Source organism: Ostrinia furnacalis, unplaced genomic scaffold (genome assembly GCF_004193835.3).
Source record: "Ostrinia furnacalis isolate ACB-3 unplaced genomic scaffold, ASM419383v2 OfSCF5820, whole genome shotgun sequence".
In the NCBI taxonomy this organism is placed as follows: domain Eukaryota; kingdom Metazoa; phylum Arthropoda; class Insecta; order Lepidoptera; family Crambidae; genus Ostrinia; species Ostrinia furnacalis.
In genome coordinates, this window is record NW_021136059.1 from 242045 (window position 1) to 386223 (window position 144179).

The window sequence follows — 144179 nt, forward strand, 5'->3', positions numbered from 1 at the left end:
ATAGCGAACCATTATACGACGCTTCCACATAAAATGCATTTATGACTGGAAAACTCTCTGCCGAGATTGCTACGGATTAAACTCATGAATAGCACAGCAATAAAATCTTAGCTTAAAAACATACATAAAGGGCAAAAGTCGTAAATAATAAAGCATGTAGGGGCACCCTACAAGTGGGCACGCTCGTTACTCTACACCCTTCCACAAAGGACCCAGCAAATGGGGTAAAGATACATTACACCGACCATTTCTGTTTGACTGCACGACGTAACATTTCGACAATATTTTTAATAAAAACCTCACGCGCCGGCGGATTTGGAAACACTTACGTTTTCCGTCGTGACCTTTTTTTCAATTACTTTTTAGAGTTATGTATTTTTTAACGTGCCATTGTTCTTCATAACTTTTCTCAAAAATAAACATAGGCATTATTATTACGGTGGGAAAATCCTGAAATCTCGCAGGACGAGATTTGTTCTTTAGCTTAGCCATATGCTTCTTTTGATTGTAAGAAGACCATACTTATTGATTTTATTACTTACAAAAAAAAATTAAAACAAGTAACAACATTCAATAAAAGAAGCAAAACCATTTTCATTCCAGAACACAAAACCTACCACCTAATATTTCTACCTGGACTCTCCCCTACAAAAAAGCGTCTCGTCCTCCGATGACCCTTAATAATTTTATCGCTCACTAAACTCAGGCAATTGGACTTTGGAAAACACCATCGTGGATTCAATAAGGCTCACATGTGTCCTATAAAGTGTCCCGGCCATTATCAGTTCGAATTTAAGAGTGAACGCGGAGGGAATCAATAGGGACCTTTGGAGGGATTCCTAAGGGAGCTCCCTAGAGACGGGTTGGACATGTATAATGATTGTGGAGCGACCAGCGACGGGTACAAATGGGTTAGCAAATGTAATATCCGACCGTCCGATATTCAGATGAACGGACGCCGTGACGACCCTTGCGACTTCCTGCTTTGAAATTCGAGGTTTGCGTAAGATTTGTTAAGACGTTGTTGAGTAGGCTACAATGAGTGCTGGAATTATTATGCAAAATAGATCAATTATTTATATGAATACACTTAACACAAATAAAATAGCAAAGTTTCAGCTTAACAATGATAAGAAAACAGCAGGAAACAATGATAAGCATGTATAAAACAAAAGTAGTAGGTATGTACACAATTGGAAAAATGTTTCGCAGCTATGCAAAATAGTGCGATATTGTTTTGTTTTTATAAGTCATATTACGGCAGTTAAGTTCAGATAGTACAAATGACTGCATGTTACTTACTATAAACTTACCCTACCTACAATTTTTTTTTTAAATCAACTAACGTCTACCACAAGTATTTCAGAAGATAGAAGGCTTCAAAAAGGGCCAACTTCATGAAAAGATCTTCATTTAAAACAATGCCAATAACATAGTCACAGTATAAGTAAAGATGTACGAGTATTATCATTGAAAAACACAACATTTTGGGAAAAAATATAAGTCAATATCTTGGATGCCTGAAATTCAATAAAGCCCAAATGAGATCATCTAAACTTGTCACGTTCATCCTCATTTCAGCGAAAAATCTAAACAGAATCCCTTAAACGTTGCAAGGGGCGCGGCGGCACCGCGCAATATTGGCGACAATAAACAACGGGGGTAGGTAATCAAACTATTTAAGAAGTAATTTAGTGTATAATGTTCGACCTCCATGGCCTAAATGACTAGGCTAGTGTGCTACTTCGGAATGCCATTCGTACAAAAGAACATTGTGGGCTAGCTAAAGACTATACTCGGAGATTTGGTGCAGTCCTGTTGTCCCCCCTGCTTGGCCCCCCTGGGGGAGCCAACAGGATTTCGAAATCCTGTTGTCCCCCCCTGGCTAGGGGAGACAACAGGACTAGATTTTCAATCAAGGATTTGAGGGCTGTTGTCCCCCCTGGCAAACATTATTTAAAAGCCATGTATTTTTATAACATAATTTGTGAAATACTGAAGTACTTGACTGAATGTCAAATTCCCAAAATGAGTGAATACCTAAACGTTTGTTAAATAATAATTACCATTTTGATAACGAAAAAAATAAGGTTGGTGCCGGTACTGACACCTACAAACTTGAAATTTAGCAGGTAGATTCCTTATAGGGTGTAAACATCTGCCAAGAACGAATTTTATTTATCTATTTATTTAAGGATAGGAAATAATACGAAACATATTATTATTTTACGAAATTCCACACATAAGGGGGTAAAACGGAGTCCACGCGTAGGTACGAAGATGCGGGCGGCCGCTAGTTGAATGATGAATCACTGAGCAATTAATTTGTTGAATATTATGACTAATTTCAAATTATGCAGTTTTAGCGTCTTACCTACTAATATTACAAATGGGAGTATGGAATAGTATCGATGTTTGATACTCTTTCACGTAAAAACTACCTAATAAACGGATTTTTAGTCAACTTTACAGAAGACAATATTTTTTATACATGAGAATAAAAAATATTGTCAAGCTTTATACTTAGCTTTTGCCCACGGCTTTGTCCGCGTAAAATTTTGTCTGTCACAGAAAAAAAATATAGAGCGCATTCCTGTTTAAAAAACCGGGACCCGGCACTCAAAAATCTCTTTACCAAATATCAAAATCGGTTCAATGGTTTATGCGTGAATTCGTAACAGACAGACAGATAAAATACTGTAGCATTTACGAGTATAATATTATTTAGTAGGGATAATTCATAACGATCTGTTAAAAGCAAGAGATTTTGGAATAGTCAGAAATATTACCGGTACCAACAACTTATATTTCTTTCGTTAACAAGATGTTAATTATTATTTGACATACGATTAGGTATTTAGTTTGTCAATATGGCATTTAGTCAGGTAGGTACTCCAGTACTTCTTAAATGTTACAAAAATATGTGGCTTCTAAATACCCAATGTTTGCCAGGGGGGACAACAGTCCTCAAATCATTGATTGAAAATCTAGTCCTGTTGTCTCCCCTAGCCAGGGGGGACAACAGGACTGCACCGATATCCTTTAAGATTGATTTCCAAACAGGGTGACTCCCGTATATGGTGTATGGTAGTGTATTTAATAATTTTCAATTTAACTTTTAAGGCCGACTCTACACGTTGGCCCCAACGTTGGTCCCAATGGCATTCGTTCAACGAGTAACGAACAAGTGGACTTAGAAAATAGCTTATTTGCAGGCTTGAACAAAGTAATAGATATAAATTACTTTTAGCTGTTGTGATTTTCTTAGGCGATATAAAAAAAACTCTGCCTTTGCTTACAAACCGTATGATTCTTCACATAACCGTAATTCCATGATATTTTCTACCATAACTTCACGACTACTACGTGCCGATTTCCATAGTTTTAGTCACGGCTCTTCTTAAATAGTACGAGGGTTGGTAGAACGCAATATTGCTGGTAACGATAAACAACGTGCCACAATCAAGCAGTTAAATAAGAATAGAAGGGAATGCGCTGAGTTAAATGTTTTTTAATTCTCAAAATTATTTTTATTATTTACCAAAATCGTTATCAATCTTAAAAAATATAGAGTCATGCATGCTATACCACTTATTGTGACTGATATGCCAACAACAAACATTATCAGAGTCCTCAGTCGATTTGCAAGCTGATTGTGTTAATTTTTTAATCTTTTGAAGGTCACATGGATTAATGTACATTATCTCTTGTTTATACCTTGTTTAAACCATTATTTTCAGTACCTAGCACGTAAAATATTAACGCACTTAAAGTAACATTCGCAAACCCCAAGCATCTTCTGCTCCTCGGAAACGCTCGCGAATGATCGTGAATAATACATCATCATTATGCGAGTAATCAGCTAATAACGCACGCGGGTGTTAATTATTCAACACTTTTACATTTAAGTTTCCATTTCACGCGTCAACGTATGATTTTGGATGCTTTCAGGATTAAAATACGAGGGTTGTATTGATATTTTGATTTTTAAAGTAATTTTAACGCTCTATCCACATTATTAGTTATCTGTTGCTCTACAAACTTACTCTCAAGGGAAAAGAAAAGAAAACTTAAATATTTTTATTTTAATAAATCACGAGCAAACGATACACAAATTACACAATGCTAAATATGAAAACTGAACAAAAAAGTTCCTTTTGGGTTTGTAAAAAATGACAAGAAAAATGTGTCATTTAAAACGATACCAAATGGTTAAACGGAATTTTACCATAAAAATTATACAGATTCAGTGCATTCAGGATCATGACGACCCTACAGAGAAAAATATAAATTGCATAAATATAATTTAAGTACCCATTGTACAAGACTTAAGGCATTTAAATAGTTTAAATAACTTTGTTCTAATATTATGGAGAACCAGACAAGGAATATTTTAAACATGCGTACATTTACTTTTTTAAGCCTTCAGAGCATAATAGTATAAAATTCAGACAGTTAATATATTACCTTACATCGTACAGCGTCAAATTAACTGTGTTTTATATTTTTCGGACTGCATTATTTTATTTGCGGAATTATTGGTGTCGCGCCCATTGCCAGAAGGGTGTCATGCTTGTTCAAAATTCAAAACATTCGATGTTCGAATTTCAAGCAAGTGCAGCCCGCGAACAATGCTGCCAACCCCCGTCGAGACGCATGGTTCATCCCGCGGAAATCAAAGGAATTATCTCATACAGCCTCTCCCCTCGCGATATTATTGTAACTTCGATTTATCGCGTCTGAGCAGTGATTAAAATTATAGAATCGATACTAATTGTATAGACAGTGTAATCTTAGCGAAAAGTGTGCATAACGACTTTACTTAGATTTTGATTTTACAGACAACATTATAAAATGGTTTTATACATTTTTTATATTATTTTGACCTGTTATAGTCAGAACAAGGCAAATAATTTAAATAGTATTAATGCTTGTAAAGCAAAGGGACAAAAATATCGTATACTATAGAATAATATCATAATGTATTAGTGAATAACAAAACAAAGTTTAATTAAAAACATATAATAAAACAATTCAAATAAGTACTAAAATTTAACAGTAGCAACACAGAAAACGTGATATTCAAAAACAATAACAAAAATCGGCAACACTCAAATGCTCCGTTCGTCACACACTCAACAATTAGACAAAAGTTAAGGGTCGGGTACACGCGCGCTAATGGCAGTTCGCGCCTACTTTTAACAAGTTCCTTCCAAGGTGGTTCGCCTCAATGAGGTGAGTGCGTTCTTTTTGTTTTGTGTGCTTCGTTTTGTACTGCGATGGAAGTTTGCGTAATTTTTTTTTCTCAATAATTTAACAGGTCTATTGTTTTTTGATTTGATGTTAAAAGGTTTTAGAGACTGTTGATTGATTTTCTTTTGAAATTAGTATAACAGAAGTTAATGGTGCTTTAGAAACAGACAACAAGTCTCCTGGTTAGAATATAAAACTATTTTTTTTTCTTTCATTACAATAACTAATAAAAAAATTATTTAGGTATTTTTTAAAGTTTTATGCCTTAAAAATACAATTAATTTATAATAGTAAATCTTAGCATGTTTGAACAATAAAATAATCTTCGAAAACCAAACAAAATAATTACTTAACAAAAAAATTTATCCGAAACCAACTGTTAATTTTCTACGCCACGCGCACTCGTTTATCAAAATAGTTTCCAAACACCAGTTCAAAAAGTTTCCGTTTTCATCAAGTAAACTCTCGTTAATAATATATCAAAATTCTGAAACCGTAACGAGACCTTTCCCAACGTTATCTTGGAAGTTTAATCGCCGCGGCGTAGTGTGCGCCCGGGCTAATGAGCCTGCGGTTACGCGAGAACAACACGCAAGACGCGCCGCTCGTAACACAACTTAAGACAAACTTTCTCGTAATTAATCCCCAACATTTTCACACCACTGTACTTACAAACTATTCAAAACAATTATTTTTTTATTCATTCACACTTTTAATTTTTTAATTTACCTGCAAAAAGTTTCTTCAAAAAAAACTGGCACACAACACTGTCCGCACAGAATTAAAAAAAGAAAACTAAAAAGTTTTGCCAGTAACCGCAAGAGCGCGCGCGTCCGCCACCGAAACGTGGTCGACATTAAAACCTTAGCGGGAAAGAAACGGTCCCCTTATTACGTCTCGAAAGAAATTCTCCCGCACACAGGGGTAGCGAAAGAAGTCCACCCACACAGAGGCGCTCGTTATTCGCGACATGGGGGGAAGGCTGCGGCTGTGTGCGTGGCAGGGTACAAATAAGTATTAAAAGAGATAGTTAGGTGCGGGCCAAGCACGCGAATCGTCTGACACGTTTCCATGTGACGTCGTACATGAGAAATTCTCGACCCAAACTATTTCAAAAGTCAAAGGGTCTTCGTAATTTGTATAATTCCCTTTGTTCTGAGATCCGGCTTCACAGAAGTGTGACAAAAATGTGTGAGAAGGTTTTTGGAAACTTGAAAATTTTATCAAAGTGGGACCTAAAAATCCTCAATTTTTTTTTTATATTCAAATTCATTCATTCATTCTACATTCATTTAAATCATGTAGCCATGGTGAATGGTAAAATCAATGGTTCTTGTTCTCATTTAACCTAATCAAAATAAAAGCGTTAACATGAACTCTATTAGTAACAGCACTAGGATGATATTTGAATATCAACAATCTCTACCTAGCTAGAGTCTCATAAGTAGTCAGATAGCATTTCATAAACATGATTTGATCGATAAATATGTACTTATTATCATTCGTAATATTTAACAATGATGGTGAGCCTTACAACTGAAAAAAAAATACGAAGTAAAATATCCAATATTATCCTTCTTATGATTTAATAATTTAAAAGAAAACAACCTAAACTATGTTGTACTCGTAAATGTTGAAACACGTACTTATGTATATCAATAAAACCAATACAATGAATACTACGCCTGACGTAACCTACTTACATAAACCCAGTTTCATACATCTTGGAAAAGTCTTCTCAAAGTTTAGTATGGAATTCTAGGAATTACATACACAGAACAGTGGTTTCTAATTGCTGTACGTTTTTATCTTGGCACCAAATGAAATTAATTGTTTTAATACTCGAATAGTTACAAAAAACGGAATGACAGTCTAAGCTAATTACATGCTATGGTGGAGTGCATGCTATGCGGGATGGATCACCATCCCGCATGACGTCGGGCAGTGCTCGTTGACATCAGTCAACGAGCACTGCCCTACGTTGGGATTATTATATTATTATTATTGTTTGTTTGTAGTGAATATGCTACGAAACTATAGGTACCTACTACTGGACCGATTTAAGAAAAATGTTTCACCATTAGAATCCAACATTATGCCTGATGAACATAGGCGATAGGATATTTTTTCTAAAGTTAGGGATCCGAATGAAAACTTCGACAAAAGAGGATAATTTAATCTTCCCATACAAACTGTTCCTGCCTGTCGTGGATTATTTTCACCTGTCATTAATCCTACCTGTTACGCAACATTTGAACTGTTCTTGAGCCAACTTTTTACTGGCGGTACGAAGTTCGCCGAGTCTACTACTTTTTTTTAATAAAAAAAATGTACCTGAACTTGCATTTAAACCTCATTTTGTCATAACAACTTCAAACCAACCATATTATTATTTCATTGATATGTAACAAACAACACAATAATGTACGACTCGACTATACGATGGTGGTTAATCAGAAGATATTAATTCAAACATATACAGGTTTTGTAATAGGGTAGAAGGATAAAGAAATCCATTTAAAAAAATCAAATCCTTCAATCAGGACGCCATCATTGTAACTGTACTCGTACATCCTTAGATACCTACACCTAGGATGAACCTTGGATTAAATGACATTTCCATACTAAATGCCAATTTAAGCCAGAGTTCAATTAGGGTGTAACTGGTGTAACTTTTATTAATAAAAGGGGTAGAGTTTTGATGTTTCAGTTGGTAGTGGTTAAGACAGTGGCGCCAACTGATGAACGTAAATGCGGTAGCCCTCAACCATACCCTTCAGACCCTTTAATTCGGCTAACTATGTGCCAACTTCTACCTTTATAATATTACTGAGGCGAACCAAAGAGCTTTATACATAGATCGAGCTTTATAATACACGACTTGCTACGGAGCTTCATAGATCGAGTAGTAGGTACCTAATTAATGATTTGATGATGATGATCTCCAATACGTAGAATTAGAAATTCGAGGATCTTCTTAAAATAAAACACAAGTTTTCCTGTTTATAGAAATGTATTTTTATTTATAATATAATGTTACAAAGAACTTAACATTAAAAAACATAACTTAGAAAATCAATCGAGGCAATTCGCTATTTTGTGGTAATATGTGTTTACCCAACTACCATTTTTATTCAAATAGAAAAAGTTGAATACATTTCTCATCTCATCTTCACAACAAGAGTTTTAATAAAATGTATGTTTTACTCCTGAAAATCTAACCCAGTATGACCTTAGATACCATGAGAACATATACCTCTGGGAGGTAGCAATGTAACATTTTTTTTAACATCTGTCTTTAATATTTGTACATTGTGAAGTGAATAAAATGAATATGAATGAATATGAATGCTCGCCCTTTTCCTTGAGTCCGCTTTAATTTTCGAGGAATTCATTATCTTTTGAAGGGATCATATTAAAACATTACATGGACAAAAATACTAACAAAACTATGTTTACAAATCCATTCATTGAACTCTTTTTAATTTGATATTTTTTGTAAAATAATTAGTTAATAAAAAGATTTACCTATTTATTTAAAAAAATATCCCATCCCAACAGTACAGACTTCCATTATGATCTCCGAATTAATGAAGACATGAATCAATAAAATGGAATCCAGAACCAAACCCAACCGAATCAGATATTAACCATTTCTTGGCGTTAATTATTAATATGCTTCAGATTCGCCGCATAAACGCCGGGGTCGTTTCCCGAGCAGCCGACAATGGAAATTTTACGTCGCCGTAAAATTTTACTGCACACTTTAATAACTAAAGCCTGAAGCCGATATAGCCTCGTATCGTTGACAAAAGGATGAGCACGTTTCCAGAGGTCGGGTAGCCGCGACTCACACACCTGCAACCGCACACATGCACGGCGCACCACCACTAGCCCGAAACCCATACGCCCACCCGCCAAACACGCCCAACGTCTTGGGTTTTCTTATAAACCACGTTGTGTTCGACGTCTCGTTCCCGCGCTCCGCCGCAACGCGCTCTCTCGCTCCCGCGCAATGACGAGCTTCACATAAAGCGCGCCACATTCCCGCCTTTTTTCCCACTCCATTTTGACAGCTCGCGGCTCCATATCTGGCCGGAAGGTAAGTCTGCGTTCACAAGCAAATCCAAATTTTAATGTCATTATCTCCGAATATACCTCTATCTACATCCATTCCCCCAAGTTACATTTCGAAGCACAGCCTTTCATCCCTCCTTACTCAATCGTTAAAAGATACTCTATCTTCTAAATATCGACTCAGTAGAGCGATTAGTGAATATAAATGGCAATCTAAAACTCGAAAGAGAACTAATTCCTCCACTCATAAAAGTTACCATCCAGTCCTAATAAGTATCGTGAAATTATAACATAAAACTTCCCTATACTCATTGTAACAAGCCAAAAGATACTTCCGAGTACAAATCTCGCATAAAACTTCATACGAATCCTTACAACGAAGGAAATATTCAAAGGAAAAATCATAAATTTCTCGGAAAACTCCAAGACGTTCACGCTCCAGATGGCAGTGTGCGCGTCGTCTTAGCGACTAAGTGGCTCAAGACGCGTTAGCGGGCGCGGGTGCGGGCGGTGGGCGGGGCTGCGGCGCTCCGCTATCGGCACACCGAAACACACATTTTTCCCGCCGCAAACCTCGCGCCGAAGGTTAGCCACGGGCCGCAGACCTCGTTCAGGGAAAACGAGACGGAAAATCAGGCGACACTCTTCGCGCGCGCATGCGCTGAAACGACATTTTGCGCGCGAACTCTGACAGTTCATTTCTGAAGTTGGAACGGAACGCTTCTTGCGGATGGAGGGATGCTTACAGGGACATTTTGTTGGATGAAATTATGAAGCGTTTGAATGTTTTCCTTATTTACGTTCAAAGCATGATTTTTTTATTGATCACATTACATCTACCTAAATGTTTTCATAATACACCAGTTATTGACTGTCAATATTTTTTGGAAACCATAATAATTCAAAACATGATATTCTTATAACAAACCAAACTCACAGGGCCTTTTAAAACGGTTTGTAATCGAATAAGAACATGGTTCACAGATTTCAGAAAAAAATCTCAATAAGGCCACTTCAAGTCCAACGAAAGCTTTAATTAATCGTAACCTCGTAACATTGAGGTCATGCTACGCCTTTTCTCCAGCCTCTACGAAGTTTTTTCATCATATTCGTCTACACCATCTGCAAAATTACTAAAAATAGGAGAGCTAGTTGTTATAGCTGAATACATCAAAATAGTTTTTGAAGTTTCGAGAATTTTCGAAGTTCTCGGAGCAAAGCGGGCGACCTCAAACGGCAGCGGCTGCCCGCCTTACACGAGCTCGGCCACAGCACCCGCCGCGTGGCCTGATCGTTTACAATGTTACGTCACAGGTGCTTTGGTTTTGACAGCACAGTGACCAGTAAGTGGTTACTTTTGTTTGAGATTGTCACGCCCGTATTCACAAACATCACTATGAGGTCTCACAGTGCGCGTGGACGCACAGGGTCACACGCGAACCAATCACAGAGCTCTATTTAACGCTGTGCGTTCGTTGTTCTGCGTCACTTAAGCAAGCATCGTTTGTGAATACGGGTGGCAGTGTTATTTGTGATATTATAAACATTAGAGTTTTTTACAATGCTGACTATAATCTGTGGACTTAACACTATTGGCAATTTGTTTCTTGAACTTCATTACTACGCCACGCCATGGCATATCTTCTATACTAATAATAAATCTGTAGAGAGGTCAATTCTGTACATTAAATATATTTTCAAAATAACTATCAGGGGGTGATTAGTGATCGATACTGATGCCAAAAATGCAATCAGTAAAATTTTTGTCTGTCTGTCTGTCTGTCTGTCTGTCTGTCTGTCTGTCTGTATGTTCCTTATAGAAACAAAAACTACTCGACGGATTTTAACGAAACTTGGTACAATTATTCTTCATACTCCTGGGCAGGTTATAGGATACTTAGGAATTCCCACGGGAATGGGAATTAGCGGGAAAATCGTTTTGTATGAAAAATCTGAACCGCTTAAGTTAGACGCTTGAAATTCGGCATGCAGGTACCTTAGTAAACTTAAAGCTTAGTTACAACAGGATATTGCAAAATTCCCACGGGAACGGGAGTTAGTGGGAAAAAACATTTGTATGAAAAATCTAAACCGCTTAAGTTAGACGCTTGAAATTTGGCATGCATGTACCTTAGTAAACTTGAAGCTTAGTTACAATAGGATATTGCAAAATTCCCGCGGGAACGGGAGTTAGCGGAAAAAAACATTTGTATGAAAAAATCTAAACCACGTAAAATATGTAGATGAAGGGGGTAAAACGGGATCCACGCGTACAAAGTCGCGGGCGGCCGCTAGTCCATAATAATCACTACAAAAACCTTTAGTGAGCTAAATATTTCAGGACTTCAAAAAGGTGCTTGAATGCTTCGATGAAACAATCGCGTTCGTCAAAACAGTTGAAGGTAAAATCTGGCCGCTAGCAGCTGTGATTATAGAGCTGTACTTACTTAATTTAATTTGTCAGTAAACGATTTTAGTATGCAATCATACCACATACCATAGCAGCAGCAATGCTGGCAATGCTATGGAATGAAAACAAATGACAACGATTGTAATGCCGATAGCCGCTGAAACATGGCTGTTCACTTATTAACAAACCGCCTCGCTACGCCGCAGTATCGCGCGCGCCTAATCGCGCCATGGTCGCATCTGCCACGCCGAGTATCGGTAACTGGCATTTAGGTGGTAAGGTGGTACAATGTTACATTTCATTCAATATGTTACATTAAATAAAGGAGCATCTACGTTTTGTTCGTTGCGGATACAGCGAAATGATTAGTTTTCGGTTATTTTTTAGGCAATAAGTAAGGAAAAGAAAAATGATTGCATAAGATGACCCTGCTTAACGTGATAAAACGAGGAATAAGAAAAAGAAGGCACTAAAGACATAAAAAAATTGGCTAGTTCATTTTTAGAAGGAATGCTGCTATGCATGTTACGCAATAGCGCAGATAGCTGGGACTCATAGTTGTAACAAGGGTAATATTACGAATATAGTTATTTCAGTCAAAATTTTAAACAAACGTCCGAATGACGGAGTCAGCAATGTGCATATAACAAGCTAACCAACTATCAACGAACAGTTACGAGTATTGTTATAGCAAAAGGCCAACCAACATCAAAATTTCCGCTGCGAGTGTAACCTAAGCCCGCTAATAAAGCCGCAGCCCAGTTGTGGCCACACCGCATAAATAGTGGTTCCTCAAAACTTGCGGGTAGTGTGGCTGGCGTGGCCACACACCGCGATCGGCGTCGGGTTTGATACCCGTTGTGGGCGCCAACAATCTGTAGGTTGGGACAAAGCTGACCTTTGTTAAGTGTTTAATTTGAAGCTAATGTAGTTTTGGTAGTAATTACAAGGAAACTATAATGTGAGTAATGAGCATAGCAGTAATGAGTTTAAGCAAACAAGTGACGAATGTTTTTAAAATAGGTAACCTTAAAAAATAGAACTGCTTAAGGTGGGAATCGAACCCACGAGCGACACGATTTTCGAGTGATTTTAAAAATATTTAGATCCAGAGGCCACTCTTATATTAATATAATGCCAGAAAAAAAAACTAGGTAAGTGAAAAATGGTCTTACAGCTACAGGTTGGATAACTCACTGAGATATCCTTTACCGAAACAAATGTCTTTTACATCTCTTTTTCACAAATAGGTACCAATATTCTGCGTAGTCTGATAAATTGTTCTGCTTGGGCTAATATTTAAACCTATCTGAATTCAAACCACAACAAGTGACTATGAAGGAAAAATTAAACTATTAAATCAAAAAACACAGTCAAACTATCGGTTACAGAATTGAAAAATATACCAGCCAAATAACTTCCCAAATCACAGATGTACAAATTACCCCAACGTTTAAACAAGCGAACGCGTTGAATAAGTAACATGACACTTGTACGCAAATAAACAATTTAAAATGTCAAGAATAGGAAAGGGCACGATCCAACCCTTTTCCTTCCTCGCATTATGTTTTCTGACAACCAATTTGAGAGTTGTTTGCGAACGTCGGCTGAGGTGTTTGTACAACGTTTACACGCGTGCCATGATGGTGTATGCGTGTAGGCTCCACGCAGCTTTTTAAATACCAAATTGGTACCTTAATGTTGGTAATTTAAATTCGAAACTGCAATGATGCCCAATGTTAATGCGATATATTATAAAATGCTTGCCTTAGATCTCACTTTTACGTTTGTTACGTATTATGAAGTGTATTTCTTGTAATAAACAAAAGACGACTTGCTGTTATAGTGGTATAATAGAACTATTTGGGTTTTAAGTCGTGTCACGATAAGCCTCTACATAGTACAAATAAAAAAACATTCTAAAATCTATAATAGGTGGGTCAATTTCCCAAACACATTTTTTGAGCGGCGTAGCTGAAAATCATATGTTTTTTATGACATAGAACTTTGATTTTTTTTACACGAAAATATACAGAGGTTCCATTTTGAGGACAACATTATTAATGAGTATTTTCTTTTACAAATTCGACAAAAAATAATTGAACTAAGCGTTTCTAATTTTGGTGCAGTGTCCACATCCTTAATTTCTTACAATATGTATTTTTTTAGCTGAAGATCAAAACAGAACTTAGGGAAAAAGTATATTTTTGGATTATACAATCTATCTATTATCTAAGATTACCAAATTAAGCAAGTTTCCCAAATAACTGTGATTAAGTCACGTCCTTAAGTTTTGTCCGCGAAAAATTTATGATTTTGGTGTCAATAATGAAATAGCTCGTCAGTTTCTTTAAAGATCAAACAGGATTTAAACACTCCCATCATTCGTTAGGTTTAGTACCGCCCCCGCGAGCAGTGACGGCAGACGGGTGCAAGACCTCTGCGTCTTCCCGCCAAAAACGTAAATGTGTTGTTTTTTTTTAAACGGACAACAATTCTGCAATTTTGGTGTCTTTTTGTATAAGATTTCTAAGCTATTCTTTTTAGTTGAATTCCTCGTATAATGTAAAGGAACTGTTTTCATACCATGTGTTAAAATGTTATTGTTATATTTAAAACAGATTTCATATAATTTAGCTTTTTCAACGAGAATCTAATTTTGGTGAGTCAATTTTGGTGTTTTTGGTGGTGCACCAAAGCATTTTTAACCGACTTAACTCCGTCAATTGTGAACCGATTTTCAAAATTCTTTTTTTGTTCTATAGGGTACACTTATGTGGTGGTCCCATTGTCACCAAGTCAGGATCTGATGATGGGATCCTAGGGAAATCGAGAGTAAACCTCAAATTTTGTAGGAATGCAATACGTTTTCTAAAGTTATTCAAATAGTCATCATCTAATGTTGATGAGGTGATGATGGAAGGTAAAACTCCTTAACGCTTAGGAGTTGGAGGATAATTCTTTAAATATTCTAGGTAGGTATGTACATACAGTTGTATTATTTCAGGTATTTAAGATGAGCTGATGATGAAAGGTCAAACAACATAAGTTAGGAGTTAGATGATACTCAATACTCATTTGTTGATACATACATTGACACATGATACATTGATACTTTTTAGTTGCCGATATTTAAAGTAGGGAGCCTGTATTTTGCTAGGAAGATTATTTACACTTGGATTGTGATTATTAAATCTATAATTTTCCATTTTGTAATGGTGTTAATCACATCAAACATAGGTACTGTCCCTCTTCAGTGACAATAACAAGGACTAATAAACTAAAAAGCATGAAAAAAAAATTTTTAACAAAAAAATTAAAACCGACGCCAACAATCACTTAAAAGTAGAAAATAAGTACGTCGTTATTTATTTATTAGGACAATATACCATGATTAATATTTTTGGAGTCGGTGCTGGTAAATTTAAAATCATTTCTTGAGCTTGGCACTAAGATATGACCGACTGACAGCATATTTTCTAATTTTGGTGCTTTAATATAAATTTTGGTGTTCTCTTAATTTTGGTGTAAGGAAAATCTAAAAAACTACTGGACAAAATTTAATGTCTTAATCATTTTAGAAACAGTATAAGTTTCCAATAAGTTTGATCTTTAATTAAAGAATAAAAATACACAAATAACAATTTCCACCAAAATTAATTAGGCAAAAATATGCACTTGTTGAAATTCACCCAGGTACTCGTAATAAAATATCACTTAGAAACGAAACCATGTCACGAAATCATACTACGAGTATTCGTAACTTCATTTCTGATCATCCAACAAGAACAGAAAAGGCTCCTATTATCTATAAAAACTAAAGGTCACTGACTGACTCACTTACTCATCACGAAATCTCAGAAACTACAAGTGCTAAGAGTCTCAATTTTTGCATGGGGGTTCCTTTTAGAATGTAGGTGCTCATTAAAAGGAGAGAAACTAACCCCTAAGGGGGTAAAACGGTATCCACGCGTAAAATATAACCACGATAGCCGAACGGTGAAGGGGTCGGTGTGGCCGACTCGAGATACGAGGAACGCGGGTTCGAATCCCACCGCCGCTCGACTATTGTGGTGAGCCCACTCGTAACACAAGCTTATTTAGCTTACCACGAGGGGCTAATGGGACTATTAGTAATTTGGGCAATACAAATTGGTAATAATNGTAACACAAGCTTATTTAGCTTACCACGAGGGGCTAATGGGACTATTAGTAATTTGGGCAATACAAATTGGTAATAATCTTTTAAAAAAAAAAAAAAAAAAAAAAAAAAAAAAAAAAAAAAAAAAAAAAAAAAAAAAAAAAAAAAAAAACATAAAAAAAAAAAAAAAAAAAAAAAAAAAAAAAAAAAAAAAAAAAAAAAAAAAAACTTAGAAAGACTTCTATTTAACTTCCAAACGAAACGAGAAATCTCAGAGAGTATAACTGCAGCAAGAATTTAGTTTGAAAAATAAACTAGTAACGCGACCAACGTGTGTGTAATGTGTATCGCGAGTTCAGTAAGCCAGTTATAATCGAGCGAGCAGCTGTGTCTGAAGAACGAGCAGCGAGTAGTGATGTGGAAAATTATCGACTAGTTAACAATATCGATATTAAACCAAATAGACACCTAATAAACAGAAAAAAAATAGAAACTTGAAATATTACCTCCTAAAGAATAATGTCTTCGAAATTCGTAGCAACGAGGAAGCTTGTAGAGCTACGAGTTTGTCTACGATAATAATTTCGTAGCAGAACCATCGTAGTCTTTCGTAGCGTTTACAATTATAGCATATTTTTCGAAACATGCTCATGAATACTATTTCGTAATGTTTTGGTCCTCATTCAAAAGTTCCTTTGATTTAAACTCATAACAGTTAAATCCTGGAATTCATAGCTACGAATTTTTTTGTAGTCGCTCTTTATTTCGTAGTACACGTGTAGCCATATTTCGTAGCAGTTCTCATCCAGTAGATATCTTACCCAAACAAACTATTCATATGGGAACTATGCTATATTGCTTTCTATTGGTTTTATTTTAGCGTTATTCCAAACTTTAGATGCAATTTTGCACAGTTTATAAGTTAATCTAAGGCAAGTAAGTCTTAGATATTTTTTGTATGAATACTTACTTGGCTTTCTTTTTGTTTTCTTATTTTGACGTGTGGTGTACAATAAAGTGTATTCCATCTATCAATCTTTTTCTAAATATTTACCAACGTGTATGTGTATTGGTTTTTATCGATGTTTAGTCGGCCCCAACCCTTCCGAGTCTCGCCATATGCCGCGGCGCTCCAGCCCGCCCTTAAATTACAGAACTTCCCGCTCATAATAGAGAGATATGCCTTTAATATCTGCCGGAAACTGCCTCTGCCTTGTTTGCTTTTTGCCTTCGTTCTTATATTAGAAATTGTGTTTCGCAATACTGCATTGAGATACGTTTATTGCTCATCTTCGTGGATGAACGGCATTGTTTAATAATTTACTGAGTGTTTTGGGTGCAAATTACGGTAACGGGTGGTTTATTAAACGCAAGGTGATCTATGTTTTCTACGGCCTAGTAGTGATATTTACTAAAATGAGGGGTTGTTTAATAGTCACTTTAACTAAAAATTATAGTCAATCAACGTATCAGTATAGTTACCTATATTTTTTGTGGACCTCGATTTTAAATTCCGCTAAGGACAAAATTAGTACGGACATTATTTACCTACCTATATTCTTACACAGACGTTACAATATTTTGCAACAACATATAAATTGTAATGTGACATGCAATAAACGATTTGAATTTGAATATCGATACATCAAGCTAAACACTGTTAGCATCTTATTGTATTTGTGATAAGTGCGATTTTGCAATCTGATTTGAGTCTGATGTGCTATCGCCTTGGGCTGTTACATTAGCCTAAGCCTAGGCGCAGACCACCGATTTTTCGTCGGCCGATAGTTTAGTCGGGCAGTTAATCAGTATGGGCATATAAAGAAGTGCGCACATTAAACCGATTTGGTGTCAACCGATTCTTCAACGGGCCCAACTATCGGCCAACTAAAAGTCTACTTTTGGTTGGCCTACAATTTCTATGAATGGTTGTTAATTGTTAGGTAGTATCCTTAAAAGCCCCAGTACAGTAAAATAAATAGGTACCTACAACGAGTGGTTGTGGCTTAGCTCCTTTATACATATAAAGCACTCGATAGTACAGCATAGCTGCATAGTTCAAATTGCCTCTAAAAGCCATGTCTAAGACAGGCTACAAGCAGTTTAAAATCATGCAGCATACTCACGCCCATAAACCATGTTTTACGACATCACCGCTGTACAGTGACGGCATAAATAAAAAGTGTCGTTTCGTTCGTGGGCCAATTGGCTTCGATTATGGCCCCGCGGAGACTAATATCCCTTTCTTTCGGAAATGTTTTTCGGGAGTGGAGGGACCACAAAAAACTTTGGTTTGGGACAAAGAGTTCGTTTGGTAGAACACCGAACACCAAAGAGAACTTCTAGATAGCTACAGAATCATAAAATGCTTGGTTTTTCATTTCAATTTGAAAATACTAGCACACAAAAAAAACAATAGAAAAGCATCTGAGAATCAGAATTGATGTGTTAGGTTTCCGATACTTTTTACGTTTTACGTCTCGAAAAGAAAAGATTTTCTCTTCTAACCCTCAAACGAATAAGGGAAAATCTATTCATTTTCTGAAATTAATCAAATACAGGTAAGGTTTTCTCGGTGACTATAAGCCCTATCTTAATTGATGTAAAAAATTACCAATTATATTAACTTATTTTTTAGTGTAGCAATAAAAAATTTTCATTTTCATTTTAAAAAAAATAGCTTACTTTACATATTTAAATATGACGTGGAACTTATGGCCACCGGAGAAATTATGAAAACCAAAGCAGCTTTTCCTCATATTGCCCTTGTGTCGCCCCAAAAGAAAATAGGACTGTCCACGATTTCCCTCCAGCCTAGATACCCTGTTTAGAATGTTATTTTTTGCCGCGTCTGTCGCAGATGGCGGCCGGCGGCGATCTCCGGAGCGCAGTTGGTATTCCGTAAGTGGTGCCACTTAGGTTAAGTAGCCTCTTACACTGCGTGATAGCAGGTGCGTCAAGGCGCCATTGTGATTGAAATTGCATTCTGGACTCGTCCGTTACGGTTTTTGTGTCCGAGTTGTTTTCTTTATGTTCTATGCTTCGTTGGTCTTTTATGTACTAAGGAGACATTTTATTTCACGCTGTTATCTTTGAGAATGGGTTGAGATTTGGCATGACTGGGGCTACCGATATGCTATCGGAACTTTAAAAAACCATCTCTTTGAACCATGTTAAGTAAGTGGTACACAATGATAGATAGTCCAATGGTAGAGCTTACCTCGTTTTCAACAATAGATGGGATTGTTTACATACTTACCAATCTCGTCTTATCATCGTTATCAGGCGTAACCTGTTCACTGCTAAAGAGGTAGATTTCCTACAATTACCATTCCTACTTCGAACTGAAAGTGGTGCTGTCACTTACCACCGACGACCCAAAGGTTTGTTCAAGTCATGTTTGGAAATTTTCTTCACATGTGAACTTTTCTGCCTAAATGTAGGTACCTATAAGTTCTTGGCGGTATTCCGTAAAAAAGAAATTAATAGGTAATTTTAAGCCCTCACGTGCGTCCAGTTGCGAAACACCTAAAGCCATTTGGCCAAAAGCCGTTGCGTTATAAATATAAACGTGAAAATGACACTTGTCGGGATATTTCGGGAGCGGGATCGAAATTAGGCGCAAGATTGGATTTCGAAGGCGACTAGCAACGCGGCGTTTCGCCTGTCACGAGCATCGCGCCCCCGCGGTGGGTTGTGTGAGGTATTCCAACAAATAGAGTGCGAGCAGTTTTGTGCTTCAAAACCTACTATCATTTAAAATTAACATATAATAAGATACGATAGTCGTCGAATCATCATTAACTAGCTTAAGTCCACTGCTGAATAAGCTCGGCTATTTCTTCCGCCCACCTTGTAGATCATCTGGACATTGGTACTCTTCACCGATGTTTCATACTTATTAATCTTATTGTTATGGTATTCGAGCGGATAACTCAACCGAATAGACGCATTATTAGGATGACCTTTAGCAAAAGAAGAGCTTTAGCAAAAGAACTACATTTTCATTTCAAAATTTTCCGCCTAAGTTAACGGCGATTCTGCCCAAGGTGTGAGTAAGGCTAACATACTAAACCAACGATACAATGACCGTCTTCGCCTGTAGATTTAAATAATGAATCTGTCACAAATGCTTCGTTTGTAGGAAGCGGTCATGTCGCTTTAAAATAACGCAGCCTAACGCTCCGAGCGTACTGTAAGCGATACCCCCACGCTTCCCCCGTTTTTTTTTTCAATACGCGTTCGAGATCATTTAACATTTTTATGTGTAATCCCGCTCGGTGGCGATAAGACAAGACGGCGAGCCTCTCTTTATTTTATCGGCTACGCTTTATGGCTTTAAACAGATTAAATCAAACTGCGGGGTGTTTGCCGGATGCGTTTACCATTTATTGGCTTGTCGGCTGATTTTTACAAGACAAGAGCTTTACATGCGTACTTGTAGATGCGACCTTTTATATTGAACTTTTTATATGGTAGGAGGTTTATGTAAACATGAATGAATTTTTCACGGTTAAATTAATCATATATCTACTTATTACTCGTACTTACAGTAGTCAATTTTAGTCAGTTAAATGGAATTTTAAGCTTTGTTTTGCCCAAAAACTGTTGTGGCAAAATCTTCAGTAATTCATGTGGGCTGAATTTGTAACTTCTACTTACTTAGGTAACCTGTTTTATCTACGATAGAGTTATTCTCGTAGCTTCTAAATCATTTCGTTCGTTTCAGCCAAATGACGTCCACTGCTGGACAAAGGCTAAATCATTTGTATTATGCAAAATGCACTCTCATAAGTTACACATTGATAAGCTTGATAGAAAATATTAGTAGAGTGTACGATTTTCAAAAGACTTCTAAGGCGAACTCTACTATATAATTTCCAAGCTCTACCAAACAAAGTCGCATGCGCCCATAACATTAACAATAGGCATTAGTTGATGGTCGGTATTATAATGAAACGCGTAAAGTGCGAGTTTTACAACAGCGCGCATCGGGAGAGCCTTTTTAAATTATGCAACATTTGTATGGAAATACAAACGTCACCGCGCCCCCGTCTCCTTAAAAATACATCTAGTAGTGATGGGGAGTGACAGTGGGACTGTCCCATAAGACCTAGAACTACGTTACTTACAGAAGGACTTTTTATGGAGCTCTATAAAAGCTGAAGCAGACTGAAATGAATTCAGAAAACTAATATTGACACATTTTGGTTAAAATTATAATTATATCTTGCATTAGTGTTATGTTGTAACTACATTCTATTGTGTCAAATTCTTAGTCATTATCAGATTACATGTAGAGGATACCGGAAAGCGCAGTGTAGCCGTAGGACGTCCCTCCATAAGGTGGACCGACGACCTCATACAGGTAGCAGTCACTATGGAAATCATTGGGGGAAACCTATGTTCAGCCTGTCAGCCGTGAACGTCGTATCGCTGAAATAATGATTAAGATATTATGTAGAGAGTACGTAGAGTGCCTATGTATCTATTTATTGACTTACTAACTATAACTCATAGTTTACAAAATACTCAATGTAAATTGTTAATACATATTATTATTTGGTGAACTCTCTATACGGTGGGACATAACCACTTCCCATCTCTCAGTCCCACCACTACAGTCCCTCTGCCTCTGTACATCACTATACTCGCGTTATGTTTCGTTGGTTTGACGCGCTCGCGATTTGATTGCTTTTTCATGTAGATAATATCGTCTTGCGTTGTGTATCAACACTGTTTTATTGTCGGGGGCTTCCAGAATGCAATACAGAATAAGATAATAGGTACCCACTTGACTTGGCACCATTGGGCGCCCCTGGAATGGATGTTTACGTACATAAATAAAATTACTTTTTTGCTATCTGCACACAAATCTATATTTTATAACTTTTTTACGGCTTAATAATTTCAGTTTTTGTGATATCGATTCAATTTTCTTTTAAATTCCTGTATTTTGTGATTTTTTTACTTTTTTTAATGTTTTTTGCCGAGCGAATCTAGGTTACTTCTTGCAAAAATATTTAGAAAGCCATCTATTCGCGTCTGGGAATGCTGAATGCGCTTTCAGCACAAATCTAATGTCTAATATCTTTGTTGTGCTAAATAAGTCAATAGTTCCTTAGCTCAAAGAAGTGAGCTATAGCGTTACTGATTGACCCATGTAGTACTCCAAACACCGCAGGCAATCAACGGTGCACTTGTTTGCTATGAGAGCTTCACGTGGCACTCGAATGGCCACGTTTTGTCGCCTGCGATGACGCATGAGCGTGTTGTATTGTAGCAACGTAGTCAATAGCAAAATGACGAATCCCTGAAGGATTTTGAATTTTTATGTCTTTTGTTACAGTCACTCAGCCTATGACAGTCCACTGCAAAGTATTTTCCTGCTTTTTCCGGAGAAAGTATTCACATGCGTCTCATCTGCTGACAGGTCGAAGACGGGACCAAACTTCATCCGGAATCCTCAACCATCATGGTCCTCTATTAGAGGAACAGCTATCTTACGAGTTCCAAAAGTACCAAAACACAACAATGCTGACAATAAATATTGGTAGTAGCAGTGATAGTTACACCCAGACGGACTCAGAACAAACCCTACCAAGCAAAAATGTTTGCCCCCACAGGGAATCGAACCCGTGAACCTTTGGATCTGATACAGGTGGTACCACCACTAGTCCATGGAGACGGTTAAATTAAGCATTTTAAGAAAAGTAATAAAACTAAATAAGTAATATTCGTTTATTTAACTAGTTAGTAGACCATAATATCTTATCACACTAAATATTATACTGTAAACTTACTAAAATTTTGATGACGATTGCTCATAAGATTGAACAGCATTCGTTCAACAGCCGGGTCAGGCACGTGCCGCCGTGTTTATATCATATTTTCCATCCGGCAGCTTTTATTTTATTATTTCGATACGTAACCTCACCAAGAACAATTTCGGACCATTCCAAACAAGTCCCAAACTTCAAAAGTCAACTCTGCGTCATCGTTTTAAAACTCAGTTTTATTTGGGTCCGAATCAATTTTAGGTGAGATCGTCATTCATGCCGGCTAACCTTATATTCCTCGAAGAATGGTTGGTAAATTTTCAATACTCTCTTTATTAGGGCAAGAGCGGAAGGAGGGTGGGTGAAACGGCGCTTATTAGATTTGCTAGAAACGTGAGTAGGTGTGTATAGGCGGATTGCATGGCCTGCGTCCGACACCTCGATATTGAACTACTTAGTTAAAAAACCTCCTACTTTTTTGAAGTCGTTTAACAAAATAAAACCCTTAACAAGAGTGCGGTGGAGGTATTTGTGAACACGTGTAGGTACTTCGTGTATTTCAAGTAAGTAAGTGATAAAAATATTAAAAGTATTATAAACATTATGGCCAATAACAGCTAGAAAATTAGTAAAATGTTGTTATACTTACAGTCGTCGTACCTACCCTATTACTTATTTTTAAATAGATTCTATTATATGAAATATAAATCCCTTTTTTGTATCGAGGCATTCACAGCAACATAGTCCAAAAATTGAGGTATAGTTCCAAAATACTGAACTGTCCTATCCATGACATTCACAGTGGGGCGCCCACCACCGTCAATACCGGATCGCTGGTTCCGATTTTTGCCATGTTGGAAACCATATAGTTGAACGATGGTAGCGCCCCCTGTCGTTGAGTTTGGTGGGACAGTTCAGCGTGGGTCATCTATAAAAATATTATTTCTGGATTAGTGACATCTATTGTACATTATTGAGACTATTACCTAACTAATTGGCACCATATTGCTATGCTTTACAGTACTAATCGTATCGTCTAGATGGCGCTATCAAGGCAAGATTGCAAATGAGTAGAAAAACCCCAAAACTTCTATTATTTGTCTCATCTGCTTCATCTGCTTCTCAATCTGGACTGTTACTTAGCTTTATTATTAGTTTTTTATTTTAAAGNATACATATTTGTGGACAATTGTGGAAGTAATAAGGCCGGACAGCGGGCGCGGCGCGGCGCAAAGTGGGCCCTTAACCAGCTCTAGTAGAGCCAGCATCCGTTGCTTGCTGAGCCGGCCGAGAGGTAACGCATCTAGTGCGCTCACTATGTACGCGCTGCAACAGTAGAATGATATACTTTAAAATTAAAGACTACACTACACGCGAAATTGCTTTAACGAATTTTTCGTCGAAATGCATGATAATAGGCTCGTGCATCACATTTCGAGCCCTTTGTCTCGGGGGCAAAAACCAACAACGAGTGGGGAGCCTCCACTTAATCGTAAAATGAATCCCCATAAGTCACAACTGTAAAGGCACTACATATTGTTCATAAGTCAAAGTAAGAACTAGCATCTATTTCCAACTACATAATATGCAGTGAGTGGAATGAGTGCTATGGAGAGGGCTATGCTCGGTGTTTCTTTACGAGATCGAATCAGAAATGAGGAGAATCCGTAAACGAACTAAAGTCGCTGACTTAGCCCGACGGATCAGCAAGCTGAAGTGGCAATGGGCAGGGTACATAGTACGCAGAACTGACGGCCGATGGGGCAGCAAGGTTCTGGAATGGAGGCCGCGTACCGGAAAACAAGGTGGACCGACGACATCATAAAGGTAGCAGGGAAGGACGCAGGCCGCTAATCGATCAACATGGAAAGCATTGGGGGAGGCCTATGTTCAGCAGTGGACGTCCTGTGGCTGAAATGATGATGATGATGATGATGATGAAGATGCATTGTATCAATCAACTTACCCCAGTTCAATAGGCGGGCACACAGCTAAAGCGTGTGGCACGGCCGCGGGCAGGTATTTGAGGGCAGAGCCTTGGCACGTGAGCGCGTGCTCGCCGCGCCGCATCAGCCACACTAGCGCTTCTAGCAGGCTCTGTGGGATGATAATAAATAAATAAATATCCTTGGACATTTTACACTGCGCTTCTAGTCCCAAACTAAGCAAAGCTTGTACTATGGGTACTAGACAACGGATATAAACATACTTAAATACTTTTTTTTTTGTAAATACATACATATTATACGTAGAAAACACCCAATCCAATACAAACAAATATGTTCATGCACATAAATGTTTGTACTGTGCGGGAATCGAACCCGCTAACTCCGGAATAGTAGTCCGCTTCGAACCACAACACCAAACGGCCGACAAAATGATGATAATGTTTCTGATGAGTGAGCAATTTGACTTTAATTACAGGCATATTATACAGGATGATTCGTTAGGAGGTACTCAAACAATAGGGATTGATTCTACTGCTCAATCAAATGCAACTTTTCCCAAGAGAACCCAAGGGTAGTTCAAAGGGAAAATAAGCTCCAAATTGAGACATCTTTTTAGGGTTTTGCTTGAAAACTAATGGCACTAGGGAGCTGTAATTTTGTGGAGATATGTATATTAATCACGCCGACAAAACGGTAGAATAAAATTTGGAAAAAAAAATTTTTAAGCGTAGCTCCCCTACATGTAAAGTGGGGATGATTTTTTTTTTCATTTTCATCTTCTACCCCATCGTGTGGGGTATTGGATAGCTCTTTAAAAATGGCTTAAGGGTTTCTAAGACCATTTTTCGATTTAGGGATCCGTTTTTAGAGCGTCTCGCTGCTGTCTGCTGTCGCTGACTCACCTCGAAGCGCCTCCCGAAGTCAGCGTCAGCAGTGCTGTCCCCCAGCGCGCTGCGCAGCTGCCTGCTGCGCACTATGATCCGCACCAGGCTCTCGATGCACTTCATGCACATTAGCAGTCGTTTTAGAGCCGTCTCTCCGCTGTCGGCCATTTTGATAACCCATACTATGACGGAGATTAGGTTTCTGTGAATAAAAATTATAATACTTTCAATGTGTTGTTTAGGAACTACTACGCATTTGAAACGTGTCCGTATTTCGAAACACTCTAACCGTGGATGTCGTAAAATGCAACTAAAGGACAAAAATATAAACGTCAGGTCTGCCCAAACTTATCTGGTCATCATGGGTAGTGTAGGACAAATCATGAGAGGGTCGTGCATGCAGCAATGGCGACTAAATGAACTGAAGATGATGATGATTAAGCTGCATGTACTCATTCAACCAGAAGGTGGACCGAAGACCTCATAAAGGTAGCAGGAAATCGCTGGATGCAGGCCGCTTCCAACCGGGCGATGTGGAAATCATTGGGGAAGGCCTATGCTCAGCAGTGGCTGTTGGCGACATCAAACCTTTTATATATGTATTTTTTCACTTTTTTATCTAAAATCAACAAGACGTATCAAAAACAATAGAAAAAGAAAGAAGTATAAAAAGTAAAAAATACATATAAAAAGGTTTGATGTCGCCAAAAGTGGCAGTCTTTTAGCTGAAATGATGATGATGATGATGATGATGATTAGAATGTACTCACTCGTAGGCCAACGCGTCGCAGAAGCTATCAGCGATGTAGACGTGCAGTACGGGCTGAAAGTGCTGGTATTTGTGGTCGGCCACGAGCGCGATGACGCGCAGCAAGCATTCCAACACCAGCACGCCGTAGCTGTTCTCGCTGTACTCGCCCACGTCTTCCTCCACCTGGGGCGGAAGCAGTCGTAAGTAAATATAATACAGCATTTTGTCATTTAGACATCTTTCATGAACGCATTGTGAAGTTTCGCCGTCTCCTTCAATCTACTTGATCTTTAGCATATCCATGTTAATCCCAACTAATATTATAAATGCGAAAGTAACTCTGTCTGTCTGTCTGTCTGTCTGTTACGCTTTCCCGCTTAAACCTCGCAACCGATTTTGATGAAATTTGGCATAGAGATAGTTTGAGTCCCGGGAAAGAACATAGGATAGTTTTTATCCCGGTTTTTGAAACAGGGACGCGCGCGATAAAGTTTTTCTGTGACAGACAAAATTCCACGCGGGCGAAGCCGCGGGCGGAAAGCTAGTTTTTTATAATGTTAATATTTTCTTTTGCATGCATAAATTATGCTACACATCTGTCTCCTTTTCAACTTTGACTGTACAACCTAGCTTGAGAAACTTTAAAGGCCAATGCATAACCCACTTAATTTTAAGCTGCATGTGTCAAACAAGGCTGTATGTTTCTTTAATAAAGATAAATAAAAATAAATAAAAGACAAGGGAATAGGATTCGAAATAACTTAGCTACTATCATCGCTGTTTCAAAATCCCCCTCGCACGAAATACGCTAGTGTGGAGCGAGTCATATTAGAATGTTATTTTTCCAACAATATGATATGAGTCGATAAACCCGTCCACTGTTGCGAGCTTCATGATTATAAACAACATTTCTTTCAACAATAGCATTAATGTAGAAAAATCACCTGTTCCAAAAGTTAATATAAATTTAAGCAAAAATTATGGATCTCTCACGGCTAAATACGAAGCACCGAAGTTATTTATGACTGCTTCATCTATCCGATAGGGTGGCTTCTCACTCATAACCTTCCCCTTTCTCTGCAAAGCAGGTAAGTATACAAGTCTTCAATGCATTTTTTCCGTAAAAAGGTGTTATTTCTATGTACCTGAGTAAGAATGTGAAACAGCGCGTCCAGGATATCCTGCAGGAATTTCACCAGTTCTTCGCTGGGCACGTGCAATAGCCTCGTGAGTGCTGCACGAAGAGTGCCTTCCGCGTGGTGGGTGCTCCACTTCAGCACACCCAGAATTTCCTCTGGAAATAGGGATATTTTTTGCATTATGGCTTATTTACAAGTTTGTGTTCGTAAACCTTCTGGATATGATTGTTTTTCTTTTGACAACAAATCAACGGATAGATAAATAATTTCACTTCAAAACAGACTCGAGGATACTAAATTCGCTCACGATAACATGCGTCTTTTAGACGATATGGGCTCTTTCAGTGTAATTACGTCACCCATCGTCTCATTATACTAAGGCTGAGTTGCACCACCTAACTTTAACGGTAACTATGACGATAACCGGTGCTTTTTGTATGGAGTTTGACAGATTTTTGACGTTTGTTAAAGTTAAAGTAAGATGGTGCAACCCACTCTAAGCTTTATTCTAATTTATTGCGAGCGAGCGAGAGAAGAGGTATTATGAGGTTTCACTCGACGACAAATCCAGAAATAAATCGCACTTTATTTACTTACATGAGCATTTTGTTTACCTGATTTTGCATTGTTGTTAATTTAGGTAAGTTATTTTAGATAACCAATGCAAATCGGCTATGATTTTTTCTTTGTCTATGTATGGTATACAAGGTGGAATTTTGTAATGCCACCTGGAGGGAAAGTACTCTTAATACTGTAGATAGAAAATTTTACTCAAAGAAAACATTCCTTTATTTTTGAAAAGAAATAGAACTACATTCAAAGATTTCCAAAAATTTGCATGCCACACCCCGGAATCGAACCAACTAAAATTTGCTAAAAATTACATCCTGTATTTTTATTGCATCGATCGTTAGGGTTAAGTTTATGGATGAAATCTCTCTAACAAACTTCATAAATTAATTGAAAGCAAAACCATGAATCTTAAATTATTTTAATTATTTACAGAAAATTGTATGGTATGGTAATGAATTTTCGAAAAATTTTCAAAAGTCTTTGAAGTTCTCTTTGTTTAAAAAAATAAAGGAATGTTTTCTTTGAGTAAAATTTTCTATCTACAGTATTATGAGTACATTCCCTCTAGGTGGCATTACAAAATTCCACCCTGTATAAAATATACCACTCACCTCTCTGCGTAAGTTTCGTAGAGCACAGCTTAGTGGCAACGGTAAGCGTGTCGCGGTGGACGAGGCTTAGCGCGCCTCGTGTGAGCCCGCGTTCGGATCCCGCCGGGAGCTCGTGCCTCTCTGAAGGTAGGCCTAGACAGGCTGCCAAACGAACAAAATTGTCTGCAAAGTATGTATGTATGTATACCACTCACCTCTCTGCGTAAGTTTCGTAGAGCACAGCTTAGTGGCAACGGTAAGAAAAAAGTGTTTTATTTTTGTGAGCCTCCAATCTCCGTACATCTACACATTCACAATTCATTCATAGATTCAGCATTAACCTTCTCACATTCGGAAATTCAAATATTTATTTGCCATTTATTAGAGTACAGTATATTAAAGATATGATAAATAAAATAAAGTGCATTATCGTAATCCGCTACAATTATATGTAGCATGCAAATTATAACATTTCTAAATTATGGATTAAATACATCCCACAAAAATAATCCTACTAATATTATAAATGCGAAAGTTTGGATGTCTGGATGTTTGTTACTCTTTCACGCAAAAACTACTGAACGGATTTTAATGAAACTTATTATTGTTTATAACCCAGAATAACATATAGGCTATAATTTATGACGATCTATGACAAACTAAATTTCACGCGGGTGAAACCGCGGGCAAAAGCAAGTAAATAAATAAATACATATTAGACGCGTGCATTGCTCCGATCGATCCCAAAGTATGTAGCAAAAGCACTTGTGTTATGGAAATCGGGAACAACGACGGGTACCACAAGTGTATTTGTTCTATTTTTTATTTTTTCTTTTTGTGTCAAATAAAGTTTTTCTTATCTTATCTTATTTATTTAAATACTCTATTAAACTTTTTCAAAAAGATAAATATTTTATTCCCCGTATTTGGCCTGCAGTGTAATTATGAAATGGGCGGGGCTTGCGCAAGTGCGACGGGGAACATAATCGGAAAAATTTTGTCCTTGTCTGCGTGGCCGAAGATTCACGACGCGCCTTATTAAATGTGTACTACTGTACTGATCCTCATTACAAGATATGTGCCGCTCTCGTATAAGGTTAACCTGTGTAACGAGAGTCAGGCTCCTCAAAAAAACATAGGACTAAAATTTAGTGTTTAGATTAAATTTTATCTTTTAATCTAAATAATAATTTAAATAGAAAAACAAAACAAAAATGTGTGTGTGATAGTGTGAGTGTGATTTTGTGTGTAAGTGAATAAGTGTGCTAAGAGAAACTAGTAATTGTCTGGATTAACTTTTCTAAAGTGTCGTACGTATATTGTTCCATCCATTTTATAATAAGTTTTTTAAACGTTACCGAAACAAGTTGTGTGATGTCTTTACTTGTTGCAAGTATTTTGTTGTACAGTCTAGGGGCCATGTGTGAAAAATGCCGTTTCATGAGTCCTGAGTGTGTTATGGGAATAGTGAACCTAGGGACTCTCCTTTTGTCTAATCTGTGAGAAATGAAAATTATAGGAGTTAAGAAAAGCTATTGCAATTTATGCTTTACGCTGGCCGGTGCTAACACTGTGACCGCACAGGAACACTGTGACCAGAACAGGAACACTGTGACCGCACAGGAACACTGTGACCGCACAGGAACACTGTGACCAGAACAGGAACACTGTGACCGCACAGGAACACTGTAACCGCACAGGAACACTGTGACCGCACAGGAACACTGTGACCGCACAGGAACACTGTGACCGCACAGGAACACCGTAACCGGCATATAAACACTGGGGCCTGTATTGGAACACTGGGGCCTGTACAGGAACACTGAGGCCGACACAGAACTACTGGGGTCATCACAGGAACATTAGAACCAGCACAGGAACACTGACGCCGGCCCAGGAAAACTGGTGCAGGCACAGGAACACTAATGCAGGCACAGAAATACTGGTAACGGCACAGGAACACTGGGACTAACACAGGAACACTGAAGACGGCACAGGAACATTGTTAACGGCACAGTAACACTGACACAAGCACAGGAACACTGCGACCGTCCAGGAACACGGAAACCAGGAACGCAGGAACACTCACCTTGTACACGCACAGGCTGTGGTTGATGTCGGGCGTGGTGGTGCCTTCTCGCTGCATCAGCCGTAAGTATGAGAGCGCGAAGGGTCGCTCGGCGCGGTCCTTGGCCTCGTTGGGCTGTGGTATAGCACAGTAACACTGCCACGAGCACAGTAACACAGGAGCCACTCACCTTGTACACGCACAGGCTGTGGTTGATGTCGGGCGTGGTGGTGCCTTCTCGCTGCATCAGCCGTAAGTATGAGAGCGCGAAGGGTCGCTCGGCGCGGTCCTTGGCCTCGTTGGGCTGTGGTATAGCACAGTAACACTGCCACGAGCACAGTAACACAGGAGCCACTCACCTTGTACACGCACAGGCTGTGGTTGATGCCGGGCGTGGTATAGCACAGTAACACTGCCACGAGCACAGTAACACAGGAGCCACTCACCTTGTACACGCACAGGCTGTGGTTGATGTCGGGCGTGGTGGTGCACAGTAACACTGCCACGAGCACAGTAACACAGGAGCCACTCACCTTGTACACGCACAGGCTGTGGTTGATGTCGGGCGTGGTATAGCATAGTAACACTGCCACGAGCACAGTAACACAGGAGCCACTCACCTTGTACACGCACAGGCTGTGGTTGATGTCGGGCGTGGTGGTGCCTTCTCGCTGCATCAGCCGTAAGTATGAGAGCGCGAAGGGTCGCTCGGCGCGGTCCTTCGCTTCGTTGGAACTGCGGTGACGGCAGAGGAAGACTAGGTGGGCTTCTTTGAACTGCTCGATGTTTAGACACACCTGGGACAAAAGAATAGATGTGTTGACACCACCAATCAATTGACGTACTTTTTAAAACGGTCAAAACTAAACTCTCCCATAGATTTTGTATGGCACTACAAGCAAGTGACGTCACTATTTTTTCAACTCAATCAAGCTACTTTTTTCAATTACAATGCGACCAAAAATCATAATTTACAGGTAATTTAAAATTAATTAAGTTTTTATGACTACAGTCAAAGTCAAAGTCAAAGTCAAAATTTCTTTATTTGTTTGGACTAATAAATAGTTCTTACAAATCGTCATTTTGCTCTTAAGGANTAATAATTCGGCGGTTTCGGTTTTAAATAATAATTCGGCGGTTTCGGTATCAAAGGATAATTCGGCGGTTTCGGTATCAAATGATAATTCGGCGGTTTCGGTATCAAATTATAATGCGGCGGTTTCGGTTTTAAATAATAATTCGGCGGTTTCGGTATCAAATGATAATTCGGCGGNTAGTACAGGAGATAGCAGTAAAAGTGTTGAGTGGGATGCACCTGCACCCGAGGCCCTAATACAGAAGTGGCGCGATCTTCTCTCAGATTTACCTAACTTGACTCGGCTTACGATACCGCGACGTTTACGGATACACGGAAGTAAAAATAATACCTACTCCTTACACGGATTTTGTGACGGATCATCGGCGGGCCACGGTGCGGTTGTTTATTTACGGACAGTAAGTGATACCGGTCATGTATCTCTTCATCTCTTATTGGCTAAATCACGCGTATCACCACTTAAGAAAAAGGTTACAATACCTCAGTCGGAACTTAACGGTGCGGTTTTGTTGGTAAATTTAATAAAACATGTTTATGATACACTAACGAGCGAAGTAGGTATTCGCATTGATGATGTTTTCGGATGGTGTGATAGTACTATAGTGTTGGCATGGATTCGGACGCAACCACATAAATTACAAGTCTATGAGGGAAATCGGGTAACAAAAATAATAACATCGGAAGTCCCAATCACATGGCGGCACGTACCAACCGACAAGAACTGTGCCGACGCGGCCTCGCGTGGCACATCGGCAGCCGAACTGCTTAACCACTCCTTGTGGTGGAACCCTGTGCTGCGCGGCAAGCTGACGATGCACACGGCGTACGAGCGGCGCGACAACGCCTGCCCCGCCTCCGTCACCGCCGTCGCCGCCGCCAAGAGCGGCCGCGGGCTCGCTGTTGGTGATGCCAGGGGACGGGTAACTATCATCATCATCATCATCATCATCATCAACAGTCCTTTAGTGCTGCGCGGCAAGCTGACGATGCACACGGCGTACGAGCGGCGCGACAACGCCTGCCCCGCCTCCGTCACCGCCGTCGCCGCCGCCAAGAGCGGCCGCGGGCTCGCTGTTGGTGACGCCAGGGGACGGGTAACTATCTTGGTTCGGGGGGGAGTGTATGTTCAGGCACACATGCTTTCAATGAGCACGGTACGATTGCGCGGGACCTATTTAAATCTGCCGCCAACTCCGTCCCGCCAAAACTTACACGGCGAGCGCGCGCGACTACCAGCAGCGCCGCGCTCCACGACGGCAAACGAACGAAAACTATGCAACGCGCTCTCTCGCGTTTGGGCCGGCTCCGCGAGTGCCACGCTTATTGTGTGCTCCAACGGAAATGTGAAATTTGGTGACTTTTTGGAAATGTTTTGTGTGTGAGGCCTCCACAGTACTTTGCTTGAAGTTAGTGACTCAAGTGAACCACCGAAGACACCGGGCGAAGCCCTAACTACCGGCCGGCGGCGTCCTACAGAGTACCTACCAGCAGCGCGGCGGCAGACAAGGTACCTGTTCGATTGTTGCTGTGTTTTGTTGATTGTGTTGTGCCTGGACGACACTGGGGAACTCATATTCGCTATCGAAGTAGTTAACAGAGCCATTAGGATTTTTATTCTCCCTTTTTTATTTCCTATCATCCAAAAAAATCCTATCCATTAGTTAGGTGAATTAAGCGTCTGAGTGAAAGCCAGTTAATAGTATTCTGATGCCGGATATGCTGACCCGAGCAGACACATCCTTACAGTATTAAGTGTTTCATGGATCCCACATGTATTCCAAATGTTCGAGAGCTTCTGTTGTTAGGCCCGTTTTGTGGGACATGTGGTTTGTTCCCCAGTTTGCGTACCTGTAATTGCTTGGGCTTACCTTTGATGAGTTTTCTCCATGACCCTGTATTTCCCTTTAGGAATGATTTGGAGAGGCTTATATCGCGTTAGAGCTTTCCCATTCAGCCCTGTGCTTCTTGGATATGGCCATATTATGGCCATGAGGTATGCTTTTAGATAAAGATACTATCAGTTCTGACCCAATAGGTATCGTCTCTGACCCTTGTCTCGCTGTGGACTGTCGGCTCTCTCATTGCATTCGATCCTTGTATGTCCAGGTATCCCACATCAGGTACACTTTGTCATGCCTTCCGAGTTTGCTCATCTTTAAGATTGCATCTAGAATAATTCTAGACTCAACCTTCACTGAGGCGATGGCTTTGTTTGAGTGCTGCCTGGCTGTGGCTCAGGATGTAAATATTGCGTTTTTTACACCCCTGTTTATTAGTGCACACAATTATAGCGTAGAATTCAGCTTGAAATACTATAGCAAACCTCCTTAAACGTTCACTGTGTTCGTGTTTACAGTAGACGCCCGCTCCCTTTCCCAAGGCCATCTTGGCTTGGAGCTGTCAGTAGGTAAACCAGATTAGGCTGTTCTGTTGGGATTTTGGTCCTCTTTTCTAGTCGTCCCTTGTTCAAGATCTATCCACTTATTAACTCAATCCACTGTTTTTTTTCTCACTTATCATATTAATCCACTGGTATTGTTTTAGATCAAGTACCTCCTACTATTATATACTACATGTTTGACTATGAACGAGTGCTGTAAGTGCCCACAAACCTAGGCAGTTTTGTATCAGAATCGGTTACGGGCTATCAAGGGCAGTAATCATGTCCTTATGATTTTTTCAAGTTATTTAAAATTTAGTAGGTATATCAAGGGGTTCGCGTATAGAGTCAGTTGCAAGCAACCGACTCAGTCTTCCCTTTACCCGACTGTTCTTCTTATGATATTTTCAATATTAAAATGTATTTAAGCTATTTTCAACCTTATGTCTTACACATAGAGTTCAAAATTAATTGAAGAAAAAATAAAAATCATGTTAGCTTGATGTGCCAGGAACTCTAAATAAATTCTAAAATAATAATCCTTACTTGCTTATGAACCAAATAGTATGAATTCATGGATAAAATAAATATTTTTTTCCGACGCGCAGTAAAATTCGCCCGCTGTGTCCTGAAGAAAAAATTTTTTTCACCTACCTTTTTCGAAAAAAGTACCATACAATGGTATATATTTATAATCCTGGTAAATGTAGCTTTCAGTACATATTTTTTTTATTAGATTATCTCCAATGGTATAAAAGTAAACGACGTTTATTTAAAAAAATACTTTTTAGTTTTTGTGATTTTTTCTCAATATTTCTATTTTTTTGTATGAAAAGGCAAAAAGTTTGTTCTAGAAATGAATTCGCCATCCTTTAATTATCCGAAAATGACACCACACTTGCCCTAATACCTATAGTTTTGAAGATATGGGCCTTAAAGTGAAGCGCGGCAGAAGGAAACTTGCCCCCCCTCCCCCTGCTACCACAGGGGGGGCTCCCGATGTCTACCGACGGAAATCTACTCAGGAGCACCCAAAGAACAACTGGTGCAAAAATGAGCCTTCTATACCAAAGTGGAGGGGTCTCCATACAAATCATTGCACTAAATTCCCTACTATTATGCACCGCTGTACAGTCCCCGCCAATAAATATTTGCCATCTTATTAATAGAAACAAATAGACAAACAAAATGTAGAAACCATTTACCTGCGATTGGATTTACGTGTAACACCTAATAATGTAGGTTTATTGTCATGTGTTATGTGTCCAGAAGTCTAGCTCTACCATATTCTATGGTACATATGGTATGGACGCACAGGTTCTGTCTGGATGCGATTCCAAGACAGTAATATTTTGTATAATAATATGTTTTTGCATTCCTGCAATTAATGAATTAAGCTGATTTTCAAAAAAATAGATGTTTATCTACATTGTTGTAACGCACGTTAGCCGTCATAGTCAATTTGAGCTCTAAAACTAGAGTACCCAGGGCAGTGACTATACCTACTTTTTTATTGCTACAACCCTCGAAATAAGGTGAAAAGAAGCAACTAATTAAAAACAGATTTTAAGACAATATTACAAAATGTAGATACCTACTGACTAGAGATGGATGGTCTCAATGGTATTTAAATTTTCCAATCAAAGGTTTGTTCACATTGGACAATACTCAACTCGGTTACAGGTTATAGTAGGTATCTACTCGATGTTTGAACGGTTGCCAATTTGTAGCAGACTGTACCCCGCTGTGGACACATCGGGCGACATTATTTGCATCTGCGCCGCATAATTGGGCCGGACAGAGGTCGCGATACTACCCAACATAATTTTGGATATCACATTAGGGTGATAGATAATTTGATAACCGATATTATTCTAAATCGAGAGACAGTATTTGCATTGGAAATTATGTCGTACTTACTTAGTAAAGTCTATTAATTACAATATGGTATTTTTAATCATTGTTTATTGCTATAAAAATGCGTTGATATTTCCACGCACACCTAATTAATTATACAATAACCTATTGTTGTAACTACAAATATTTTATAGTAAATTAAATATTTCTTGAAGCCGATAAAATGGGGAGTAAGTGTGTATTTCAAACGATAAATTTTGAATTCTATTTATAAGTCTCCTCGACAGCCCCTTTTAAAGCCCCTGAAACCTAGAGCCGATGTACACAAAGCTTTGCCTGAAAAGTAAATTCTCACTTTATTAAGTAACATCAAAGATATTTACGTAACTGATACAGAAAGTATGATAGATCTTACTAGATAAACACAATGTATGAAACAACAATGACCACACACCATCGTCCAATTATTATTCAATAAAGTAGATTGCATCCACCACTCGACAAGTGAACATATCGCTTTATTGCCCAACAATTAGTGACGTAACTGGGGTGATAAGTCGTGGAACCAATACTATTCCTTATTTGCACAACCCCAAGGTTTCATTTAGTACTCCCATTATAGTGTTTGGGGTGGAGTTTATTGTTGTTGTAACTGACCACCGCCTGACCGCGCCGGCAAGTGGCTAAAGACAACAAGAATTATTTTCTCTGTGGTTTGTCTGGAACATTGTCCAACGGCCAAAATAAACATTTTCTTAAAACAGACCGCAATTATCCAACATGCAAATTGAGATGGATAGATAACTCTTTTTAGTTCGCTGAAAATATACGATGTTCTTTCAGGGTGTGTCTAAAAATATTTTTGCATGCAACGCAAATAGTTCTTGCGTAAAGTGATAATACAGTGACTTCGGCAAGCAACAGAAAACGTCGTGATGACATTTCAGATAATACGGGATGAGCAGCCATTTAATCCTAATGGTTTGATCTTATCCTAAATCCATAGATTTCGGAGAAGGATCCGTCTAGAAACCAGTAATACCTTTAAGATTTATTTATTATGTTATTTATTACCAATATGCATTCGCTTGTGTAAAGTTATGTTATGTATACTATTAGCCTTGTATTTTTCAGTATCTGCAAAGTAGGTATAACATCATTCCCCCGCCACAAATAAAACGCGATGAGCAAATTTAGTTTAACCTATTTATTTAAATTCAAACATGCAATTATTCTCTGTGCACTCAATAATCATAAAACTGTTATCATAAATATCTCGTCTGTAACCAAATAGTAAATCAAGCTATTCCCAATAATAATATGCATTTGATAATTTAAGAGAATTTATAACAGTCAACATCTCGTAAATTTATAATCGAATTAATTGGAACGAGATCGAGTTAATCGAATCGAGTGGTTCCGCGATGAATACTGACTAATGACCGCGCGTGGCCTGTCCATTATAATCACACCCCATCCCTAAACCAGACCATTCCAATTTCAAATTTTATTTTTCTATTGTGCAAATCAAGTTACGAAATAGGTTGACCATTTCATGAATTTGAAAGTGTTTCATCATGCAAACCGCGAGAGCCAGAAAAAAATAATATTTCATAGAAACCTAGATACCTTATCAAAAATATGTTTTGAACCAAGAAATTAATTTTACCTAAAGTACTAACTTATTTACTTAGTGCAATATTAAAAAATATTCCTAAATCCCACCAAATCAAACTTTACAACAACTGCACGTATTGTTTTTTATTTTTTTGCTTTGAAAAGTCGCAGAAACAATTATTGTATTCGAATCCATTAAAAAATTCATTAATTCGAATTGTACCTATTGTATTTGGGTATTTACAATCATTTGTAACGGTCCCTATGCAAATCCCATCTTGAGTGGCGTGGCGACAGCCGTGGATAAACTAAAAAACTGTTTTTAATTGCCCCAAACTTTAATCTTTGTGAATGTATTTCGGTGACAACTGTTGACGACTGTGACGAATACGAATTAATATTATTATTTTATTGCTTCTTTTAAGTCAAACTATAAAAAAACATTATACCAATTTCATTTTTGGTTTTGTGGTAAATATTTGTGGAATAGACTCGATGCCTCTAAGAACGAAATATTTTTTTTAATAATATTAGCAATACAATTTAAAAAAATACTTTATATGCGATAGAACTTTGGCATTCTTCGAAGTTCGCTTTTCTTTTGAACACTTTCATTATGTCCATCTAATTATTAAATGTAAAATAAATAAGTAGGTAATTTCTTGTATGTAAATGGTAGGAATTTAATTTTAATTGTTCAAGGACAGTCCATCCATAAAAAAACAGTAATGTCGATGTATTCGGCGAATTTAGAATTCTAGAAAATTTTACTAATTCAGTTACAATACTGAGACAGATTTAGTTATTGTAATTATGCTGTATTATAATCAACATTATTGTAACGTTTATTTTTACAGTCGGAAAAAAAAACTTGCAAAACTTTCAAGTTCTTTGCGCTCAATGCGCTAATAAAAAAACTTATAACGCCATCTATCGTAAGCTATAAGAATAATACTCTGTTCAAAGCAAACAAAACGCTATAGATGGCAGCATTGAACATTCATTCATTATGTGTAAAAAGCAATACTTTTATTAAATACGAAATGCAACTTTATTACACATTTCCACAGAATTTGAACAGCAGTAATTTTATTAAAATTTATGTTTACAAATACGTTATATAAATACGTTCCGTTTCATTCATCGTTGTTAAAATACCCCCTCATCTTCCGTTCCGTTTTCTGTCCTTGTCACTTTTGACATTTGGGGTAATTTTAAAAAGTTACAGCCGCGTCGCGTCTCGTACGGATATCGATTTTATTTATTTATTTGTTGTCTTGAACAGCTGGAATTCTGTTTGCAATCAATGTGTAGTGGATACACGAGTGATTAGTCAGTGTTTGTGTATTGTCCTAAATGTCTACGCAGTCCAAAACGATGCCTGTTCTAGACCTGAAAGTTTACATCCGAGTGGTGGCTGCAGTTTTCTCTGTAAGTAAACACGTCTCGATTTCACTGTTTACTGTCTTGCCGGACACTAATTAACTCGGTTGTGGTGTTCGCTTCCTTAATTGGCTAATCAGCTGACGATACCTACATATTTGATTTCACATATAGGTACAACATTTTACTATTTTTTGTAACAAATTAATTTGGCGGTAGTCGTAAAAGTGTTACGAGGTCGCTTTTCTTTTCTAGATTATTATTGTCAAGGGTAGGTAATTAGATTTCTAAGATAATAAATCTGGAATTTCCCTGTATTAATTTCTTCCCATTGTTTGCAACTTTACACAAATATTACAGGTGAACTAAATAAATAAGATACTGACACAGCTTTGGATATTTATTTAATTTAAATTCAATTTGATGGAACAATGTAGTAACAATAATTGTTTTAGGTACAAGTCTTATTTATGAACCAATGTTACAATGTTACTACAAATTATGGTGATAATGGTAGTATTTTATGGTTCCCTATATTTATTTTAAAATTAAATAAATAGGGTCAGAGGGAATAGTTAACGAGGGATTTAAAAGAGTAAACAAAAATTTTTTTTTACTTTGACTATAATTTCACAAAGTATTTCTCTTAGATATTCATTAGTGTACTTTCTTTTTTGTTAGAAAAGTCTACTTATTGAGTTTTCTATTGAATGAAGTAATTTGATAAAAATTGAAAATTAAGAATATGAGACATTCTTATAATCACATTTTGTGCAAAACTGAAGAAAATGTATTTATTTATTTAATAACTCAACACCTATTGTAAAATTCCGAATTTCTCAAAATAAATAAAGGTACACAAACAAAATAAATATTTGTATCTTTGCTTTATTTTATCATAAGTTTTTGCCACATAACTGGATGGTTGATGTAACTTTTTATTGCATTTAATTATGAACATATAAATTAATTTATAACTTATGTTTTTCCTAGCTTTCATCAACAACAGCATTTGTGATGGCTCTCCTCCGCTTGCTGAATCCAGAATTATTCTACCTTGACCCACTCGATGGGACTGATGTTGGTGAGTTGAATATGAATAACTTTTAATCTTACTTTTCTCCTCCCTTTATTATATGAAATTATTTGTTTCCCTTTATTATATGTAATTTTTTTTTTTCAGTATTACTTGCTGCTGTTTATAGATTCACAGTTTAGGCCATATTCATACTTTAAACTAATAAAATATCTAAATACATTTTCTGTAATAATTACAAATTATGTTACTACTTGTATTAAATCTATTTCCTACTAATATAGATCCAAAAGTTTTGTAAGGATGTTTTTATGGAACTTTGTTATTCTGTAACACAAAAACTACTGAACAGATTTTGATGGAACCTTACAGAATATTATAATTTATTTATACATCATATCAATTTAGGCCTCTTTAAGGCGAGAGTGAATAGGTACTTACTGGTGAGGAGATAGACCATATCCTAGGCTGTGTCTCACTTAACATCAGGTTTGATTGCAGTCAATTGCCTGCTTTGTGCTTCATAAAAAATAATTTAGCTATAATTTGTAAGGTTCTGTGTGAAACTAAATTCAAACTAAAGCTTCTTTTTCTTCCTCGGTCTCTCACTGATGAGGATCGCGACCACATAGTGTTTCTTCACAGACTACGGTCATAAGCTGTATGGTCCGCACGATGCAAGCTTCCTCCCACCGTCTTCCTCACCGCGTCTGACCATCTCGTCGGTGCCCTACCCCGAGCACGTCTGCCTTTCATTTGTCCCAAGATAATTTATTATACTCACAGTAGGATATTGATAGATCGTTTCATCCACGAAGACGCGCCCCACCATTCTTCCGCTAATGTTTGAGATAGAGTGTTATCGGTACACGCTAAAATCCATAAGTGCACAAGCACACTACAATAATGACGCTCGGATTGCTTGGATCAAACTCCCCGCACCCCGCGCTTCTCTCGACCAAACTTTGGTGGGGCGCGTCGTCGTGAATGAAACGCTCTATAAAAGCAGTAAGCTCACAAAACTCACATCCTTTTTCAGTGATCCACTACTTCATCGCGGGCTTAATGGTGGTGGCCAGTGCGGTGGGCTTCCTGAACTCGTGCGTGGTGCTCAACCGAAGTGCCGCGCTCAACAGTGGTCGAAATCTGACCACCTGGCTGCTGCTGGATTCGCTGTTTGAGACGAGTAGAGTCGTGTATGTCTTCGTGTGTGAAGTGGTGCTGAAAGGAAAAGGACCGCTGCAGGTGTATGAGCTACTTGTCAGCGCTGCGCAATACCGTGAGTATAACTGTTGTGTGATCTGTTTAACTGCTACTCAATTTTTGAGACCAGGTGTTGTGTATTTATGTGTGAGGTGGTAATTAAAGGAAAAGGCCCACAGGTGTATGAGCTGCTCATCAGCTGCGTAATACCGTGAGTATAATCACAGTTTATTTATTAATTGCTAGTGTAACTGCTCGAGTAGTGCGTGGCGCTTAACAGCGGCCGGAATCTGACCACCTGGCTGCTGCTGGATTCACTGTTAAAAACCAGAAGAGTGGTGTACGTGTTTCTGTGCGAAGTGGTGCTGAAAGGAAAAGGACCGCTGCAGGTGTATGAGCTACTTGTCAGCGCTGCGCAATACCGTGAGTACAAATAATGTGGGATTATTTTTACCTTAGGATAGGACATGTGGCTACTGCTCGACTCGCTTGAAAAGGCCCGCTGCAGACGTATGAGCTACTTGTCAGCACTGCACAATACTGCTGGGTAAAGGGCCTCTTTTTACCATACCACGTGGCTCCTCGACCGTTGTTCGTGTGTGAAGTCATGAAGGTAGGTAACTGCTTAAAATAAAGCATATACCTGTAGTATTAGCAGTCTACAGTAGCCCTTTCGTCAATAGTGATTGAATCTATTTTCAGAACGCCCTGTACAGTGATAAGTGGAATTGATAGAATGATGAGTGTACGAATAAATTCGTTAATAATATGTGCCTTGACTTCACTGAGAATGACGAAGGTCCGTCGATCGGCACTGCCCTCTTCTATACCTACGGTAGCGTGTGTTGTATAGCTATCCAAAAAGGTTTTTAATTTGTTTTCAGAAGCATGCAATACACGATATGATATAAATGCTTCCTTAAATTTAATTTTATTTGAACATTAAAAACGTTATTCAGTGAGTCGCCAATTGGTAACAGAAATAAACGATACTTCTGTATTCATATGATTTTGCGGAACTTTATTCATTATTTATTTAGCGTTTTTAATTGTAATAAAAATTGCTTAGTGATTGAAAAGTGCCTGAGTTATAAACAGTTTTACATCCAGAGCAGCCTTACTTATTTCGTTTAGAGTGACTCTAGACAGGTAGTAATTAACAAGGCAAAACTCTAATTACGGCTTATTATTAATGTTACGGGATTGTTTGTTTCCAGTGTTGGACAGTTTCCTGTACTGCCAGATGATACTGCGGCACTAGTGGCCGGCCGCCGCGAAATCCGGAGCCCCGGGATTTCGCCCCCGGCGCCCGTCTCACCGGCCCTCGGGGGTTTATGATGTACGTACTGGGGTTAAGGCACAGATGACGGCAAATCAAGCTGAACACTGGCATCTAATGTAGATGCGATAAGGGCTGTTTTGCTGCAAAAATGTTAAGTTTGATGTGCTGTCGACTGTGCATTTCGTCCACGCAAAAACTGGTCTGCGGGCCAAATGTCACCTTTAAAAAGCAAAGGGAAAGGAGAATGGGCAAAATCGTATGGCGCTTGGTCTATCAGCGGCCAGGAACAATTTTTTGTTTTTTTGGTTTACTATCACCCTACAATCACCCTCAAAAAGATTTATATCTGTAGTGTAATTATTAATGGAATTAAATACATTTTTATTTCAGATATGTAAGCCTGAGATTTAGCTTATTAATAACTAAGATTAAGTCCTAAAAAATAAGGAAATAATATAAAATGACTTGTTTTCTTCAATACATATTTTCAAAAACTTCTCCAAAAATAGTTATAATGATAACGTCGTCAGAACTCAGTGCTATAATTACATTAATACATTTAATATAGGTACATAGGCTATTTTATTATATTTATTTTATTCATCAAGACGAGGATATTTTATTGCCGTCATCAGGACACACTGTACATTATTATACATTAATACATTTAAAGTACATAGGCTAGTCTTGTAAACGGTATAATGAGGTTTCGAAATACTTTTGAATACATAACTAATGTTAATAAGTATTTTATACATTGGGTATGCACATTTTTTTGCATATATTATCTAAGTATTTTACCTATATGTATTTTTTTTTTCTTAATGAGCTGCAATGTTACGTTCATAGTAAAAGTTAGTCCTTAGTAATAGTACTTTCATTTAATACCTATTTCGTTGTTGGCCGCTCATAGACCATTTTGCTCATTCTCCTTTGCAAATTCCTTTTATTAATAAAATTAAAATAGGTGTCCGAGATACATATTTGATACAACATGTATACCTATAGGTATTGTTATTTTTGGTTTAAGAATTTTAACGAAATATTCCTTTTTTTTTAAACTCAAGACCAGTTTTTGCTACGGCGAGATATATCTTAACCCGGTATTGATATAACTTTATAGTTAGCACATAGATGTATTGTAGATCTAATTCTATATGTATGTTAGAGAACATATTTTCGTATATAAGTTAGGGGGTGGCAAAGTCTAAGCTTCTCCAAGCATTTGGACATTGAATAAGACTGCGATCGTCTATCCTCTTTAGCTCTGAATTTTATAGACGACATTATTTTGATGTCAATGAGCTACGTTGATAATTATCAACATACTCAAACCTATCTGTCGCTGTCGCTCATGTCTGCTTCTCATATTGAGCGTAACCCACATCGGATGTTAGGAAAATAAAGTATTTGTGATGTCTTGTGTTCATTTATTTCCCCTTACCACGATGTAGCCACAAACCAAGCGTGAAGTATACTGCCTTCACGTACACATTATACGATAATATAGATTGAGAGCAGTCTTATCGAATTTGTTTTCCCTCTGGGCGGAGTATAGTTGTACCGTCACGAGATTGGTACAGTTACAGAGTGCCGCAGCTATGCCTGTCATTCAATGAAGGCTATCGTTTTAGCGCTCATCAGTTGGCGCCATTATAGAGTGAGATCACTGTCACTTGCTAGTGGCGAAAACAGTAGCGCCAACTGGTGAGCGCTGCAGGCACTATCGCATTTGCACTCACCACGATGGCGCCACTGTAGTCATGTCAATCGCCAGTGGTACCAACTGTTAAACAAGTATAAAAACGATAGCCCTCATTGGCGTGCATTTAAAATGTCAACATTTTAAAATTTGGCTGCCCGCCTCTCGCGCTGTACCACTCTACTGGCAAATTTTTGGCCTAATGGTTAGATAGACGTTGGTTTGACGTTTTTACATAAACCACCACCGACGGCAAAGGGCCAGTGAGGGTCAAATCAAAATGTAATGGCATCACATGACCGCCAACGTGTTTTATAAAACTGCGTGTGCCGTAGGTTGTGTATTTAATTTGAGACCCTTCTGCCAGGTCATCGGTGAGGGTAAATGAAAATTCGGTTAATGACACACCCCCTAAACCGTAGGGCAGTTCAGGCAACTGTCACATTCCATCCTGACTGTGATAGTTTAGGGTTTAATAAAACAATATGTTATACTTCCATATTTCATAATGAAGTTGTCGTATTGATAAGGAACTCATGCGTTTAAATATTTAAATTATCAAAGCCTAAAGAGACAATATTGTGATAAATGAAATATCAGAATGAACAATATCCTTAATAGTTTTTAAGTATTGAAGCCTCTGATATTAAATAACCTTTTTTAGTTTCTTTAAATGTTCCTAATTTTGTACTACACTTAAAAGCAAATGGTTTTATGTTTTGTATTTAGTTTTAAGAGGCTTTGAAAATAATTCAAGAGATTTATTTTATTCGTGATCACACATTTTGTTTCCGAGTTTAAACTAAGATCCATTCCATTTAAAGTTTTATACTTACCTTATAAATTAGAATTTCTTGATCAAAATCATCATTGATTGCGTAAAAATGTTTCAGAAAATGTATTCCCCTAGTATCTATCTTGACATGTTCCTTTAGTATTAGGATGTAGGTAGATTATGGCGTCTGTTTCACGTCTCAGTATTAGCGTCAAGGTACCACCGAATTATGCATCGTCGGCATATCATGAAGGTATATTTTCTTTTTATTAATTGAGATTTTTTATCTGTGATTTATTAATTTTATACCGTGTAAAACTTGTGCTACTTTGCTATTTTTTTACACTTTTATAATTTTAAGTTCCAAATAGAGTATTTCTATTTTTAGGTATTACTTTTGGCTTAATCTCGATTGCAAATTTATGCTAGTCATCTAAATTATTATTTTATTGGTTTTTCCCTGTGATTATATTTATTTTCTAGTAACTATTGTAAACAATCCTGAGAATTGTTTTGCCTAACATTTTATGAAAAAAGATACAATAAATTATATCAATAGGATTCACGATTAAAAAGTTTAATATGTAATCTAAATGGTGCTCTTTATTATTATCATTATTACATACGATAAAGAGAAACACGTTACTGCCGTTGATACGAAATGAAAATCTAAATATTTGTTTAATCTTTTTAATCAGTGAGTTGTCTGTCCAAAAATATAATGCGTACGCAGCTATCAACACTTCAACAGGCTACCGAATTACAAAGTGCACTTCCTTGCTATACACAACAAACTATACACGACTCTGGCCGGGGACGTGCGTTCACGCATATTTATACTTATGTATATTGATTTTGTTATTTCTACACCGAATTTGAGGTAAAAATAGTCGACAATATTGAAAAAATACTGTGAATGCGCGTCCCCGGTGTTACTATGTACATGATGAGCGCCGCCGCAACAGGAACAAGCGGCTCAACAACACCTACTGGCAACACTCACTCTGTTACGGCTCCTACACACTGGTCGGATCGCATCGCTTCTTTGGTAACTTTGGCGTATTGCTCTCTAAACAATACTCTTTCTTATCTGCATATAACTACATTTTAATCCTTGACACGCGCACATTATGCATTTACTACATCAACACTCTTGTGATGTTTCACGATCCGAACTGGTGTGTATGAGCCTTTTAACACAACTTACGTTTCCAATAAGTTATAATTGGGCTAGAAGAAATGCATTCCGCGAATGATATGATCATAAAAATATCTTAAACCGAAAAAAAAAAACAATTAAGTTTACTAATCATTGATCAAACAATCCCTGGAGGGATTAAAATGTCATTTCATTCTGCCCAATCTCGATCTAGCAACAGAATCGATATAAAATAATGTTTTAGTGAAGGACTAAACAGCATGGCGCCTAAGCATGTAAAATATTATGTACGTACAATTTAATTTTACCCTGTACATTTTAAAAGACAAAAATGTATACTCGAACGCATGTATGTATAGGCCGATTTTGTCAATCAGAAGTCAGCAGTAACATTTTGGTCCATCTACAATTATTTCACACTCGAGGTTCGTCAACATTATTCTACAATCACACGGGTGTTACTGCTGACTCTAAAATTTGTTAAATAAGTTACAAAAAATATTTGTTATTAATAAATATGGCTTTATAACATGACAATTTCTTTCATTTCACCAATAGTCGTAAAAAAATATTGCGGCGTCAAAAATATTACTCGCAACATCCAGACTCGGGCCATGGCACAAAACAAACTAGTTCGATTACTGATCACACTCGGCTCACCAATATAATATATTACGAATTTATTTTCAATTCAACTATTGCTACGTGTAAGAAAATACTATTCTTTCATCTTAATGGCACTTCTAAAAGTTTGTATTCAAATCTGAAATATTTTACCCCATACTCTTACTGCTTAGTTCTCTGGTATTTTAGGTTCTCCGTAGCTCTAATTCCATGGAATAATCACATTACCCACGATTATTAGTAGGAGCACTCCAAATATTTTTTATTTTTTCCGTGACTCCACCAGGAATAAGCAGTAGGACCCTGGAATATTTTATTTATAATTATTTTATAGTGAAGGAAAGTTAATTTATCTATTACAAACGTTACGTTATTTATCAAACTCTGTTAGAGAATAATGCCTATTAAAATTGAGACTTACATCTACCATTTAAGAAACCTAACTGAAGTGTAAAATTCAACACACGTAAGATATATTACAAAATGCATATTAACACTGAAATTATTGCTTGAAATACTTTGTCAACTGTATGTGCGACCAATAACACCACGGCATGTCATCGTACAACTATTTTCAATTAAATTCATTCTCACAACCTGCTACCGAATTCAAAATGTACAATTGAGTTCATAATCGTCTAACATTAGATAGTATTATAATACATTTGCGAGATAAATTGAGATCTAACATAATAAGGAACTAAAATAATTCGTAAACAGACTCGTCAACGAAACTTAACACTATATTAATTACAATTAATTGTTCAAAACAAACTCAAACAGAGCTACAATTTGAAATCTATCTACAAACAATACATATTGTCATGAATTTGATATAATATACTAAGTTACGGCTTGTGGCTTTCCCCCATTGGTAGTACATAATATTAATAAATACGCAAGCAATAGTAGCTCTTATTCACAGCTCAAATACATGCAATAGAGATAATGTAAAGAATCAATCACAATAGCTCGTTTCATCAATCTTAACCCTTAACTGGTATCGTGGGGGCCGCGCGGCCCCCACGCATGACGTTTTCTTTGATTTCTAAGAGTCTACGCATCGTGGGCAGCCAATATTTTTAGTATTCTCATAACGGCACTACTCGCGTCTGGTGCAGGTGTTTCAGCACTGCATCATTCACTAGGACGAAGTTATGCACGTGTTGGGGTCCGCGCGGCCCCCACAATACCAGTTACGTTAGTTTTTTTTCATGGTATTTTTAATATGTTTTTTATTTTTTCGGTATTGATTCAAGATGCCATGACTTTTAAGTGATAAAACAATAGAAGATACCTAAGAACGAAGTTTTTGATTCCAAATTAGCATGCCAGAAGAAGTATATAGTGATAAAAAAATATCGGTCATTGTGAAGACCTACTAACCATTTTTCGGTCGATAATGAGGAAATTGTTTCTGATTCTCAAGTTATTTCTGCATAGAGTGAAGATGAAGAGTTGTAGGACCTGGTTAATCCAGCTGCTATGATAAAATAAATACAATTGGTCTGATAATCCATCATAAAATTTACATTTTTATTTTTATGAAATGTTAATCATTTTTTATAAAACATTACTATAAATATTTATTTATTATGAAGTTCACATATTTTGGATTAATTAAAATAAACATATTTTTGGTTATGACTTTCGAAACGATGGGTTTCATGGATATTTGATACGTTAAAAAAATATTACGTAAAAAGTTCTTACTATTATGTAATCTCTTGTAGTTCATACGTAAGAAGGTTAATATAAAATAAAAACTAAATGATTACGTAGGACTAGCCTGATACATCCTATTTATGAACATTTATTAAAGTATATAGGTAAAACATGCTTGATGGAAGCAAAGATAGTATGGGGGCCGCGCGGCCCCCACGTTACCAGTTACGTATGTCCAATTTACGATACCAGTTAAGGGTTAAATTAACATTTTAGTTAAGTATACAAAAGTGCTTCATTGGGATTACAAATGGAAGAAAACCATCCACTCCTCGCTAAGTTGTGCTAACAAAGTAGCAATCTTGGATATAGTGTCACATTAAGATCGGACTTTTTTTGCTTACATTGACTAGTAAATTGTTCCACAACAATCGTCGTTTTCGAATCTCGAAAACAGAATCTGCGATGAGATTAAATTTAGATTTCATATTCCCTCTTTCTAAAAAAATAAGCTGTTGATCGAACAATAAAATAAAGATAAATTAAAACAATTCATAAAGTAATGCTTTAATATATAATTTTGTAAAAAATGCTATAATCTCAAACGATTGGCCCAAAACTTAGCGAAGAGTGCCGTCTTTGGGGATATGTTAGCATCCTTACGTAACTCCTACTGCTACGTCAACCGCCTACCTACACTAATATTGCTACAGTAGCGCCATCTACGCTCGATGCTTGCTGAGCCCTTAGCCATTTCTGTCCGATGGCACAAATTTTTGGCTGACTTTTTAGGTATAATTTTCAAAAACTAGGCCAAATAATTTAAAAGCCAATGCTTGAGGTTTTAGGAACGTTGTTCAGTTTGGCACCTCGCTCGACAAGCACCTTGAGGCATGGTGTTGTTGCACCAAACGTGTAAATATAGGCCTTTATCAAATTGTGTTGTAGAGATGAGCGCTAAGTTAGAGAACAAACAAGCTGGAAGAAGAAACTAAATAATGAAAGATTAGAATATTTAGAAAGTTTACAGAATTTTAGATAAAGGGAGAACTATTTGATAGGTTTTAATCTTTCCAGCCTGTTTGTTCACAATACATTTATAAATGCATCAATGTTCAAAACAAATTATAGCCCATAAATTATGACATTAACATTTCTGGCTCTAAACTACCACAGGATAAGATCTGGTATATTATCTTTTCCATTTAAAATCAAACTCAATGGGGCGAGACAGCACAATACAGACGTGACACAATAAATGTTCCCATTTAATTTGAACTCTGGTGGATGGAAATGTTTCAAAAAATATGTCAGTACATGAGTACATCATTAATCTGAAAGATGATTCACATGAATGTTCACAATTTAAAACACTTGGGAACATATTCCCAGGTAAAAAAAGATCTTTTGTTACTAATAAAAATTGCGTCTACAATTTATTTCCAATTTTATTTTTACACTCGTAGATTTACTATAGTTGCTGGGGATTAAACGATCAGCATGTCGATTTCATTTCATAATTGCATTGAGTGCCTATAGTACAGTCATTAAGTCAATTTACAAGACGAGTCGTCTCAATTGATTTTGAACCTTAGGCCCCTCGCCCACGGCGACTTTTTGTAGCGATGCAGTAGCGATTCTGTCGCGCGTTCACATCGATACAGTCGCAATGCGGTCGCTAGCTGTGTGCCCTCGCCCACATCAACGCGTTTCGGTCGCGATGCAAACGCGATTCAGTAACTCTCCCTCCGTTCTCTTCCCGACCGACACGGTCGCGCGTTTGCATCGATACAGTGGCGCTGCTGTAGCGCGTTGGCATCGTGGCAAATGCGAATAACGCGCGTTAGTAAAGCCTGGTCCGTGAGCACATAGAATTTTGTCCAATGACCCCAAGCTACTCATCCTTATCGCTCGCGCGTAAGAATATTGCTGTCGCGACTGTGCGACGGGCGCCTGCAGTGAGTGTGCGAGCGCGACAACAACATAATTACGCGCGAGCGATAAGGATGGGTAGCTTGGGGTCATTGGACAAAATTCTACGTGCTCACGGACCAGGCTTCAGTAGTTTACAAAACGCGCGACAGCATCATTACAAAGTGAAGGCCCTTACACGTTTCAGACAAAGTTCAAACTCAACTGAGGGATCCAACGCCGTAAATGCACGTGACTTACAGGTTGTTTTAGCACAGTACCGTGTTTAGCGGGCGTGCGCTAGAAGTTCTGCTGTCGCTTGCGCTTGAGGTGGATGGCGTCGAGGATGGGCTGCCGCTTGCGCGTGTAGATAATTATCCTTTCGAACCCTGAAGTAAACTGAGGGATCCAAGCACGTAGATACAGGGTGGTTTTAGCACAGCACCGTGTTTAGCGGGTGTGCGCTAGAAGTTCTGCTGTCGCTTGCGCTTGAGGAGGATGGGCTGCCGCTTGCGCGTGTAGATAATTATCCTTTCGAACCCTGAAGTCAACTGACAGATCCAACGCCGTAAACGCACGTGACATACAGGTTGTTTTAGCACAGTAGATCTAAGCACGTAGAAACAGGGTGGTTTGAGCACAGTACCGTCTACCGGGCGTGCGCTAGAAGTTCTGCTGTCGCTTGCGCTTGAGGTGTATGGCGTCGAGGATGGGCTGCCGCTTGCGCGTGTAGATAATTATCCTTTCGAACCCTGAAGTAAACTGAGGGATCCCACCACGTAGATACAGGGTGGTTTAAGCACAGTACCGTCTACCGGGCGTGCGCTAGAAGTTCTGCTGTCGCTTGCGCTTGAGGTGTATGGCGTCGAGGATGGGCTGCCGCTTGCGCGTGTAGATAATTATCCTTTCGAACCCTGAAGTCAACTGACAGATCCAACGCCGTAAACGCACGTGACATACAGGTTGTTTTAGCATAGTAGATCCAAGCACGTAGATACAGGGTGGTTTAAGCACAGTACCGTCTAACGGGCGTGCGCTAGAAGTTCTGCTGTCGCTTGCGCTTGAGGTGGATGGCGTCGAGGATGGGCTGCCGCTTGCGCGTGTAGCGCGCGCGCAGCTGTTCGATCTCCGCTTCCATTTCCGCGTCCAGCCGCGACACGCGCGCTTCCAGCTCCACAACCGACAGGAACGCCAGCTGCCGAGCGACAGGGGAGTATAAACATAAAAAAAATGGGCAGTTGATAACATTGACCCGTCGTACGATTAGCTTGTCGATCGCAGTTTAGGGCCTACGCTGAAACTTGCATGGGACGCACGCACTCGTGTTTATTAGTTCATCATCACTGCTGAACATAGGCCTCCCCTAATGCTTTCCACGTTGATCGATTGGTAGCAGCCTGCGTCCAGCGCTTCCCTGCTACCTTTACGATGTCGTCAGTACACCTTCCAGTTAGTACGCAAAACTGACGGCCGATGGGGCAGCAAGGTTCTGGAATAGAGGCCGCGTACCGGAAAACGCAGCGTGGGACGTCCACCTACAAAGTGGACTGACGACATCGTTTATTAGTTATTACAAACAAAAACAATATGTGCACAGCGTCACGCGCATCGTGCACGCTATCGCGAACGCAGGCTAAACGCTTTAAGGTTCAGCCAAACCAACGTGATCAGACTTTAATGCATTAATCGCCATTGCTGCACGCCAGCTGATCGCGTGTGATCGCGTTGGTTTGGCTGAACCTTTACACGCGCAGTAGAGGCAAGCGCGCGCAGAGAGCGTGCATTACTATGCGGGTACTCGCGACTAATGCCCGCCGCGTCACAAGTTTTAGCGTAAGCCCTTACCAAAAAGTTCAAAACAATTCATTAGACCAATAAATATTTAATAACAATAGTTTTATCGTCGAAAACGTCTAGTAAATACGGTGCAGTCCTGTTGTACCCCTGGTTGCCCCCCAACAAGATTTCGAAATCCTGCACCGTAAATACAATCAAACTCTAAACAAATATTACTGTATTCTATATTATTTCCACTCGCCGCGTAAGTGCCGGTATTTAATAAATGTCATAAAATTATATGTTTACAAAATATATAAAATTAAAAATACAAATACCATAATTATAAAAATAATACACAAAATATAGAAATAAATAAGTTTAGTTAGTATTTTTACTCACAATGGTAATCTAAACAAACAGGGTCATTCATAAAATAGATTTTAAATAATTACTGGATATATTGTTATTGGAACATGTGCCGTGTTTTAGTAAGGTTACGACGAAAGGGTTTTGAGTATAGAGTGGTCAAAGTATAAGTAAAAATATAGAAGGACTACATTGATTTTAATAAGTTAGTAAAAAGGAAGAGCATAGGGTTTCTTAGCAGCCTCACGCCTATAGCACACCGTCTCGATACTATGATAGCAAAACTATAATGCACATTTCTGCACCATGATGCAAATGTGGGGATTTGAACACCGAATAATAATTGTTAATCTGTCATCTCTTTGGCGAATAGACATTTTATTTTATTTATTGTTAAAGTTTTACCAATAACATATAATTTCACGTGCATTGTTACATTATAAGAGAGATAAACCTTTACAGGTAAATATATATATTCAGATAGAGATGGGCTCTATTAAACAAAAAAAACTAATTTTTAATCACCAGATCTTTCTTTGCATTGCACTGTGTCCAATAATTAGTCGACGGGTAATTAGTTTCGCGAGAGGTGTTTGCTACTGGCGTCAGGCGCGAGGAATTCTAACGGCACATGGCACTAGCGGCACACGGCACTAGGGATGGCACACGGCACTAGCGGCACATGGCAATAGGGCCGGCACTCGGCACTTACGGCGCGCGGCGAGCGGCAGCAGCGCGACGACGTGCAGCTGACTTACGAATTCGAAGTTTCCTTCCTCCACGCACGCGCGCTGACTCGCCAGCTCGCTCACCCCCATCACGCTCTCCAACGCCGCCTCCACGCTGAAAACAAACCAATGTCAACTTAAAGCAATGAGGGCTATCGTTTTTATACTTAACAGTTGGCACCCCTGGCGATTGACAGGACCTTACTCTACAGTGGCGCCATCTTGATGAGTGCAAATGCGATATTCCTCCTACCACTTTCGCGCTCACCAGTTGGTGCCACTGTCTTCGCTACTAGCAAGTGACAGGACCTTACTCTACAGTGGCGCTAACTGGTGAGCGCTAAAACTATAGCCCTCATTAGATTAGAAGGGTCGTTTTAGCCCAGGCGCAGACTACCAACTTTTAGTTGGCCGATAATTGGATCGGGCTGTTGATCAGTATGGAGATGTATGAAAGTGCGCACATTACACCGATTTGCTATCGGCCTATTCTTCATACAAATTAGAATCGAGCCCAACTATCGGCCAACTAAAAGTTGGTGGTCTGCACCTAGTCTTAGTGTCACGCTAACTGTCGACTCGTAACTTTTCCGCAAAATAACAAGTTTGTGTCACTTTAACCACTGTCTAGTACTCGACAGTGTAAGCACGGGCGTGTTATTGTAACGATATGCTTTTCTCGCGCCACTTTATCGATTTTATCCACGCCAAACATGTGGGCGATAAGGTTTAGCTCGGCTAGCTAAAAATATTTACGTTTTACATATTTAATAAAAGTACATTATGATAGATAAATAGAAAGCCCTTTATGACACTCATCTTAAATACATCGGCAGTGGTTTAAACACTTATAGTGTTAGTGGTTCATTCATCTTCTATCATTTGAACTAATAAAAAAAAACAGGGAACATACAAACAAAAGGCGAAACAGAGCGGAGCGGATTAGATCGACTTATTTCCACTTTACCGCTCCGCCCTGTTTTGGTGGAAAGCGGTCTTCAAACCCAGAACTTCAGAGTCCACAGTCATCAGTCACAAAAACGTTTCATTTAGATGGTACCTATATTGAGTACTTGTATACTGAGTAGTAGACTATGACAGTTTTGACAGTTCCAACTCCTTGTCAGACAGTTTTTTTAGGATAGCTGCCAAAGCCACGATGACCCAAACTTCATGATTCACCTACATTATATCCTATGTTGGGAGCATACGCTGACAAACTTTCAGCTTTTATAAAATGACGAAGGTCTGACGTTCACCAGCTCTTAGTTTATAGCAGTCTTTCCCAAAGTGGGCGATAACGCCCCCTTGTGGGCGCTGCAGGCTTAAAGGGGGGCGGTAAGAGACCCAGAAAAAAAATCGGGACGTTGTGTAGAGGCTTGGGAGGCGTCATCTACTAGGAGGACTCTTAGACATCGACTGAGCTCGACTCTTGACTACAAAAATGGGGGGCGCTAAAAATAATGTATTCTCAAAGTGGGCAGTAGACTAAATAAGTTTGGGAACCGCTGGTTTAGATGGTATATTGAGTGCACGTGCACTAAGTAGTGTACTGACCCGTCGCCCTGCGGCGGGCGGCGCGGCGCGGCGCCGTTGGCGGCGGAGAGGTGGTTGACCTCCTTCTTGTCGAAGTGCTCCAGGAACAGCGGCCGGTACTTCGGCCGGTTCGTGTCCATCGGGTCCGTGTCGTGCCCTGAGCAGAAACATTTATACCGTTACAAGTGTACAAATAATGTAATTTTTTTTCGCACACCCAGTGTTTTGCCATACCTTGAGAGATGCCAAAGTAAAATAAATTTTAGGGTCTAAAGTACGGCCAACTAGCAGCGATACAAAAGGTCCATTCGACTGTCGAACAGACAATCTATTCTGTCTCTTCCCATCTTGTGTATTTGTCGTAATGTCTCGTTCTCACGCCAAAATATGTCAAATTCAAACCCTTAGGCTGGGTTGCACCATCTTACTTTAACTTTGACAAACGTCAAAAATCTGTCAAATTCCATACAAAAAGCACCGGTTATCGTCATAGTTACTGTAGGCGATNCCTAAAGCCGTCCCTTGGGACCTTGGACACGGCCTGAGTCAATGTCTGAGTGACCGTGGGGCCATCTGGCCGCGTCCGTAGTCCCCTCGATCGGGCCCGCTAGAGTGAGCCCGCCGTAGGCTGGACTTTGGTCCAACACCGCGGTGGGCAACCCTCTAGTTGGGTTCGCTACTGATCTTGCGCCTTATGCGCACGATACGACCCGATCGCAAACATCGGTCTGAGACAACAATCCCCACAACCCACAAGTGAGGTTCCCAGGCCCGTGCATCAGCCGCAGATGCCTGTCCATCTTCTCCCGCGTGACCCTGCTGTCGCACAGCTCGCACTTGACCCTGGCGTCCAGCGCCGGATGGTAGCTGGCCATGTGGCGGTCTATACTCCTGCAGGATACCATCATCATCATCATTCAAGTATGGTAAGGGGCCGTCCATTAATTACGTGAGACAAATTTGGCGATTTTCCAAACCCCCCGCCCCCCCTTGGTGAGATTTGGTGAGATTTTTCCAGACCCCCTCCCCCTCCCCACAATCTCACGCGAGATTCTTGAAATACATAAAATATTTGCAATGTAAATGGGTTATCTATGTGTAGGCGATGTAGGTCGATGGGTGAACGAAAGATGATGAAAAAATGAAATGAAAGTCCAGTTTGTAGTAGAAAAACCGAAAGGCGCGTCCGGGGGTGCGTACGTGCGTTCGCGGAAGTTGTTGGATCACGACTGGCGGCTCTCGGCCCCGTGTGCGGCGCGGTGGGCCGCGAGTGGCTTCTGGCCATAAAAGGACAGAGGCCTCCGGCCAATCAGCGGGCCGCATCGCTAACGGCTAGCTCTAGCATGTTCTAGGCGCGACAATATTATTACCTACGCGCACCCGGAGTTGCGTATTATTTATTGATACCAAAACCAAACATAAACATGTAGGTAAACAACCGTAATTTCCAAATGGGATATAAAACATTTAGTCTTGTAAGTATAGGTAAGTAATTGCAGATACATATAGCATTTTAGAGACATATTTCAGTTACTGAAAAAGGTAAATCTAGTAGGTAAAGGAAGTTTCGTAAACAAAATACAAGGTTATTAATAATTATTTTAGTTACATGATATATCTCAAGAAACATAAATACGTAGATCTAGCTACCTAGTATCTACTCTTGGTGGCCATCGTCAACATCCTCCCCNGTTACCGTTAAAGATAGGTGGTGCAACCCACCCCTACTATTCCAAATGACCATGACATTGGGTTTGTTTACATTTGGTATCGCTTCTCGTTGGCCGTAGTTTACACTAAAACTTGCATATGTATGAATACAAATACACGCACGCTCCCGCCGCGCGTGTGGAAATATTACACGTAAGCACGCGTCATACCGTGCTGTTAGCGTAGTATGTTCGCATTGTCAAGGTACTTGAAGAGAACGTACTCTATGTTTTACGTAATAAGACAGGCAGGCTGATCCGTGCCGTCATCGCTCTCCTGCATTATATCCCGGTCTTAGCAGTAGTCAGCGTCAAATAGTTTGTGACACCCAAAGTGGCCAAAAAATTGAATGATGAAAATTGATTATTTTAATTGTAACAAAGACGTGTTGCGAACTATTTGGCTACTTTCATCATCATAATCATCATTTCAGCCATAGGACGTCCACTGCTGAACATAGGCCTCCCCTAATGCTCTCCATGTTGATCGATTGATAGCGACCTGCGTCCAGCGCTTCCCTGCTACCTTTACGATGTCGTCAGTCCACTTTGTAGGTGGGCGTCCCACGCTGCGTTTTCCGGTACGCGGCCTCCATTCCAAAACCTTGCTGCCCCATCGGCCGTCAGTTCTGCGTTCTGGGCACATAGCCCTGCCCTTTGCTACTTCAGGTGTCGCAAAGTATTTGACGCTGAGCGCATAGTGACTCACGCTTCATGGTGGCGAGGTCGGCGTCGGGCTCGTTGATGACCATGGTGCCGAGGTCGGCGGCCAGCTCGGCGGTCCCGTCGCGTTGCGGCACCAGCGTGCCGTCGTCGCGCTTCTTCATAGTCTCCTCGTCGTAACCCTCGCCCTGGAAGGTAGACAAGAGAGTATCGTTAGGACCTACGTTAAAACTTGGGCGGACACAAAGAGCGGGTGCCCGCTCCAAACGTTTGACGCGGCTATACACCAGGAGGGAAAATCTGAAACGAGAATTCACCTATTAACGGAATGCATGCCCGCAGCGTGCGCCAGCCTTTCACTACGCGTATGTAAAATCTGTGATACACAGGCGCGCCACACCATCCTATTCATACTATTTTTCATACAAAAACAGGTGCAGGCGTGCGCTTGAGTTTAAGTATAGGGTCTTCGTGTTGACATCACAAATTCTAAATCTTCTGATATGTATGATTTGTGAGCAAAGATGACGAGCACTTGTGAGCAAACATGTGCGTCTTATTGGAGACTTATTACAAAAACATTGAACTCGCAATGAACAGTGGTTTATAAAAATGATATTTCCATACTAAATGTCAATTTAAAATAGTGATCAACGCAAGTATAACTTTTTGTAATAAGGGGGATAATGTTTAGTGTTCTAATGATATAGGGCTCTTATGCCCGTTTTCACCATCAATCCCTAATTTTTAAGTGACCGTTATGGTAACACATAACAGGAACTTTATTTTCTTATGGCTCACTTAAAAAATAGGGATTGATGGTGAAAACGGGCATTAAGACATCGGTATGATCGGAGTAGTTACCGGCGCGGGCAGGCGTGCGCCGTGCGCTCGCGTGGCCTGCTGCTCGCGTAACTCGCGCGCCTCCGCGATCATGGCGCTCAATATCGACGCCTGCTTCGCGTTGCCTGCAAACACCACACAACCCATCATAATTTATGCTCAATCTAATGAGGGCTATCGTTTTAGCGCTCACCAGTTGGCGCCACTGTAGAGTAAGGTCCTGTCACTTGCTAGTCGCGAAGACAGTGGCGCCAACTTGTGAGCGCTAAAGTGGTAGGAGGACTATCGCATTTGCACTCATCAAGATGGCGCCACTGTAGAGTAAGGTCCTGTCAATCGCCAGGGGTGCCAACTGTTAAGTATAAAAACGATAGCCCTCATTCTATAGAGTAGTTTTCACCATGAGGGCTATAGTTTTTAAGCATAACTGTTGGCACCACTTGCGATTAACATAATCCTATTCGACAGAGGCGCAATCCTGGTGAGTGCAAATGCAATAGTCCTCCTACCGCTTCAGCGCTAGCTGGTTGGCGCTACTGTCTTCGCCACTAGCAAGTGACAGTGACCTTACTCGACAGTGGCGCCAACTGGTGAACGCTAGCGCTCTTTGATATACTTTTAAAAGCTATCAAAACGCGTCACAGCATTTAGTTATGTAATCGTTTAACATACATACCGATAAACTCGTGGTTTAATAAAAATTCTGCAGTCGCTCTCTCTTCTGGGTTCTTTATAAGGCACTGGCTGACGAAGTCTATGAACTCTGGCGACCACTGGTCTGGTTCTCTGTAATTACAAAAACATATCAATTAGTTTATTTACTTTTCTTAGAATTTAGTTTGACTAAGGCTAATCAAAAGTCAAAACAAACAAGACTTGGCCTTTGCCTGAGCCGGAGCTCGCATAGGTAAGTGACACTTAAACAGGCTAACATTGGTCAATTGAATATCGAAATGTGTACTTATTAGTTAAGGACTGAAAAAGGTTCTGTGGAAAAAATTTCATCAAGGACACAACCTTTAGAGTAGGCGCACACCGTTGATTTTTCGTCGGCCGATAGTTTAGTCGGGCAATTCATCAGTATGGGCATGTATGGGAGTGCGCACACTACGCCGATTCGATTTGGCCGATTCTTCATACAAATTAAAATCGGACACAACTATCGGCCAACTAAAAATCAACGGTGTGCGCGCCTACTTAGTAATGAAGATCACCAGTGGCCTAATTCACGTATTGTGACAGTCAAGATCTCGCTGACGTTCAGAAGTCGTGCCATTGAAAAACAGTTCTAAATCCGTATTCATAAGGGTCATTTCGATATAACTATTACTCGATAGGGTCGCATTCAGCGATTTGTTGTCGTTGAAGTTGTTACATGAATGAGGCTACAGAACGACATCCTGTACCTCCAAAGGCAGCATCATACCTGAACGAAGGCGGCGGCTTCGTCGGTATCATGAATATGGCGCGCATGGGGTGTATGTCGCCGTAGGGCGGCTTGCCTTCCGCCATCTCCAGCGCCGTGATGCCCAGCGACCAGATGTCGGCCACGCAGTCGTAGCCGATCTCCTGGATCACCTCGGGCGCCATCCAGAAGGGAGTGCCTATTACTGTGTTGCGTTTTGCCATTGTGTCCTGGAAGGCAGAAGGTATATGGTTTTAATAAGGGCTATCCTTTTTATACTTAACAGTTGCCACCACTGGATAATGTCATGACTCTACAGTGGCGCCGTCTTGGTGAGTGCGACATGACTCCACAGTGGCGCTGTCTTGGTGAGTGCGACATGACTCCATAGAGGCGCCATCTTGATGAGTGCAATATGACTCCACAGTGGCGCTGTCTTGGTGAGTGCAACATGACTCCACAGTGGCGTCAAATGGTGAGCGCTAAAACGATAGCCATTACTACGGCTGGTAATAGGGTAGTTCAAAGCCATTGGAATGGCTGGTAATAGAATAATTCACACCACCAGCCATTAGGCATACTTTTTATAAGCTGCACTGCAGAAGCACCCTTCTAATTTATCAGAGACAAATGGAGGATTTGACCAACACTACCCACGCTGCCGGCAATAGGAGCCTATGACGTCACTATTTTGCCAACTCAATTAACTAACCATTTTTAGTTTTAAAGCAACTAAAATTCCAAATTCATTCATAAGGATTTGCATAATTTTGGACCGTCAAACTTCCACTTTGGCGATATTACAAATATACTGGCCCAAAGTTGCCGCCAACATATTATTCTTACCGTAACCTGTTACTGACTCTTAGGCCAATTCAGTTAAGATTTCAACTCATCCCATCCCAACTAATATTATAAATGCGAAAGTAACTCTGTCTGTCTGTCTGTCTGTCTGTCTGTTACGCTTTCCCGCTTAAACCTCGCAACCGATTTTGATGAAATTTGGCATAGAGATAGTTTGAGTCCCGGGAAAGAACATAGGATAGTTTTTATCCCGGTTTTTGAAACAGGGACGCGCGCGATAAAGTTTTTCTGTGACAGACAAAATTCCACGCGGGCGAAGCCGCGGGCGGAAAGCTAGTAAAATCTATAATGCAGACACAAATTATTTTTCTCTTGGTCATAAGAATCTATTCTGTCCCGATACAAACTCACAATCAACTGTCCCGCGACGCCGAAGTCCGCCAGCTTGGCGTGTCCCTCAGTGTTGAGCAGGATATTTCCAGGCTTGATGTCCTGGAGGATCTTTCTCCGCCGGTGCAAGTACTCTAGGCCCTAAGCAAGTCTACACTGTCCCGTTACAAACTCACAGTCAACTGTCCCGCGACGCCGAAGTCCGCCAGCTTGGCGTGTCCCTCAGTGTTGAGCAGGATATTTCCAGCCTTGATGTCCCGGTGGATCTTTCTCCGCCGGTGCAGGTACTCCAAACCCTTGAGTGTGTCGCACAATATCGTTGCTATCTCGTCTTCCGAGAGCGTCTTCTTCCGTAGCCTCATGATGTCTGAGACTGAACCGGCGCCGCAGTATTCCATTACGATCTGAAGGTGAACATTGTTGAATTAAATGACGTAACTGAGAGGCAAGAAGATTATGTTTCGGTTGCGGTAAAGCGTAGGCAACTATGTAGCTAACGATATCAAGGATTATACAAAAGGTTTACGAACTAGACGTTCTGCTTATGGGTATTTAGAAAGGAACTAGACATGGGAATCCTTGATATCTGACTTTATATTGTATGTGGTCGACAGATAGTTACGTCACCCTGTGCCCGCGGTAGATTATCAAAAATCGTTGCTGATATTAAAACTGTATAATTCTTCAATTATTGAGGGGAAAACTAGCTACGCCCCCTGCTAGCATAATTACGTGTCATTCAAGTAATTTATTGATATTTAATGATTATGATGATAGTGTATCAGAGTAGAACAGGCATGTATTGAGCCGCGGATGAATGTATAGGGAAATTACTCGCGGCTTCGTTTCTTTAGGCTCCGGAGGACACCGAGTCGGGTTTTAATGGGTAGGTTTGCGGGGCGAGTCCCATATAAACCACATACCCATGTGGGACAAAAAAAGGACGGCATGTTTAACACAACCAATAATTCCTGCCGCTCTGTCCAACAATGGTTTCCGCAGAATAACAGCGTCATGTGCCGGGTTTTACTACCTCAGAGCATGACACATGCTGAGCGGTGGCCATTTTTGGTTCTAACTTATTCAAACTGTGTTAGTTTTATTTTCGGACCAAAATAAATGTTTTTCTTTCTATCAATAACAGACATAAACATTTCAATAGGTCAACAACTTGACCCCTGCCGACTCACCCACAGGTCTGTGTTCTTGAAGTAGCTGCCGTAGTACTTGACGACGTAGGGGCTGTCGCACTGCTGCATGATGGAGATCTCCTTGATAATCTCCTGCAGGTCCGTGTCCACCGGCACCTGCTTGATGGCCAGCACCTGCCCGCTCTCTTTGTGGAGTGCCTGGAGAGTGACAGAAAACGAATAAGTTTCCCTATAAGCAAATCCTTTACTATACAAACAACTGGCCGTAACAGCGTGGGGAGGGTAAACGAAAGCCTCCGTTTGCCTTTGGTAAATGAGTTTATTTTTTATTTTATTTATTAGGACAACCAACTAAAGTTTGTCATACATGGAATTACTATAACTAAAAGTGCTGAGAACTAAGTGTTGTCTTAAATAAAGACTGCCACGGCATGCAACTAACTAAATAACTTGATGATGGTAGACAGACGACTGAGAAAGGACTACTACCTAACGGTCTACTAATCAGTGCAGGGGACAACATAGTGAAAGTGTAAAATGAAGGATGAGAATATTTGTCTCGAGATTGGCATAGTCGAGAATTTGAGGAGCCAGATAAAGAACAAATAAAAAGGTATACCTAAAAAAAGCCAGAGTGATGAGATGACCTAGGTAGGACCCATTGTAACCCAGGTCATAATAAGGTCAAACTTCTATATTAGTGAATGTAAATGTTGGCGCCAGCGTTGTCCATAACAAACCACTTCACCTCTCCATAACATAAGTGTGTCAGCAATCATCACACAAAAGTGAACTACAGCCATACAGCTTTCATTAAACGTAATAAATCAAAGTCTTCGAGTTGATAACTGCAGATAAAGATCGGAACACGTAGCCCTTCATTAGCGCAGCCTGCATATGAATGAAGGTCATTAAATGATTACATAAAGTTAGCCTATAAGTTAGGAGGGTGAGGGTCTCGAGTAGTTCATCACGCGAGCGGCACCTTACTCCCTGCAGGGCGTCGAGGGTAGCCAGGCGGCCTAGTGGCGCCGTAACACATACAAACTGTCCATATTTCTTTAGAGCTTTGATTTAGTTTAGCCAAAAGTGTCAAAATTCTTCTTTAGAAATGCAGACACATTCCTCGTTAAGGTTTCCGATAATTCCATGTCCATGTTCTTCAGACAGATAAGTAATTAGGTAAACACTTGTAGTACACTTTTTACACGTTGAACGCCACGCGGCACCAGTGAGCCTCAAACAATAAAATTCATGTCTCGGCATCTCTAAGGTTGTGACAAACGCTACGGCTGAACATCATTCATAAGTATTTTGATTATTTTTACAAAATGTCAACATTTTGAACAATCCGTTGGCATATACAAAAATAATAAACATTCAAGCCGCTATTTGAACGGCGCTGTTTAGTAAAGAGGCTAGGCTGTTGATTGAACGGCTAAATTAAGCTAGTTTTCTGCGTATCAATTGCAATCAAGCTGTTAAATCCCAAGCAAACAAATGCTCTTTTTACAACTGCAGAATGAAAACGCCGGCATTCATAAACGCATCAGCCAATTAGGACAGGTCCACAGACGGCGGGTAAATAAACACGAGCAGTGTAAACACGCTGGCAGCGGGCCGAGACCGACCCTAGGTACTACGGTCGCCACATGCCAAGATATCACAGGATACGAATGCGTTAGAAAGTTGCTTCTAGTAACACTAATAGGCTAGTTGCCTAAAAAAATTTTCTTAGTCCGTAATGTTTAATATCAAAAAATATTGGACACATATATTTTTATTTGTCAATCTAACAAATAATTACATAGTTATGGTGCGTTGAAGTTGCGCACGACGTCACAACGTGCGGCATTTTTAAGCAAGCGTTGACGTCACGCTCACGGGCCTCTTCTTATGAACTTTGGGGCGCTTTATCTCTTTAAATTTTCATTAGTTTGAAAAAGTGAAAAATACGTGTAGAGTATTTTTTGATAAGTTAACTGACGGACTAATTAAAACTCTTGCTTTTTGACCCAGGCAACATCCCCATTGGACGTGTTAAATTTCTCAGAATAAGTGAATTTTAATGAACTCTTTGGCTCTATCGTCTTATCACAGATAGTGTCGTGAAACAGAGCGACACAAATGACAAACATTTGTCTTAGTTTTTGGGTCGTGTCTGTCGGTGGTTGTCTTACGGTTAAATATTAGATTTCGTAAGGTGAACATAGCGTTATCCTAACTTTTGTGAAGTCACAAACACGCCCAAAGGGAGTTGGTAGAGATCACATTTTTCCCAAGACGATAGCCGATTAATAAATTCGCTTGTACCTATACCGTTTCAAAAGCCTGAGGATATTTAAAACTAATCAGACTTTTTGAAAACTTTAATAATGGAGACCCTACCCGAGACCGTGGCTACAGGGAGGGGAAAATTGAATAAGTTAGGCACTTGGCTTTTTAGGCGAGCACATGTCTGCTATAAAATAAAACTCATGGAAATATCATGTCTGTGAAGGCATGGGACCCAGAGGGGACCGGAGTATCATTAGTGCATAACACTGAACAAAACGTAATGAGTAATATTGGAAGCAGTGCATATTATTTTGCACCGAGAAATAGAAAGTTTGATTTAGTCTATTTCTATTGGGTAAAAGCAACTTTTTTAAACGAAGCGGTATTAAAAGAAACTGTTTCTAAAATAGATGTCAGGGATGGCAAGGGTCGCAAACACATTCGCTCTAAAAGATACATTAGGAAATTATTTTCTTGGAGGGATTATTAATATTTTTGAAATATTCTTTGATAGTGTGTGTGTAGTGTAACCACGGTGTAACTCGTATTTATTTTGTCATCTCGTGCAGACTACACTTGCAAGTGAAAACATGAATTGGGTAGTAGATTAATTAGGCTGGGTTGCATGCACTGATGTACTATCTTACTTTAACTTTGACAAACGTCAAAAATCTGTCAAACTTCATACAAAAACACCGGTTAACGCTATAGTTACGGTCAAAGTTAGGTGGTGCAACTCAACCTTAATATTTAATTAAGTTACCTTGTATACGCTGCCATAGGAGCCTTCTCCGAGTTTGCAGATGATGTCGAAGACCTCCTCGGGCTGCCGCGTTAAACTCTCCTCTGAGAGTTTCTTTAGTTCGCTGTAACAATTCAAAAAATACTATAAATAATTTGCATCAATTGACCCTATAGAAATGTTGGTAAGATCATTTATCAGAATAAGATGGGGGAGGCCGTTGCCGTTGTCCAGCTGTGGACGTCATTTGGCTGAAACGAATGAACGAACGACAAGTTGACTGATTAAACTGAGTTAAAAGTAGGTAAATAAAGCTCAGTATAAAATTAAATCATTACAGTTTCTGATGATAGCAGCTTTGTATCAACAACTGTTCTATGCTCTATTAAGGTCGAACCAAAAGGACCCTTACTACACGTTAGGTCATGGACGACGTACTTGAGTATAATAGTTCCACGTTATTTTACTACGGTACCCTACGAAAGTTTTACACCGAATCCGGATAATTTAATGTCCCCAATAGGAAGTAAACCATGTAATATCGTAGCAAAGCGATATAACTGTCACCGTAAAATTGTGAATTCCGTCAGATTATAATCTGACGTGGTTAAATTACAATCTAACCTAACCTAACCCACTGTTAGTTTACAATCTAACGCGTTATATTATAAACTGACAGAGTTCACAATTTCACGTTGACATATCCACCCGGCTCCCACGCCTTATCATATCGCGTCAAACAACCGCGGACGCAGACAATGGCTGTCGTGTCGACGGCCCCTTATCGATGGGGTACGCGCCCCGGCTTGTTCTTCAACTAGTATTTTGTTTTATTGCTGTAAGGGCAATCGTTTTCCTGTTTGAAGATCTGACATCTTGGTCTGTATTTCAGAATAATATAAATAATATAAAATGCAAAACTATTATAATGGTCGCTGCAGAATATCTTCATCATACGAGTACTACTAAATTGACTGTTATGAATAAACGCATTTTTGGCATTCTTCTCCAGCCACTCTCTACGAAATGTAAGTATAAAAATCAAACAATGACAAAGCATAGGAACCATAAATGATTCCCGACACGCAATCTGGAAAGTTGCTAATCTAATAATGGGAAACTCCAGGTGTTCAGGTTGAAGAGAACTCTAACTGGCTAGTTTCATTGATTTGAATGACATGAAAGAAGTTGGCAAAGTGGTGAATAATATGACTAAGATCGTAATGAAGAATATACCAGCTACAAAAATACATATCTTATTAAGATAAGAGATGCTTCCGTAAGTAATCAAAAGTGAAACTAGGGCAAGAATACATGACAAATCCGGATTCTTTATTAGGCATGTGTCCTTTTCAGGCCTCTTATATTCACTTTCACCACTTCGAGACATTGAATCGGCTAGTGATGAAAAAAGCAAGAAACTTATTCTCAACGTTGAACTGGATTTCAAAGACCCTTTGAAAATACTGATAAAAATTAAGTTCCTACATAATTTGAAACTTTCAAATTCCATACATCATTGGTGAGGTGAATGCGTGGCATCCACGGCATCTGTCGCGTTGCTATTAATAGCGGTAATTATTCTCGCATGTGTAACAATGTGCCACCTGAATCTATTAGACATGATACACATAAATTTTTTACAGGATCAGAGTCCACAGATGATATTGTCAGGCGATGGGAAAAAATGAAAACGAAAGCCAAGAGGGTAGAAATAGATGTTTTAATACGAAAACGAGAAGAGAACGATCAAAGAAGACAAAGTTGGAACGTTTCTAAGATGATCTATTATTATTGCCGAAAAGGTACGGGACTATTCCCACCTCTCGTTCCGCCACTGCAACTCCTGTGTAGCTAGGATCTACAGCTTGACCGTCAATAAAAAACTTGCCAAAAAGGGACTCAAAAACTCGATATAACCTTATTTGACATAATATGGAATGGTAAAGAAAACACTGTGATGTGCTAATGGCAAGATCCGGGAACAGAAGAAAAAAAATGCCAGTCCAACATCATGAGATTCCACAAAGTTAAAATTACTGTGCCATATACTCCTTTTGATACTTTACGAGCTTTGCAGAAAACTTTGCTTGGTATTTATTATTGAAAATCGCCCAAACTTCACAAACAAGCCTGTTAAAACAATCTGCGTGTACAGTCACAACAGTACGTAAACGGCAATAAATCGCTTAAAAAAATATTGCCTTCTATTAATAGACTCGTGGAAATAAATACAATGTAACAGGCACGTAAACAAGTGATCGAAAATTAGTCAATCAAGCATGAGTAACGGCGGGTCATACAACACTCGTGTTATCTGCTAAATGGAGCGTAAACTGTATGCAAGTTGATACTGCAATCTGTAATACACATCAATATAACTTCATTACGCCATTAACAGTAACACCCAAATAGGTAGGCACATAAGATCAATGCATGGATCTTAATGAAAAAACTACCTACAACCGTGTGTCAAGTTAAAAAATGGACCAGTCCTTTATAAGAAAAGGGGGAGAAAATGGTGATGGATGGCTGAAATAAAAAGGATATTTTCAAGTAAAAAATGCAGATAAACTGCCTCTGGGTGTTTTGATGAATGAATAACAGTTTTTATCAATCTGAGAAGTCGGGATTTTACAGTGAATAACGTTAACACTTTTAAAGAAACAGCGATGACATGAACCGGTTCGAATACCTCCGAGCTATTTAAAATTTTTAATACTTAGGTATGTATTCTGCAAATTGTTCTTTGAAACAATCATCTATAATGGTATCAGTGTTGATTTATCGAACTTATTTCTGCCTTTACGGCCCTGAAGGCAGATAATGGCCAAGTTTATGATGGGTCGCCGACAGTTTTATGGCCTCCATAACTAAACCATGGCTAGCACGAGACTTTCCTAGAGGGGCAGAATAGTTTGCGACGTAGAATTAACTCATAGTTAATATTGATTTAAGATCTTGATTTAATCAATTCTGTTCGGAAACGTACCCATTTTTTTTTTCGTTTCAGCCAAATGACGTCCTACTGCTGGAGTGCTGGACAAAAGCTTCCCCAAGATTATTAAAAAAACTATTATTTTGTAAATATTATGATTTTTTATTTTGATGAAGGTAGATATTTCAGTTCGAAAATTATATTACCTTTCTACTTATTGGTAGTATTTTAATAAGATTTAATAATAGAAACTGTTTTCGTAAATTAACCTGGAATTATACGTTCGTTTATAATTCTGTTCTTTTCTTAGTATCTATTTGGCAACGAGTTCAAACCAATTTCTTGGTATGGCTCATTCTAAAAACCTCACCGACTCGACCGTTCAATTTTGCACTCAACGCCGCATAAATAAATCTGTGTCAACTCGTTACCATAGGTGTTAAACGTGAATAGGCACTTTCCTCGAACTCAAAAAGATACTTTAAAACCTCTACTACAACAGGCCTAGCAGATAATTTCACCAGTAAATATTTAACACAAAACTTTGGAAAAATTTCAATCAGACTACATTTTCTGAGCTAACAGTACACTGATGGAAGCCATTATACTTTCAATTCTTGATTTCCCAGGGTACAATGAATAACCGTACAAGTCGAAGTGAACCGCCAACCGGGAAATTCCCATGAAAATAAAATGGAGACAAGCAAACAATGAAACTAAATAACTTTCACATGTTGTTGTTGCGACTGATAAGTGATAATAGACGGAAACTTGTCGCGATAAAACTATATTTCCTTAACCTATTACATACATTGCAGATAACAGTCACCACAACAGTCTATAAACATTCGATACTAAACATAAACATCTCATATCCGATACTCAGCTCTATTACGTAATAAAGCCGTGGTCTTGACCCGAGCGAAACAGTTCAAAGATCTAAAGATAAAGAAGATCAGACAAACAAAAAAAGGCTGCATACAAAACTAATAGTGAAGATGTCTACGAACTTCAGAAGGGCTACTTTAAACTATTAGAGAAGAAAAAGAGTTCTTCAATTCAATTTAATTAACATTCCCAATCTCATCAGGCCAGCACTTGTTTATTTGTTCAAGTAAACATTGATACAGACCAAAACACGAGATTCGAAGAAACATGACGCACGAAATTGGAAAGGTGAAACAAGTACCTTTAATTAAGAGAAAGTGGGATACAGGAAATGTGGAAATACCAAATATGACGTTTCAATGACGCAAAGGACTATAATCGAAAACAACTTGTTGGCTTATTGCTGAAAAACATGAATTAGGCTATGCGAACCCCACAAGATTGAGACATTGGTGCTAAAACAAAAGTCATGGCATCTTACTGGAGATTCTTGACTTTTACCATAAATAATCCCGTACTATACATTTTTCCTCCGCACATTGTTGAGACACATGTGTGGCCCAAAATTACATTGTATAATTTTAGTTTATGATCTCCAGAGAGAGTGTGTGTTATGAAACATTCCAATCTTTTGTTCCATTGTCAACATTTGTCAGCATTTACAATAACAGGCAAACCACTAACGCTATTATTAGTTTTGGTAATGTACAACTAATTGTAATTAATAGGCAAAGTAGGATAATTTTGCATTATTTAAGGAAAATATTTATTTTACCTATATTAGCTGGCATACCAATACAGTAAGTAAACAAAGGAAGGAAAAACATACAGGTTAGAAGGCATACATGAGAGTAACTCATAACCGCATACAAAGAGATGACATGGAATTTGGGAAAGAACCAGAGAGGGCCTAATACGCACCCTTGCGAAGCCATCCTATCGTTTTCAGTCATCCTGTCGGCGCGGCGTTTCTTGCAGGTGTTGCAGTTTAAGGTAGGCGCACCCCCCTCCCACACTCCACTCTTCCAGAAAACTAGCCTTCCTTCACTATCCATGTGGCACTAACATTGTTACCACGTGAAACTACCGCACTAGAAAAATATTTGTTTCAAATGTAACACACAATACACAAACTTTTTATCACGTTCACTACACCGACACAAATATTTTCCTTCGTTCTGAAAAATTGTTTAACCACACAAGATAACTTTATCTCACTGATCGACGATCCAAACCACCGAAGCTTTAGCTTTAAAGCTAATCAGATACCGTTTTTACGTAACCAATTCTCAGAAAGACGTCCAAAAACGTGTAACAAAACTGCACTCCCGAAATAAACACTCGTATCCTTTCCAAGTTATTACGACCGGTGCGAGCGAGCGACCGTCCGAGCGCGCTGTGTTCACAACACTGCCTGAGCGATACCCGCGTCCAAGTTTCCCAAGTTCAGCTTTTGAACTCGATTCTAGCTAGGACAATCTGTTGCTGAATTCCAGAGACACTGATTCATCTCGGACACACTTTTCAACTGGTTTGTAGAATAAAAAAAGGTGTAAGCCCATTGAAACAAAACAGGAAATTGTTCTATCGTTGTATCCTTGATGCTTATATGGAGTTGGAAGCATTGACTGATGATGGGTCTACTTTGATGCATCGTGCAGTTGCATAATATTAATTAATGATGAGTGAATTGTCAGCGTGTCGCCTCTGAGGCAACACAAACACTGAAAGACATAAATCACACCGCAACATTAAGTTTTTTAACGTCGCGTGCGCGAGGCGTAGGCAGGCGTGTGGTCGCATCTAGATAAATAAAACCGCGTGTTGCTTGCTTCGTCTATAAATAATACTGGGATCCTACGAGTTACATCGGCACTGTGACCTTTTTATTGGTGCACATGACGATTAAATAGGACTAGCGTAATAACAAACATCATGTTTAATACTTATTCCAATGCTAGTTGCTGCTTAAACTTTTCAAAGCTTTTATTTTCTTCAAAGGGAACCAGGTATTTTGCTGTCTTCTGGGATCTGGCGAAATTCAGCATATTTCATCACATGTCCCTGCATTCCATTTGCTTGGCACATTTAAGTTTCCGTTTCTCAGTTTCGCGTGGGCCATCCTCGGTACAATGAACTGAAGTCACACTGTCTGCCATCCCCCACGCGATCTACGCATCACAGCAACAAACAATGTTCCGCAAATAACTCGCCTGCATTCCGAATATTTTGAAGGAGAATGACAAAGAGAGCAATGGCAGTAATGTGTTAAATGTTTATAGGCGGTGGGTGCGCGAAATGCGGGCGATTGAGCGCAAGCTATCTGGGCCCGGTCAGTCAAGATCGATGACCTGGAATGAGGACAGCCGTTCATCCAGGTCTAGATAACACCCCACGCGTAGTTTTCACACTAGCAAATCCGGGCGCTCAGTGTACGGAGTTGGCAGGCCGTGTAATACAATCCAACCGATGTAGTTGCGTTTAATAGTTCTATTTTTACAATGCGTATTTTTATTTTAACCTAATAACACAGAGTATAATTTATAATCATTGGTGATTAGCTGCAACGCGTCTGTGTAATCTGTGAAGATATTACTGAGTATGATTAATGTGCGTCGATAAGTGCTGCATACTGCACTGTTAGAAATAATAATGTCTGCACAATAGCAAATTCCTAAGATAACGATAATTGACTACCTACTACAGGAATATTAACATAAAAAACGGCTACGAAGCTATTAAGACGAGTATCAAGTTATATTTTAAACATCTATTTCATATGCTCCCCTAAAGAGGGGAATTTTACGACCAACGGGGTCATTAATGCCCTATTTTTTTCAGTTAAGTACCTTCCCCGTCATAATCGAATTATGTAAGACACAGTAACGACACCGAAATGTTCAAAAGACATACTAATTCAGATGTAATTTTGTTTTTATATTCAAGTCATTGATATTCCATTCGTGCCACAGAATGTATGGAACAGTCAATGGATGGAAATTACTTCCGAACGCAATATCTGCGGTTAATCCCAGTTTATGAACCCTTTCACGACATCTAGGGTTGGGAAAATGATTTTTCAACTCGGTCACGAGGTCAATAGACAGCTTTAAAGGTAATATCACAGAATACGTAATAGTAGCAGGTAATATTAACAAAATCTTTGTTGGAACAGTTGACGAGGACCTTATATGTCTCTTAGGTGGGAAAATGCTTTGAATTAGTTAATATTCAGGGCCCCGATTACGCTAATTTTTAACAGCTGTTTTGACCAATCCGTATCGCAGAATCGAAGAAATCGAAGAAGCGCGTCTGTGGAGTTTTGAGACGTTAAAAAAATTAGCGTAATCGGGGCCCAGATATCCTTCACAAATCCTCCACTTTTGTCACAAATGTTATTTAGGGTGCTAGGTCAATTCTCAGTAATTAATCAAAAATCAATCACGCGTCCAAAATGATGTTTCCGGGTTTACGACGACCCACCCAAATCGGCGCGCGGCGCCATTGTCAGCCCGCTATCTAGGCTGCGCACATGGAGCGTCCACTCACGAGCATGCAAGCCCTTGTAGGCAGATGTGAACAATCAACTGCCCATATGCATCGACCGCCTATGCGTAATCAGCGGCAGCAACGCCGGAAGAATGTACGAGTTGTATAAACTGTTTCTGGTCATGTAATTAAGTTGGTTCTTTGAAGAAACGGTTAGATGTCTTATGACCAATACGATACTTCCGATTCCACTTGTTTACTTAGGTAGAAAGCATCAATCTCAAATGTGGGTAGTGTCCTACTATTCACATTTGGATTCTAGGTTGACTAAGCTGAAGTCATCAAAACTGTGTAACTAATATGCAGCAGTGGGTAGACCTTTTGATAATAATCTGACATGACTTGAAAGAATTATAGCCGTTTATGAAGTACGTAGCAAAACATCATTAGTAGTTTCATGGAGCTAAAAAAACAAGAAAAGCTCGTCATTCAAAATATTTGCAAGATGACGTAAGCCGTAAGAAGTAACGCCGATATAAATCAGCGCGTCTGGGCATTTTAATTACCAAGAACAAAGCCTCCGTCCGGTATGGCTAAGCTTTTCGCAGGAACCCTGAACAAAGGACGTGCGCAAATCCCTTAGGTTTCAACGTAAGAGTATTACTTATTTTAGGTGTGCAAAATAATTAGGAACCACGATAATTGACATCGATAATGGAACAAGGTTCATCAAACAGCGAAATTCAAGGTGTGATTATTTATCATAGTCGACAAAAGAGGGTAGAAGAAAATATTCCAGCAATGCGTCATTTAGATGTAGCTGATTTAGCTAGCAGAGACAATCGATCTCGGAAGACGTTTCGCTAAACGTTACCTCTATTGTCATAAGTTACTTTATGATTATTTTATAAGGTTTAAAAAAAACATCAGAAAGGACCCGATAACGCAGGCAGGTTGACCGACCCCACGAAATCGCAGCCTTTGACTCATCCGCGGAAAAAAAAGAAACGCCAAAAGCCCACCTCTAAACATCGGAATTTATGTGCAAAAACTGGTTCCACAACGCGGGGGAAAGTAACACGAGTCGCCAGATGCACGGGACTCAGTCCTTCCTTATTGTTTACAATAATAAGAAAATCTCATCTTTTCTTTTTATGCTAGACAAGGCAGGTATTCGCACCTGTTGTTAAGTAAGATGCAGTCTAGGATGGTACATATCTGCCCTGTAAGTGCCTATTCACTCTCGCCTTGAAAACGCCCGGATTATAGTGTTCAGGAAATACAGCAGCAGGCAGCGAATTCCAGTCCCTAGCTGTTCGCATTATAAAGGAGTCGTCGAAACGCTTAGTGCGAGCTGGTGGAATGTCGACAATGTAGGGATGGTACGCTAGCCTGCGTCTGGTTCCCCGGTCATGGAAAGGGGCTGGTGGAATTAAGTTGTATAATTCCTTCGCACATTCTCCGAAGTGTAGCCTGTAGAAAACCGTTAGAGAAGCAACTTTACGGCGGTGGTCAAGTTCCTGGAGCGACGCTTCAACAAGGGTCGGGCTGTCGATTAGTCTCCTGGCACGCCTTTCCACCGAATCCAAAGCAGCCAAATATTTCATGGCAGAGCCGTCCCAGAGGTGGCAGCAGTATTCCATGCAAGGTCGGATCTGTGCTTTAATAACTGCAGCCTTTGCTTATTGGAGAAGTACTGCCTTGCCCTCGAGAGGATACCAAGTTTTTTGGCAGCAGTTTTCGCTATGGATTCGATGTACTCGCCAAAGTTCAACTTGCTGGACATACGGGACTATTCCCACCTCTCGTTCCCACCACTGCAACTCCTGTGTAGCCAGGATCTACAGCTTGACCGCCACAAAAACCCAACCAATGAAGGTCAAGTTTGTCCCGGGGGAAAGTTAAACTGTCATTGGACCCGCAACGAAATTAATCAGAAGAAAATAGGAGGAGTTCGAAATTAAGGTTCGACTTCCCTCCATTGCAAAGCGCTTGCGAATTGCAAATTGCTGGACATTTCGATACCCAAAAGTTGGAGTCGCTCGGTGATTTTAACAGGCACACCTCGGAATGTTGGAGCCAGACGAAATGGACTTCGTTTGGCGGAGAACAGACACGCCTGTGTTTTGGACGCGTTAAATTGGACCAGATTGGCATCGCCCCAATCAGAGACATCCTGAAGGGCCAAATTTAAGCGTTCGATAAGGGACTCACGACAAGACTCGACCTCACTCCCGCTGGCTTTTGCGCTGGAAAGATATTTGGCTGTCACTGTTGTGTCATCTGCATACCCAAAGGTACCGATCGTCCCACAAGGAAATCGGAGATCCATTTGCATAAGCCAGCAGGGATTCCAAAAGATGGAAGCTTGTTTATTAGGCTGCCGTGCCAGACTCTGTCAAACGCCTTTGATACGTCCAGTGAAACGGCAAGGGCTTCTCCGTGTTTCTCAATGGCCTCGCTCCATAAGTGTGTGGCATACACGAGAAGATCGCCTGTAGAACGACCATACCGAAACCCATACTGACGGTCGCTAAGTAGGTCATTTTCTTCAAGGTATGACAGGAGTCGGCCATTGAGGACACGTTCCATTATCTTGCAGAGTATAGACGTAACAGAGATATAATTGACGTAATTGATATAAAAACCTGCATCTTATAAGTAATTTATTTTCTGTAACGAACAAAACTCTAAATAGAAAAACAGGCTTAACTACTTACCAGATTGATCAGACTTGAATCGGTTACAAAATAACATAAATTATGTAGGTATTATTAAAATCTCCTAATGTCTTTAGACTTTTTTTTATATCAGAATTCTAATTTGAATACTGTTAACGAATTATCAATTTATGTTCTGTGTGAAAAATAAATGCTGCAAAAAATATCCTTTTGGTCAGAGGGTAGATAACTTTTTATGTTAGAGGATTTAAATTTAAAGTGCCCACTTTGCCCTAGTTTAACTCCAGAGGTGCAATTGTGTAAAACAATCATATTAATTTGACAGTTCAAATGTACGCAATAATTTGTCAAACGGCTTGTTAAACAGATTTTATTGTTATCAAATAAATATGATTGCTTTACACAATCGCACCTCAGATTGAGTGTTGCCATGGTGGATCATTGCAATAATAATAATTATGTATTCCATAACTTCTTTCAATTTCAGATGAATAATTGATTAAAATCAGCAATGCTTGAGCGACCATCAACTTTCAGAGTATTTTAGTGTCGTTCATGTAGACCAATTATAATACAAAGCTGTGTACATTGACAATCCAATAAACGTTAAAATGTACTAGTTAGGAGAAGCTGTAGCTTTGTTTTAGACAAGAATTTACATTAAATCCTCAAGCATTGTTATCATTTTACACAAAAATAATCTAATTAGTTGTACTGTGGAGGACGGAAGTTCATTTGTCCATACATGTCAATGATAAGAGCCATATTATTATGCCGTCTACATGTATGCACTTACGTACATTATGTTTGATTATTTGTTATGATTAATGCTGGCTTATAAGTATGTACTAATTCGTAATATTTAAAGTCACTCTGTGGACTCAACTTGGACATTAAACATTTTGTTTAGTGTTTACAAATTAGGTTAAGATTTGCCTCAAACCAAATAATTCCGTGCTTAGGAGAGTAAATTACGTGGTCAGACCAATGAGGGTTTTCGCAAATGAAAAATCCGCCAGATGGCAATACATAGATGCGAGGTCCAAATGCTGCATGATTGGTTATTTTTGACATGATGACATTATGTCAAAATCCACCAATCACGCAGCAGTCAGACCCCATATGTCATTGACATCCACGTCCCGCCATCTAGCGGATCTTTCATTCGCGAAAACCCACATTGAGTCAGATGCTTATGTTAATTAAGTTGACACAAGATTTAGGACCTCCATTGTTACAAAAGACATAATAGTAGAAGGAATAAAGTAGTTCAGATCTAGGTGCTTATGGACATTAGCCTAGGTATATTTTATTAGAAGGTGACATAAACATGGAGGGTCAAATGCAGAACGATACGAACCAGATTGCAATGCATGACGTTGCTTGATCAGATTTTTAAAATTGGTGCTCAAATACTTCTAGGCTTGCTTTAATAGTTGGCTTAAATAACAAAAGTTCTTGCAGCTACAAAACTAATGAAAAAAGTTGTATGTTCCAATTTTGAAATATGTGTCATGATTTGAAGATTTTGAGGGTAAAACATTTTGAAAGGTAGTTTTTATATTTTTGATAATGTCAATATACACGATTCAATATTATTTTTATATATAATTTATATTGGTAATAGAAAACTACCGCAAATAAAATATTTCTGTAAAACAAACAAGAAAAAAGTAAGAGTAAAAGTTCATGCGTACCGTGATCCCACAGTTTGTTATTGTTTCTATATTACACTTCGACGATACCAGGTAAGTAATTACTATAAATATTATTTGTTAATTTTAATGTAAAGTAATAAAAATTCTTACCTCTTCGATGACGTTTCCGTCATTTTCGCTTTATCACTTTATCGGTTACACTAACGAAACGAACAGAAAGACATGGGTTATTCTCTGTAAAATGAACTAAATATTATTTTCTGTGCACATTTTACAACTATACTTTAGAAATATGAAAGAAAAACCACAAAATACAACAAAACTTGAATGCACTATCGCTGCACATGCATCGCCGACCACCGTCACACAGATAAAAAAGTTTTTTTTGCTCGAAATGTCGAATTTGACATATTTTGCAATAGAATCAAATGTATACTGCCTGTTGCTATCCATTATTCATATTATTACGAGTTACGAATTTTCTATAATATTTTAAGACATAAGGCCTTAAAAGAATGAAAGATAAATTATCTAAAACCTAAATTAATAAATATTGCGTGCAGGTACAGTGATTTGTTCATTCTTATTATATTATTATTTGTCAACTATTTGTTTCCACAAATTCAGAAGTGTTTTCTTGAAATTGGTTGTTTTTCAATCCTTTTTTTCATAGTAAACATAGATATTTTTTATGTTAAGACCTATCATAATTCCCTGAAAAGAAACGTAGCGTTCTTTTTTTTTTCATGTCCACGTTGCTATGGTAACCCTGTATTGATAACAAACGCATGGCCAATGGCCGCGTTCAAAATTCTTGTATAAACTGTCAATCTGTCAAGTTGCAATGCAACCGCGAATTATTTTCTGTATTGATTAAACTTTTATTGTTAATCGTGTGCTAAATGTAAGGTTTACACAGTTCGTTAGGGGTGATATAGGAAAAATGTTCAAGAACACATTTCAGTCTGGTTTCCTGTCAATTCTTTACAGCATAGGCAGCAAACCTTTGCAAATTTGGGATAAAAAAGTGCGAAATGGGCACATAAAGAGAATTACAGACAATGATATCCAGAGTTTAGTGCTCGAAATAGTCGGGACCAATGTCAGCACGACGTACATTACATGCCCGGCCGACCCGAAGAAGACGCTCGGCATCAAGCTGCCGTTTTTGGTTATGATCATCAAAAACCTCAAAAAGTACTTCACCTTTGAAGTCCAGGTAAGGGTTACGTCATTTCCGTTGCCAGGATACATTTGTTGTGAACATACAAACTTAATTTTTGTGCTATGAAAGTATGATCAATAATCTCCAAACATAACCTCCTTTATTTACATTTACAGGTTTTGGATGACAAGAATGTGCGAAGGAGGTTCAGAGCAAGCAACTACCAATCGACAACAAGAGTAAAACCTTTTATTTGCACAATGCCTATGCGATTAGATGAAGGATGGAACCAGATCCAATTTAATTTAGCAGACTTCACGAGACGGGCTTATGGCACCAATTATGTTGAAACTCTGAGAGTACAGATTCATGCTAACTGTCGAATAAGAAGAGTCTACTTCTCTGACAGATTGTACTCTGAAGATGAATTACCGGCAGAGTTCAAACTGTTCCTGCCCATTCAAAATAAAACGAAGACTGCTGTTGCTACATGAAATCTTACAAATATAAAAAAAAATGTGTTGTTAATTTAGTAAATGTATGTCTAAGTCTATTTTTTGTTTTTTATGTAATTATATGTACTTTTCTATACACCCCTACTTTCTACTATTTATTTTACTGTGTATTTGCTGTGCAAATAAATGTGCACCACATATTTATTAATGTTTGGAATTTTATAACTCCCCCCAGTGAAAGATAAGACGTGGTTCACATTCATAAGGTTTAACCCAAAAGAAAGAAGAAAATGTTTATTCAGTATCATCGACAATACACCTAACCTACCACAATACTTAAAGCGACATGAATTCTTATTCATCTAGGGATGGTAATATTAAATTTTAAAAACCAAAATGTACTGACGTGTTTTGGTTTTGAATAATAATATAATTTCTGTAAATAATCGATAGATAAAGTGTGTTGGAACCTTTATGAGAGTTCAATCAACTTTGGGTACGTGACATCTGTCAAATTAATAGTGAGGTTCCATTCCATAAGTTAATTGAATAATTGATCTTTGATGTATTGACCATTTATCGTCACATTATGTTAACAATAATCTTTAAAAAAAATGCCAAATAAGTATCTGTATGACTAATATCTATAACACGCACCATCGGCAACCGGCAACAATGTTATAAACTATCCATTGCCTGTCATGTCGTCTCGTTCTATCGCAAAGAATCGCCATTTGATAAGAGCGAGAGCAAAAACGGAAATGAATAGTTAACAGTGTGGCCGTACTGGCCGTGTGTATATGTATTATTTAAACATCGCATTTTTCACCCAGTATAATTATTTTGAATGATTAAAACTTAATTATCGAGGATGAAATTATACTTAATCCATAAATTTGAAATAAAACTAATATAAAAAAGATTAAAATCCATGCAAAACTAATTAAAAATGCCTTTCAAATCAAATTATGGAAATTCTACACAAACACCCAATCATGTTTGTTAAATTATTGACTGAAAGAGGAATTGATTGAGTATCTTCACAAGTTCGCAGGGTTTGTATATTTAGTTATAGTTCCAAAATACTGGACTGTCCTGTCGATGACATTGACAGTGGGGCGCCACCGTCAATACCGGATCCATGAAGCTACAGATAAAAATGGAGGGCAAAGTTGGGAACAAAACTTGAGTCAAATACCTACTTATATCTATCTCGCTCTCTGTGGCCCTACCTCTCTTTTTAGTGTGAACTGTAGTATTGCTATCTTCTTATTTAAATCTCCTTGTAAATTCTTCGAAATAGCCAATTCACTAACCAAATAAGAAGTTAAATAAATAAATAATTAATATTTGAAACTTAGATTACCTAGTTAAATAAAAAATCACAAAATTGTCGGCCATTTAGGCTTAATGTGTTGGCGAATCAGGGAATTACAATCCCAATTTCTGAGGTATCGGTAATGTGGCAACATCGGCCGAATCCGGCCCATCATGGCGGTTGTTTACTATGCAGTTGATTTCGTTTGAGATTTTTCAAGGGACCTTATCATTGTTTTGTCTGAAGAAATGGTGCAAAATTGTATAGTGCGTGGTTGCGGTAGTTCGTGTTGTCCTGGAAGTGATATAAAATTCCACGCGTAAGTGTTTATTTCGTGATTTCTGACAGTGGATCATTGTTAACATATTTCTTTGTATTTTCACAGTAATTACTTCCTAAAACGTTTTACCAGTATTTAAACTTATTATTAAATGTTACCATATTTCTTTGTATTTTCACAGTAATTACTTCCTAAAACGTTTTACCAGTATTTAAACTTATTATTAAATGTTACATATGTCAAGAAAAAGAAGATTTTACATTGAGTTTCATTGACTTTGAGCAAATTTAAAATTTTTGTTTCTATAAGACATTTTGAAGTAGTATGACCATATTGAGGATATATCTGGGACTTTCTGTGGGACCTTACTTATCTAATTTTGCATAATGTTTTCTACGGCCGTTTACTGTAATCAATCCATATCCAAATCCGTCTGTCAACTGCCAAATTAAAATCTGTTTTCTATCAAATATCCACAGTTTTCGATGCCTTTACACTTTCTTAATGTTGTAATTCATCTTAAAACAAAAACATCGAAAACCTTTTTTCATAATCATATTAAGTGCACTTTATCAAGACACACTGTTTAAACGTAAATCAGTCTTTGTCGTCCTGAGAAAAATAAATAAAAGGTTACCCTACTTAGAAAGAGAGAGCCTGCCCACAGAGAGCGAGATAGTGATACATAGGTTGTGCTTCAAGTAGGTATTCTAAGTCTGGCCTCCATTTTTATCTTTAGCTTCATGACCGGATCGCTGGTTCAGATTTTTGCCATGTTGGAAACCATATAGTTGAACGATGGTAGCGCCCCCCTGTCATTGAGTTTGGCGGGACAGTTCAGCGTGGGTCATCTATAGCACGTCATCGTTTGCCATTTCACTTGATGTCAATTGAACGATTATTGTAATCACACACACACACGGACATCACTATTTCATAGATATCACTGAAAAAATATGGCCAAAAAAGTGACTATGATTGGGGTGAATATGAAATTACTATTTTTCCTTGTATTTTCTTTAATATATATTAAAAATGGTCACGCCGACGATATCTTAGGTTGTGGTGGATTCGTTAAAAGTCATGTCACTTTGGATTTCTCTAAAATTGAGATCGGCCTGTAAGTTAACCTATCATCACTTCTAATTAGATTTTACTAAATGTAATTAATTAATAATGTACAAATGGCTAATCAGTGGTCAATTGATGTGTCGTAATTATTTACATTTATAATTTTAGGTATACAAAAGATGGAAGCTTAAAAGAAAAGACTGAATGTGCTCCTACCAATGGGTATTACTTTTTACCTCTTTATGAGAAAGGGGATTATGTGTTGAAGGTCCATCCACCAGCAGGATGGAGCTTCGAGCCTGCTGAGGTGAACCTTAACATAGATGGAGAAACAGATGCCTGTTCGGTCGGGCAAGATATAAACTTCCAGTTTAATGGTTTTGGGATCACCGGTAGAGTTATAACAGCAGGTCAAAAGCTGGGGCCAAGTGGAGTTTCAGTTCAGCTGGTCAATGATAAAGGAGAAGTGAGGAATACTGTTACTACTACAGGAGGTGACTTCCACTTTACACCTGTGATACCTGGCAAATACACTGTGAAAGCTTCACATCCAAGGTAATTTATTGAGTTTACTCATTTTCAAATGCCACATTATGCTTTTTAGACAATTATCTGCCAACCGGTCTGCGATCGCGATCGAACGTCGAGTCTTTCGTCATCGTAGTGCGCACTCGCTAAAATAATATTTTGTATATCTGAAAGTGTTGTGAATGCTTATACTAAAACGTTTGTTTTTATTTGTATAGAGAACAATAGTGTCTAGACAAACCTAAAAAGGATTTAGGACGCTATTTGGATCAAATATGTAATTGCTCAATAATGAATAATAAATAAATAAATAAAATAAATAAAACGCAGAAAGAACACTGGCTTAAATATTTAATTATTACTACATTGGTTGGGTGCCAAAGTAAGGTAATCTACATACTAATTTATCACAGGTTTAAAATAATTCCAAATTATAGTCCCTAAGTTGAACTGGTGGGTTGCACCATTTATGTTGCAAAGATGGGTATTCTGCATCTTTACCACAAAGAAAACCTTGCAAAAGTTATTGAAAACTTGATAACTTAGAAGAAAAAAAAACTTACCTCATATTATCTTTATTTACACTTGTCTTCTAGATGGAAACTGGAGCCAGCCCAGGCCGTAGTGCAGGTAAAGGAAGGCAACACTGCTCTACCCACAGGGGTGCTGGCCGTGAAAGGATATGACGTCAAAGGATCCGTCACATCATTTGGGGCCCCCATGAGCGGCCTCTATGTCCTCCTGTATGCAAAAGATGTAAGTTTTAGAAGTTGCAAAAGATGTAGTAAGTTTAAGGAATATTTTTTTCATCAATATTCCTATTTCAGTGTCCTAATTAAGTAGTGATACTATAACCTCTTGACGTAGATTCATAATCATAGCCATTTTGAGGTTTTAATTTAGTCTACCAACAAGTGAACTAGAATAGTGGTTGGTCATTAAAATGAGTGGAAGATTTTTAGAGTTAATTTGTTTAACAGGATATGTTCAAATTCATCTTAACAATATTTGTTTTCTTAATCTAAAATTATCTATTTTTCAGGAAAAGCAACTGTTCCGTGTCGAAGGCTGCAAAACTGCACTCCTCCAAGGAGTCCCTGACTCCCCAATATGTCATTCAGTGACTGACAGCAACGGAGAGTTCAGTTTTGGCCTGGTCCCCGCTGGGCACTACTCACTAAGGGCATTGAGTGTGGCCCCGGGACAGAATGAACTGTCTCTCAATGTTGGACCTGAAGTGGTACCATTCAGTGTCCAACATGATAGCTTGTACATCAAGAATGCTTTTGAGGTAAGTGATATCGCTCAATCTTATCATTTTTAGCGTGGATTAGCAGGGAGCCAGTCGTGGTTGCGCCGAATTTTGTCAGTGTGTGCGTGCGCGCCGCATACGTATTGGCGCGCTCACATACAAACCGCGCCCGTGCGTTTCTATGAAGATGACCTACTCATTTGTATTTACTGTGATCTAATTAAGTATTTTTCAAGTGAAATATTATTAACTTATTTTACTGCCTGTGAATGGAATGGAACTACTTATAAGAGCTTTTAAAAGTCAAATAACAAGTACATTAAACAACCCTTGTACACTGCTAGTGCCCAAAACACGGCTTGAAAAAAAGTGTGCTTAAATGCCACATAAGCTGTTTTGCTAGCTTTCGCGCGAAGAATCGACGATTTAATATACCGAGATGTTCCACGAAAAAAATGCAAAAAGAATACCTAACTACTCAAGTCACTTGATGTTACCAAACGTGTACTATAGTTTTAAAAGTTACATAGAAATCTGTGGCACCCCTCATTTACAGACTGCAATACTTCAGGCTAAATACTGTGGCACCTTATACTAAAGTTATAATAGCTACTTCACAACAAAAACGTGTAATATTCATGCATACCTTGATCATCCCAGGTGAGCGGCTTCACAGTGGTAGGCTCGCTCCTAGCCTCGGTGGGCGGGGCCGGCGTGGGCGGGGCTCGCGTGGAACTAGATGGGCGGGCGGTAGGCACAACCGACGCGGGCGGCAAGTTCACGCTGCCCGCGTTGAAACCAGGGAACTACTTGCTCAACTTCTTGCATGGTGAGCTTCTTTTGTCCAGGCTAGAACAAGTGATCCGAGTGAGTCCACAGTGGTAGGCTCGCTGCTAGCCTCGGTGGCGGGGCTCGCGTGGAACTAGACGGACGGCAAGTTCACGCTACCCGCGCTGAAACCAGGGAACTACTTGCTCAACTTCTTGCATGGTGAGCTTCTTTTGTCCAGGCTAGAACAAATAAGGCGAGTGTCACAATGGTAGGCTCGCTGCTAGCCTCAGTGGGCGGGGCCCGCGTGGAGTAAGACGGGCGGGCGGTCGGTACCACGGACGCGGGCGGCAAGTTCACGCTGCCCGCGCTGAAACCAGGGAACTACTTGCTCAACTTCTTGCACGGTGAGCTTCTTTTGTCCAGGCTAGAACAAGTGATCCGAGTGAGTCCACAGTGGTAGGCTCGCTGGGCGGGGCCCGCGTGGAACTAGATGGGCGGGCGGTTGGTACCACGGACGCGGGCGGCAAGTTCACGCTGCCCGCGCTGAAACCAGGGAACTACTTGCTCAACTTCTTGCACGGTGAGCTTCTTTTGTCCAGGCTAGAACAAGTGATCCGAGTGAGTCCACAGTGGTAGGCTCGCTGCTAGCCTCGGTGGGCGGGGCTCGCGTGGAACTAGACGGACGGCAAGTTCACGCTACCCGCGCTGAAACCAGGGAACTACTTGCTCAACTTCTTGCACGGTGAGCTTCTTTTGTCCAGGCTAGAACAAATGAGGCAAGTGTTACAGTGGTAGGCTTGCTACTAGCCTCAGTGGGCGGGGCCCGCGTGGAGTAAGATGGGCGGGCGGTTGGTACTACCGACGCGGGCGGCAAGTTCACGCTGCCCGCGCTGAAACCAGGGAACTACTTGCTCAACTTCTTGCATGGTGAGCGTCTTTTGTCAGGGCTAGAACAAGTGAGCCAAGTGAGTCCACAGTGGTAGGCTCGCTGCTAGCCTCAGTGGGCGGGGCTCGCGTGGAGTAAGATGGGCGGGCGGTGGGCACTATGGAAGCGGGCGGCAAGTTCACGCTGCCCGCGCTCAAACCAGGAAACTACTTGCTCAACTTCTTGCACGGTGAGCTTCTTTTGTCAGGGTTAGAACAAGTGAGCCAAGTGAGTCCACAGTGGTAGGCTCGCTTCTAGCCTAGGTGGGCGGGGCCCGCGTGGAGTAAGATGGGCGGGCGGTGGGCACAACCGACGCGGGCGGCAAGTTCACGCTGCCCGCGCTGAAACCAGGGAACTACTTGCTCAACTTCTTCCACGGTGAGCTTCTTTTGTCCAGGCTAGAACAAGTGATCCGAGTGAGTCCACAGTGGTAGGCTCGCTACTAGCTTCGGTGGGCGGGGCTCGCGTGGAACTAGACGGACGGCAAGTTCACGCTACCCGCGCTGAAACCAGGGAACTACTTACTCAACTTCTTGCACGGTGAGCTTCTTTTGTCCAGGCTAGAACAAGTGAGCCAAGTGAGTCCACTGTAGTAGGCTCGCTAGTAGCCTCAGTGGGCGGGGCCCGCGTGGAGTAAGATGGGCGGGCGGTTGGTACTACCGACGCGGGCGGCAAGTTCACGCTGCCCGCGTTGAAGCCAGGGAACTACTTGCTCAACTTCTTGCATGGTGAGCTTGTTTTGTTAGGGCTGCAACAAATGAGGGGTACTGTATTTTTGCGCTCACCAGTTAGTGACAGGCAAGTGACAGGACCTTATTCCACAGTGGCGCCTCTAGCGAATGCAATAACGATAGGCTTCAGCAGTTACCAATTGGCGTCACTGTTTTAGCCACTAGCGAGTGACAGAACCTAACTCTACAGTGCCTTCAACTGGTGAGGGCAAACACGATAGTCCTGAGGTGTGTGACGTCATGAATTAATCAGATTTGTTATCCCAACTTCCCAACTAATATTATAAATACGAAAGTAACTCTGTCTGTCTGTCTGTCTGTCTGTTACGCTTTCCCGCTTAAACCTCGCAACCAATTTTGATGAAATTTGGCATAGAGATAGTTTGAGTCCCGGGAAAGAACATAGGATAGTTTTTATCCCGGTTTTTGAAACAGGGACGCGCGCGATAAAGTTTTTCTGTGACAGACAAAATTCCACGCGGGCGAAGCCGCGGGCGGAAAGCTAGTGAATAATAAATTATGATTTTTTTATACATAACAGATTGTTTTAAAGTTTTCCAAAAAGCGATTACATTTTCCATCTACATATTTAAACGAATTGCAGAGAAGTGCGAAGCGGACACAATCCAGCTGCAGGTGACCCCCGCGGGGCCCACGCGCGTGCCCCACGCGGCCGCGGCGCGCTGGCGCGTGTGCGGCGCCGTCAGCCCGCCCGACCACAGGGACATACTTATTGAAGCAGAGAAGGGCCCGGTGAGGGCTGCGGTACACTCGGCGCCCGAGAATGATGGTAAGTGGACCCCATTCAGAAATAGGTGACCCCCACGGGGCCCATGCATGTGCGGCGCCGTCAGCCCGCCCGACCACCGGGACATACTCATCGAGGCCGAGAAGGGGCCGGTGAGGGCTGCGGTACACTCGGCGCCCGAGAATGATGGTGAGTGGACCCCATTCAGCAATAGGTGACCCCCACGGGGCCCATGCGTGTGCGGCGCCGTCAGCCCGCCCGACCACAGGGACATACTCATCGAGGCCGAGAAGGGGCCGGTGAGAGCTGCGGTACACTCGGCGCCCGAGAATGATGGTAAGTGGACCCCATTCAGCAATAGGTTAAAAACTCATAAAAACTAATTTATTTTTGCAAATATGCTTTTAAAAAGCACTTTAACATAATTAACTTTTAAAAAAAAAACCGACTTCAAATGCGTGAACACAAAAAAAACTAAAAATTAAAAATATCCTCCGTGGTTGAGGATTCCGGGTGAAGCTCGCTTCCACCTTCGGCCTGATCGTCACTTACCATCAGGTGAGATACAGGCCAAGAGCTTCCTCGTTGTGGAAAAAAAAAAAAAAAAAAAAAAAAAATATTGCGTATAAAAAAGTTCAACCCCAATTTTCCACTCTTGGGGGTGAAATATTTTCTTCAAATTCGCATGAAACCACCCTTTTGATAATACCTATTCAACAAAAAAATAATCGTTCAAATTGATTTATAATCGGCGGAGATATTGCGTATAAAAAAGTTCATCCCCAATTTTCCACCCTTGGGGGTTGTTTTTTCTATTATTAAATTTAAATGGGACCACCCTTGAGGTAGTACCTATACGCCGAAAAAAGATTTGTTCAAATCGGTTCATAATTGGCGGAGTTATCGCGTAACAAACATAGAAAAAAAAAACATACGGGTCGAATTGAGAACCTCCTCCTTTTTTTTTTTTGAAGTCGGTTGAAAAGCAAGTCATGTTTAAAAACAATAGCCAGTCATTACCTGGCTGTGTGCAGTGAGCCATTCCCTTGTTCAGTGGACCCCATGTGTGTCCCGCGCTCGTGCAGTGCCGTCAGTCTTGCGACATTCTCGTTGAATCCGAGTAGGGCCCCGTGCGAGTTGCCATGGCGACCTAGAACGACAGTGAGACAATGAATTTGTTTGCGAGGGTGAATCACCCACTTGTTGATTAGGATGAGGCACAACAACATTAAACATGTTGGTGGTATGTTCCAGGCAAGTGGTGCACCTTCCTGCCACCGGGAGTGTACGTAGCCAAAGTGGAGCTGAGTGAACAGGAGCAAAGGGAGGGCATGCAGTGAGTATACTTTAGCCTTTAAGTAATTAATGACTAATCTTTATGCTGGATCGCTGATAGATGGTCCACTTGCTTAATATTTAGGCATTACTCAAAGACCTAACGAACGACCAAAAAAAAAAAAGTGCTCATTTTGAGAGTGCACATTCTACGTCAGTTGTTTATCAAAGACTGCATCACCTCTAAAAATTTAGTAAAAAAGACTGTTTCTAGAAATTAACACATCATTGAAGATAAAAAAAAAGATTTAAAAAAATCATTTGAAAACCTTGTTTGTTATGACTTGAAATAATTCCTCCAATCCACATTATTGTTCTTGAAACTCATGAAGGTGAGTGAGCTTACTTGTGTGTGTACGTGTACATGCGCATAACGTTAAGTGCACCAAATAAAATAAATAACAATAGTGTAATGTCTATCAAAACTTTTGAAAAACCAACAGTAGCTAGCCACCACACATGTAAAGCTCACTCGTCTTCGTGAATTGCAACAACTATACCTCAATTTCATTCCCTCCACAGATTCTTCCCAGTAACCCAGAAGTTTTCCGTCGGCAACGGTCCCGTGGACGGCGTGTCGTTCTCCCAGCTTAAAGGCACCGTGTCGGGACGTGTCGTGTGTCTTCGCCCGGCTGACTGCAACAATCTACCAGTTATGTTGCGGCCGCTGTCGCCTGATGGTGGTTACATCGGGACCCCCATGAAAGCTGTGGTTGTCAGTGAGTATAATTGGCAATACTAAATCTAGCTAAAACAGTGGTACGGCGTGACGTTCTCCCAGCTTAAAGACACGGTGTCGGGGCGTCTCGTGTGTCTTCGCCCGGCTGACCGGGTACATTGGCACGCCCATGAAGGCTGTGGTTGTTAGTAAGTATTATGGGGACTATTAACTCCAGCTAAAATAGTGGTTTGTGACATCATAGTCTGGAAAATATCAATAAAAAAAAAGTACATAGAAGCTTTGAAAAAAAAAACATACATTTTAAAACACTCAAATATCATGTAACATTGAACCAAATAACTCAAAAACGAGCAGGTAGTCCATGAAACCAAAAATCTGTGGAGTTCCCACCATGTCTAACTAGTCGGGCGTAGACGGAATTAATTCAAAGCGTTGTGTATTATTTTATGTCACTTCATAGACGTGCTCCATGGATCCGTAAATCCAATATCTGCCAGGGAAGCGTTGGTTCTCAGGAAGCCCACCCGTCTACGCGTGTATAACTCAATCATGCTCAAACTGCATACCCCATTGGAATCTATAGTCTGGTCCGTGAGCACGTAGAATTTTGTCCAATGACCCCTAGCTACCCATCCTTATCGCTCGCGCGTAATTATGTTGCTATCGTGCTCGCACATTCACTGCGGATGCCAGTCGCACAGTGTCGCGACAGCAATATAATTACGCGCGAGCAATAAGGATGGGTAGCTAGGGGTCATTGGACAAAATTCTACGTGCTTACGGACCGGGTTTTAGACACGCAGTAGCGTGTCAAGCCAAGTTCAAGCAAAGGAACTGGCTAGCCAGCGCCGAGTATAATTTCACTTACTCGCACACCTCCCGGCATTCGCCCCATCCGTACCAGATCATCGATGTGAAGTCACGGCCGCCAAGTTAACTCAGGATTGAGTTGTAATCGCGTGTTTTTTCTGGCACCGTCCTAACTGAGTGTTATGTTTTCAGATGGCGAGTACTCGTTCAAGGAAGTCCCGGCGGGCAGCGCCGAACTGTCGGTGCCGACGACGCGTCTGTGCTGGCGGGAGGCGCGCCTCAACGTGGCCGTCGCACACGAGAAAGTGCCGGCGCCTGCCTTCCACCACACGGGATATGTTTTGAGGCTGAGCTCGCAGCACGAGCTTGAGGTTAGTATAACATACCACTATTATAATCTGACACCATAAATTAAATAAATATTCTTAGACTTGACACTATATCATTTAGTTCTAAACTAAGCAAAGCTTTTTTATTTTCTAGATACCATGATTCTTGTTTTAATTAGATGTACATAAACCTCTCAACCTTTCGTGTCCTCGCTAAAAAACTTGCGCGGGTGCAGCTGTACACATCTGCGCTAATTTTCGTGCTTGCACCCCGCGTGAGTATTAGCAAAAGCCCGTCGTTGCGTGATGCGACAGTTGGCGTCACAACTCACACAACCCAGTCGCACCATGTTTTTGAACGTGATTAACTTGTGCTCTTTTGTTTTATTAAAACAAACCTCTACTGCAGCCGGGTGCGAAAGATTATATCTATTTATCTGGCTCGGTGCTATCGGGCCGTAAAAAATGAAACGTTTCAAATGTCAGCAACATCGGACTTCTTATTTGAAAGGACAGCTCGAACGTCGACCGTTGAGCCAGAATCCATACCTTAATTCAGAAGAACGTTCACACAAGCGGATTAAGAACATTAATATTTTTACACTATTATTATCAATCATTTGTCGAATTGAGTGTGCGGGCACTGGCTTCTGTAATACAGTTTCATATATCTAGCACAGGAATCGGGGGTTTCACTATATTGTACTTGTTTCATGTCAATAAAGTTCTATTTTATTTGTGTCCCAGGTGGAGTACACCGGCCCGGACGGCGCGTCCGGCGTGTTACAAGTGTCTCGCGGCGCCAGCTCGGCGTGCGTGCCTGCAGCCGGCCGCTACACGCTCGCGCCGCGCGGCTGCCACCAGTTCCGACCGCCTACCCTCACGGCTGCCACCGCGGCTAACGACGACAAGCCGCCCTCGGTATGTAGCTTCATCATTTCAGCCACAGGACGTCCACTGCTGAACATAGGCCTCCCCCAATGCTTTCCATGTTGATCGATTGGTAGCGGCCTGCGTCCTGCGCTTCCCTGCTACCTTTACGATGTCGTCGGTCCACCTTGTAGGTGGACGTCCCACGCTGCGTTTTCCGGTACGCGGTATGTAGCTTACTTCTTGGTATCAAGCAGTGGAGGACACAGGCCCGGACGGCGCGTCCGGCGTGTTGCAAGTGTCTTGCCGGACGATACACGCTCGCGCCGCGCGGCTGCCACCAGTTCCGACCGCCTACCCTCACTGCCACCACTGCGGCTAACGACGACAAGCCGCCCTCGGTATGTAGCCTCAATACCCCTTATTGAAAGTTACTCTGGTCTTCTTCTTTTCGCGTCGACAACAAACCTACACAGTGTCAGCCCAAAACTCCGCCACGAGGGTGGCGTTGTCAGTAGCACTCATCAAATCCTCCTGAGTGCAGTAGCTCGGGCACTCAGGGCACGATATCAGGTGCTTCATCGACTGGGGAACAAAACCGCACCTGCACTCCATGTTTAAGCCATCCAAGAATCCCCACCTGACCAGATTGTCCTTACTACAGCCAACCTGCGTCCGAAGTCTATTTAAAGACTTCCAGGTAAGGCAGGGAAGCTCATAAAAATATTAATTTTTATATTATAGGGTTAAGTATTTTGTTCACTACTGATCAGGTTGTTGCTCACAAACATAACTTAAATCGTAACTTGATGCTGCATGAGACCTCATAAACCTTTGCACTGTATGTGTCTTGTGTTTTATAGTTTGAAGTTCGAATCGACGCAATCCCGCATTATGACACAATATTTATTCTTAACAGCTTGTCTACTATTTAAAAATGTTCACAACTAACCTGAAAATTTACTCCCCAGACAATATACTTCGCGCCAGTAGCACATGCAGTGACTGTGCGCGTGCTGTCACCAGTGACAGTTAACGACTTGACGCTGACAGTAGGCGGCACTCGCACTGGCCCGCTGACGTCACGCCCGCATCCTGATGGCGGCTTCATCTTTGAACACACCATGTATATGGCTGATGTGAGTGACCACACTTCTTCGTTAGCTAAAACAACCGTGCTGTATTTAACCAAAGAACAATAATCGGAAATTCAAAGTAAATCCGGCTTGAAGGACCATAAATAGATTCTTAGATTCTGAACCATAAATTAAATGTATCTGTTACAACTACAACCCAGGGGGAGGAGGGAGTAGCTTACGAACGGTTTCACTAATCAAAAAATGTATGCAAAATGCAAGTGTTTTAGTTTCAGAAGGCAATGTTTGGCACCCTTGGGTTTTGGAACGTACAAATAAAACACGGTATATTCGTTATCGGTATTAGGGCATGAATATCGGAATCTCGGAATCTCGTAATATCGGAATCTCGGAAGACAAGATCTGATATTACAATTCCGATATTGAGCGACCCAATATCGTAATATCGGAATCAGATAAAGGTTTTGATTGAGACTTTAAACAAAGCGTTTAAAAGCGCCATAACCTGCTACAAAGCTCAAAGTACATGATTGGCAAAGACCAATGATTTTCTCATGTCTTTCAACATCACTTTTTCCACTGCAAATAATTATTTACCATAACATGTTCTAAAACAATTTTAGCACTTGCCGTACTTGGTCTTAGCAATGAAAAACGACATCTCAACTCCCTTCCAAACATTAATAAAATTGGACTATGGCCCGTCAGTTCTGCGTACTATGTGCCCTGCCCATTGCCACTTCAGCTTGCTATTCCGTCGGGCTATGTCAGCGACTTTAGTTCGTAAACAGAGCTTCTCATTTCTGATTCGAACTCGTAAAGAAACACCAAGCACAGCCCTCATCATAGCACGCTGTGCAACTTTGAGAGGCCACGTTTCCGAGCCGTATATTATAACTGGGGTAACACACATTGTTTGAGGACTTTCGTCTTTAAGCACTGAGGTATTTTGGACGAAAAGATGTTGTGTAGTTTCCCGAACGCGGCCCAGCCGAGTAGGATTTGATGATTTACCGCTTTCTCGAAATTGAATCTACTTAGCTGAATCGTTTATCCGAGGTTGACATGCTTGTCAACAGTCTCGAAAATCAGGCTCCCAACCGAAAATAGGTAGGGCGGAACATGGTCATAAGCTTCGTTTTGTCCATGTCCAAGGCCTACCTGTTGGGAGACTCGATTAGGTCTTCGAGCATTGTGCCGAGGTCTTCCAGCGATTCCGCCCTAGTACGCAAAACTGACGGCCGATGGGGCAGCAAGGTTCTGGAGTAGAGGCCACGTAAGCGTAGCATAAAGCTGCCATCCACAAGGTGGACCGACGACCTCATAAAGGTAGCAGGAAAGCGCTGGATGCAGGCCGCCACCAACCAGCCATTGTGGAAATTATTGGAGGAGGCCTATGTTCAGCAGTGGACGTCTTAGGGTTGAAATGATGACGATGATGACGCCCCGTGGTTTTGTGTGTTGTACATCGATAATCAAAAAGGAACAAATTACAAGCATATTCAAGTTTTATACCACTGTCTAAAATTTTTGTAACATGTGACTTGAATGACTACAAATCGTTCCGCCAGTATTGGTTGAAGGAGTAAAAGTTTGTTTGATACCTGTTTTACAAAAACACTTAAATTATTTTCTAGTTCATTTCCATAATTGGCCCATTATCAGTTACCAAAATGCAATGGTTACCCGTAACATACAAAATGGTTTTAAATACTTCAATATTATAATTTTAAGAAGTGTTATTTTGTACCAAATTAAAGATTTTGATTAAAATCATTATTTTGCTGTATACAATCGAGAAATTATACGAATATAACCAAATATTTAAATTTTATAATACATAAACTCAATTCCGATATTAATATCGGAATTCCGATATTGAGATCGAATATCGGAATCCAATATCGGAATTGAAAACCTTCCGATATTACATGCCCTAATCGGTATATGCCCTAATCACAGAGCTCTATTCAACGCACAGCGTTGAATAGAGCTCTGTGATTGGTTCGTGTGTCACCCTGTGCGTCCACGCGCACTGTGAGACCTCATAGTAATGTTTGTGAATACGGGCGTGAGTCCAAAAGTGTTGAAGAGGATGTTTGGGGTTTTGAAACAGTAATTAATTTAACTCTCAACTTCCTAATCGATAAAGTCTAAATCTCTTACTATCAGATCACAGAGTCGCCATTATTAAGTGTAGAAGTATAAAACGGAACGCAAGGGAGTAAGCGAGAGGGAATGAATGAGTGAGTGAGTAAGAAAGACGTTATTTTGGAAGAAGATAGAAGACGATGGAGCGATAACTTTCCTTTTCTTGTGGTTTATTCCGGCAAAATACAAATGAAGTCGGAGAAATACTGCTGCTTTTAAAATTATTAATCTCACCTGTATATTCCCAGGGCGAAGTATCCGTCATATCAGCGCAATCATCTTCTCTACTATTCGAGCCGTCCGGCCCGCAGCAAGTGTGGGGTATCGCAGGCTGCCAGGCGGCGGCGCTCACGCTACGCGCCGTCCGCGGCCTCACCAAGAGCGGACGGGTTGTTCCGGCGGTGGAAGGCGCTACTGTCACGCTTACTGGAGGTGGAGTAAATTTCATTAAAGGTTCGGACAAACCAACGCGTGCAGCGATGGCGATGGCGATGGCGACCACTGCGCGTGCAAAAGTTGTTTCACACTGCCGCGACCACGATGGCGATCACTGCGCGTGCAGGTTGTCACTGTCACGCATATTGTCAATCACGCCTATTCGGCAAAATGGAAACTGAAAATGATTTGTNTGCACGCCGGCTGCACGCGTTGGTCTGGTCTAACCTTAAGAAACACCAATCAGTTTGGTGTGTGCCTAACAATTATTTTGAACAATTTGAATATTTCGACAACACTGCGCGCGCGCTCGATTGCCGGCTCGAAACCCTAGCAGTTGGGGGTGCAGTTTTGCGCGGCTCAATAGCACGTCAAAGGTTAATGAAGAGGGCGTGTAAGACGATGAGCATCATCAATGGCCACGTCAGTGACCAGATTCGTCAATTATTTGACCCATCCTATACATGCGGTCACAGCGACACATTAACTATTTCATTATTTCATACAAAATGGTGTATCTCGTAAGTCACAATATTACTATTAGTAGCAAAACGCACTTACCACTTACTTATTGTATCACGGAAGAATTATTTGGTCGCAACGACCTGACTACTCCAGATCACCAAACCCGATAACATGAATATCGTTTTTTTTTTAATTTGCTGAAACATAATCTTCCCTCGAGAACCCCATTTTTCATCCCTTTTTCTTGAAAATTTGGCCATTTAGTAGTATTTAGCAAAAGTTGTATAAAATTTACACAATTTTACATTGCATCGCTTTCCATTCAGAAATGAATAACTCATAATATTTGTTAATCTTTTTTTAAAATAAATCTTTACGTTACAATCTTACTAACACTCAACCTCTCCCCAGACGGCGTCAAGCTGACCCAGCTGACCACAAAGGAAGGCACCTACTCGTTTGGCCCTCTCGACGCGTCCAAGGACTACACCGTGACCTTGGAGAAGGAATCGTACGTGTTCAGCGCTCCTGATGATAAAGGAAACGTCGTGGCCAAGAAACTGGCTGAGATTACCGTGGAGTTGGTGGATGACGCTGATGGCACGCCGTTGCAGGTAATTAGAATGGTTATTTGCATAAAAATAGGTACAAAACGGGGCTAGCGGTAGTTATTGTACTAGGTTCACAGACCTGTATTGCAATAACTAAAAGAAATGATTCGTATTCGAATACATTTATTTATTTATCTATTTAATTGATCACCAACAAGGTTACATTGAAAGGACATTTCTTTTTGTAACCCTTGAAGCCATTGCTTTAGACGTTACACAAACGAAGACACTTTGATACCAAGCGGCACAAAGAAATAGAGTTGTGTGTAGTCTACTTTACAACCAAAAAAGTTCTTCTACATAGAGAGTGGCAAATTACTTGTTGATTATATGAAAACAACATTCATATACCCCAAGATACAAAAGCATTTTCGTTTGCACAACTTTTTGTTGTCAAAGTGCCATTTTTTACTTATTTTATGTATGACAACCAAGAAAAACATCTACATTGTTCTACACTCGACATCAAATAAATCGCACCTCCCGCGACAAGCACTTTCAAAATTGGTCTAATTGATCCTAGAGGTGGGCCCAAAGTGAGCTCTTTTTTCAAGTAAGAGTTATGGTATATGTTAATCATTTATTAAGAAATTAAATGTGTTTTTCTTTAAGAATATTAATTGGGCTTTCAAATAACACCAATATTGTTGGGGCACCATGATTGTGTCAGAAGAAAATCCTTAAAGTTCGCGTCGCGGAAGGTGCGGTTTATTTGATGTTGAGTTTATTACCATATCAATAAGTATTTTCTTAAATCTATCTACCTCAATTATATAACCATTCTTTTACATTTACCAAAATCACATACGCTCGAAAACTCACCCTATAAATTTTTCTCCAGGGTGCGTTAGTATCAGTGAGTGGCGGCACATACCGACGCAACGCATTGGCCGGGCCGGGCGGGCGCCTGGTGTTCGCGGCGCTGTCGCCCAACCAGTACTACGTCAAGCCCAACATGAAGGAGTACCGCTTCACGCCGCCTCATACTATTGTGGCGCTGCCTGAGGGACACTCGCACCACCTCGCGCTCAGGTACTTCCAGAGTAATAATGTACTAAAGTCCCGTCGCTGAGCACGTAGAATTTCGTCCAATGACCCCAAGCTACCCATCCTTATCGCTCGCGCGTAGTTTTGCTGTCGCGCTCGCACATTCACTGCGGGCACCCCTCGCACAGACGCGTTACGCGCGAGCGATAAGGATGTGTAGCTTGGGGTCATTGGACGAAATTCTACGTGCTCGGCGACCGGACTTTACGTGCAGAAATGTCTAATCGAATGTCATCACATCAACAATAGTTTAGCTTGTCTCAGAGTCGAGCATCGTTTCGTTTACATACGTAGAGAAATCCATTGTAAACGAATTTCTATTACTCGAGAAAAAAGATTCAAAAGAAGCTACTGTGTCGCCGTCTAGCGCACCATATGCATTTTTTTCTCCTTTCCAAAGCGATTATTTTTTTTACAATGGGTGAAAAATACGCGTGCGTCAATACTTGCTCGTGAATCCCTTGTGGATTAAACCCGCTGGCGGTAGGTCGCGCGTGTTTTGTTTTGGATGCGTACTCGGGAGGTGAACAGGCCTGTCACCAGTACTACGTCAAGCCCAACATGAAGGAGTACCGCTTCACGCCGCCACACACTATTGTCGCGCTGCCTGAGGGACACTCGCACCATCTTGCGCTCAGGTACTTACAGAATAATAATGTACTAAAGTCCGGTCGCCGTGCACGTAGAATTTCGTCCAATGACCCCAAGCTACCCATCCTTATCGCTCGCGCGTAGTTTTGCTGTCGCGCTCGCACATTCACTGCGGGGCCGCCCGTCGCACAGTCGCGTTACGCGCGAGCGATAAGGATGGGTAGCTTGGGGTCATTAAACGAAATTCTACGTGCTCGGCGACCGGACTTTACGTGCAGAACTGTCTAATCGAATGTCATCACATCAACAATAGTTTAGCTTGTCTCAGAGTCGAGCATACGAAACGAATTTCACTCTTATATTAATCGGGAAAAAAGATTCAAAAGAAACTACTATGTCGCCGTCTAGCGCACCACATGCATTTTTTTCTCCTTTCCATAGCGATTATTTTTTTTACAATGGGTGAAAAATACGCGTGCGTCACTTGTTTGGAATCCCTTGCGTTTTAAACCCGCTGGCGGTACGTCGCGCGTGTTTTGTTTTCGATGCGTACTCGGGGGATGAACAGGCCTGTTACCAGTACTACGTCAAGCCCAACATGAAGGAGTACCGCTTCACGCCGCCACACACTATCGTGGCACTGCCTGAGGGACACTCGCACCATCTCGCGCTCAGGTAGTTATCATCACCATTATCATCATCATTTCAGCCATAGGATGTCCACTGCTGAACATAGGCCTCCCCCAATGACTTCCACATCGCACGGTTGGAAGCGGCTTGCATCCAGCGCCTTCCTGCTATCCTTATCAGGTCGTCGGTCCACCTTGTCGTCCCATGTTGCGTTTTCCAGTACGTGGCCTAGAAATATTGCAATGGGAGCGGCGCCGGAGAAGCGAGGTAATATAACATGACGTGGCAGAGTATACAAGTCTGTTGACGTCACAAAAACACTCAGGAATTGATACAGCTATGCGCTAGGTCTATAATATTCATAATCTAAAGAGTCAGTTACGGAACTTATAAACAGGGAAATGATATAATGATTTGTGATTGTGACAAACTGAAATCCACGAGGGCGAAGCCGTGGGCAAAAGCTAGTGATTTATAATGGACAACACGCATAAGTTGTAATATTAAGTTAAATTATGACTTAATTTAAAGTTTAGATCACACACATTACACTAGTTTTTATTTCACCTCAATCCATCCAGTATTACCGAAGATAGAGCCTCGAGAAGTTTACGGACTTTTTAAAATTTTCAAAAATTTCCAATATTCGCGCGTGACGTCACAACATGATTTTGCAGCCCCCGCACGTTAACCCATTTACCACTTTTTGTCTTTTTCCAACTAAAATAAAATTTTACCTAACTGACAACTGTTGTTAGTTGTCATCGTTTAATCACATTTCAAACTAGGCGCTAAAAAAGTAACCATTATTATGCCACCTATTGCCAGTTTTGTGCACTATGAAGCCATTTTTACATTTATGCACTTCAATATAAATTTTCTGGAAAAATAACCAAGTTTTTGTCTCTGTGCTCAATAACGAGTAAATAGTCCAGTTATTTGTTAATTTTACTTGGAAAGTTTTCCGGAATTTTTGAAAATTGGTGAATAAATAGATTTCGCTATGTTCTTTCCGAATTTTGTGACCTCGTTTATAGCCGCGCGCGCGCCCGCCTTATTGAAAAAAATCCCGAAATCCCCGCTTCGGCTCCCCTACTAACCATTCTAACCATTGTACACAGATAATATCTTACATGCAGCTTTTCATGTTACTACGTCACATTTTCAAAATCCGCGCGGAAAATCGCTCCTAGCGGAAGAGCGCACTTTGAGCTTGAATATTTCAGTCATTTTTAAAGATATCAAAAAAGTAAAAATACAGTATTCATTCTAATTTTTTGTAGTTTTTTTTGGCATCTTCAACAAAAATTGTGCGCCATGTCCATTATATGGGACTCTGCGTTCCGTTCTAACGTGGCGTTTTAGTCTTTGGTGTTTTTACGTTTTTTGTTATAGAAACTGGATGACTTGAAAATGCGAAGGTTATTTAATAACAAAGAAATCGTGTATATTCCCTATTTCAACAATGGGACAATTACAACACCAAATCCCCTGTTGCATCGTCCCAACATCAGACCCCCTAGTCTCGTCACTTACCTTATCAACCTCCCATCAGAGGCGTGCGCGTAGCCTGGTCATGCGTTGGCTCGCTAGTGTCGCTGGGCGGCGCGGGCCGCGCGGGCGCGCTGCTGGCCGCCGTGCCGACCGGGGCGGAGCCCCACTGCGCCGTGGAGGAAGCCACCACCGAAGCCAATGGGGCTTTCAGGTACGTGCACCGTGGGCTGGGCTAGGCTTGAGCTGAAACAATGGCATGTTGGAATATTTAGTTGGGCCGTTAATCAGTTACTGTGTTTGAAAAAGTATTACTAATAATAATAATATAATAATTAATATCCTTGGACATTTTTACACTATGCTTCTAGTACCAAACTAAACAAAGCTTGTACTATGGGTACTAAACAACGGATAAAATATACTTAAATATTTTTTTTTGTAAATACATAGAAAACACCCAGTCCAATACAAACAAATATGTTCATGCACACAAATGTTTGTACTGTGCGGGAATCGAACCCGCAACCTCCGGAATAGTAGTCCGTTTTGAACCACTACACCAAACGGCCAGATTGTGTTGAAAGAATGAAAGATTTTTTTTTATTTAGTCCAAAATCCTTAGACTACTTACAACAAAATGTTGGAAAATCGATTAACGTTCCTACTATGTTTATCTATTTATAGTTTTTGCAACTCACGAAAGTGAATGAGCTTTACTTGTGTGTGTACGTGTGCATGCACATAACGAAGAGTGTACTGTCTATCATAACTTTTGAAAAATAAACAGTAACGACACAGTAAAGCTTCGCCTTCGTGAATTGCAATAACTATACCTTTTTTAACCTTTGTTATGCTATTGCATCTCGACTGTAGACAGACATTTTCACGCGAAAACTATTTATTCAGTTTAATTATTTCAGTTGCTAATTTAAATACCTAGCAAACTAAAATAATTTAAACATTATAATTACAATATTTAAAATATGTGTGCATTTTATAGCCTGACCAGGAACATAAAAACCCTGGCATAGAGGCGCGTCAATTGCATTTGATAGTGCAACACTGAGTACAGTCGTACCTGTGTTAAATTAATAGGCTAACTTTATGTATCAGGATTCAGGATTACGGGCTAATTTGATATTTTCATAAATTAACGAAAAAATATTATTATAGGTAACCTGGTTTAAATAAATTAAATGAAACCATCAATCGATTTAGTAGGATTTATTTTATTATTCATCAATAATCAAATTCAGATCTTGAATATTCAACTGCAATGTCTGCTCATGAACGCTTCAAACTCGGTACTTCTTTCCCAATTCCATAAAATTCAAGTGACAAAAAACTTTAAAATAGGTATTTGAAACAAACCACAGCTAATTTTCATAGTGGACTGTACTATACGATAAACATGTCAGTCAATTTGACAACCTTTGTCGGAAACATTATTCAATGAAAATATTGTCCGAACCCTTAGTATTTCTCTTCGATGAATACTTTAACACATTGTGAACCACTTTTCTTTCACGACTATAAAAAGATTTTAGCAATTTAATTCACAAAATCAATTGTGCACATTTAAAATAAAGTTTGTTTACACTTTGACAGCAATAGACTGACATGCAAGGTGACATGTCAATGAAGTTTTCAGTTACTGTTGCCATTAAAAGAAATTAGTACCATTAGTTTTCCGCAACATTGCGAGGGTTTTTATGTTCCTGGTCAGGCTATAAATGTATTATTTATTAAATTGACAGAATCCGTGGTCTCTTGCCAAACTGCGTGTACACACTCCAGCTGAAGGAATCCTCCACGCCCGAGCTCGCCGGGCTCAAATTGGCTAAAGCGCCGCCTACCTTAGAGGTGCGTACTACCTACACGAATATTATTATACTTTGAACAATAACAATGAGTAAACGAAATTCTTAGATTGCTTTTCTAACGAAATGGCATCATGAGATCCCAAGGGTCTACATTTACTTCGAAATGCGGTTTTCGTAGTTTCAGATATTTGTCACTGTTGCTCTTGTTGGCACCTCGCTTTGTGTGAGAGGGATGGAAATGTACGAACTTCGGATTGCGTTTTTCGGAGTAGCCTCACAGAGCGGAATGAAAATCAGTCGCACACTTTCGCGTCACACTGCGCTGCTCATACTATTTTTTGATACAGACATGCGTCACGCAGCTTTAGCTTTAATCAATACGCATTATTGTATTATAGCTTCTGCCCGCGGCTTCACCCGCGTGAAATTTAGTGTCACAGATCGGCATAAATTATAGCCTATATGTTAATCTGGGTTACAAACTATAATACCGTAGAGTTTCAACAAAATCCGTTCAGTAGTTTTTGCGTGAAAGAGTAACAAACATCCAGACATCCAAACTTTCGCATTTATAATATTAAGTAGGATAAATACTGAAGTTGAATAAATATGTCGCAGGTGAAAGACAACAAAGACATCGAGAACGTCCGCCTGATAGCGATTCAACCGGCACAACTGACAGACGGCGGCGTCGTCGTCCGCACGCCCTCGGTGGAGCACTACAAGACACTCAAGCTGACTCTGGCACCTGAAGCCGCGCCGCACTCGCCCGTCTACACCGTCAAGCTGGACTCCGCTGGGTAAGTCATAAGTACTATAGTCTGGTCTGCGAGCACGTAGAATTTTGTCCAATGACCCCAAGCTACCCATCGTTATCGCTCGCGCGTAATTATATTGCTGTCGCGACTATGCGACGGGCGCCCGCAGTGAGTGTGCGAGCGCGACAGCAACATAATTACATGCGAGCGATAAGGGTGGGTAGCTTGGGGTCATTGGACAAAATTCTACGTGCTTACAGACCAGGCTGTATAAAGCCTGGTCTGTTCTGTTCGTATAAGAACTACAGGGGAAATTCAATGGCATCAAGAATGTCCCATTGTCCCGCCTATGACGCGGTACTACAAACCCAATATGTGATTTGATGTTCGTCGAGGCCCAGTGAGCGATCAGCGAGCGGGCTAGGCGAGCTAGACACCAAGGGAACATAAAGTAAGTCAACAGTCTTAGGTGGTGTGGTTGTCCGCACGCCCTCGGTGGAGCACTACAAGACACTCAAGCTTACTCTTGCACCTGAGGCCGCGCCACACTCGCCTGTCTACACCGTCAAGCTGGACTCCGCTGGGTAAGCGCTAGTACTATAGTCTGGTCTGCGAGCACGTAGAATTTTGTCCAATGACCCCAAGCTACCCATCCTTATCGCTCGCGCGTAATTATATTGCTGTCGCGACTGTGCGACGGGCGCCCGCAGTGAGTGTGCGAGCGCGACAGCAACATAATTACGCGCGAGGGGTAAGGCAATAAGGATGGGTAGCTTGGGGTCATTGGACAAAATTCTACGTGCTTACAGACCAGGCTTTATACGAACTACAGGGGAAATTCAAAGGCATCAAGAATGTCCCATTGTCCCGCCTATGACGCGGTACTACAAACCCAATATGTGATTCGATGTTCGTCGAGGCCCAGTGAGCGATCAGCGAGCGGGTTAGGCGAGCTAAATACCAGGGGAGCATAAAGTAAGTCAACAGTCTTAGGTGGTATGGTGGTCCGCACGCCCTCGGTGGAGCACTACAAGACACTCAAGCTTACTCTTGCACCTGAGGCCGCGCCACACTCGCCTGTCTACACCGTCAAGCTGGACTCCGCTGGGTAAGCGCTAGTACTATAGTCTGGTCTGCGAGCACGTAGAATTTTGTCCAATGACCCCAAGCTACCCATCCTTATCGCTCGCGCGTAATGAGGGCTATCGTTTTAGCGCTCACCAGTTAGCGCCACTGTAGAGTAAGGTCCTGTCACTTGCTAGTAGCGAAGACAGTGGCACCAACTGGTGAGCGCTAAAGTGGTAGGAGGACTATCGCATTTGCACTCATCAAGATGGCGCCACTGTAGAGGAAGGTCCTGTCAATCGCCAGGGGTACCAACTGTTAAGTATAAAAACGATAGCCCTCATTATATTGCTGTCGCGACTGTGCGACGGGCGCCCGCAGTGAGTGTGCGAGCGCGACAGCAACATAATTACGCGCGAGCGATAAGGATGGGTAGCTTGGGGTCATTGGACAAAATTCTACGTGCTTACAGACCAGGCTTTATACGAACTACAGGGGAAATTCAAAGGCATCAAGAATGTCCAATTGTCCCGCCTATGACGCGGTACTACAAACCCAATATGTGATTCGATGTTCGTCGAGGCCCAGTGAGCGATCAGCGAGCGGGCTAGGCGAGCTAGATACCAGGGGAGCATAAAGTGAATCAACAGTCTTAGGTGGTGTGGTGGTCCGCACGCCCTCGGTGGAGCACTACAAGACATTAAAGCTTACTCTGGCACCTGAGGCCGCGCCACACTCGCCTGTCTACACCGTCAAGCTGGACTCCGCTGGGTAAACGCTAGTACTATAGTCTGGTCTGTAAGCACGTAGAATTTTGTCCAATGACCCCAAGCTACCCATCCTTATCGCTCGCGCGTAATTATATTGCTGTCGCGACTGTGCGACGGGCGCCCGCAGTGAGTGTGCGAGCGCGACAGCAACATAATTACGCGCGAGCGATAAGGATGGGTAGCTTGGGGTCATTGGACAAAATTCTACGTGTTTACAGACCAGGCTTTATACGAACTACAGGGGAAATTCAAAGGCATCGAGAATGTCAGTTATGCGGTACAACAAACCCAATGGGTGATTCGATGTTCGTCGAGGCCCAGTGAGCGATCAGCGAGCGGGCTAGGCGAGCTAAATACCAAAGGAGCATAAAGTAAGTCAACAGTCTTAGGTGGTGTGGTCGTCCGCACGCCCTCTGTGGAGCATTACAAGACATTAAAGCTTACGCTGGCGCCCGAGGCCGCGCCACACTCGCCTGTCTACACAGTCAAGCTGGACTCTGCTGGGTAAGCGCTAGTACTATAGTCTGGTCTGCGAGCACGTAGAATGTAGAATTTTGTCCAATGACCCCAAGCTACCCATCCTTATCGCTCGCGCGTAATGAGGGCTATCGTTTTAGCGCTCACCAGTTAGCGCCACTGTAGAGTAAGGTCCTGTCACTTGCTAGTAGTGAAGACAGTGGCACCAACTGGTGAGCGCTAAAGTGGTAGGAGGACTATCGCATTTGCACTCATCAAGATGGCGCCACTGTAGAGGAAGGTCCTGTCAATCGCCAGGGGTGCCAACTGTTAAGTATAAAAACGATAGCCCTCATTATATTGCTGTCGCGACTGTGCGACGGGTGCCCGCAGTGAGTGTGCGAGCGCGACAGCAACATAATTACGTGCGAGCGATAAGGATGGGTAGCTTGGGGTCATTGGACAAAATTCTACGTGCTTACAGACCAGGCTTTATACGAACTACAGGGGAAATTCAAAGGCATCGAGAATGTCAATCATGCGGTACAACAAACCCAATGGGTGATTCGATGTTCGTCGAGGCCCAGTGAGCGATCAGCGAGCGGGCTAGGCGAGCTAAATACCAGGGGAGCATAAAGTAAGTCAACAGTTAGGTGGTGTGGTCGTCCGCACGCTCTCGGTGGAGCACTACAAGACGTTAAAGTTCACTCTGGCGCCCGAGGCCGCGCCACACTCGCCTGTTTATACCGTCAAGCTAAACTCCGCTGGGTAAGTCATAAGTACTATATGTAGTACAAGTGAAAGACATCGAGAACGTACGCCATATAGCTATCCGTGGAGCGTCCGCCTTATAGCGATCCACTACAAGACACTACAGCTTACTCTGGCACTCGACTCGTCAAGCTGGACTCTGCTGGGTAAGAGATAAGTACTATAGAAACTACAGTAGAGGAAAGATGACCAAGACTTCCAGAACGTCCGCCTAATCGCGATCCTGAAATGGTCGTTGGACGACGATCGCTGCGACACCGCTGCGGCGACGCACCGCAACGTAACGCTCTTATGGCATCTCTCTTACGTTAGCGCCCGAGGACACGCCCCACGCACCGTCAAACGGGACTCCGCTGGGTAAGTACAAAGTACAGGAGAAAGACAAAAGATATAGAGAAAGACCGTCTGATAGCGATCCAGCCGGCACAGCTTACAGACGGCGGCGTCGTCGTCCGCACGCCCTCGGTGGAGCACTACAAGACACTCAAGCTGACTCTGGCACCTGAAGCCGCGCCACACTCGCCCGTCTACACCGTCAAGCTGGACTCTGCTGGGTAAGTATAATACTAGGTATATGAATTACAAGAAAAAGACGATAAAGACATCGAGAACGTCTGCCTAATCAATGCGATGATCGTTGCACGACGATCGCTGCGACACCGCTGCGGCGACGCACCGCAACGTAACACTCTTGTGGCATCTCTCTTACGCTAGCGCCCGAGGACACACCCGAGTGACCCGACGCACCGTCAAACTGGACTCCGCTGGGTAAGTACACAGTACAGGAGAAAGACAAAAGATATACGCCCGTATTCACAAACGATACTTGCTTAAGTGAAGCAGCAAATTGAACGCACAGCGTTGAATAGAGCTCTGTGATTGGTTCGTGTGTCACCCTGTGCGTCCACGCGCACTGTGCGACCTCATAGTAATGTTTGTGAATACGGGCGATAGAGAAAGACCGTCTGATAGCGATCCAGCCGGCACAGCTTACAGACGGCGGCGTCGTCGTCCGCACGCCCTCGGTGGAGTACTACAAGACACTCAAGCTGACTCTTGCACCCAAAGCCGCGCCGCACTCGCCTGTTTACACCGTCAAGCTGGACTCCGCTGGGTGAGTGCTAGTACTATAGTCTGGTCTGCGAGCACGTTGAATTTTGTACAATGACCCCAAGCTACCCATCCTTATCGCTCGCGCGTAATGAGGGCTATCGTTTTAGCGCTCACCAGTTAGCGCTACTGTAGAGTAAGGTCCTGTCACTTGCTAGTAGCGAAGACAGTGGCACCAACTGGTGAGCGCTAAAGTGGTAGGAGGACTATCGCATTTGCACTCATCAAGATAGCGCCACTGTAGAGGAAGGTCCTGTCAATCGCCAGGGGTGCCAACTGTTAAGTATAAAAACGATAGCCCTCATTATATTGCTGTCGCGAATGTGCGACGGGCGCCCGCAGTGAGTGTGCGAGCGCGACAGCAACATAATTACGTGCAAGCGATAAGGATGGGTAGCTTGGGGTACGTGCAAGTAAAATTATACGTGCTTACAGACCAGGCTTTATACGAACTACAGGGGAAATTCAAAGGCATCGAGAATGTTAGTTATGCGGTACAACAAACCCAATGGGTGATTCGATGTTCGTCGAGGCCCAGTGAGCGATCAGCGAGCGGGCTAGGCGAGCTAAATACCAAGGGAGCATAAAGTAAGTCAACAGTCTTAGGTGGTGAGGTGGTCCGCACGCCCTCGGTGGAGCACTACAAGACATTAAAGCTTATGCTGGCACCTGAGGCCGCGCCACACTCGCCTGTTTATACCGTCAAGCTGGACTCTGTTGGGTAAGTGATAAGTACTATCCGAACGAAATACAGGAGAAGTAATAACAACAACATACACTATACTACACGAAATTTAAAAGAGCTGCCGAAGCTTAAATGCGGAAAAATTACCCAGTTTAAAGCTCAAACCGGCCGTTCCTCATCCTGTAAATATGACAATAATAAACGACAATGTTCTTTTTTTATCCACAACGAGGAAGCTCATGGCCTGTATCTCACCTGATGGTAAGTGATGATCAGGCCGAAGGTGGAATCATTGAATCTCTGAAATGGAAATTCATGCGATTTTGTATAACAGTCACTAATCATATAACTCTTGAACACACAACTGCTTGCGCTATCACTGGTCGTAATATCACTTCATGCCGACTACAATAAAACTCAAATACATACATAGTTCTTCTTAGCAAGCACTGCCTATGGTATAACACAATAATAACTCAACAAATGATGTCTCTCATTCCAGCTACAGCCAGCAATCGAACCCGGGGCTTGCCTACACGCTGCCGCGCCTGCCTGCCGACAACAAGACATACGTGCTACAACTCGAATCCACTTTATCCAAGAGTACGCACTCGTACGATGACACCGCCATTTACTTCAACTCCGATGGCGGATTCAAGAGCTTCTTCATCGAGTTCCTGCCTAAGGTTAGTTCAAACCTTTTTATGCAATTATGCGATTTCATGCTTCTTCTTCTTGTGGTGTCGACAAAAAACCTACACAGCGTCGGCCCAAAACTCCGCTACAAGAATGGCGTTGTCAGCATGTGCGTCGTCGACTGGGGAACAAAACCACACCTGCACTCCAAGTTCTATGTATAAAATCGCATAATGTGTACTTAGGACAAGGTGGGTTATGTGGGGAACACTAAGTCAGAAGGATGATACATACCCACTAAAGTCTGGTGCTCCGTCAATCGCTTTAGAACTTTCTCATAGTTCTGAAAATAACCTTTAACTACCATTAGTCTTTCTCAGTCTTATTTCGAACCTAACGCTAACTTTTGGCGTCAAAAGTAACCGTACATTTTCAACTCAATACAATCTCATCTCATCTGACTGTAAGTGAGGATCAAATTTAAAATGAGCGTGTCTAAAAATATTAAAATATACATAGGGTAAACCAGAGAGTGATTGCCCACTGGTAGTGATTGCCCGCTTTAAGAATAATATTGTCAGGTGCTGATTTTGAATCACTCTAGTTAGATTTGAATTTACTAAGTAGATGGCTCCGAGATCAATGTAGTTACAGTAGATTTAAAATTTACAATAGGAAGTCTAAAAAAACAGTTATGGCGGATTTTGTCAAGACGGGTGAAAATGTTACTCAAACTGGTAAAGACTTTAACAATTTTACTAAGGAGTTACTTGCTTAGAGGTTAAATTTTTTTTGCAAGTCACTTAATATTCAACTAATGGTGTATAGTCATGATGAAATTATAAGTGTTTTCTCCATTATCAATGAAAATAACTGATAAAATTTGATTTCTAACGGTCATTTTAACGGTGGGTAATCACTGCACGTAAATCTGTATATTTTTAGTTATTGCCCACCATCATTTCAGTTATTGCCATATGTTAATGTATAGTTATTGCCCAGAGCAATTATTATTAGAGTGTTGCCACCATGCAGTAGCAGTGTTTAAGTTGCTCATTGATAGACTTGTTTTGCAATTTACAGGCATAAATATTAAAATGGCTTTTAATGTTTCATTTTCAGTATGCCAAAGACTCCAAAAGTTCAATATAGCATGGAAAATTTGCAAAAAGCGATCAAAGCTGTACAAGATGTATCCAACAATTTATCTACAAGATAAATTGCTGAAAAATATGGTTTGGCTTGAAAAAATTTATAAAAATTCAAACGCAAATACAAAAAATGAAAATCCTACCTTAAATCTACTAGTGAAAATGTTAATTGTAAGGAAATAGATACACCTTTAGGGAAGAATAACCAACAGCTAATTGAACATTCTGAGCAACCACTTGAACTGATATCAAAGAAGATAAAAAAATAAATACATATAAAATTTACATATAAAATTCAAATTTTTGCGTCATCTATGTTTTGAAGTAGAGATGATTCTGTCTCTACCGATTCTGACTCATCAACATCAGCTCAAGAAATATTTGATAATATGTTAATAAGGCCAAACGTAATTTATTTTGATGAAGACTGTACTACTAGAATTTAAGTTTGATGTTTTGTTTTGTTTATTTAAAGCCTATTTTGTCATTTTAAAATTGATTATTTTGTTTTAAGATACTGGGCAATTACTGTGCTTTGATGTGGGCAATTAGTGTAAGTAATGGGCAATGACTGTACTTTTTGGAGGATTTTAAATTTATTTCAATATTTTCTAAGTTACGTAAGTTTTAACTAAAAACTGTTAATATTCTGTTTAACAGTTTATTGAGTTATAAGAAAAAAGTCATAAATGGTCGATAATTAAAATACTTTCTTTAATTTTTCATCTCAATGTGTTTGAAATCTTTAAGTGGGCAATAGCTATACGGTTTACCCTACTTATTCACTTGCAAATACAAATTTCCATGTTTATGCAGTCAAAATTTTCTGTGTTATGATAGGCCAGTAGAATTAAACACAAAAATTGATTAAATCGGAAATAATTCCTACAAAAGATTTTTTTGCTTTAATGGCTTCATTGGTTGCCCATTAAGACTCTCCTAAGTTAAGTTAAGGGGGTCCTGCACAGAATCTTTAAAATTGACATATTTTTAAATCACGAGTGCTCTGCGATTAGTGACTTAAATTCATCAAATGAACTTGTTTAGGGTAGCTCTAGGTCGCCGCCTTTTCGAAATTTTAAATAAATACGTAAAAAATTGATAAACAACATTTAAAATGGAGACATATGGAAAATTTATTTCTTCGAGAACTTTGTTAATTTAACGTATGAAGCAATAATTCTTATATGGAAATGTTCAAATTAATATTTTGAAGGTCGCCCCCTTATTCGTTTTTGGTGTTAATGCANTTATTTAACCATCCTTTATGAATTATAAATTCACTTTTTGCTTAGCAAAATTAGTGAAAATACGTGTTTTTACTCTGTGTTGAGTCTTTTTTGTCTCTACTCTGTAAAGCAGTTTGTGTGCGATCGTGTTAGTTCGTTGCGCCACCGCTAGCTCGGCTATCAAGTCGTAGTTTTTCGTCCGCGCTGCACCCCCTTAAGTAAAAGTGGTCTTCATGACGGTTGAAGGGCACTTAATCCTGCATTGAATAAGACCAAATTCATATGTTTTGGACAAACCAAAACATATGAATTTGGTCTTATTCAATGCAGGATTAAGTGCCTTTAACCGTCATGAAGACCACTTTTTGATAGGGTAAGTCCTTTACGCGGTATAACCGGAAAACCGAAAAAATGCCTCTTTCGGGGGCCCCCACCACTTAAGCACAACTCCATCGAAGTCGAAAACTTAGGAGAGTCTTAATGGGCAACCAATGAAGCCATTAAAACAATAAAATCTTTTGTAGGAATTATTTCCGATTTAAAAGCTAATTCTACTGGACTATGAAAAGATATTACGTTTTATAAAATACAGATTAGGTTTATTTTCGGTTTAAAAATAACTTTATCTGGGGGCACGGCAGTGCCCCCACCAAGTCGAGCAAAAAAGCGGCACGGCCGTACCATCCTTTTCTCGAAGCAATTCAGGCCATTTTCGACCGCCTGTAACTTCGTTGTGGATAAAACTAGAAGGCTGAATTTTCATTAGCTATGCAGGCATTGTAAAGACACGGTATATTTAAAATTTCATTCAATTTGAACCAGTAGTTTAAGAATTATAACGGGTCAAAGTTACTTAATTTTGTCACTCACTGACTCACTGACTCACCGATCATCAAAACTCTAAGGCACTTCTAGCAGACCTAGAAGCTTCAAATTTGGAATATAAGTAGTGTTTGGTGTATGAATCAAGGAAAAACTAAAATATTTGGGGGCACGGTAGTGCAACCGCCAAGTCGAGTAAAATTTTTCAATTTCGGTCCAGTTTTCTAGATACATAACTGCTGTCTACAAAATACAAAAAGAAATGAGATCCCATCAAAAACAATACTTGTCAAAAAAACCAAGTCTCGCAACTCAGTTGTTCTACGGTAAAAAGTTGTGAGATCCATGTAATACCAAGTCCAGGCCAGGAAATCTTTAACGTTTTACATAAATATATTGACTTGGCCATCGCATGAAAACACGTGTAAATTAAATTATTTAGTGCGATGGCCAAGTCAATAATTTATGTAAAACGTTAAAGATTTCCTGGCCTGGACTTGGTATTACATGGATCTCACAACTTTTTACCGTAGAACAACTGAGTTGCGAGACTTGGTTTTTTTGACAAGTATTGTTTTTGATGGGATCAAATATTGTCTTGTTCGAAGTATAAAAAGCTAACACACACGTGGGTAAAGACACGTGATTATTTATTTGCTATAACTATTGTTATGATATTATTAAACGGATGGGAACACGAATGTCGGTCACGTTACGCCCGCGTGGATTGACTCGAAACTAGTTTTGGATATACCATATTGTATTTTAACAAAGGATTAACGTTAATAATGTATGTGTTTATTTAAAGATTTTGTGGGATAATACGACATGCATTGACGTCTTTGCCATTGGACGTCATGATAAATAACCGTATAGGATGAAATCTGTATTTTATAAGAGTATCTGACTCAACTAAAGAAAATATTTTTAGACATAAAACTTGCTGGATATGTGCCCAATGTTTCCATTTGTTATTGTTTCATGTTTGATTGAAACATTAGCATTCCAAATTATCCGTATTGAAACACGATTTCATTTATGCGTAATCAAGGTTTAAAAATACATTTCGCTAAGGCTGAGTTGCACCAACTTACTTTAACCTTAAGGCCCAGAACAGACGGTGAAACGCAACTGCAATGAAACTGCAACTTTCTGATGATTCTTATGAATGAAACTGAAACTGAAAGTTTCAAACTGGTCGCGTCATGTCTGGTCTCTCAACGGACGCTATGGCAGAAACTTAGATGCAACTCAAAAGTAACTAGCAGTTGCAGTTTCGTTGCAGTTGCGTTTCACCGTTTGTTCTGGGCCTAACTGTGACAGTAACTTGTGCTTTTTGTATGGAAATTGATAGATTTTTGACTCGGCCTAAGATTTTCTGCCGTCGTTAACCTCTCCTATGCTTTTTCTCATATCTGTGCAACCTCTGTCAACTTCTTTGTCTCAGATCTAAGACAAGACTACTTTGGTCATTTTGAAACATCATTTGAAAACCGTAGCAGTTGGGGGTGCAGTTTTGCGCGGCTCAATAGCACGCCAAAGGTTAACCAAAAGCACCTCTCCCCAGGTAAAATCATCCGAGCAGGAGCTTCGTCAGACATCACTGCTAGTGGTCCCGCTCCTAGGGCTCCTAGCTGTGATGTATTTGCACCGCGACGCGCTCCTAGCACGTGCGTTGTCCCTAGCACGCGCCGCGCCCAAGCCGCGCGCGCGATCCGAAGTGCCCGAACGCCCCGAGGGGATTCCCGGCCTTAACGTGCCCGGGAAGAGGGTTCCTAAGAAGAAAGCGCTGTGAGTGGACGCAGGTTTACACTGAGAGATGCAGTTATTGAGTAAGCAGTATTATTACATCTTCATACAGACTAAATTGACGCGTTTAAGATTTCGAATTGTTGCTATTCATACACCCGTATTCACAAACATTACTATGTGGTTTCACATTGCACGTGGACGCACAGGGTCCCAAAAACCTATTCATAGACAATACTTGAGTGGCGGAGTGACACATACGAACCAATCTCAGAGTAAACATCGTTTGTAAATACGGCTGGGTGTTAGATACGTGAGAACACCACGGTTACAGACGTGCTAGGTGTGAGTGCCTTTGTTTTATGTCGGGACGTAAGAACGACTCACTTTTTTAAGCATACGCCTCACTTACTCGTACCCGTTCAAATGTTTTAAATAACCATGTAGCACAAAATTATTCTGTGTTACTGTATAACTAGAGTTCGTGGACGAACGTACCGAGTGACATTGTTACTAACTCAAGGACACTCCCGAGACAAAATACGGCTTACTTGAATAAACTGTGTCATAGTGCAATAATTTACTACGCCTTCTCGTATTAAATTGTCACGTGATTCGTCAACACTACGTCGAACCAACTTGTTACAAATCAATGGCGAAAATTGACGTAGATTTTGAACTGACGAATTGGTTCATAGGAGAACCTGTTTTAAAAAGATATTTTTTATTAAATGTACCAAATTGAATGAATATGGTGTCTGTTGTTGTGTTAGTTTTTTGCCTTCTACAATCCAATGTTTAAAATAATGAAAACGAACAACTGCGAAAGAAGCATTGCTTTTCTTTCTTAAATACTGTGAATCATATTAATTTGAGTCCTAGTGTTTGTACTTTGTCAACTTATGATAGTATTTATCCAGGGCCTTTACACCCTCTTTGTAGGTATATCAAATTAATATGTATTGATCTAAATTATTTATTTAAGTTTATCTTATTTGATCATATCGTAATTTCAGACAGATACATGTCGTGTCATTCATTGTATAAGTATGCGCATTATTTCAGTATTTTGAAGAAACGAACAAGTCGCAAATTTTAAAATGTATATAAAATTAACTAACGTTGACATTCCATCTTCAGTTGATACTAAGAAAAACAGTTTATTTGTTACCAAAACTATATACGAATTAAATTAAGTAATAATGTAAAATTAAGAAAAGATTTTTAGTAATGTGGTGTGTATGGTGTATTTATTTTAAAGTGTTTGTTGGTTTTATTTTAATTGTGGTTTATGCATTTATATTTTGTGGTGATGTTTGATTTTCCTGTCAAAGTGAGAAATAAAACGGATTGTTAAACAATAAGTCTTTTATTTCATGTTTTATTATTAAATATCTAGAAATCGAATAAAATCATCTTCCAGATCTCAATTAAAGATATTCACATTGACATGGGGTGTATGAAGTTTGTATGAATGCGGTCTCATACGTTGCGTGGTCATACAAAATGTCCACGAAAAGAATTGCCAAGTACACGCCACTTGTCAAAGTGAATATATCTTAACTAATTACCAATTACTAAAATAATTTAGATAATAAGCTACAGTAAGGTCAGGCATTCCATCATCTGTCGTAGCAGTTGAAGCGCTGCTCACACTCGGCCATGGACCGCGCTCTGTGGTCCCAGAGCCTCGCGTTCTCTCGGCTGTTTGAAATAAATAATCATTAGCACAGTTAAATAAAGATTGATGCGGTAAAGTTTATAACCTAGAGAATTGGAAATTGACTATGAACAGGGACAGAAACAAGATAAATAAGTAGGTAACTTGTACAAGTAGCTATATTACCTACCTAACGTCTGTGTGTCTTTATCAAAACTTGAAGGCATTTTGACAGATTCCATACAAAAGATGAAGATAAAAAAAATATCTTCATCTTTTGTATGGGATGTGTTACAATTAAATATTATGCTTACTTGACAAAGTAGAGTTCAAATGCCGCTATGAAGTTCTGCCTGGAGCGCGCGTGAAGCTTGCATAGTTGCAGTTTCTCGCACTCGTCCTCGCTACACAAGAGTATACAAAAGGTTAAATATGTAATTACGTAACAAGCTAAAGGAAAACGAATAAATAGTAAATTAAACCTATATTGAATGTTTAAGTTACCTTCGCTTAGTCCTCATTTTGCTGAATCCACTGTCGTCGAAGGCGCCCGACGTCAGAGCAGGGTTGATGAATCTTTTCTGGACGCTGTGAGCTGGTGCGATACTGAGTTCTGCGTCTGAATCCGAAGACCATGGTCATATTAGAGTAGGGGTCTTAGTATATTATGGAAATGGAGAGCATAAGACAATAAGACGGGCTGGAAGACGAAGCGTGGGCAGGCCTCCCACTAGGTGGACTGACGATCTGGTAAAGGCCGCAGGAGGAGCCTGGATGCGGGCAGCAAAGGACCGTTTATTGCGGAAAACCTTGGGGGAGGCCTTTGTCCAGCTGTGGACGTCATTTGGCTGAAACAACGAACGAAGACAATACTCACCCATTATGTTTTCATAACTTTCCAATGGTTTAGATGTAACGACGCACAAGATGGCCAACGTCACTACAATCGTAAGTTTTGCCATTTTTGAAATATTTTTCTACAACCGTCACTTCAATATCCAAATGTTAACTGGAGTTTGAATCTTTACCCGTATCTTTATAACCGACACAGTGGCCCCCTCCCTGGGTCCCGTATACGTAGCATTGACGCGATTCGCAAGTAGTAATGGGTTTCTTAAACACATTGTTGGTTTTCTTTGTTGGCGAGGGCGAGTAATTGTTTAAGTAATTATTTGTGGATGATCTGGTTTAGGGTTCCCACGCAATTGGATTAGCGAAGATTTTACATTTCTGGAATGGGATTAGGTAGTATAATAGATTTCAATAATACCACACTGAGACGTGATAAAGTACCTACCTAACTAATCAATGGGGTTGTTAATTTATTGTAATAATATAGTCTTCATTTCAAATTTTTTGTGAAATCTTTTCCGATTTAAGCATGTGGAAAATATGAGTTGTCTTTAGTCACATACAGCTGCAGCTGTAAGTAGTTAGTGTACTTAGTTAGTCACTCTATCTAAGGTAGCTCGGTCCTCTTAACGATCGGCCCCCTTGATAAGAGGATCGTTCTATGGTATGGTAAAGGGGCGCCTAAGAAAGTGTATTTTCTATAAGTGCCCTTTAATGTGATATACTCATGAGAGGTTCGATTCATCAAACATTTCCAAGTAAATCATTTTAACGCAAAGTTTTTCCCGTACGGAACCGTGCTGCGAACGTTTGAGGTATACCTGAAGCTCCGATTTCCTTTAGCGTAAGGTATCTGCAGCATATTATATTATAATGCTAGTATCACGACAGCTGCCAGTGCACCTTACGCATTTCTGATGACTCGGTGGAAGAGTCAACATGTGCGTTTTGACGCTGTGCATATGGATCGTAACCGCTGGAGCAGTTGAGAAGATTTTTTAAAAAAGTTTATTAGTAATTTGTTATTTCACACATTACTAATACTCTCGTTGTCGCGTTAGGCCGTTGAGGAGGTTGCAAGGAATAGAGTAAGGCAGCAGCAAGTAAGTGCTCGCAAAGATCTGAATAATATGAATTTTCGGGCTGTGTTGAGTATTGATCTATTATTCAGGAATACCTACTCATATTAGCTTATTCAAGAGTGGTAAGTGACGGAACTTTGGATGGAGAGGTAACAATGTCGCTTTTAAATCAGCGGTAAATCGCTTTATGGATTAGGCTAACGAAATCTAATAAGTAACTATACCGGTCTATATTTACCTACCTACCGTTCGTTTATTCTTCCTCACCGTGAAAGAATTAATTCGTTTAAAAAGGCTATCGGCATATTAGACCTACATTTTCTTTCAAAATCCCCTTTGCTTACGATTTTTTATTGGGCACACTGATGCTGGAATCAAACCTGGGGCTACCGCTTTCGTGTATTTTCGGATCTATGTATAATTTTATTATTATAAAATTAGTCCTTAAATTGCTATTTCTCTAGGTAAGTTTTAAAAATATTGCATCAGCCGTACGGCACAACAGTGTTTCTTATTGCACAATATTATAGTCATCTGTAAGATTAAAATAGACTGCTAAATTTATCTGGATACAGTGCAGTAGTTGTGGTCTAGACCGTGAATGGGTCTACCTAGACTTTTCCATTTTTTAGATGCGCTTTTATAAACATGGGTGGTGCACTTCTTTTTGCAGCTTGGTCAATGACCGATAATAAATTACAGCGCCACCTAGCAGTGAGAAGTGTAACTAATTAGTATAACTATTCACCACTAGATGGTGTTGCTCAAATGGAAAATGATTGTAAAGAATCTAAAGAATAGAGTAAAAAAGTATCTTTCCCTGTGGCTTTTGTGGAATTTATGACAAATAATAATATAAAAACAAGAAATGTATAAATCTAGGCCATTTATACATTTTAAAATGAAAAATATTATTTTGTTAAAGTGTATTGCTATAAGTTTGCACGTAGTTTTCTTATAGCTCAACAGATGTCGCTTTCTAGAACTTTCTATTAACTTCATACTTCACTGGAAAATTCGTGATATTTCTCGTAGCTTCTCGACAACAGATCGCGCTAGTTCCACGGAGTATAAATACGACCGAGCGCGCGCGGAAAATAAACAGTTGAAATTGTCAAAGCGACGCGCGACGTGAAAACAAAAGTGCCAAGTGAAAATATCTGCGAAAATGTCTCTGATGCCGTACTGGTTACGACATATGAGGAATCTGGCGTACCGGGATCCTATCGCCAGGGCGTTTGAAGATCCGTTTGCCCTGTTAGCCAGGGACCCGTTCTTCCGCGACCCTGTGAAGTACATCAAGCAAGTGACAGCTCCTATCGAGCAGGAGCATGGCATCGAAGGAATTTACTCCGATTCGGAGGTGAAGGTTGACGGCAAGAAGGTGGAAGTGCATTTGGACGTCCAGAATTTCTCTCCGGATCAGATTCAGGTGAAGACCGTTGGGAACGAGATCTTGGTGGAGGGGAAGAAGGAGATCAAGCGAGAGGATGGCTGGACGAGGAGTCACTTCGAGAGGCGGTTCCTGCTGCCTGATGGGTTTCCCCCGGAGCGCGTGGAGTGCCACCTGGACAAAGGAAAGCTGTTGCTGGTAGCCTTTAGGGCGGAGCCGGTCGAGGAGAGGAAGATCCCGATCCAGGACAAATCCGCAGAGAAGAAGGAAGAATCTAAGTAGTAAACCAGTGATTAGTTTTATTAAATCTTTCAGACTGACTAGTTTAGGCCCGGTTTCTGTGATTTTTATTTTAATAACGAATAAATAACTTTGAAATATTTATAACTGTTTTATTTTTGCAATAGGTAAATGTAGGATTGTCTCGGATTTTATGTTTGTACCAAAGGCTATGACTTCCTACACTACAGTAAACTGTAAAGTTTTTCAAAACTGCGTAGGTAACTAGTTATTAAAATTGCACAACAATTTACAATATTTTGCAATTTATAAATATCCCGAGTTCTCCCATACCTGCCTCCCCCTCCCCAAGGGAGGGAAAAATGTGATGTAGCTCAAGACTGTCTGGACAAATCTTCAAAATAGCTTTCGTAGCATTATTTTTTTGCCTAAATCATTCCAGTAGAAGTTAGTAGTCGTAATTGGGGTATGCTTAGCTATGATGTATGTGTGTAGGTAGTACCTACCTACCTACTAGGTACGTGTGCCCTAAAATAAAAGGGCCTACTTACTACTTATATACTAAAAAGAATTAGAATTTATCAAAACACAATATTAATAGCCACAAGTGCCTGATAGGATGTAGATGGAAACTATGGCTGTAGCAATATTTTCAGGCGCTCTAACTGTTGGAGTGGGTGGGTGGAGTTTGAAAGTTTAATAGAACCCAGATAACAATTTAAACTTGAATCTGACTTGCAGTAAGTTTGATGTATCAAAAATGAAGCTTTGTTTCAAATTTGCCATGGCAAGTATATAAACTTGAGGCAAGTTTAAATCAAACTTTCTAGTTTCCGAGCGACAAACTTGCATTAATGTGTTTCTATAAAGTATATGCAAGTTTGCCTTAACAAACTTGCATTATGTCTGCTTCTATAAATTATATGTAAGTTTGCCTTAACAAACTTGCATTATGTCTGCTTCTATAAATATAAAACCGTTTCATGGATTTGCGTTTTATTATCAAAAAAACATTTGCTAAAACTCATTGTCTTTAACAAATAATAAATCAAATTCATGTTTAAATGCAGTTTATGACATAATTTTTAAATTGTCACTATTAATATTTTTACTGAATAACCTGTAAAAGTTAATTCTACAATTTCTGAAAAATCACCTAAAAGTAACCTTTTCATTAGTGTAACCTAAAAGTAACCAATGCAGTTCAAAAGTAACCTAAAAGGTTACAAAAGTAACCTTCTGGCAACACTGATTATTTGCTCCATGCGTATGACAGTTTAACGCAAGTTTGTAACAAACAAAAAACAAACTTGATACTTCATCTTTGAAACATAGCGCAAAATGCAAACTTGCTTCAAAATTAAAAAAGCCTTGAAACATCATACCTAAATCAAAAAGCTTACAGCAATATTGCCACAAACTTGATTTGTCATATTTGACGTGACAATCTAATTTCAAATAAAAATCATGTTTGCAGCAAGTTCGCTTGCTATCTGGGAAGCAAAGGGACAGCAACGGCAAGCAAAAATTCAGTGATTCTATGCACATTATCATCATAACAAAGAGCTAATGTGACCGACAGCCTGGCATAGGTTTCACCTTACATTTCAATTAACTTCAAACATCCACCCACATAAAAAAAAATTAAACCGACTCCAAAAAACCTACTTACACTAAAAAGTAGAAAAATGAAGTCGGTTGAAAAATAATAGCTAATCAGATTAAGTAGGTAGGTTTGTAGGTAGGTTTATAGGTTTTTTTTATTGGTTTTTGAATGAAAAGGAGTGCATTACCCCAGCAAAATTATACTAGAATATGAAAATTAAACCCCAAGGACGAAGAAGATCCCGAATCACAAGGATGTAAATAAGAACCTTATACTTAGAGGGCCGACTTCAAAAAAATTGAAAAGGGCCAGGCAAAGTAGGTAATTGAAAACTATTAGAAGCGGCCGCAAATAACATTCAGATTTCATCTTCATTCATAACGTAATACCTATTTCAGGAGCACCTACATAAAACACGCCTACATGGTCTACTCCACACTTTATATTATGTAAGTGTAACTTAGCCTGAAATCCATTAGGAGATATTGTGTCACATTGTGTGCCGGGGAGTGTAGGTACGCAGCGTCAGCGGCGCCTCGTGCTGGGCGAAATAAATTGCTTCTGTATGGTGACCACACTCCATGTTCAATTTTTCAATTGTCATTTTGGCTTTACATTTAATTTGGAAGCAAGGAATAAACTTTTGAACTGTCATTTTATTTAAGTATTTATAGGCTTAGATTAGGCACAGAAACAAGTAACGATCACAGAGGTATAAGAACAATTATGTGCTTAGGTTAGAACTATACATACCTATTTTAGCTCTACATTAATTTGTAACATGGAAGCAAAGGGTAGGTAGAAATACTGATTACTGTCTAAAACAAGCGGTATACCTAATGAATGTAAGTGGTTTGCAACTTAATAGTTGCTTTCGAGGGTTGTTATTAGAACCTGGTATTAAATCCACTGATATATCTTTTTGTGTTAAATTGTAAGTAATTAAGGGAGTGGTCTCAGATAGAGCACGATAAATCGCTAAACTTGCCTAATTGGGCCCTACTAACCCTGAAACACCATGCGAGCATTCTGTGCCATGACCTCTATCGTGCGTTGTGTAGAGCAATATTGCGTGTAACTAAGGCCACCAAGGAACTAAATAAATAGAAATAGAAATGGAGTAGGTTTGCAAATCCAGTTAACTTCGCCAAATAATCGTACTTATTCTTAAAGTTACGATAAGTTTGTTGCGATGCCAGCAAAGTTTAGCTTATACACAACTGGGTATTATGTATTCTTTTCCTAAATATTCATAAGCTCATCTGAAAAGCATTAGATTTCATAATCTCATTAGGACTGTCTTGTAACTGGTTCGAAGTGATGTAGTCCCTCGACTGTGCCAACTGCTGCGCCTACCACGCGTGGATCAGTCAATTTACATTTAACTAATTTTATTAAGAGCAATTAGGACATGGTAATCGAGCTGTGCCGTCGATTATTAACGAGCTAGATTTGAAGCATACAAACGACAGTGTTCATACGAGCTCTATTCGAGAGACAGGATGTTGTGAAGGACATGTTGCTTAAAAACTTGTACAGTGAACTAAAAAAGTAAAAGTAAAAAGTAAAAAAGTATTTATTACTAAAAGATGTCACATTGTACAAATTATTCTGGCGGTCTCTGCACTAAGCAGGAAAGCTTGTATCGCAGCGGCTAATACGAACAATTACCTTAAAATAACTGTTACGAACTCTCTTTTAGGAGAATGAAAATATAGCACTCATTTTCATCATCATTATCGAGTTATTGTTTCCATTGCAGGGAGTATGACTTATTATAAAAAAGTAAGATTTGGCCTTAAACTCTAAGCTGGAGACGGGTTGATGGTTTCATGTGTGTAATTCAGTACCTAACATTATTTTACACAAAAAACGAGTAGGTAAATAAATTACCTATGCAAAGCATGTTGGATTTTCGCAGATTTTACTTGAAAAATAATATGTTTTTATATTTTAGCATGCTCGAGCTCACTCACTGAATTCTCAATGAACTCAATTGAAAGAAACATTGTTATCTGTTATCAAAATAGAGTTACCTCACACAGGTAACAAGATACGTGCGTTCATAAAGTTCGACATTAATACCTATGTAGTTTGGCTAATGTGTGGAGTAGGTACAATATTAATACAAGTAATACAATAACTTTTAATACTCGTAGAGTGATAACATTTACATTATTTGTTTCCCAAATGAGGATAAAGAAACCTAGATGTTTACTTCAGACTCGTTTAAACCGGTAATTTTACGCACACTAATAATCTGATAGCGGGCGTGCCGGACGGAGACGGAGGGCATTACGTCAGACATGCCGTTTTGTTATGGCGAAAAATGTGGCTAAATTCCCAGACATTCACAGTCGAGTGCCGAATTGCTCGTCGCAGTTCCTCACGGGACATGGCAACTTTAAACATAAACTTCACGAATTCAAACTAGTTCCGTCTCCTTTTTGCGAGTGTTCCACTGATGATGTCAGTCATGAGCAGTCTGCCCATCATATCTTGTGGGAGTGTGATCTTTGGAAACATGAACGTGATATAATGCTTAATTCAATACAACATACATCTGTTTCCGCAATTTATTACACCGATCTTGTCGCGACAAGGAAAAATTTCCGTGCTTTTAAGCGATTTTGTGAAAAATATTATTGGCAGGTAGTTGCTAATTGCTCATAAGATAGGCCCCCTTAATTTAATTTATTGTCCGTGGTGCATAATCTTTTTTTAAAGGTTTTAAACCTTTGTTTGTCACCTGTCATCCGCTTTGCAATGGAGGGAAGTCGAACCTTAATTTCGAACTCCTCCTATGTTCTTCTGATTAATTTCGTTGCGGGTCCAATGACAATTTAACTTTCCCCCGGGACAAACTTGGCCTTCATTGGTTGGGTTTTTGTGGCGGTCAAGCTGTAGATCCTGGCTACACAGGAGTTGCAGTGGTGGGAACGAGAGGTGGGAATAGTCCCGTAGTCGAGTGCCGAATAATGATGTTTGCACGTGACGCGGCCCCGTCGCGGCGTCGTCGAAGGTTCAGTTGGCGTCCGTGACTGACTCAGTGACGGTGCAGCCGGCGTCGTGCGAGCGCCTCTGTCTCGAAAATACATTTTGTTTACCCAACATTCGCATTTACAACTTTGTAACAACATATCATAAAAACGATTAACTATTTATACGATTCAACAACTTGCAGATGACGTTATGCTTTGGTTTACAAGGTTTTAACGAGTTTCGGTTATCTGTGTTTGTAATTTGATTGTTGATTAATAAAAGTGAATCTATAGAGTGCGCAGTATTAAAGAGTGGTGGGAACGAATGAAGAATTAAATATTTAAGTTTAAATTGTCATTTTAAGAGCGGTTACAAGTTAATTGGAAAAATGAGTGAGGCAAAGGCCATGATTGGAAGCTGCACATGCCCACCCGGTATGTATTCGTATCAAATATATTATTTATCTTAATTATTATTTAAAGGTGGACCGATGATCTGGTGAAGGTTGCGGGAAGAGCTTGGATGCGGGGAGCGCAAGGCCGGTCGTCATGGAAATTCTTGGGAGAGGCCTTTGTCCAGCAGTGGACATCATTAGGCTGAAACGAACGAATGAACGAATAATTAAAGATGATTAATTGTTACTTAATATTGCGGATGGACATTTTTAGGTTTAATTCCGTCATAATAATAATAATATACCATCAATAAGGATAGGAGCTGTAGGTACAATTTAAAGCAAATAAGGAAGGAAACAGCTCTACCTAAATACATTATTAATGTACTTTTAGCACTAAATTAACTAAAGAACAATACCTAAAGAACCGTTTGAGGTATATTTATGAAATTTGAAGCTGATGTTTATCTTGCAAGTCTCAACATATGAGCCAAATTTGAAGTGTTAATGCACAGTAGTTTTTGAGTGATGAGGAGTCCAATTGGGTCGTATAAATATACGCACGGTGCAGTCCCCTCCCTGGAACTAGGCTTAACATGCTCCCGCATGTCTAAAATGTTTGGTTAATTTTGGTTTAGTCGATTTTCTCCTGATGGGAACTTGTAAGACAAAAATAAAATTTCCAATATTACAGACCTTCTAGAGCAGATGCCGTGAAAACTATAAAAGATGTAGAAAAACTTGACTGTCTCACCTGTAGCAAATTGAATAAGCTTTTTTTGGTTCAAAGTAGTCGTGTAACTAGGACGCATAGTTTCCGAGGATTAAGCGAAAAACCGAAAAGTGGTACCTTTAAACCCCCCTCACCCCGCCGGCTCAAGGGCTAAGGGCGGGGACTTTTGCTATGTTCACCTCCTAACTAGTCTAAATAAAGTCCCGAAGTCAGAAATTGTGTTCCACGGATTTCCATCTATAATGCTTTATTGACTGGACTATACTTAATTAGTCAGTTTTATTTAATTGGTAGGTACATTAATTAGGGAAATGGTGATATGGTGAAGCAGAGCTGTGATAAAATATCAAAATAAAATATGTTATTAATTACGTGATGAATTGGAATTCTTTATTAATGACCTTCTTGTCAACTCAGCGTTGCTTCAGAACCGACGCTACGGCGTGATGATGAATCGCCTTGAGCATAGCCCTAACTCAGGTTTGATTTGAGATCAATTGAAATCTAACAACTGTTTAAGAAAGCCCATTTTCAGGGCACTTATTTCCGAAATTAAAGCTTGCCCTATCGCCATTTTGGAAAATATCGATTGGTGCTGAAAAGAAGCAGTGGAATCACTTTTATCATTGTCTGCCTTTGTTTATTACGGAATATTAACAGATAATTAGTTAGGTAATACGTGCGAGGATTGTTGAGATTTATTTTTCAACTCGTGTCGAGTGTTAGTAGCACAGGCGTGGGTTACAAATCGCCTCTGACTGAACTCTACCATTGGAAAAACAAACAGCTTCGAGTGGAAATGCTAAATAACAGATTTAGGTCTTAATAGTGGCTTGGATGTTATTAGAACTGAGATTCCAGTTAGATTTATTTGACGAAAACGTTTTGTTTAGTCTACATCTGAATTTTATTGTTAACTAGCGCCCGCCCGCGACTTCGTACGCGTGGATCCCATTTTACCCCCTTCATCTTAACCGCGTAAGATTACGCGGTTAAGATTTTTTCATACAAATGTTTTTTCCCGCTAACTCCCGTTCCCGTGGGAATTTTGCAATATACTGTTGTAACTAAGCTTTAAGTTTACTAACTTAAGCGTCTAACTTAAGTTAGTAAACTTCAAGCGTCTAACTTAAGCGGTTTAGATTTTTCATACAAAAGGATTTTCCCGCTAATTCTCGTTCCCGTGGGAATTCCACAGACAGACAGACAGACAGACAAAAATTTTACTGATTGTATTTTTGGCATGAGTATCGATGACTTATCACCCCCTGATAGTTATTTTGAAAAAATATTTCATGTACAGAATTGACCTCTCTACAGATTTATTATAAGTATAGATAATTTTATACGAGTATCAGTCATGTTAAAAATAAAGTTACAATGCAGTGTCTCTTTTCCATATTATCCTCCCATCATCTCTACGCTAAGCTTCAGTACGGGAATCCGATTGTTTATTCAAACACATTTTCTCTTCACTTTGGTGGAAGTCAGGCCTAAGACAGCTTTCACATTAGGGCGTCAGAAGCGCGACAGCAACGTTTTTATAATACTAGGTAGTATGAAATTATTAGCAGCGTGTCTGTCATGCATGCGTTTGTCCACTGTGCGTCGACGACACACACGAAACAATCACAGAGCTCTATTCAACCTTGTGCGTTCGATTTATTGCTTCACAGCAGGCATCGTTTGTGATTATACGGGTGTAAGACGGCTTTAACATTAGGGGGTCATAAGCGCGACAGCAGATAAATTTGATAATTGTGACTTCACTGATGTTGCGGGTGTACATGGGCGACGGCAATTGCTTACCATCAGGTGATCCGTCTGCTCGTTTGCCTCCTATCAAAAAAAAAAAAAAAAAAAAAAAATTAGTCAAGTCGCGTATGTGAAAGGGCTCTTACGTCCGTATTCACAAACATTACTATGAGGTTTCACAGTGCGCATGGACGCACAAGGTCACACACGAACTAATTACAGAGCTCTATTAAACGCTGTGCGTTCGATTTGCTGCTTTCGTTTGTGATCATACAGGTGTAAGACAGCTTTAACATTAGGGGGTCAGAAGCGCGACAGCAACGCGGCAGCGGCGTGTAATGAAGGCAGGCATTCGCTGTCATCTAGATAAATTAGTCAAGTCGCCTAAATGTGAAAGGGCTCTTACGTCCGTATTCACAAACATTACCATGAGGTCTCACAGTGCGCGTGGACGCACAAGGTCACACACGAACTAATTACAGAGCTCTATTAAACGTTGCGCGTTCGATTTGCTGCTTCACTTAAGCAGGCATCGTTTACTTGTGATCATAGTGGTAGGGTTAATATTGGGACGTGTAAAAGTGGTGTAAGACAGCTTTAACATTAGGGGGTCAGAAGCGCGACAACAACGCTGCAGCAGCGTGTTTAAATATGAAGGCAGGCATCCGCTGTCATCTACTTTTCAATTATCAATTTATCGATTGTCGCGCTGCTAAAGTCGCCTAAATAAAAGCGCTCTAAGTCTCATCTATGATCTGAGGTCTCATGCATCAGCCGTCAAATTCCAGGAGCTGCCAAGCTGCTGCCGTTATCCCGGGTGCTGGTGCGGCAGAAGATGACGGTGTTCAAGGGCAACAAGTACGTGGTCACCGACCCTGACGGGGAGGTGCTGTTCTACGCCAAGGAGACCGGCGGCGTCATGCTCATGAGCGCCAAGAGCAGGCCCTTCCACATCAACATCCATGACGCGCAGGATAACGAGGTTAATTACTTTTCTTTTATTTCTGTTAGATATTGGGACGTGTAAGAGGTTTTTAAAAGCCTATTTGGAAAAAAAAAACACCCTGCAGACCACAGACACCCTGCAGACCACAGACTATTAGTCGGCCGATAGTTTTTGATCGGGCTTTTAATTAGTATGAACATGTATGGAAATGCGCAAATTACACTGATTTTGTAACAGCCGATTCCTCATACAAATTGGAAGTCGACCAAACTAACGGCTGACTAAAAGTCTGTAGACTGCGGGATGTTTTAGTTTTAACCGAATGGTGAAGGTCTGGCCGACTCGAGATCCGAGGTACGTTCGAATCTTGCCGGTCTGGACTATTGTGGTGAACCCAATCGTAACACAGCATCCTTTAACTTAGTCCGAGGGGTATTCCTCTATTTCTGTTAGCTTTAGCCGAACAAGATGTACCGGAAAACGCAGCGTGGGACGTCCACCTACAAGGTGGACCGACGACATCGTAAAGGTAGCAGGGAAGCGCTGGATGCAGGCCGCTACCAATCGATCAACGTGGAAAGCATTAGGGGAGGCCTATGTTCAGCAGTGGACGTCCTATGGCTGAAATGATGATGATGATGAACAAGATGTAGGACTGGTTGACTCGAGATCCGAGGAACGAGTGTTCGAACCCCGCTGCTGCTGTTGTGTTGAATCCACTCGTAACACAAGTATTTAGCTCAGTAGGATAGGTTTAACAGGACTAGGTACTTATCAGTAATTTATGCAATACATTACAACTATTCTTTTAAGAAAAACACGAGTATTTCAAGAAATTTTGGCTTATTGAATTTGAAGAAAGTAGCACTAAGTTTTTCATTCTTTAGGAGCCTTATTGTTTTAGGAACTCATCTTCTATCACGATCAATTTATTGCAATGTACTAATTTATCGCTGGCCCATAAAGACAGCTGAGGAGACCAGTTTTTACCGCAGCAATGGATGCCAAATTGAGAGCAAAGCGAAATGTGGGTATAGCGAAATTGATACTACAAATCAATTGATGTAGTAGCACAGAATACATAATAGTAGCAACAGAAATTGCACTCCTTTGTGTAGGATCAGATGCCGACATTTTAACGGTAATAATAATAATGCAAAATATCCAACGCACATGGTGCATTCGAAATCGCACCTTACTACTACGCTCACAAGAGCGCATTTTTTTGTGTTTAGAATTGATCTACGTCACCGCTCAAGCGTCAGGGTTGTATGAGCAAAGTAAAATAAATAAAAACTTAATTTTAAGAAGCATTTATTGTATTTACGATTAGAAAACTTTAATCTAGTGGAGTTTGTATAATCGTACCATCTCTAAAGTACCTATTAATAAACTTCAGTGTTGCGATAATTCGAAATTAAACAAACAGTTTTAAAAGGTGTAGTGTCGGAAAATAGACACGGTGAAGTAAAGTTAATGTTTTTATTAGCTAAAATAATTTTTTTGCTATAGTTTTTTGTCATAAGTATTTCAAAATAATTTATTATTTAAAAAGTGTAGTTTTTTTTTTATTTAAATCACTACAGTTAATTATTATTCCTAAATATTACAATTTTTCATTAAAGAAGAATAACAGTGCTGTTGGAACAATAAACCTTGATTGCGACTATGATCGACCGAGCGTGTATAGATACGCGTGTGCAAACAGGCGCGTGGCGGCCCGGACTGATTTGCAACTTGAAGTTGTCGCGCGCTGTAGGTAATTATCTCGGCCGGCATAGGCGAGTGACGGAGGCCTGGTAGTAGGTACCACTTTTTACGAGCTGCCTGATCGCAATTCTCTTTTATTGATTTAAATGGCAATTCAAGCCGATGATGTCACTCTTTTACTCAATTAACAACTAACTTTTTAATGAGTTCTAACGCCTAGATATCTGCCTACAGTAGATCATACTACGAGTAATTGACTTTTTAAGAAAGAATGATGTAATATTTTGAAAAAGTTGTACTTTGGAATGTAGGTATTGTTAATTGGTGTCAAAATACACAATTGAGAGCTGTTTTGGTACTAACATTTCCAAGTAAAATGTAGTTTTTCAGTTTCAATCTGCCGATGGATTTGATCAACCTTCGATACGTGTTTACCACGAATCTCCTCTGCACACTGTCCGGTAACACTCAGAGGAACAATCAATCTTTCTTTCTGTTAGCAGAAATAGCCCGCTCTTAGCACCGCTCTCTAAGACCACCCACATAATGGGAGTTATTTCGATTCCTATTTAATCAACGCCTTTTCTATTTTATGACCTGCTCGCAATTCTTATGTAAGTATGTAACCTGTATCCAGTTAATTTTATTGCGGCGCTTCTTCTTGGCATTTGCCAAATGTTGGTCTCGAAGCGCTGATAGGGCAAAAAGATTATGAGACGTCATGTGTCTCCTTAGTTATCTAAAAATGAATCGCAAAATATGTTGGTAAGAGCATAACTCAACAACGCCTGGACCAATTATATTTTTTTAAATGTTTGTTGCAGTTGAAGCATGGTTTTTTAACCCTTAAGGAAGTAAAACCGGCTCCACGCGTACGAAGTCGCAGGCGGCCGCTAGTAGTCTATACAAATAAAGAAATTAAGACTGATTATTACGAGTAGGTGCGGTGTGATTGCCACCATTTACGATAAAAGTAAAGTACCTACTTATGTGAATGATGGGTGGTCTACGTCATACGCTTGAGTTGTAATTGATTGTGTCGGTTTGATAACACTGGAATCTTAATCACGACTCGTATTGCAGGAAGAGTTCTGTTTACAATCTCTCGATAACAAAGTAAAGTAGTGCCTAGATTACATGGTAGATACGTACCTTAGATTTTGTAGTTAACGAATTGACTATTTTAGTTCGTCAAACAAACATTTACTGATTGCTTTTTCCTTAACGTTAGATAAACATTATTAACTGGTAGCCATTAGAGTCGATTGTGTTATACGATAAATAAACTTTTATTCACAACCTTAATTGACTGTGTTCAAGCAAATATTCACAGAATACTTTCCAATAACTAGCCATTGATTGTATTGATGCAGCGGCTCTCAATCTGAAGTGCGTGGCTCCTTGGGGTTAAAAAATATAATAATAATATAATAATAATATAAGCCTTTATTCAGACATACAGAGTTTAAAATTGATTGAGTTTAATATTATTCTAATTGACACTTGTCTGTGTGCCTTTTGGCAAAGGCCTCCTCCAACTGTTTCCACTCTCCTCTATCTCCTGCAACTGTTGCCCATCCACCTCCAGCTGTGGCCTTTATTTCATCTACCCATCTTCTTGGTGGCCTTCCCCGTTTTCGCTTAAAATGCCTTGTGAACCAGTTCATTGTAGATTTAGACCATTTCTCTTTTCCTCTAATTGTGTGTCCTGTCCATCTCCATTTCAACTTTCTGATAGTTACTGTTACATCTTTTGTTCTTGTACAATTCTTTATGGTGGTGGTTCTTACTCTATCAGAAAGTCTTTTCCCCATCATGCTTCGTTCCATTGCGTTTTGGCATGTTTCAAGTTTATGGATATGAGTTTTATTCAGCGCCCAGGTTTGGCAGCCATATGTAAGGACAGGCAGTACACAAGTATCGAAAAGTTTTCGTTTGACAGTCATGCTCATTACAGGGTTTTTCATCACTTCTTTTAAACTCCAGTATTGTTTCCATGCATTACCTATTCGCCTGTTGATTTCCTTAGATGTAAGATCCATTGGCGAGATTGTTTGACCGAGATAGATGTATTCGTCTACATAATCAATTATGTTGTTGTTCACGTTGATAGGTTCCTGGTTCCCGTTTGTCATGGCCTTAGTTTTTTCTGTATTCATGATTAGTCCAACTTTACGACTCTCTGTATCCAAATCATTTAGCATAGTCTGTAACCCTGCCCCTGATTGCGAGATGATAATCAAATCATCTGCAAATCTCAAGTGCGACAGGTATTCACCATTGATATTCAGTCCACATTTCTCCCAATCTAATTTTTGGAACACCTCTTCCAGAACAGCAGTGAACAGTTTAGGTGATACTGGGTCGCCCTGACGTACACCTCTTTCTATTCTTATTTCCTTACCTTGCTTTTCTAGCTTGATTTTGGCTTTGATGTTTTCATAAATGTGTTTAAGAATTCTGATGTATTTACATTCTACACCTTGGTTTTTAAGTGCTTGCCAAATCGCTTCGTGTTCCAATGAATCAAAGGCTTTGCTGTAATCTTCAAAGCAGCAGTAGAATGTTAAGTTAAATTCTCTGCCCTTTTCAAATAATTGCTTTACTACATAGATGTGGTCCAGTGTCGAGTATCCACTCCTGAATCAACACGCATGATTTACCTATACTAATTTTTGATATGCCTACCCAAGCAAGTTTTAACCATAAAGTTAATATTCCTTCGGAANCCCTATATAAAAAATAATCTTTTGATAAAAATATCAAACTGTACGGTAACTCAGATTAGGTTAGTAATTTTTGTAGTAGTGATTAATAATTGTGTACATAAAACCACTTAACTTTTTATGAGCTGTCAAAACTTGGTACGTTTTAAATTTCCCTTAAAATAACAAATTGAAATCCAACTCAATCTTCAAGGCTAAATGGCGTTTTGAAATTAATGGTTAAATTGATGTCAATTACACAATTAAGCTTGTGTTAGGAGTCCAGCCGACATACACCAACTCCCTTATTAATAAAAGTTTACACCATAGTTGAACCCTGTTTTAATGTGACGTTTTGTAAAGAAATGTCACTTTGAAACAGTCTTCAACTAAGGAGCAAAACTCAAAAGTTTAGGAGCCGCTGTCCTAAAGGGTCAGGGTGAAGGGCTAATAGTCCAGTCGCGTGTGGCTGAGCTTTATTTCACTGTAGATGAGTATCGGGCAAATTAATTCATTATTTTTGATAACGTCTAGCTCTGGTTGTAATGTAATAGGGCGCCGTTTTATTATAATAAGGTGCTTCTGGTCACGCTATTGTTCTTTTTTGGGAAGTTACGAAGATATTTTAGAAGTAAGTAGAGCCATAAGAGGTAGTAAGCTTATATCCTTGACTACACAGTAAACCTTAACTTATGTAAGGTAGAGTCGAGTCGAAAAAAAAACTGGCAATATTATTCAATTACATACCCAGAAATAATAGTACTATGGTCGTATTATTATTAGGACTAGTTGACGCAAAAATCAGCCTATTTTTTTTTTCTGGAAAATCATGCCCATTATTTAATTACGTCAGATGCCAGTGTTCCTATTAATGTTCTGTCGTCTTCCGAATACTACATTTTATTTCGATTTTAGTATTTTAATTCCTCAGCTTGATCCTTCTCTTGAACGCAGTTTCACGTAGTGAGATCTTTTGGACTTTCAGTTTTCAGTGATTCGTTTACTTCTTCTTCTTTTCGTGTCGACAACAAACCTACACAGTGTCAGCCCAAAACTCCGCCACAAGAGTGGCGTTGTCAGTAGCACTCATCAAATCCTCCTGAGTGCAGTTGCTTGGGCACTCAGGGCATGACATCAGGTGCCTCGTTCTTCGTTTACTAAGACACCATCAAACCAATTCCAGGTGATGACGCTCCGGCGGCCGTACACGTTCGGGCCAGACAAGATGAAGGTCTGCATCGGCGGGCAGCTGGTGAGCGTGGTGCGCCAGGAGTTCACCTTCACGAAGCCCGTGCTGCAGATCAACGACGCCAACGACCAGCCCGTGCTGCGTGTCAAGGGGCCCGTCGTCACCGGCTTTGAGCCCGACTACGTGGTGAGAGGGATCTCCTGATGAGAGTCTCATTATCATTATCATTTAGCCACCAGACGTCCACTGCTGAACATAGGTATCCCCCAATGATTTCCAGATTGGCCGGTTGGTGACAGCCTTTAGCTTTGACGTCGTCTGTCCACCTTGTGTATACTTGGTACGTAGCTGGCTTCCCATCCAGATTCTTGCTGCGAAGAGGGCTATAGTGACCGAGTTTCTTGCGTTTGTTTTTTCTCAGCACTGGTCCACAACTACACATGGTGCTCTTGGTATACTTTTACGTATTGATGATCGATACGCTCTTATTGCTACCTCAAATATAGCTATGAGTGCACGTTACGTCCTGAAAAGTCTTCAATTTTGCTGTTTTTCGTTGCAGCAGTTATTATTTATTTGTTTTATTTAGGACAATAAACAATTGTACAATTCAGATAATGCATTAAAAAAATATACATTTAGTTATTTTGTACAGCCCGCGCCGTTATTCCCATCTATCTCTTTGTACTAATTACTACTAGCTTATTTATGGAAATGAATTATCATTATTAGTTTCGTTTATGTAATTGGTGCGGCTACGAATACCCGCAAAAAAAAAATAATGAAAAAGCCGTCACTGAAAAGTGACTGTTTTGTGCTGCAACCGCAGTTTCGTTTTGTTACGTAACTCTGGTGTCGACTAAATCACCTCCTCCTTTTTATTCCTGTTGCTGTTTGTTGGCAGATACAAACCGCCGACAAGCGGCCCATAGGCGTGATCAAGCGCGTGTGGCGCGGCTGGCGCACGGCGCTGACGGACGCCGACAGCTTCCATCTGGAGTTTCCCGTGGACCTGGACGTGCGCTTCAAGGCCGCCATCATTGGCACCTGCTTCCTCATCGTAAGTCTATATCTACCTTAAGTGCTACCTAAGTGCGCACCTTGCTGGAATGCGACTCTCCTCCTCCGCACACCTTCCTGCATTCGCCCCGCCCGTACCAGAGCATCGACGTGACGTCACGTAAGCCTGGTGCGCAGTAACCGGGTTGTAAGTCAAAAATCTGCCTCTTTACTCTAGTGGTAAGATCACACGCTTCAAACCCAGAGGTCCCCGATTCGAATCCTGTGGGGAGAGATTTTCTGTTCGGTTTGGTTGGTGGTAGAGCTTGTTCTAAGTCCGCCTGGCTAGCTACCACCATATTATCTAAGTCTGTCGCCTTCAATAATGTTAGACAGCATTGTTGTGTTTCGGCAGTTGAAGGTAAGATACGTAAGGTGAAGCTCGCCTCCACCATCGGCCTGATCATCACGATTCATCAGGTGAGATGCAGGCCAAGAGCTTCATCGTTGTGGATAATATAAAATAAATCCGTTTGGCGCTCATCAGTACCTGCTCGTCGTAAGTCCATTCTACTGATAAGTTTGACCGTCTAAAAACCTATAATACGCATGCATAATTCCATATTATTAACGCAAATATAATTCTGTTCCTGTCTGAGCCTGTACGTAACACCTTTCCATGTCTTTTGAGCTTTGAGTCGCATAAAGATTTTATCAACCTGTGATTGGCTAATATCCAATAAAATACAAGTAAATTTTTTTACAATAATTTATTTTTTTCAGGATTACCTGTACTTCGAGAACTGAATCAGTAACGAAGAGAGAACTTTACTACATATTCGAATATTATCTTTAAAATATTCAAATTGTCTACTTATTGCATAACATTACAAATAGTGGATAAGTGGTTAAAGATTAATATTACCTACCTAGAATTAATCGTGGAATGTTTTTTAAGTTTTTATGTTACTTAAGGTTAAGTATTTGTATCCAGTAAGGCGATTATCACACTGCGCCGCGGTCCGCGTGATTTCATATAAGTTGTTGTCAGTGTGAAGTGCCGCGCGTGTTTTCTATACAAACTGAGGTACTTGCATACAATGATTAAATCTTTCGTCCCGCGTACCGCGGCGCAGTGTGATAATCGCCTAAAATGATGCATCTCGTGTGACGTTCAACATTTTAGTAAATACCTATCATAAAAAAATCCAGACAGAGACTCAGAAAGGTCTTATTTTTATGTACTAATGTTCAATGTTGTACTAATAATGTTCAATGAGACTTATGGTTCTTTAAAGTGAAAATTAAAGATCTCATACAGTCCTCTCAACTTAAGCTGAGAATTTCATTTGTGTGAGTGCACACCGATAGTGTAGAGTGGCAATCGGCTTGAAGCGCGGCGCGCGTCCCGCGCATAGTTTAAACCGGTTTATTTATAGCAAGCGGCCTGAAGCGCGGCGCGTCCGCCACTCACCGCTTCCTTGCCGCTCACATACTTCACTTCNGATATTCGACATTAGGCTGATAGGTCTGTAGTTGTTTATGTTGTTTTTGTCTCCTTTTTTGTGTAGTAGTGTTATGGTTGATGTTGACCATTGCTCGGGTATTGTCTCACTGTGTAGAACTTCGTTGAAAATGTCCGTAAGGGATGGTACAAGGTGTTCTATATTTGCTATGAGGAATTCATTATTGATACCGTCTGACCCGGGAGCTTTGTCTTTCTTTTGAGACATAATAGCTTTTTTCACCTCTGCGTTTAATATGTCTGGTACATCTTCTCCCCCTGCTAGTGTTTTTGGTTTATTATAGTTTTTCTTTGAGTATAAGTCTCGGAAAAAGTTAGTGGCTATTGACATAATTTCTGGGCGTCTTGTTTTATGTTTCATATTTTTGTCATAGAGGTTAGGTATCCAGTCTGTTTTTTCTTTTAGTTGTTTGATTGCTCTTTTGGTGCCTCCAGTTTTCTGAATGCATCTTTCCAGTATTTCGAATCTGTATCTTTGCCTGTCTTTCCTCATGTGTAATTTTATACTTTTGCTGATGTCCCTTATTTTAGTTCTAATTATCCTTGTCTTTCCAGTCATAGATATTNGGTTAGGTATCCAGTCTGTTTTTTCTTTTAGTTGTTTGATTGCTCTTTTGGTGCCTCCAGTTTTCTGAATGCATCTTTCCAGTATTTCGAATCTGTATCTTTGCCTGTCTTTCCTCATGTGTAATTTTATACTTTTGCTGATGTCCCTTATTTTAGTTCTAATTATCCTTGTCTTTCCAGTCATAGATATTAGTTCATCTCTGGTTTTTAACATTTCTTTAGTTTCGTCTGTTAGCCATGTTACTGTTTTCTTTTCCTTTGCTGTTCCCGTTGTTTTCTGTGTTTTCATTAGCTCTTCAAACTTGTCGTATTTGTGTTGGATATTTAGTTCTTTTGTATTTTCTATAAAGTTTATTAGTTCCTTTTCCATTTTGCTAGTGGCTTCAGGTATTATAGTTTTAGTCGGTTTTACCTTAAATGGTCTATTTTTCTTTGTAGAATCTGTGTGTAATAATTTGGCTCTGATCATTCTGTGGTTGCTGTTGAAGTTGAGACTGTTAACGACTCTGCAATCCCGAAAAAGCTTGCTTTTGTTGGTAAGGATGTAGTCTATTTCATTTTTGTAACGCCCGTCTGGGGATATCCATGTCCATCTGTTGTTGTTACGTCTTTTGTACATACTATTAAGTATTTTTAAGTTGTTCTCGTATGCCATTTGTATAAGTTTTTCGCCATTTCTTGTTCTTTTCCCTGAACAGTTATTCTTATTCTTCATTGTGGCATAGAGGAGCGATTATTCGAGGCGCACGAGATGACAAAAAAGCCGAAACACTCATGTACAATCAATTTTTGTATGTTTTAACTTGAATTTTATTAATTTCAGGTATTCGTCAACAACACAGTAACCAGACTACAGCTGTACATGAAGCAGCTTACAAATTCACTGGACGAGACAACTACTCAAGTAAGTTTGTTGTACAATCCTCAGGATTATCATCATTATCATCATTTCAGCCATAGGACATCCACTGCTGAACATAGGCCTCCCCCAATGCTTTCCACGTTGATCGATTGTTAGCGGCCTGCGTCCAGCGTTTCCCTGCTACTTTTACGATGTCTTTGGTGCTTCCAGTACTTGGCCTCTATTCCAGAACCTTGCTGCCCCATCAGCCGCAGTTAAAAATCAAAAACTATTATTCCAGTATTGATAGTAGCACCCTCCTGACAATGTCATAGCTGGGACAGTTCATCGTTGGACATCTTTAACTAAAGCCTGGTCTGTGAGCACATAGAATAGGCTAGTTGCCTAAAAAAATTTTTTTAGTCCGTAATGTTTAATATCAAAAAATAATGGACCCAGTATCATCGCTTCTTCCTTTTCTCTACGTCCCGTTCTTGCATTAAAATCACCCATCACTATTAGGTTATTGTAGGTATGATCTTTGATTGCCCTTGTTAACATAGCATAGAAAGCGTCGATTTCTGCATTGCTGGATTGCTCAGTTGGAGAGTAAATTTGTATAATCGACCACATTTCCTCCCTTCTGGGCAATTTCAAGTTAAGTATGACAATACGTTCCGATATGCCAATAAATTCATCGATGTGTGTGCTTAATTCTTTTTTGACCAAGAATCCTGTTCCGGATTGTCCAGGTGTATCTCCTTTGTAGGTGAAAATGAAGTCTCCATGATCTTCTATGCTTTCGCCTAGGCGTCGAACTTCGGATAGTCCAATTATTGACCAGTTTATTCTTTCCAATGCCAATATCAACTCTGACAAGCTTTCTGTGCTTTTTAGTGTAAGCGTATTAAAGGTAGCAATATGTAGTATGTTGTTTTTTTGTTGGCGATTTGTTGTCTGAAGCACTTGTGTTTGCTTCTGAGGTAAATATTTCGGAGGGTATCGGTCTTCTTCCCCCACGGTGACCAGCCGGCTTGGGGTGCTGATTGTTTTTATTTTATTTTGTTGTGTTGTTTGATTTGTCTTATCCGGTTTCCAGTTGTGGGAGGCAGTTTTTAGTTTTTTGTAGTTTTTGGCTCAGACACCGATGATGCTCTACCTCGTGCCACATAATTAAGTATGCTTGGTTTTACTAATCCTTGAGTATTGTGTGTAGGTGGCTCATCTACATGTTTATCGGTAATCTGTTTCTTCCTGGTGCTTGTTGAAGGTGTTTCAGGTGATTCTACTTTTTCTCTTTTCCTTTTTTCTCGGTTAGAATCTTTTGGGGCTTTTACTACTAACTTATCGTATTTCAGATATGCTAAATTTCCCTTCTTTCTTTCCTCCTCCAGCTTTGGTTGTAGATTTTTGCGGATTTCTAGAACATCTTTTGGAAAGTCTTCTTTTAGATAGATGCCTTGGGGTAGGTTAGATTTGTTCTTTTGAATAAGATGTTTCTTCCATGATGTTGTCAATGTGACCACTACCGGTCGATTTTCATTTGAGCGCTGCCCAATTCTATAAATTTTGGCTATCTCTTGACTGTCCATGTATACGCCCATATCCACTATTATTTCTTTCAAATAGTCTACCAAAGCTTGTTTACCTAAAGATTTATGTATATCTAGATTCTAGATGTTTGATGTATTAGTATCTAATCTAGCTCTAGCTGCATTAATACAACTCTTGTAAGAGATATTCTATTATGATTGTTGAGAGCATATTATACTTGGCATAAAATATCATTAACTAGCTGACCCGGCGAACTTTGTTCCGCCTTAATGGCAATAAATAAGCAGATTTTTTTTTCGAACGGGTTAAAAACTATCCTATGTCCTTCTCCTGGCTCTAAACTACCTCCCTGACAATTTTCAGCTAAATCGGTTCAGCCGTTCTTGAGTTATAAGTGGAGTAACTAACACGACTTTCTTTTATATATATAGATATTGTCTCCATCTTTGGCATGCTGCCATGTCTTGAAAGCTGATATGAATTGCCATACTCTACGTACATTCTGAATTTATTTGGCTCCAAAAAGTGACATTCAGAATTTTTTGTGGTCCCTTCAGTTATGATCAGTGTTAAAAAAACTATGAATAAATCTTTCTTTTTAGTATTGAAGGAGAGTTCACAAAGGTTCTAGCAACGGAAGAGTGGCGCGTATCCCGAGTAAATCATAACTACTCGGTGTGCAACAGTTACGGCAAAGCTGTTTTGGTTCCAAAGAACATTGACGATGAGACGATAGCTGCAGCAGCCACCTTCAGGCAAGGGGGACGGTTCCCTGTGCTCTCTTACAGGCATAATAATGGGGTAAGTTATATTGTTTAACTACTTCTAGTTTAACTGAAAAGGCAATTGCAAGAGTGCAAGAGTACAATTATTGCAATTGATCCACACTAAAAGCAGAAAATCAAGTGGCAAGTCAAGTCAGGAGTATTTTAAGTCTTGCAGTGAAACCATAGAAAAATATTGAATGTAACTGTCCTATGTTTTAGACTTACTCGCGACTTCGTACGCGTGGACCCTGTTTTACCCCCTTAGGGTATGAATTTTGCAAAATCCCTTCTTAGTGAGCATCTACGTTCTAAAAGGAACCCCCATGCAAGATTTGAGTCACCTAGCCCTTGTAGTTTCTGAGATTTCATGATGAGTGAGTGAGTCAGTCAATCAATTACTCAGTGACCTTTCGCTTTTATTAGATAGATTGAGGTGCAAATTGAATGTAGTGACACTCGTCGTCGCTTACTACAACTACATTTCTACTTTCACTACATTTCCCTAAGTTAGCTGTTTCGTTGTCACTCACTGTTTTCTTTTATCATAGCTTATTAGATGTTTCTGGTTTGTACTTACTATCAGTCATACAAATTAATACATTCCAGGCAGTCCTAATACGCGCAGGTCAACCGCTCTACGGGCCGAAGCACCGGCGCTGCAGGCCCGACGAAGCCATCTTGAACACCGTCGTTGCCATCGGAACCAAGGGGGTCATATACGACTTACGAAGCTCGAACTCTATATCACAGCAGCAGAGTAAAGGTACGCAATTTTACCTCAAAAGTAAAGTGGGGTAAAAGAGAAATAAAAAGTCACTTTGTCCAGAAGAGTAGAGCTTAGACTGTAAACTTGTAAGAGGTAAACGAATAACAAAATCATAAAATATACAACCAGCCCCCCCAGACAAAATGCACTTTTTGATCGAATCGAAAATCGAATCCGTCAAAACTCCATACAAAAAAAGGCCTTTTGACCACTTTTCGACTGGTTTGCGATTATAATTTGCACTTTGTCTAGCTAGACCCACTGGTCGAGTTAACTGCGCACCTGACGGCCATGACGCCACAGTGGGAGGGAGAGTCTCATTCCAGCGTGGTGCGCAGTTAGCTCTACAGGATGTTAGGTAAATGGGTATATGAGCCGACACTAGCCCATGTTAACATACGCATATAAATGGTATGGTGAAGTCAGAAAATTGATATTAGAGATGAAACGGATAGTTGTTTGGCCGGATACCGGATACCGGATATCCGGCGAGCTGCTAGGCCGGATAGCCGGATATCCGGCGGCTGGATAGTTGGCCGATTGTCTCGTTGCATGTCGTGACGAGTTTAGCGCCGCACAGGAGCTTCGAACGTGATCAGTGGGTCTAGTAAACTAGACAAGTTACACTTTTCGAGAATCGAATCCGTNAAATAATTACATAGTTATGGTGCGTTGAAGTTGCGCACGACGTCACAACGTGCGGCATTTTTAAGCAAGCGTTGACGTCACGGGCCTCTTCTTATGTACTTTGGGGCGCTTTATCTCTTTAATTTTTCATTAGTTTGAAAAAGTGAAAAATACGTGTAGAGTATTTTTTGATAAGTTAACTGACGGACTAATTAAAACTCTTGCTTTTTGACCCAGGCAACATCCCCATTATGTCCAATGACCCCAAGCTACCCATCCTTATCGCTCGCGCGTAATTATGTTGCTGTCGTGCTCGCACACTCACTGCGGCCGCCCGTCGCACAGTCGCGACAGCAATATAATTACGCGCGAGCGAATTAAAAATTCTGTGCTCGCAGACCAGACTATAGCAATCTGTACACATTTTTATTACCCTCTTCCAGATAGTGACCTCAATCCCTCGGGTGCTTCAAGATGCGTCTTCCCTCCAGTTAGAAGGCGCGCTGCTACAGCAGAGACTCCTGTCTCTGGAGCAGATGGTGCGGGACGTGCAGGAACAGACTGGACACTCCATTGAGAGCCTGCAAAGGACCGATCAGCTCAAGAGCCGGCTAGAGGTCACTAATTCACAATATTAGCACTTAGAGCCAGTCTTGGATTTGTCAATAGGCCGTATAGGCCGCGGCCTAGGGGCGGCAGATTTCAGATGACGCTTACTCGATTTCAGAAGATAAAAGTTAAATAAAGATCCAACTCCACCCTAGCCTACGGGCGGCAAAACTGTAAATCCGCCACTGCTAAGAGCCCTTTCAGATTTAGTCGACTAAGCAGCGCGACAAACGCGCGACAGATGCGCTGCCTTCTTCTGCTTCACCCACAAAACTTTTTTTTATTCCAAATCAAAAGTCTTTTACATATAGAATCTTGTGTAAGATGGTCCTTCGAGCCGGATCGGCTTTAAAGTTATGGTTGGTTCTACAATAGTCACTACTGCCATAATTTTCAAGGATTTAGTACTAGAAAGGTCGAAGGTCGCGGGAAGAAAGAAATCCTTGGGGGAGACCTTTGTCCAGCAGTGGACGTCATTTGGCTGAAACAAAGTACCATCTTACTATTATAAATAACTATTGTATTTTTCCAGAATGCAGCGTCGACTCTCCGTGAAGCCGACAAGTGGGCGGCGTTAGCGGCGTGGCTTGAAGACGTTTTGGAGGCAGGAGTGCCGACTAGAAGTAATGAGCTACAGGAGTTAGCTGGGAGAGTGGCGGCCATGACAGCTAGCTTGGAGGTGAGTCTTGGAGCGCTTTCACATTTAGGCCTCAGCCTCGAATTCAGCAGGCAGCGGGGCGGCGGCGGTAGCGGCGCGGGAGCGGCAGGATCTTATGCGTAAAATCAAATAGACCGGTTCTCGAAATCAGCGGCGCGGGAGCAGGCAACGAGCGGGCAGCGCACTCCTTCTTTTGCCCACAATAAATGGAGCGTTAGGAATAAATTTGAATCGAAATAAAATTGTCGCCGTTGTTCAGACATTTCGTTTGCGAATAAAAACAAATATCTCGACAACACAACCCCGAACACAACACTTCGCCGCTAAAGCGCCGCCGCCGCTCCCCGCTAAATTCGAGGCTGAGACCTTAGGCGATTTAGCAGCGCGACAAACGCGCGACAGACGCGCTGCCGAAAATTTCATACGTTGTGACAGCGGATGCATGCCTTCACATTATAAAAACGCCGCTGCCGCGCTGCAGTCGCGCTATTAACGCCCTAATGTGAAAGCGCTCTTAAAGCGGTGCCAGAGACAAAAGTGCGAGACGAAAGACCGTGAGTGTTACTTGACTTTGGGCAATGTGCGTTAGTTCGCGAGCGAGACAGAGACAGTAGAGTGAAACCTAAGTCAAGTAATGGTCGTTTTCACCACCAATCCCTAATTTTTAAGTGACCCCTTTGAAAACAAAATTCCTTTTAAGTGTTCCCATAGGGGTCACTTTAAAATTAGGGATTGATGGTGAAAACGGGCAGCAGTCTCCCGTCTCGTTATCTTGTCTGACGCGAACCGCCACCTTAGTGCGTCCACATGTCCACATGCGTCTGCATCGTACGCATCGTACATCCGATACGATGTGTTTTGTACGATGCGTCCATTGCGTACGATACCGACAAGTGGACGCTTAGCTTTAGGCTGCCTTTTTAAAATCCCATTCCGTTCTGCTTCAGTGGATAGTGTTGCGAGCTAGTTTCATACAATACCGAGAAGCGGAGCGAAGAATGTAAGCCGAGTGGAGATCCAGACTGTAACTCCACGTGCTGATCCGCTAAAATACACCTAAAAAACTCAACAGAAACTTAACTCAGAACGAAAAATTGTGGATTCGTCCCACTTAGAGTAGTCGACTTTTTATGATTTCACACAAAATTAAATGTTTTTAATAAAAAATAAATCTTATTTACAAAATTCGCAGTCTATGTAGCCCTTGACTTACTTGACTTATGGTCCTATGTCCCCTAGATGGGGCAGAGGGCGTCCACAACAGTCCTCCATCGCGTTCGGTCTTGAGCTTCTCGCTTGTTCTCGCTCCAGGTCTTGCCGATCCTCTTCGCCTCGTCCGCTACAGTGCGCCGCCAAGTTTGCCTGGGGCGACCACGTTTGCGTTTTCCTTGGGGATTCCAATCCAGAGCCTACTTAGGGATGTGATCGGGGTCCCTTCGGAGAGTGTGGCCAATCCAGTTCCACTTGCGGTGCTTGATCTGCTGGTCGATCGGAACTTCGTTCCAATAGCTCGACGTTGGAGATTTTCTCGGGCCAGTATATTATTATGTCGAGAATTCGTCGAAGGCAGCGGTTGCCCTTAAATGAGACAAAAAGTATGGAATGGAGGGGTGATTTTGACATAATATTATGACGTAACAGAGCATACAAATCTGAAGTCTTGCTGACATTTGACGTAACCTGATCAGTTAAGCTCTAGCTCAGCATTATAGTATTCAAGATATCTCAATTTATTACATTTTATTTCTCCCCAGGTGCTAAGCGAAGCCCCGGATTATGAGAGCAAACGTCTGCAGCTGGAAACACTATACAACAGGCTAGAGGCAGCCATAACCCCGCCTTTTATTGAAGCACTCACACAGATGGACGCTGGTAAGTCTTGTAAGAGTCATAAAAGGGCCTTTAGAAGCACCAGAAATCGTAATAGGGCTTTAAGAAGAGCCAGACTACGCTTTTTCTGAGGAGTGGCTATCATGGTTAAGGAGCAGCTATATCATTTCTGAGGAGTGGCTATCATGGTTAAGGAGCAGCTATATCATTTCTGAGGAGTGGCTATCTCATAACTGGAGTATATCCATTGCTGACTAGTGGCCGCGCTGACGTCTTGCGTAGTCTGACAATCACAAGTACTTTCTGTCTCGCTTGCACACATTTAACAAGAGCGAAGTAGCTAGGATATTCTATATTTGAATTTGAATGTGTGATGTGTTGTGTCTATATATTCAAATATTATACCTGTGAGTACCGTATTCGCCTGAGCTTTCGTAGCGTGACCTTTAAGCCTTGGGCAGACCAAACGCAGGGCAGTAGCAGCGCAGTTTGAATGCGGGCCCGCGCAAGTTGTAATATAAGAAACTCTTTGAAGTATGTCTGCAACTGCAACTGCCGAACGACAAACGAGGCGGCGCGGGTGCGGGACAGAAGCGGCGCGAGCGCGGGCCCGCGCTGTTGTATTACTATGGCGGCCATATTAGCATGACACACCGGACGCAGGGCGGTAGCAGTGCGTTGAAAGTGGTTTTCGAATATTTAAATTTTTGACAACCGCCCGCGTTGCAACTGCTTTAAAACTGCGCTGCGTTCAGTGTGCCTCAGCCGCGCTGCAACTGACCCGCACTGCTTCTGACCCGCGTTTGGTCTGTGGAAGCCTTTACTATTGTAGGGGAAATCGAACAGGTTTTGATGCCATCGTATTGCCTTGTAAAAGCGCTTTTTAGAAGCCTATTTTCAGAACAAAGATGGACTTTTATTGATTTTTTTCTTCGTCTACCCGCAGACCGCACCTCCGTCTACGTGTCCCTTCTAACTGGTATGTCTCGCGGCGCCCCGGCTCGGCGCTGCTGGCGGAGAGCGGCGGCGGCGCGGCTGGCGGCGGGCTGGCGGCGGCTCGATGCACACAGCTCGCCGGCGCTCACACATTTGCTGGCTGCAGACGCTAACAAGCAGGCGAGTATAGTCTGGTTGCCGAGCACGTGGAATTTTGTCCAATGACCCCAAGCTACCCATCCTTATCGCTCGCGCGTAATTATATTGCTGTCGCGACTGTGCGACGGGCGCCCGCAGTGAGTGTGCGAGCGCAACAGCGACATAATTACGCGAGAGCGCTATGGATGGGTAGCTTGGGGTCATTGGACAAAATTCTACGTGCTCCGAGACCGGACTTTAGCCCTATAGAGTAGGTTAATAGTAGTAGTAAGACACTGGTCTCTCTTTCTCTCTCTCTGTCTCTTTCTCCCTCTTTCTCTCTCTCTCTTTCTCCCTCTCTCTCTTTCGCTCTTATGCTCGTCGTCGTATCATAGTAAGACACTCGTCTCTTTTCTCTCCCTCTTCATCTTTCTCCCTCTCTCTCTCTCCCCATCTCTCTTTCTCTCCCGGGGGTCCATGGAACGAGCGGCGGCGGCGCGGCTGGCGGCGGGCTGGCGGCGGCTCGATGCACACAGCTCGCCGGCGCTCACACATTTACTCGCCGCAGACGCTAACAAGCAGGCGAGTATAGTCTGGTTGCCGAGCACGTAGAATTTTATCCAATGACCCCAAGCTGCCCATCCTTATCCCTCGCCAATTATATTGCTGTCGCGACTGTGCGACGGGCGCCCGGGTGTGCGAGCGCAACAGCAACATAATTACGCGCGAGCGCTATGGACGGGTAGCTTGGGGTCATTGGACAAAGTTCTACGTGCTCGGAGACCGGGCTTTAGCCCTATAGAGTGGGTTAATAGTAGTAGTAAGACACTCGTCTCTCTTTCTCTCTCTCTATCCCTCTCTTTCTCCCCCTCAGTCTCTTTCACTCTTGTGCTCGTCGTCTTATCATAGTCATAGTAAGACACTCGTCTCTTTTCTCTCCCTCCCTCTCCCCCTCCCGCCCGTGTGCTCGTGCCACTCCCCGGCGTGTCCCGGCGGCCCGGCCCGGCGCTGCTGGCGCGAGCGGCGGCGGCGCGGCTGGCGGCGGGCTGGCGGCGGCTCGATGCGCACAGCTCACCGGCATTGACACATTTGCTGGCCGCAGACGCTAACAAGCAGGCGAGTGGCCTTTTAGAGTCGGTCTAGCATCTAATAGAGTAACCTTACAGACACTTAAGTCGAGTCGAGTGGCCCTGAGGAGTGTCTTTCTCACACTGTCTCTCTCTATCTCTTTCTACCTCTTTCTCTCTCCCCCTCGCTAGTAGCAAGCAGGCGAGTGGCCTTATAGAGTACTTTAGAGACACTTCTAGTAGGCGAGTGGCCCTGAGTGGCCTTACCTGACCTTAACTGGAGTGGCTTTAATGTCCAAGGAGCAGCTATCATGACTGCAGACGCTAACAAGCAGGCGAGTGGCTAACAGAGTACTTTGGAGACACTTCTAGCAAGCACCTTATAGACAGTGTCTAAGATACTCTTTTAGACACATAAATAGTAAGACACTCGTCTCTTTCTCTCTTTCTTTCTCTCTCTCTCTCTCTCTCTCTCTTCCTCTCTCTCCCTCAGCTACTTGGCTTAAATAGTAATTTATAGACACATAAGTAGTAAGACACTCCTCTTTCTTTCTTTCTCCCTCTCTCCCTCTCTCTCCCCCTCTCTCTCTTTCGCTCTTAGACACAAGTAGTAAGACACTCCTCTCTCTTTATCTGTCTCTGTTTCTCTCCCCCTCTCTCTTTCGCTCTAATAGACACATAAGTAGTATGACACTTCTCTCTCTTTCTCTTTCTCCCTCTTTATCTCCCCCTATCTTCCTATCTCTCTCCCCCTCCCGCCCTTGTGCCCGTGGCCACTCCCCGGCGTGTCCCGGCGGCCCGGCCCGGCGCTGCTGGCGCGAGCGGCGGCGGCGCGGCTGGCGGCGGGCTGGCGGCGGCTCGAGGCACACAGCTCGCCGGCG

General features: G+C 40.5%; 9 protein-coding genes across 12 annotated transcripts in view; 7 read left to right on the forward strand and 2 right to left on the reverse strand.

Moving 5' to 3' along the window:
* The first annotated feature begins 38777 nt into the window (after positions 1 to 38777).
* Positions 38778 to 41360, forward strand: LOC114361576 (uncharacterized). The gene is made up of 3 exons (XM_028316653.1): positions 38778 to 38995; positions 39941 to 40031; positions 41023 to 41360. Exons 1-3 carry the CDS (start codon positions 38921 to 38923, stop codon positions 41343 to 41345), a joined length of 489 nt encoding a protein of 162 aa, XP_028172454.1. The 5' UTR covers positions 38778 to 38920; the 3' UTR covers positions 41346 to 41360.
* Positions 41361 to 41369: 9 nt separating this feature from the next.
* LOC114361562 (uncharacterized) lies at positions 41370 to 42673 on the forward strand. Its single transcript, XM_028316636.1, has 3 exons — positions 41370 to 41389; positions 41467 to 41609; positions 42404 to 42673. The coding sequence occupies exons 1-3, from the start codon at positions 41370 to 41372 to the stop codon at positions 42445 to 42447; spliced, it is 207 nt and encodes a 68-aa protein (XP_028172437.1). The 3' UTR covers positions 42448 to 42673.
* Positions 42674 to 50873: 8200 nt separating this feature from the next.
* Positions 50874 to 76723, reverse strand: hpo (serine/threonine-protein kinase hippo). Of its 3 annotated transcripts, XM_028316644.1 has the most exons (13): positions 69445 to 69676; positions 64719 to 64821; positions 61718 to 61876; positions 60704 to 60931; positions 59355 to 59563; positions 58605 to 58714; positions 57950 to 58053; positions 57132 to 57273; positions 54735 to 54870; positions 53208 to 53292; positions 51411 to 51499; positions 51081 to 51199; positions 50874 to 50918 (listed from the first exon to the last, which is right to left on the reverse strand). In XM_028316644.1, exons 1-12 carry the CDS (start codon positions 69576 to 69578, stop codon positions 51130 to 51132), a joined length of 1569 nt encoding a protein of 522 aa, XP_028172445.1. In that variant the 5' UTR covers positions 69579 to 69676; the 3' UTR covers positions 50874 to 50918; positions 51081 to 51129. The 3 variants fall into 3 exon arrangements, with proteins under 3 accessions (XP_028172445.1, XP_028172446.1, XP_028172444.1); XM_028316645.1 differs by lacking the exons at positions 50874 to 50918; positions 69445 to 69676 and adding an exon at positions 76502 to 76723 and having other exon boundaries at positions 51194 to 51499; positions 53162 to 53292; XM_028316643.1 differs by lacking the exon at positions 50874 to 50918 and having other exon boundaries at positions 51194 to 51499; positions 69445 to 69673.
* Positions 76365 to 78171, forward strand: Bug22 (cilia- and flagella-associated protein 20). 2 transcript variants are annotated; one of them, XM_028316646.1, is made up of 3 exons: positions 76365 to 76441; positions 77342 to 77570; positions 77693 to 78171. In XM_028316646.1, the coding sequence occupies exons 1-3, from the start codon at positions 76383 to 76385 to the stop codon at positions 78008 to 78010; spliced, it is 606 nt and encodes a 201-aa protein (XP_028172447.1). In that variant the 5' UTR covers positions 76365 to 76382; the 3' UTR covers positions 78011 to 78171. The 2 variants fall into 2 exon arrangements, with proteins under 2 accessions (XP_028172447.1, XP_028172448.1); XM_028316647.1 differs by lacking the exon at positions 76365 to 76441 and having other exon boundaries at positions 77123 to 77570.
* A 2323-nt stretch (positions 78172 to 80494) lies between these two features.
* LOC114361571 (nodal modulator 1) lies at positions 80495 to 112371 on the forward strand. The gene is made up of 19 exons (XM_028316648.1): positions 80495 to 80689; positions 80809 to 81195; positions 81765 to 81924; positions 82211 to 82459; positions 83081 to 83249; positions 85452 to 85637; positions 86850 to 86931; positions 87453 to 87649; positions 88615 to 88793; positions 89499 to 89672; positions 90593 to 90760; positions 93118 to 93301; positions 94181 to 94383; positions 95222 to 95412; positions 98204 to 98353; positions 99900 to 100005; positions 100584 to 100765; positions 106083 to 106266; positions 110986 to 112371. The coding sequence occupies exons 1-19, from the start codon at positions 80526 to 80528 to the stop codon at positions 111211 to 111213; spliced, it is 3543 nt and encodes a 1180-aa protein (XP_028172449.1). The 5' UTR covers positions 80495 to 80525; the 3' UTR covers positions 111214 to 112371.
* A 159-nt stretch (positions 112372 to 112530) lies between these two features.
* Positions 112531 to 113838, reverse strand: LOC114361573 (uncharacterized). Its single transcript, XM_028316649.1, has 4 exons — positions 113705 to 113838; positions 113332 to 113446; positions 113142 to 113231; positions 112531 to 112871 (listed from the first exon to the last, which is right to left on the reverse strand). Exons 1-4 carry the CDS (start codon positions 113787 to 113789, stop codon positions 112790 to 112792), a joined length of 372 nt encoding a protein of 123 aa, XP_028172450.1. The 5' UTR covers positions 113790 to 113838; the 3' UTR covers positions 112531 to 112789.
* Positions 113839 to 115847: 2009 nt separating this feature from the next.
* On the forward strand, positions 115848 to 116533 carry LOC114361580 (heat shock protein Hsp-12.2). The gene has a single exon (XM_028316658.1). The coding sequence runs from the start codon at positions 115930 to 115932 to the stop codon at positions 116434 to 116436; it is 507 nt and encodes a 168-aa protein (XP_028172459.1). The 5' UTR covers positions 115848 to 115929; the 3' UTR covers positions 116437 to 116533.
* A 4451-nt stretch (positions 116534 to 120984) lies between these two features.
* Positions 120985 to 132440, forward strand: LOC114361579 (phospholipid scramblase 3). Its single transcript, XM_028316657.1, has 5 exons — positions 120985 to 121416; positions 124653 to 124846; positions 130409 to 130600; positions 131319 to 131474; positions 132197 to 132440. The coding sequence occupies exons 1-5, from the start codon at positions 121371 to 121373 to the stop codon at positions 132218 to 132220; spliced, it is 612 nt and encodes a 203-aa protein (XP_028172458.1). The 5' UTR covers positions 120985 to 121370; the 3' UTR covers positions 132221 to 132440.
* Positions 132441 to 133048: 608 nt separating this feature from the next.
* The window catches only part of LOC114361564 (conserved oligomeric Golgi complex subunit 7-like), a gene marked incomplete at its 3' end in the record, with an annotated part of 14227 nt that continues 3096 nt past the window's right edge, over positions 133049 to 144179 (forward strand). Inside the window, exons 1-6 of the mRNA XM_028316637.1 lie at positions 133049 to 133054; positions 134329 to 134409; positions 138504 to 138677; positions 139202 to 139348; positions 141082 to 141199; positions 142104 to 142273. Of these exons, the coding sequence (XP_028172438.1) occupies positions 133049 to 133054; positions 134329 to 134409; positions 138504 to 138677; positions 139202 to 139348; positions 141082 to 141199; positions 142104 to 142273 (696 nt within the window). The remainder of the gene's footprint in view (positions 133055 to 134328; positions 134410 to 138503; positions 138678 to 139201; positions 139349 to 141081; positions 141200 to 142103; positions 142274 to 144179) is intronic.

Bases quoted from the DNA above. Each gene is read 5' to 3' on its own strand.
- LOC114361576 (XM_028316653.1), top strand. From the start codon at position 38,921: ATGTCTACGCAGTCCAAAACGATGCCTGTTCTAGACCTGAAAGTTTAC. The intron at 38,996-39,940 runs GTAAGTAAACAC...TGTTTTTCCTAG, and splicing joins TGGTGGCTGCAGTTTTCTCT to CTTTCATCAACAACAGCATT. The intron at 40,032-41,022 runs GTGAGTTGAATA...ATCCTTTTTCAG, and splicing joins ACTCGATGGGACTGATGTTG to TGATCCACTACTTCATCGCG.
- LOC114361562 (XM_028316636.1), top strand. From the start codon at position 41,370: ATGAGCTGCTCATCAGCTGC. The intron at 41,390-41,466 runs GTAATACCGTGA...GGCGCTTAACAG, and splicing joins ATGAGCTGCTCATCAGCTGC to CGGCCGGAATCTGACCACCT. The intron at 41,610-42,403 runs GTGAGTACAAAT...GTTTGTTTCCAG, and splicing joins TGTCAGCGCTGCGCAATACC to TGTTGGACAGTTTCCTGTAC.
- hpo (XM_028316644.1), bottom strand. From the start codon at position 69,578: ATGGATAGTGAAGGAAGGCTAGTTTTCTGGAAGAGTGGAGTGTGGGAG. The intron at 59,564-60,703 runs GTGAGTTTGTAA...TCTGCCTTCCAG, and splicing joins GCGTCGCGGGACAGTTGACT to GACACAATGGCAAAACGCAA. The intron at 58,715-59,354 runs GTATGATGCTGC...TTGTAATTACAG, and splicing joins AAGCCGCCGCCTTCGTTCAG to AGAACCAGACCAGTGGTCGC.
- Bug22 (XM_028316646.1), top strand. From the start codon at position 76,383: ATGCGTACCGTGATCCCACAGTTTGTTATTGTTTCTATATTACACTTC. The intron at 76,442-77,341 runs GTAAGTAATTAC...AATTCTTTACAG, and splicing joins TTACACTTCGACGATACCAG to CATAGGCAGCAAACCTTTGC. The intron at 77,571-77,692 runs GTAAGGGTTACG...TTACATTTACAG, and splicing joins ACTTCACCTTTGAAGTCCAG to GTTTTGGATGACAAGAATGT.
- LOC114361571 (XM_028316648.1), top strand. From the start codon at position 80,526: ATGGCCAAAAAAGTGACTATGATTGGGGTGAATATGAAATTACTATTT. The intron at 80,690-80,808 runs GTAAGTTAACCT...TTATAATTTTAG, and splicing joins TCTAAAATTGAGATCGGCCT to GTATACAAAAGATGGAAGCT. The intron at 98,354-99,899 runs GTACGTGCACCG...TTAAATTGACAG, and splicing joins GAAGCCAATGGGGCTTTCAG to AATCCGTGGTCTCTTGCCAA.
- LOC114361573 (XM_028316649.1), bottom strand. From the start codon at position 113,789: ATGGCAAAACTTACGATTGTAGTGACGTTGGCCATCTTGTGCGTCGTT. The intron at 113,447-113,704 runs GTGAGTATTGTC...CTTCGGATTCAG, and splicing joins AAGTTATGAAAACATAATGG to ACGCAGAACTCAGTATCGCA. The intron at 113,232-113,331 runs GTAACTTAAACA...ACTCTTGTGTAG, and splicing joins AAAATGAGGACTAAGCGAAG to CGAGGACGAGTGCGAGAAAC.
- LOC114361580 (XM_028316658.1), top strand. From the start codon at position 115,930: ATGTCTCTGATGCCGTACTGGTTACGACATATGAGGAATCTGGCGTAC.
- LOC114361579 (XM_028316657.1), top strand. From the start codon at position 121,371: ATGAGTGAGGCAAAGGCCATGATTGGAAGCTGCACATGCCCACCCG. The intron at 124,847-130,408 runs GTTAATTACTTT...AACCAATTCCAG, and splicing joins ATGACGCGCAGGATAACGAG to GTGATGACGCTCCGGCGGCC. The intron at 130,601-131,318 runs GTGAGAGGGATC...GTTTGTTGGCAG, and splicing joins GCTTTGAGCCCGACTACGTG to ATACAAACCGCCGACAAGCG.